Source organism: Diorhabda carinulata, chromosome 7 (genome assembly GCF_026250575.1).
Source record: "Diorhabda carinulata isolate Delta chromosome 7, icDioCari1.1, whole genome shotgun sequence".
Taxonomy (NCBI): domain Eukaryota; kingdom Metazoa; phylum Arthropoda; class Insecta; order Coleoptera; family Chrysomelidae; genus Diorhabda; species Diorhabda carinulata.
In genome coordinates this window covers 16779529-16901424 of record NC_079466.1, presented here as the reverse complement: position 1 = coordinate 16901424, position 121896 = coordinate 16779529, and the positions used below count along the sequence as shown (strand labels likewise).

Here is a 121896-nt window from a genome sequence, read left to right as displayed (position 1 = left end):
AAGCTGATTCCAGAATGTATTGATTTTATAAAAATAATAGAAGAATCACAAACATTGAATGTCTCCAAAGTCAAGGTTATGTTCATTAAAAATAAACATAGGAAACAACTTTGTTGTTATTTTACATTAAATAGCTATTTTACATGAAATCACAAATATTTACAACGTGGCCCCTAAATAAAGCTTATTTTCATATTGTATATAATCGCGCCAAATCATTTTTACATATAACTCAATATATTAAATGTAGTGATTATTGTGAAACATTTCAAATGATATTATAGTTACCTACTTTTGACTTATAACCCATAGGACAGCTGAAAATTAAGACATGTTGGTAAAATTTAAAAAGAGATAGGACTATGATATCAATTTATACACTTTCAATTAAATCACTGGAATAGAAACAACAAATTTAGATGCGAGATATCTTTTTAATACTTTAACACATGAAAGTTTCAGTCTAGAATGAATTTATCGATTGAATTTCCAAAACAGGGCAAAAATTACGAAATGATAAAGAAAGAAGGACGGAAACAATGTTGTCAGCTGATTTAAAAAAATGTATAGATATTGAAATGATCTACACATCAAAACTATTTCTTAATTTGTTCATAGTTTCATTAAATATACTACAGAATAATCTAAATATGTATCAATTTTGGAATTTTATTGTCATCAAAAGGTTTTCTTGATATAAAAATTCAATTATTTTTCCAAGTATCCAAACCAAATGATATTTTTAATCTGGTAAATTTTTAAACTATATTTTCAAGGAAATTGTATAGTTGAACAGTTTTGTCAATACATGTCTAATAATGTATATATAGATATACCAAATATCGTGAATTCAATTTAGTTCTTTCAGAAAACTATTCCATAAATCTCTAGATCAAGGATTCTTTTAAAAACTTGGCAATGTTTATTGATAGTTCGCTGCTGTGTCGACTAATGAATGTGGCGCCCTCTATATTGTCAATGTTGTTAGGCTTACCAAATGGAGTCTAATGGAGTCGATTTAATGAAAATTCTTTGAAAAGAAAATCAATTCGAAAGCATGAAAAATTCCTTTGATATGGTAAACAAATGAATTTTTATTTAAAAATTATAAATTAGGAAAGTGCAAAATATTGTGCGTGCAAGTGAACGCTTTAAAGTGAAATGTTTACAATCTAGACATGGGAGACACCTCTGCTGTTTGTCACTAGAAATTTCAACGATTTTCCTGGCAATATTGCATTTTTCCGTTGAGTTAACATGGAATTTACTTTCTTTGCATGTTATTGGATACAAATATAAACTTTTGGAATGCTGAAATCATCCCCTATAAGTATAGCCACAGGCAATGATGAAAATTTTATTCTTTTACTTTTAATTGCTGTGAATGCTCATCAACGTCTCCAATACTTATATGTATAAGTAGAAATCAGTATTATATGAAGTATAACCAATATGCTCGAGGAAGAAAAAAAATCTTACTGTATTTTTTTGTTGCAGACCTAATTATGACTATTCTTCATATTCAGGTATTGGATAGCTATGTAGTAAGTCCATTTTTTATTTAAAGTTTATCAAGCTCTATTCTCTAAAACAGAATGTTACTTTGTTTACAACATGAAACATGTAAACAATGGTAACTATTCATTCAAAACTATATTGTTGTTGGACATTTTCTCTTTTATTTTGGTTTAGATTCTGGGTAATATGCTAAATAACAATATTGAAACTTTATGTCAAAACCTAGAAAAAAATTTTTCTTTCTTACTGCATATCAAATGTACATCAACATAAGAGGCTTTACCTCAAACTCTACTGTTATTTCTTGATGTCAGTCTGAGAAAACGTCTTAAAAGTTTAATTCCTATGATTTTATGTTGACCATATCTTTATTAATACATTTATGTTATGAATAAAGACAGGTTAATTTAGACTTGTTCAGACTATAAACAAAGGAATATTTTCTTCCAAAATTAATCTTGAGGATGTAATCAGTTCCATGATTCAGTAATGTTGAATAACCAGAATAAAAATACAATAATAGAATTATCTATATATTTGACACAATTTTGATCCACCGAATTCTGCAAAAAACTTGGGTATTTCATTTAACAAAGATATGTTTATTTTCAAAGTATTATGTGATATAATTCTTTTAAGAGTAGATTGAGTCAAATCATTTGGAGTTTCTAAGATATTTGTATAACTAATTTTTCATTAATTCTAGAGAAAATGGATGAATTAGGAGCATAATTGCCCCTTTACTTCAAAGATTTTTGTAACATCTTTATAGTAAAAAACTAAATTTATCATAGTCATAAACATTTAGTAAAAGAGAGTAAGTGATGCAAAGCATGAATCCTGTGTGTTTAAAAAAGTAAATTGTAGTGGAAATTTAGTTAAACAAAATGTCAAAAAATATAGATGATAACCATAAACATCCATATATTTATAGTTTATTTATCAACCAAAAACTTTTGTCACTTTAGTAGCTTGTTTTACCAACTTTTTATTGTTTATTTATTCAAGTTACTCATCTTAATAACTAAAATGACCTTGATTCTTTTCCTTAATAAATTGCTCAATATTGTCCAATATTGAAGCAAATCACACTAAAAAAATAGTAAATAGGTAAATAGAAACACACTTTAGACCTAGGTGAACATTATTATTTAATACATCTGGAGTTGTGAGATTAAAGCTAGATCCCAATTTTGTAATTTGTGTATGATGTAATGAGCTCTTTGTTCCTATTCTTCCACAAAAATTACAATAACACATCTTTTTGTCCCATGTCCGTAATCGGATTTAGGTGATTTCTCATTTACACAATGACACTAGATAAGACATTTTTATATCTTTGTCTATTTATTTATTCATTCTTTGGATTTCTAGTGAACAAAGATATGGAAAAATCATGGGTTCTGTTTAAGCTATATGGATGGAATTTAGTAAACATGAAAATTACTGTTACTTTTGTATTACTAAGCCTTTTTAAAAAATCTGTCTACTCAATTTTTACATTTAAATAAAGTCTAACAAAAGATGATTATGGAAATGATACAGAAATTGAATTAATAATAACTTTTGCTTGGATTAACATTAATAATTTTTTCAACTTTCTAAGTGTACCTATCATAATGAATTGTTGGGCTAATAACAAAATGAACCTGTACACCAGCTGTATGACAGGTACCACCAACTCTCTCTACAGTGAGGAGAAATATGTCCACAAAATATAGTTTTCAAATTCTGCGGCTTGTAACCTTTTCTCTGGGTATTCATTGCCATGTTATTATTATTATGAACACAGAGAAGTATATTCAATTAAATTGGTGAATACAATAATTAATATTATTTGTGATTGAAGTCTTATTAAGAATTAGCTACGATTTGAATATTTTGATTCAAACTTAATACAGGTTAATAAATTAAATGATATTAAAAGAAAAAGCAACAATTTAACAAAAAAAAAAAAGAAAAAAATTCCAAAGAACAAACTATATTTTTAATATGTTTTAGGCTGCACAGAGGAAATAAGCCTGTGCACCAATTAAGTGCAATGTCACAGAGAGTTAAAAGGCCTAATCGTTCTGAAGATGGCTCAATTCCTAATAAAAGGCGGAAAGTAAGTTTAGTTTATTTAAGAATTCATATTTGTTTTTGCATCGAAACAAAATTCAATTTTCATCTTTTACTTTGTTGTTGATTTAAAAGAAAATAAAAACAAATTTTTGATCCCCATGTCTAGGATATTCTATAAACAAATACATTTTATTCTATTTCTTAGCGCACGGCGGCGGAAGAAGAAGAAACGACCTCCTTGGCAGCAGCATCGACAATCAATTCAGCTGCTACAAGTGGTAATGCTAGTGGGACTGGAGGGGCAACCAATGCTGCTTGGCAGCCACCTCGTACAAATGAGTTGAAGAGTATCTATAACCGTACTACAACCGAAGCACCAGCAGAATTATTCCGTAAAGATCTGATCAGGTAATTACATTTTACTCGCCTGCCTACCTACTAGAATTTATTATATTATCTTTATTAGATAGTTGTTATATTTTAGTACATGGAATGTATTCTAAAACATAACATAAAAGCAATAAATAACTAACTTCAAGCTAAACTTAACAATGAGGACTAACTCTCTCTCTAGAGACTGGTGTAGAGTGGAGTCCACCAAAACATACAATCCTACAATCTTTTTTTGTTATTTTTCTTTAGTTTATTTTTCTACAATTTCCAATGATTTATATTATAAATGGATTAATTCGAGCTTTGTAAGCAACACATTACTAACAAAAAGTCCACTGATATCAGTAGATACTATAGGTATAGATATTAAAATTAATTGTTTGCTTCAAAACAGAGTATAAATAATTTTCTACACATAAGAGTGCAATTGAAGAAAATATCGAGCATTAAGCAGTGTCATGCATTTCCATTTTATTTGGTAAAAAGGAGTTCCGAAATTTCCTTGAAATTAATGGTTGTAGTGGTTTGCAGGGACAACTATAATCCTTCAAGATGTTCATGTATTTGTTTAAAATATTCCAACCCTGATGATAATGGGTTACTTATCCATAATTGAATGCTAAAAATATGCCATAATGAATGAGTATTGCCAAATAATCACAACAGTAACTATTTATTTAGCTGGTAAATAAATATGTTAAACAAACATGACATATTTCAATACAAATTATTGGCAAAAATTAATTTTTTTTTCAGTGCTATGAAGCTTCCTGATTCCGAGCAATTAGCCTCCAGTGAATATTGGGTGATAGTAGATCAATGGAAACAGGAATGGGAAAGAGGTGTACAGGTACCTGTGAACCCCGATAGTCTGCCAGAACCATTGGTCACCATAAAACCCAGCTCATCTTGTTCTTCTTCGTTTAGACCACTTACAGATTTTAAATTGTAAGTATAACTATTATGCAGTTTTCTGCGATTCATACTTAAGTATAAAATAAAAATTGTGAAGATGAATGATAAATAATTTTTGTTGTTCACACAATGGATATGGAGGTGATTGCCCGATTATGTGTAGTTCCAAGGAGTCAGTACAATTGAATGATTGTTATTAAAGATTTTTGTTGCTTGTATTCGAAAGACCAATTTGTTAAAAGAACTGATTTAGTTTATAATTTGTTTATTGATGTATATTTCTAACGATCAAATTAGGATTGATTACATACTCTCCTCTTTACAACTACTCTGACTTAGTGAGATCCCCTCTTATATAGATGCCAATCCCCCCTTGTTATATATTACAAGAATTTTGTATAATTTTTTTTCTAATTAGTTTCCGATTAGTTAATTTTGTTGCTTCAGCTAATTTCTCAAAAATAATGTCAATGGTAACTTTATATTGAAGTAGCAAACATGTTGTTAATACAATAACCAAGTCTCTTTATGGAAAAATTTGCTACTAATTAATAATTCTCAACAAATTAGCAACATATTTTTTACTGTTAATTTTTAGACCTGTTTTGTATGACTCCAAATCTAACAATGTGTTAATAGCAGTTTTTGTATTTTTCTCTAATTCAGTGTAAGTTTCATAAGAAATTGCTAAATTTTCGTGAATTTGAAAATAGAAGTTCACGATTATTAAAGTGAGAGACTATTTCAACCCACTTTTTTGGATTGATACAATTCTGTTATTTTTTCATTTGGCAATTTTGTTTTCCATAACGTATAGTTTCATATAAACACACTTGTCGTATATATATCATTTTCAGATATTGAATATTGAAAATAAAAACCTTTTAAAAAATTCGGGATATTCTGGGACAAAAAACCTGAATCCGGGACAAATATTGCTTCCAGAAAAATCTGAAACACAAGGTGGAAATTTTTTACACTAAGCTTAAATTTTAATTTTTAGTTTAGATTTTAGACATTCTAAGCTTTTAAAACTTATTTTTTTGGTGGGGAGAAATAATTATAATTTTATAAAATTTTGCAATCATATTTTGAACTATGGCTATAATTTTTTTACATAATTTCATCCAAAAATAAGAACATTACACTGTGATGTCCGCTGAAGGTTGTGAGTTTCGTTTTCCAATTGTGCACATTGTAGCCATTCCGATTTTCATCTAAAACCAAAAAGGTTTTGATTTTACAATAATTTATTTCCTAAGAATATAAACATCAATTTATAGAAAAATAATGAAAATTTATATTTTTTCAGGCGTTGGTACAATTTACTTCGATTATCACGATTTTTTCTCTAATTATGCAAAGAAAAATACCTTTAGAATCTCATTAATCTGCGATTTCAGCACAATACGGCAATCCTTCTTCCTCATAGACTCTGTTTAGCGATTGCAGTAGTGCTTTTCTACTGGCTCACGCGCTGGTTATCCATTTGTTCGGCATAATTGAAGCTTTTTTAAATTCAACAAAGTATACATAGATTAATATTTTTTTTACATCATTACTTACTACAAACACATAACCCTTTCTAAGCTTTGCCAAAAAACACTCTTGATTTGATTGGGATAGATATCTTTCATATTTTAAATTTCTGTCTACATGTCTGCTTTTCATGTTTTTCTCTATGTTTTTGTTATCTCATTTCTAGTTTTTTCAATCTTTCCATCATCATACTTGACTAATATAACTTTACTCATATTATTTGTTTGACACCATTGTTAGAAAATACATTATTATATCTAGCCTATAAACACATGTCAAAAAATATACTTAGTTGTGGTAAATAAGTTAACATACAATATTATTGATTTTTAATAATACCATTATTTGAAATATCTCAGTTTATATAAAACCTTTAAATAGGCTTTATAAAAATTATTTTTTTTCCAGGCACAAAACTAAATATACTCGCATTACAAAAGATGAAAATTTTAACACGGATGAACATGTCCTATCTCAAGCGCCTGCCAAAGCGGAAGCTGCATGCTCTTATGACTTAGATGAATGTGATGTAGCTTGGCTCAAAATCTTGAACGCAGAACGAGCCGCGTCAGGCTTAGGACCTGTCTACGAAGAAGAATTGGAAAGGGTGATGGAGAGGCTAGAATTATGCTGTTGGGAAAAAATTCAATCGATACTCAGGAACGAAGAAGGTTTAGGTAAGTTGTTGGACTTTATTCACCATAATATTTTTACAGATACTATTTTTTTTAACAATCATTTTGTGGTTTAATAAGCTAGGAACTGAATTTAAATTTTAAATCTGTACTGGGTATCCCTAAAGATTGCCAACCACTAGGAGAAATTCCTTGGGTCAAATTATGCTTATTGGGATAGGGAACTTATGCCTACAAATGCATCCTTTCCAAGATACAGGGTATTAAAATTTTGAAAATAAAACGATTTTTTGTCGATAAATTTCAAATGATTGATTGTTATTGAATTTTTTTGACAATTATCAGGTTAATAAAGGACTTGTTCTAACATGAATAGATGATTTCTAGTTTTTTCCAGACGCGTGAGGACCCTTTTTCCACCCTTGAATTTTTTTAAATTTTTGAATCCTACCATCATTCCTTGATAAAAAAAGTAACATTTGACTACGCTAAAATTAATTGTTTTCGAGAAAATCATCATTTTGAGGCCACTCTTGTGACTGTTTATAGAAAAATACAAAACAGTTTCTTTTGAATCAACTTATATCGATAGGTTAATAGTATCCTACAAAATGATATTTGATCTTTTTCTTTAAAAAAATGTTATATTCTACTAATCTAAACCTGTTTTCCGGATATTTTTGATTAACTAATGCAATTCAGATGACTATTTTACAAAGAAATCATGCAGAATAAAAATATAACATCCAATTAACACATCTTAAACACAAATTAGCTGAAATACAATAAATTAAAACAACTGTTCAAATTGTCTACCTCCTTTGTTTACACAAGCCCTGTCTATTCACAGCATTGTTAAGTGCATGTTGCACAAAACATTAGGCGTATTAGAAATTTTTTCTATTGCTGCTTGTATACACCAACAAGATCTTCCTCATTTTCTACCAGACTTTGGTAGACGAGAGACTTCATATGCCCCTACAGAAAAAACTCATTCTATTATCAACCTGATAATTGTCAAAAAGTTTCTATAAAAATCTATCACACCATTTGAAATCTATCTTGGAAAGAATGCGTTTCCGAACATAACTGTAACACCTGGCAAAATCATTGAAATCAAGTTACTTCGGCTCTACGCGACGTGAATTAAACTAGATAGATATTTTATACTCAGCATATAAAGTGATTTAGTTTCTGGTAGAAGAATAGCTTATTTCCAAAATATAATATCTCGTCATTACACTTAAATTAAATGTATTTTATCTCATGATTCCCTTAACATAATTTAACTATTTCTTCTTCAGAAATATTTCATACACTTAGAATAACTTTTAAAAAACTTTATTTTTTACACAATGACTTGATAAATGGAACTTTTTTACAATTTTTTGTTAATGATAGTTACAACTTTTCGTAAATGAGTGAAAAAAAAACAACAATTAAAATTTGCACGAGAATTAATAATTTAATTATGCTGATGTCGTATCTTCTCATTATTCTTGTCGTGATATACACATTTCTATATTATGTATTGATACTCATGCTAATGGCCACAGTTGTCACATGTATGTTAAATAAAAGAAAATTAAGAAAATTGAAGACTTACTCAAATATGTACTTATACATTTCAGGAATTGAATACGATGAAAATGTTATATGTGACGTTTGTCGGTCACCGGATTCAGAAGAAGGAAACGAAATGGTATTTTGTGATAGTTGCAATATTTGCGTTCACCAAGCCTGTTATGGTATCACTCGAATTCCTGAAGGTCAATGGTTGTGCTGTACATGTAACATTGGTAAGAGGCCGGAATGTGTATTGTGTCCTAATAAAGGAGGGGCTATGAAATGTCTTAGAACTGGCCAAAAATGGGCTCACGTCTCTTGTGCTCTTTGGATACCTGAAGTCAGTATAGGTATGTATTTATTCACTTTTATCGTATACATTTAAATATAAACATTTAATTATGTCTAATAAACAAATTAGATATGATCAAAAATATGACGATTTTTGTAGTCAAAATTACTTACCCTGCTATTTCAATTGGTATGTCTTATACTATCATATGCTAAGACAAGTCTTAAGTTTGAACCTGTTCCATTTCGTGATCTGCTACTATGGCTACTTTAGTAAAACCAAATTTGCAATGTCTGTCATAAAACATGGATGCTAAAGAAAGCATTAAGTTATGTTTAATTAAAGGTAAAAAAGTGCAAAAGAAGCTTACAACGTGTTATAATTACGAACTCAGAACGTGTTGTCATACGAGTGCTATTTGAGTTGTTTACAGATGCTTGAAACATTCTTCTTGGACAAAAGATCGAATTAAATCTCTAACATCTTTGTACGATGATTTTCTATGATTTTCGATGTGGATTAAACCAACAACAATATGAAGCATCACCTCGAGCCACGGTGTTTTGCTGGTTTTCCGAATACAATCGTGGTCACACTTCATTAAAGGATGCATTTCGTGAAGGTTCTCGAAAATGGGCTAATGTGCCAGAAACTATGTGTAAACTATATTGCAAGATCGTTATGTGACATACCGTGAGATTGAGGCATACTTGGGCATTATTTTCACTTGCATACATACAATATTGCATGAACATTTGGCTGTCAAAAAGATTTGTCCGCGTTGGATACAGCATAATTTTACAATTGCGTTTGACAACATAGAACAGTCAATTCTGAATGGTACACCAGCATTTGCTTGCCAGAAATATTCGAAACAATCAGGGAAACCTAACCAAAATATCGAATTGATGGGTCATCCGCTGTACAGTCCTTGTTTGGCACCAACTGATTTCTTGTTATTCCCGCAGATCAAAAATAAATTGTGAGCTCAACGCTTTTCTAGACCTGAAGAAGCGGTTGATGTGTTTTGGAGGTACCTCAATCAAAATGAGAAAAATGCTTCAACAATTAGTCCAAACCCATGGAAAAGTGTATTAATCTTAATGGAGAATATTTTGAAAAACAATAAAGGCATATCCAATTATAAATATTTGTTTTTATTTGTTTATATCAAAACTTAAGTAGTAACCTTTATAATAGTAGTAGTTTCTTTGAAGAAGTAAGGTGAGTCGTTAAAAGTGGAAATTGGTCATTTAAAAACTAGCAACGATTGAGACACCCTTCAGATAAAAAATAGTTAGGAGCTCAAAATCTTTAAGGGTTTGTACAAAGTATTTTGACACAAACGCGTGATTTGTCCCAAGACTTTTCACTGATGAACAGAAAAGGGAATTGTACTTTAATTTGCATGGAACTCAAAGAACATCTTCATGCTGATCTGAATTTTATGTCAAAAGTTCGGAGTTCTCACTGGAGGAACTGACTTGCCCGAAAAAGGTCTTCAAAGTGGAACATTAAGGACAGGGACATTTTTTTCTTTAATTGTCAAGGCATAGTATGATCAGAGTTCATTCCTTATGGATAGAACATGTGAGAAACAATATGCAAAGAAAATGGCCTGAAAATTCGACCACCGGCTTTCCTTCATTATGACAACCCGCTGTGCCACAAGTTCACATCCACCTTTAGCTATATATTGCCTCTGATTCTTTCCCAAAATAAAAAATATACTAAAAGGGAAACGTTTTATCAACAATCCTGACATGGTGAGGGCCAAGACAGCAGAAGGTCGCTGTTCTGAAATTAACCTTCCAGAAGTTTTTCCACTCATGGAATCCAATGTTGAAAATAGTGTATTCCTAGCCAACAGCTATATACTATCAAATAAACAATTCTTAAACACTGACCTAAAATTTTTCCCACTGATTTTTTCTACCCTCGTTTCTATTGCAAGATATATTATAGTTTGATATAAGCAATAGAAATGAAAGACTAAATTATACAACAACTTACATTCCAGATGGCTAATTTGATACCTTCAAATTCATATTTGGTCTGTTGTGTATTATTCTGTGTAATTTTCCTTTTTTTTTTGTTGAGTTGATCTGTCCGTTTTTGTACTGGAGCGAATTTCACGTTTAAACTCTGTTATTTTTACGATTTGGGGTCATTGGTTCACTCCTCATAGTGTAAAAGTATGGTTCTACTTTCACTTCAGCACTACCCGGGAAGGAGATATCATAGTGCTTCCACTACTAAGTAAGGGAGACGCGTCTACTTCACCCATGAACAAGAAATCTAAATCAGAAATAATATTAGTAAATAATTGGATAACCAATTATATTACAGACCAATACCAGTTCGGGAATGGTCTGAAATTTTCCACAACCCAATAGTGACAAAAAAAGGTTGAAATAGAATTGATCATACCACTGAAGACAATAAAAGTTAACCACAGCAAACCCTAGATTAAACCAAGCTTGTTTCAAGAAATAGATCTAAAAAGGAAACTTTGGGACAAGTATGTAAAAAGTGGAAAACCTGAATTTTATGGGCTGGTGCTTGAAAGTTCCCGAAAACAGATTTTCAAATACGTAAACCGGAAAAGTGGTTAGTGATTGCGAACAAGTAGCTGAAGCATTTGTAACACAAATTTTAGCAGACATTTACTAAGGTCACAAATCTTAATACATTGCCTAGTTTGCCGGACAACACTAGTGCAATAAATATTTATTGCACTCATCTGTCATTATAGTACAGATGTTCGTGATCAAGACAAACTTAAACATTCAAATCATCAAAATATTTAGTCCTTTTCCTGTGAGATTGTAATACGCCTCAAACAATTGCGGATTTTATTTTATTATTAATAATATTTATTATGTACTGAATTAAGAAATTACTAGAAAATGCATTTTTAACTAAAATGCCATATGATTACAATTTATAAACACAAGCGCAACTCTGCTGTACTAAAAATGTCAGGAAAAATAAATGATAGTGATGAAGAAGAATTTGTTTGGGCCACTCTAGAAGTTAGTGAAATCAAAAAAACTATATGAAATTCGTTATAATCTTTTTAAAGAGTGGTGCTTCGATAAAAAAAATTGTAAATCTTACATAAAAAGTACTTCTTGCTTATTTTTTAAAGAGATCGAAATATATTCATTTCTCATCATTTTATATATTTTAAAAATTAAAAAAAACTAATGGCATTTATGAAGCGGAACTATGCAGAATTTCGGTCAAAAAAGTCCAAAGCAGTCAATAGGGGACACATTTATCAATTTCTAAGAAAAGTAAGTCAGTAATTATTGTTTAGCTGTTGTTGAGTATTGAAGACATAGAAGGTTAAAGAAGGATTAAATGTGATCTCTTTATACCGTAAATACACAAAATTACGTCCCAGTCATATTCCACATTTTTTATCAATTACCGAAATGTCCAAGTTATTGGTGTAAAAGACATTTATAAAATTTCGTATGAAATTACAAAATTTGTGAATTTGAAGAATCCTGAGCTACACACAGGTCACTGCTTCAGGAGTTCATCATCAACACTTCTTGCAGATACTAGACCAGATATATTAGAGCTCAAACGACACGGCGGATGGAAATCGTCGACAGTAGCGGAAGGACACGTAGGGCAATATCTTGCAAACAAACTCAATGTTGCAAAACAAATAATTCAAGCTGAAGAAAATGATAATGTACAGATACCAAGTACTAGTACATTTAGAGAAGTCACAAATCAAGGAGTAGAATTAAAAAATAATTCACTAAGAAATATTAATATTGAAAATCGCAAAAATTGTACATTTACTTTTAATATTAATGGGACAAATAATATTCAAGTTGAATTATTCCTAATTACTAGTTCCTTACTATTTTTATATTATATTATATATTACATTATATTATTTTATATATACGTTTTCTATACCTAAATAAAACAATTTTTTAATGAACTTAGAAAGAATATTGTATGCAACTCGTGCAAAAAGTTACTTTTTGCACTTGTAACATAAATAACTATTATGTTTGATACAAATTTTGAATGTATTTATTTTATCATTTATCTGTTTGTATTTAGTTTGATATAAATAAACATTATGGAGGAAATTTAAAAAAAAAACATGAATTTAACAATGAATACAATTTTATTGTTGAATAACTTTTAAACGGTAAATTTGATCGAAAAAAGCATTTAGTTCTTTATTGTAGAGCTTTAAATTTCCTACAAGAAATAGCTGTTGAGTATTTTTAGCTACATTTGTTTCAGTGGAAAAAAGTTAACTACCAAAAGTCATTATTGTGAATATTACGGGCTGGTTTCCGTCTGATATATTTTTTTAGGTCATAACCTAAAAACTTTAGGGGCGTTTGCGGAACAAAATCCAATTTGGGAAATAACGGACACAGTAGTATATTGATTATGAATGGCTTTCACAAGGGTATGATTTATACTGTTTCTTGGAGTGCTTCCTCCAATTTCGTAATGGGTACTTTATCATAAGCTTTCTGTAAACTGATTACATGCTCTACTACCCGGATCACTAATATTTTCTCAATTTAAAAAAAAAATCAGTATATTTGCAGACTCCTTATTGTCCCTTTTGGATGCCGTTAATTATCTCGTCACTCCTGATGGGAATCATTAGGATCTGTTATTCATATATTAAGTGATACAATGTGTCTCTTATTTTACCCTCCATTAATGTATCGTCTCGGATTACCTAATTTTTGTTTTATATTAATATGACTGTGAAGAATCATAAATCTACCTATTTAACTTTTAGTTACTATTGTATTCGTTGAGATTTATTGTACACTGACCGCTCCTAATGGGAACCAACGTCATATTTAAGCGATTTCAAATGTCCCATTAACGTATCAAATTACTTACTTTTATTTTAAATTAATGTGACTCTAACGACTACAAATATAATTAATTATAGCTCTTGTATACAATAAGTATAGATTAGTATTTAAGAGAGCATATACAGGGATAGTGTGTTCTTAATATTCTTGAGATCCAACGAGTACAGTACTCATTTTATTGAATATGAATAATAATGTTGGAAATTTTTGGATAGATATTTTCTGGTACTGTTCTAATTCAAGTACTTATTGTTTTTTCAGGATGCGTAGAAAAAATGGAACCAATAACGAAAGTTTCCAGCATTCCGCAAAGTCGATGGGCTCTTATATGCGTTCTTTGTCGAGAACGAGTTGGTGCTTGTATACAGTGTTCGGTAAAGACTTGTAAAACCGCTTATCATGTAACATGTGCATTTAAACACGGCCTCGAAATGAGAGCCATAATCGAAGACGAAAATGCCGATGACGGCGTAAAACTTAGATCCTATTGCGAAAAACACAGTAAATCTAGTAAAAAAGAAAAAAGTATATGTTCGGGATCGGAAGATGACGACTGTAAGAGAAAAAAACGAAAAGATATGACTTCCGAAGAAAAAAATCAGGCTCGAGCTATCCGTTTACAAGAAATAGAAGCGGAATTTTTCAAGCACGTTTCTATCAAAGATATATCTATAACATTCACCCTAGACAACGATGCATTAATATATATCTATAACTATTGGAAATTAAAGAGAAAAGCCGGTTTTAATAAACCATTACTACCTCCGAAATCCGAAGATGTAGATGTACTATCCCATAAAAGAGAACAGGCCGATGTAGAAAAAATGAAGATGTTTGTTCAGTTGAGGCAAGATCTCGAAAGGGTGAGAAATTTATGTTATATGGTTAGCAGACGAGAAAAACTTTCTAGAAGCTTTTTCCGTATGAGGGAGCAAACCTTCCATAAACAAGCAGCAGTTCTAGAATCGCCACCGACATTACCTCCTTCCGTGATCGAAGCCGTCATCGAGGCTAATCATGGTCCGTCAATTTACGACAGGCTCTATTCACACAATGAAGCTGAAGATCATACGGATGATTTTGAAACTATATTAGCAAGAATAGCGGGTAAATCTCCCGGTCATTCTGGCGATGAATCTAAAATTGAAGTTAACGGCTTGTTCAAAGATGTTAAAAATAATCCTTATAAAAAAGTGTACTTCAACGGATCTTCCAAACGCAGAAGCGTTAGTCTGTATAGTAGCAGTATGTCAGAACCGAGCAGTAGTGATGAAAAACCTAAAGATAATAAAGAAAATAGATTACATACTGATACTGACGATGAAAAACCTTCGGCATCTAATTCAACAAAAAAGATACCTAGGAAACATAATAACGTCAGTAAAGTTGTGGATCATAAGCGGCGAAAGAAACACAGTATGTTAAAAAGTATTGTGGATACTAGCAGTGAAGAGGATATAGAACCTTCGAAAAAAGACTGGGGACAATTTTCTAGATCGAGGTTAAGTCAAATGGATAAAGAATTAGGCGAATCAGCTAGCGATAGCGACGACCTTATGATACCTATTACATCATTACACAAAGATGACAATCACAAAACTGCCGCAAACTCTATGTCGTCTATTTATTCAGACACTGATAGTTCTGATGATTCAGGGAAAAACGATGATAAATCTTCGAACGCAACTACCGATTCTCAAAGCAGGTTGCGTACAAAAGCAGCAGTTAAAGAATTTATACAAAAACCACCGAAATGCAATAAAAATAGTAATAATGCAGACATTAAAAAGAAATCAAAAGTCGATGAGGCTAAAAAAGAAAAGGACACAAAGAAAAAAGACTATGTACCTTCTGATCTCATTGTTCCTCAAAGACAAGCAGCAAAAAAGGCCACGGAAAATCTAAAAATCACTACTACTTCAAGAACCAAAGACCATCCTGTTCCGGTAGAAGAACCTCTTATTAAATTGGAAGAAAAAGCGAAACCCAAACAGAAAGCGAAAGCCTGCAAAGAAAGTGATGTGAAAGATATGGAAGTTAGGGAGAAACAAATAAAAGATAAAGAAAAAGAATTGGTAAAAGAAGAAAAGCCCAAAGATAAAGAACTATCGAAAGAAATCAAAGAAAAGAAAAAAGACAAAGAAAAGGAAAATAAATTGGAAGTATTTGATATAGAAAAAGAAATAGAAAAAGAATTATTATATGTTCCACAAAGACAAGCTGCTAAGAAAGCTGCAGAACATATAAAGAGTGGACTTGGAAAGCCGATACCACAAACTAATGAAATACCTCAATCACAAGAAACTTTGGATAAAATTAAGAAAGAATTCGAAACAACAAAGAAAGTTGATGGTAGCAAAAAGTCAGATACTAAAAGTGATAACGAACCAATAAAACCAGCTAAAATATCAGAAAGTAAAAGAAAGTCTTCCACTAATTCGAGCAGTAATTCGTCTTCCTCTACAAATAGCTCATCGGATTCATCCAGTTCTTCAAGTTCAGATAGCGAAGAACCATCAGATGAAAAACCATCTCAACAGCCGCGATCGGAGAGTAATAAGCGGTCCAATGTCAAAGACTTGCCCTTTCTTGACAAGGGAGCCAGGTCTGCGGCAACCTCTGGTTCCTCAAGCTCAAGCGATTCCAGTCCCCCCTCTTCACCCACAAAGAAACCTTCGTCCCCTTCACCAATTCCCGTATCCCAAACAGACTCTCCATCGCGAGCCGCAAATGAACATGCTACCAAAATCAAAAGGAGTCCCGATAAGAAGCAGCCTTCGGCGACTTCTAAACGAGAAGAACAACAGCAATCACGATCGTCTAGAGGACGAGGAAGAGCTCCTAGAGGTCGTCCCAAGACATCAAACTCTAGTGAACGGCTCGGAGATGTTAATGTCAGGAATAGAGATATGTCTGATAGCCAACGTGTCAGTATGGAAAGAGAATCTAAAATTGCGAAAGGACGAAAGGGAAAATCAAATACAAGAGATAGTTTGGACGAAAAGGAAACCTCAGTCGATAAATTACTCTCTCCGGTCCGTAAAACGGATAAAAAAATGAAGGATGATAAAACATCTGAAACTTGTACATTAGAAAAAGAGATTCTCGAGAGAAAAGCGGACAAAGTAGGTGCAGTAACAAAAAGCAAATCATCCATGTTTGAACGACTATTTGGCACTCCTGAGAAAAAAGAAGTCAAATCGGAAAAAATAGATAACTTGGAGAAAGTTGAAAAGACGGAAAAAGTAAAGAAAGACTTATCGAAAATACTAGACAAGCCTTCTAAAGTTGAAAGACCTCTTATAGCACCTGAAAAACTTACAATTCCCGACAAAAATAATTTTGTGGACAAGTCCAAAACTATACTGGAAAAATCTAATAAAACTGTCGAATCTCCGAAGCAAATTGTGGAAGATAAATTCCAGCAAAAATGTACATCAGATAAAGTCAAAGAAGAAGATATTCCAAAACCTACGTTACCAGATATTTCCTCAGATAAACCTATAAAAATAGAATCCTTAATAAAATCTCCCAATAAGGAATTAAAAGAACAGATAGACAAAAAACTGGAACAAAAAGAAGACAAGAAAGTAGTTAATAAAAAATCAACAAATAAAACTAGAAGCATAGATGACATTTTCGCTAATAAACTATCAAATAGCGAAACCAAAGAAAACGAAATCGATATCAAAAAACCTCCGACTCCAAAACAAATAAAAACTACCGATGAAATAACGTTAGCGGACAAAATAGTAGACGATCATTTGCAGATACACAAAGCGAAAGATCTGTTTCGTCAATCGGAAGGCGTTCAGGAGGCTTTTACGGTAACACCAGATGTAGCTAAAACGTTACTTAACGATCTCGAGGCCGAAAAGAAAAATTTCGTGAAACCAATCGGCTTAACCAATCAAGTATTACAAAATCGTTCCATTTTTTCACCGCAACCGCACGTTAAAGACGCAACTGATTTCCTGGATTTAGTTAACTTTGATATGGATATTAGTAAAGATGATGATATAATTAAAAGTACTCTATCTTGGAACTTTAACGCCAATAACACTATAGTAAGGGAAGATACCAAAGAAGATAGTGCTAGAGAAACGTTAAATTTGGTGGAAAAACTTAGAATGGGATTGTCGAAAAAATCGGGAGGTAATGAATTGGACGAACCTACCACAAGCGAAACCGATCCACGGATACCTTTTCATCAAGAAATACCTTCTGAATCTACAAATGAGGAAGCTAAAGAACCTCCGATTAATAAATTATTACCAGCGTGTGATATCGCCTCTGCTAAAGAATTTTCGCATACCAACAAAGATACTCAACAAGATTATAATTATTTAAATAATATTCCTCCTAATGTATCTAAAGATATTGTTCAACCAAACGAAAGTCTAACAGCTCACAGTGCGCCGGTAGAAGGTGACGAACGATGGGTACCGCCCAGCGAAAATTATACCGACATACATTCGGTAGATCAACGATTTAACATAGATCCTGCTGTACCATCGATTAGTAATGATTCTGTGATACCATCGATAGTTCAAGATACCGTCGTTCCCCATTATATAGATCAATTCGGAAACAATAATACCGACCAACAACAACACAAAAAGCAATTTAATTCTTTACCCGCTCAACTAGAAGCTAGACTACATGACGAAGTACTGAAATCGACGCCGATAATTAGAAATAGGATATCTCAGACGCCGCTCAGTGAAACTCCTATGGATTCTATGAATAGTCCAATGCCTTATTCAAACATTCATCCACAAGCTAAATGGGCTGACTGCGAGGTCATGCCGAATAGACGGTAAGATTATTTTTATTTAATGCCATCCTTATTTGCCACAATTTGTGTATCTTATTATCATATTATTATTTGAAATGTTACTGTTGCACATTTATTATTACTAAGATAGATATGAGGCTAAGGAACCAAAAACCCCTACAACGATGCCTTTACAGATATGTTCTGTATGTGGTTACAGAATATCGATAGTTTGATTTTGTCTGTGGTTCTTATAAGTTGGAAAAACTTATTGTTTACTATGTACCTCTTGTTTGGACCCGGAATTTTGGCCTCCTATCGTGAGTTTATCGGTGCCAAATTCAATTCTTCTACAAATTTCTCCAACATGGTATTTTTAGTAATATGAATAAATTGATAGACAATTAAACAGCCGACTGTCTGCCTCTGAAAGGTTTTATGAAGGCGACTTATAGCAATGTTTTATCCAAAAATAAGTCGTTAAATTTTAGCTCAGATGTTATTGAATAAATATATAAAAGTTCAATAGGGCTTTGACGCGAATCATTTAAAGCTCTGATAAAATCATCTATTTAAACTGATTTTGAAACGACTAAAATTTCAAATTTCATTATTTTCAATAGAAAATTTCGAGAAACTAGCTGATATATCTTTCTGTTAAGTTTATTAGCAATTTTTAAGGTAAATCTAATTCCCCTGTATACTCCTATGTTCTGGTTTATCATCTTTACACTTAGTTATTCACTCGGACAACAAAGGCAACGACGAAACAGACTCACTCGCCAGATTGGAATCAGAGAACCTATCGATGGGTCCAGAACCTATCCTGGTGTGGCCAAAAGCGTTACCATCGCATCTCTGAACGGTTTACACGCAAGACGGGCTCGGAAGAGATGGATAGAGACACCTGGCATGAGACAAGTGAAGGCCCATATTGATGGGCCCCGTGCGTCCCACACCAAACAACTGCTCCAATTAAACGGACGATCCGGAGTGCCGTTGGTGCGTGGAGGAGGAGGACGAAACCGCAGACCACCTGAACTCATTCGAGCGCGGCTTAAACACCTGAGCAAACCTCACAACTTGCCTAATGACAGTACAGGGTTTAAGCTAAAGCGCCTGATGATTTCTCAAAGGACATCGGCCTCTGGTAACGTCAAGTGGGGCGCGACGGGCCTATCTGCAGGCGTATGTACTCAACGGCTGCCTGGCCGTCCACAACTATGAACTATGAACACCTAGTTGATATTGTGTTACTAGTCCATGACCAACTTTGACTTGATTATTTGAGTTGATCATTCTTATGGCTACTTGACCAATAAAGTTGCTGTATCTCTTTTCTATTGTTCATGTTGAAATCGAATTGTGCATCTTCTGCATATAAATATTTGGTTCTTGGCCCATGTACACCTATCCCCGTTTTTTTTTGCATTTTTTAAGCATCAGTATACCATCAATAAAGTGTGTCATATATTCCTATTCCAATTCTTTTTCTCACTCAGCAATACTGGAATGTTCTCGAAATTACTTATTTTTGGTAAATAATTTACTGCAAATTCTAGTAGGATTTTGTATCTATAAATGTTGGAGATTGTTTCCCACATTTCAAACCACTATTATGAAAATTTTCAAAAAATTGCGTTTCTCACTATGGTCTATTATTTAACAGAGTAACTTTAGGTAAATTGAGTTTTTCTTTGGGCTACTGACAACTTCTTTATGGTGTCATATTAATTTATACGATATTTTTGCCAAACGAAACAAAATAATTGGTGGTGGTGACCTAAATCATCGTATTGTCAACAATCCAGTGTCTAATTTTATTTTCTCTATTCATTCAAAATCATTCATTGTATTCTCAATATTTTATTAAATTATCTATCGTGATTGAATGTACGTCAAGATCATAGCATACCTTAATATATTTTGAGCTGCGGTATCAACTAATACTAAAAACTGAAATATCACATCATTTGAAAATATTATTGGAGAATTTTTTAGGATAAGTTCAATTTTACATTTTAATTTTGCTTTGAGTTTATATTTGCACATATTTTAAATTTGATTTTAACAATGAACCCTTAACAACTCGGGTTAATTATTTTATTTTGATTTTCATTATTAACGGCACTATGTCCATATTTAGATCTGTTTCAAGGTCGTCTTCAAGCTCTTCATCGTCGTCGTCAAGCTCTCGTCGAGATGAAGATGAATCACGTCTCCCAGATATGCGAATAGTCAATCATGCAACGTTGGATATGGCGACATCATTCCTAGCCAGTCAAGCTCCACCTCCTTATCCACCAAATCCTTTAGACAACTTTGGTGGTTATTCTGTTCCAGACGGATATCCTGTTAGCTTATTTCCACCACCTAATCTTAATACTCAATTACCTTTTCCACCTACTGGACCTGCTCCGATGTACCATCCACCTGCTTTTGGTGCTCCTTTTCCAGCTTCATCTCATTCCATGCCGCCTATGTCTACTACAAAACCCGTGGAAGAATCTTCAGTTACCTATTCATCGACATGTACAGCCGCGTTTACGTCTTCTCAACATAATATGGCATTTACTGCTGCAATGGTTAATATGCCTCCTTCTACTGTCGAACCTAAGCCGATCGAACAACAACTGGAAGAACATCTGTTGGGACAACCCAATTTGGAGACTGTGGTACCACCTTCTTTAACACCTACCACATCTGCTGAAGAGGTACAGTATTTTCATTAAATCTAATAAAATATACTCCAACCACCAACATACCCATAAAGTAACAATAACTGTTAATACTTAATTTTATTTTGAACAAATAAATTTTTTTTGAGATACTAAAAAAGAATTTTTTAAAATAAATCTGCTTGCTTGTTGAAAATTTTCCATAAAATTGTCATAAAAAGTCGTAGTTTGATTTTTAAATGATTATATTTTCAAAAAATATTCATTTCTTTAAAATAAACATACATAGATTTAGGACGATGTATGAAACTTTTTAATTTTTTTAATATGTCCCAGAAACTAAACTACATAGTCCGGTTAAATCCAATTTCTTCTTAGTAGTCTTTGTTTGAACTTCTTGAGCAAGCAGTAATAGGATTTTATATCTCGACAGTACTTAGTTATATTAGTCTTAACTTAATTTTAAGATCCAGCAGTTTTGGTTAACGATATTTTTGAATCTTTGCCTAGCATTTAATGAAATCTGAGATCTAGTAATATGTTAAATGAAATTAGCATTACTCTTACTACATATTACAATCGATTAAACTCATATCTAACTGAGAGATAATTTAGAAATTATTAAAATTGCTGATACATCCTATAAAATTTATACTTCCTGGGACAGTATTTAGGAGTAATGAAACTAATGTTAGCACTATTAAAGACACCTTCATAGTTGATAAAGGAATTCAGGCTATCCATGAGGATCCCATGAAAGCAACCTGTGAGTCCGCACCCCATAGTTACTAATTTCGAAATTTGATAAAATTGAACCAAAAATAAATCTATAAATAAAAAACAATGTTAGTTTTATGTATTTAGGTTTTAGAGTAAAATAAGAATCAACTAAGGAGTAAAAAATTCTGTGGTCGAGTTTTTTTTTAAATGATCTTCAATAGAGACTACTAATAAAAAACATCACATTAGTGTTATTGCTATATTGATTTTGTTTAAAAAAAGAGAAATATTTGAATATCATATTTATTTACATATTTTGTATAGATTGTTCCATCACCGGCTCTGAGCAACAGTACTCCAACAGCAAATAGCACGCTACCTTCTCCTAGCACATCCTTAAAATCCAATAGTTCGACTGGTAAGAAATCGCCTAGTAAACCAACAAGAACTTCTGCTAGAGTCAGTTCTCAAATGATGAACAAATCGCCTGCCAAAAGTCCAGGAAAAAGTCCGAGACAAGAGACTGCTCTTAAGCAAAGTGGTCCCGGAAGGGGTAAAGCTGATCATAAGCGCGCTCCAAATAAAAGTGGTATTAATAGGGGAGCAGGTGCCTTAAGAGGAAGAGGGCGAGGTAGAAGCAGAGGAAGGTAAGTTTACTTTTGTGGCGATCACGCCATGTGCTCTTTCTTCGACCCCTTACTGTCCGATGTCTGACCCAGTGAATTCAAAGTCACTTTTCTTTTATAACCTCCTTTTTGTATTATCAGCATGCAATTAACTTAATCCTCTTCGATATACATGGTAGCACGATTCAGGAAGAACCAACATATCTACATACTTCTACCTTCCACACTGATCATGATACCCCCTACTATTTCTTACTTACACAAACCCAGACGAGTCGTTTTTGAATTCAAAAGTTAAAGTTGTTTTTCCTCGGGACTGAAGCGAGCAGCTCTCCAATGCCTAGTCGCTTTTAGCAGAGCTACGCTGCTCCTAGAGATTAGGCACGCGTGTTTTATTTTTTGTTTATTAGTAAGTTATTAAACGTTGACTATTGCAATTTCGACCCTAAAACTAGTTACCATACTTGTACTGAAGACGCAATGATGTGAAAACGGGTCTACTAGTTTTGTAAATTTCTAACCAAAAACAATTATTATTAAATAATGTATTAATATATTTTTATATATTGGCTCTTATAGAGGGCGCTGGCTACATTTTTGACCATCTAGCTTTAAATATAACAGCGAATTTTACAGCAAAAACATAGTAATATGTACTATTTCGGTATGCTTCACTGAAAGTAATGCTAAATATGAATTATAAGGTAATAATTATTTCGATTAAAATTATGAAATTAAAAACGATTTTTTCCAAAGAAATAATCTTCTAATTGTTTGAATATTAGCTATTAGCTATATATTAAAATATATTTTTCTCTTTTTTAACATTGTTTTAATAATTTAACAGGGGCAACCACCACAGTGACTTCGACTTTGTGAGCGCTGGTACCATTCACAATAAACTAGTCGGCACGGTGTATGATTTAGACTTCGATGATGATATATCCAATGATAACATGGCGGATTTAAAGTCCATGAGAGAGCGAAGAAAGTCCTTAGATCTCCATGAAAGAAAATACGAACCCTTTTCTTCAACTAGGAATTCTCCTCGATCGCCCAAATTTTCTAGTCCATCACAAACATCACATAAAGGTAATTTTTTCAATGCATTGTTATTTGTAATTATAGAATGAAAATTTGTTCAATATAAAACACATGATGCTCAATAACAACAAATATTTAAGACAAAAATTTCTCTTTTTACATAGTAGTATGTACAATTATTCCAACGTTTCTCAATTTCTCTCTCGATGCCGTGCTTGTAGAAGAATCTGTCTATTGCCTCAAAATAGGCTTCAGTTTCAGCAATTGATTCTTCATTTGAGTTGAATTTCTTACATTTTTAAAGATAAGCGAATAGCCAGTAGTCACTGGGGGTCAGATCTGGACTATGCAATGGATGAGGAAGCAATTCGAAGTGTAATTCGTTCAATTTAACCATGATTGTCATCGACTTGTGAATCGATGCATTTTATTAATGAAACTGGTTTTTTCTTCGACATATGAGGCCGTTTTTCCTGAAGATAATTTCCTAGCAGATGGATAGGTAGAAGGGTAACTCATTGCTTGGTAACCGAGATTCCCAGATCTCAATCCTTTCGAATTTTTTTCATGGAAAAACTTGAAAAGCAAAGGTTTTATGATTATATAGCGAATTTTTGGGAAATAAAAGTTCAAATAATAATCAGCATAGCAGGATATTGTCAAATAGTCAACGAGTAACATTTTAGGCATTTGTTTTATTGAAATAATTAAATATAATTATTTTTCAACTTACATTTTATATATTATTATTATTTTTTATTGTTTTGAAGTTGGTAAGTAATGAATTGGATAAAAATATTCATCGAAGTAATAATTTTGTCATTCAACAAAATCAATGAATAATTCATTTCTAAATTGGGCCATCCTGTATACATTTGTACAAAATTGTAGTTGGAAATACTAATTGATGGATCCAGAAAAAAATATTACTAATTGAAACGTTGCATTTATTCCAAATTCAGACTCTCGCTTTGTGCATTAGTTTTATTAAAGCTTTTTTGGTAGTTCTTTTAAAGTATATTATGTCTACTTATATTATGAATATTTGTGTTAAGATCAAAAAATTTTACATTGTAAATCGTTTTCGGGCTAAAGTCATCTTAGATATTGTAGTGATTTACATTTAGCTATGAAATCTGGTTACAATGTAATAAAATATGAATCCTCAAAATTTCAGTACTACCTATATGTTCATTTCATAGTGTTTTGAAATTTTCTCCAGAGTATTTGCTTACCTGAATGAATTTTTGTGTGTATACGCAAAAATTATATCAATGCTGCTCAACACAAGAAAAATCTACGCTTTATGTCTGTCAGTGTTTTTATTATTATCTATTCCTCAAAAATATATATATATATATATATCAATAGAAAATACTTTCTACAATGAAATTGGCTACTATAGCTCTTTTAACGAAAGATTTATCAGGTAACTTTTTCCTGGAGTTAGTGATGACGTGGCATACTCAATTATTATTTATAATAAAAGATGTTAACAAATTTCAATAAAAACAGAATTTTTATTTTTATATATATCTAAAATGTGAAAGCTGGACTAAATTAAATAAACTACTTTTAATCTATTAAAAACTAAAAACGTAAATCTATCATTTTATATTAGAAGAATATTCTCTTAATACATACAAGTCATAACAACCATAGTTGATGTAAATACTCATCCAAAAATAATCTGTAGCTATTTCTAATACTTGTTTTTATTTCCCGTTTTTAGGTAGGAGTTATAACACTGACCTAAGGGAATTGCGACCGCCAACCCCAATTGAAGATAGTCGATCGAAGACTGACATATCTCTCGTTAATTCCAACAATGATTCAACGCGAGCTTTTCCAGATGTTACACCCCCTCTACCTGGACCAGTCGACATGCGAACTTACAGTGCCAACTTCGATCAACAAACTTATAATGAACAGAATCTACTAAGTGCCTTTGCAAGCGGCACAGCAGAGACACAGGTAAAGCTGATTTATTAATTTAAAACAGGTTTTTTTATGTAAAAAGCAAGCACAAGAGGGTAAACTCTTTTTCACTCGAGTAATTCGATGGTGCCTGACGTGTGGAGATGCCTGTGGCTGATTCCCCACACTTGCGCTTCTTCAAAGAAATGAGACCCGATAAATTGAAGTTCTGGGTGTCTACAGGCAAACTCTGTTCATGAGCCTTGTCTGCTTGTCGAGTAGGTCTTGCAAAAAGCTGCTATAGGCAGGATTATGTTGGACAGCTCGGAAGAGCATTTGCCGTGGTAGAATCGGTCAAACAGAATCAGGTTGCTAACCTTTTATCAATGCTCTTAGCTGTCCAACTCTTTGGTCAATTTTGGATCGCTTAAAATTCGAATTGCTCTCTTCTGTATTGTGTCGAGCATCTTTAGAGTATGCTTGGGAGTCGAGCTCCAAATGTGCGAGCAATATTCCAAAGATAGACTAATCTTGTAGAGGATTAGAAGCTGCTGTAGAGTATACAGCTTTTTGGTTTTAAAGAGGGCTCCAAGTTTTCGTGAAACTGCCTTAGCTAATTCGGTCACGTGACTATGCCAGTACATATTGCTCCCAACTTCAACACACAACAAGCTTATTTGAAGTGATGGTGATATTTTACGTCCACGAAGAACCAACTTCCGAGCTGCAGTGCCAGCCTTCTTTGTAAAAACAGCAGCCTGCGACTTTGCTGCATTAAACTCAGATTTGCTTCCTTACGGATTTTTGGTGTTAGTCGAGTTCATAGAGGCAGTTGATTAGATTAACACCAGTGTGTAATCGTAGGCGATGCTATAGATCAGATTTCAAATTTTGTCGAGTAGATGGTTAATGTACAGGAGAAAGAGAGTAGGTAACAAGATGCATCCTCGGCGAACACCAGCTTTAACCTAAAACCTTTCTGTCCATGTCCATCAATAGCAACCTGGATGGATCGATCTATGGGAAAGCTACTAAGCCTGTGAGGACGACAATCTGTACTATCTTAATCTATTTAGAAAGTTGGCATACCAAACTCTGTCAAAACCATCATCTTTCTTTTTTATTCTACATCTCCCTTTGAATCATACCAGAAGCTGGTTTGACTCCCGATACAACGCATACCTCCGATTGTTCTTTCTATTATTTTTTTCCTATGATAATTAGGTTCCCTGTTTTCATTTTTACCATAGTGCCTCTATTTGTTTTTAAAATAGTTGGGATTCTATTATCCAAGTTTTTATTTTCAAACAACTGTTCAAATATGATTATGTTCCAATACTTATCTGCCATGATTCCTCTCATATGTCAAATATATCACATTAATATTATTGAGGATATCTTTTTTTTTTTAATTTTCAACTAGTTACACTATGGTTAGTTAACTGATGCCAATCGAAACATACAGTTTTCAATATGTTATCTTAAAAAATAGGTTTTGCTCCAAACTTTATTAAGAAATAGATTAATTCAAGGATTATCCTTGAAAGTCCTCAAAAATAAAATTGTTTTCATAGCTACAGTATTTATAGTAAATACAGTAATATTTATTTCATTTTATACGTTTAATATTAAAATTTTATTTGTTGAAACAGGTGCAGGATATAGATGAAGACTTTGAAAAGGAACTTCACACTGCTCTAGCCAAGAAACCCATTGAACCTCCAATACCACCGTCAGAATCCTCAAACAATATTAAAGTTTCCCTTTCGGACTCACGTAATCAATTGAAAGTTAAAATAAAAGGACCCATTGCTAATTATACATCAACTGTCGCGCCACTTCCGCCTTTACCGCCTCCCGTTCACGATAGTTCAACACCTGTTTCTGTTAATTCAGCTGTCAATAATGCAATCATCAATAGTGGTGTTACCGGAATCGGAAGCATCTCTTCTGGTGGTGGAGGAGTCCCTTCAAGTTTAAGGAGAATGAGAAAGAAGGAACTGTTGAGGCAGTATTGGACACAGGATATGAATATGGATGATCCTACAAGCAATACAGGTAGATGTCTTTGTGTATAAGTATTGATAATTTTGTTCACCTAACCCCTACAATATTAAGTTGAATATACTTCTGTAGGTTTTACAGCACCAGCAGCGCCTCCTGTCAATAGAACTATTATAACAATTCCTAAGGCAGTCGCTTCTATGACCAGCATTCCCACAAAAGAAGATTACCGTGACTATAGGACGGATTCGGATGATTTGCTCGATTCCAAACACCTCCGTAAAGAATCAAAGTCGCGTCCTCTCTCTCGAGAACTTCGTCAATTGGATTTAATTGACAGCGAGGGACATCTTGAAAGAAGACGAAGTGTTGGCTCATCAGGTACCAACAATGCCAGTTTCGATTCGTCTTTAGCTAATAAACGAAGAGGCAGACCAATGAGGCCGTCTTCACAACAACCATTCCAACAGCAGGTTACGCCGAAGCTCAAAATTAAAATAGGCAATAATACCAATAGTATTGTGGGTGGATTAGACCATCCACCCGATCGAAGAGATAGGATAAGACCGCCTAAGAAGCGATTAGTTGCTACACCTAACAAACCATCTGTAAGTGTTTTTCACCTTTTATTTATTAATTATTAGCTTTTTTTGTTTCTTTAAACTTGATAAATAATGAATTTTTGAGTATACTAGTAGAAAGTGACATATTTGTAGTATACAAAATAATACAATGTGGTTTATTGAGACAGTGTGCACCCGGTGTCTTCTGTTACCTCTGATTTCTTTCCAGCTATGATTTGCCTTTGCTATCTTTCATTGTCATTCATCTTCCTTGTATAAATATTGTATTTACTCTTGCTTTATGTCATTCTTCTTTATCTACTCCAGCTTATTAGTGTATGTACACCATAATTAATATGGACGTTTTTAGCCCCCACATCTATTAATTTTTCCCACATTTTTTTTTCTAATTAGTACTTTCACTCTGAATATACTTTTTACACCACCACTATACCAACACACACAATTACACTGACGCGCGTTTCGATAATCAAGTTATCGTCTTCAAAGACTGGCAGTTTATCTTCAGTCTCTGACGACGATAACTTGGTTATCGAAACGTGTGTCAGACAGTGTAAATATGAAGTGGTGGTGTAAACAGCGTATTCAGAGTGAAAGTACTAATTATTCTGTTAGGAGATATTGATTTTCGAAATTAAATCCATGTTTAAATATTTCAATTTTTTATTTTGATCATATTTTTTTATGTATGAAATGTTATATTTGGTAACATATAAATCGCTTTTCAGGTGGAAGATTTGAAACGAGAGAGTATGAAGTTTAGAAAAATGATGATCAAAGATCTAAAAATCAAGCACAAAAAGGATAAGAGCGAGAAGAAAAAAAAGAAAAAGCTCAAGTCCGAAGTACAAATAATTGCCAACGCTAGTGAAAATCCTACAAAACTGATTATTCGGTTTGGTAAAAAGAGTGATAGTGAGAGTGATAAACGGACGAGTGGTGAATTGGACGATATAAAACCGGAATCTGGTAATAAAGATATTCCGGATAAACCTTCAATACAATCGGACGATAAATTACCGCCGGTTAAATTAATTCCTATAAAATTAAAACTGTCTAGATGTCAAGAAGGTTCCGGGTATGTGATGAAACCTCCCGTCCAGAACACCGAAAAAGAAGAGGAGAGGGCGGTACAACCGGGCCAACCTCCACCCGCCGATCCCGAACCAACGCCTCATAAAGAAACGGAACCTGCCGCCAAATCCTCCCCATCCCCATTAGACCCTGCCCTTCCGGTATTAGCCGTCAATAAAGACTGCGAAGTTAGATGATAATCGTGTAAATTTATTTATGTCGAAATTGTGTAATATATGTAATATTGGTTGGATATGATAGTGACCAGTGTGAAGGCAGAAATAGAGAGATTAAATAATTGCGAATTATTTGTACAGTCCGATGAGATGCTAGCTGCTATTCACATGTTTAAATCCACGTTGTTAAGCTGACTAGTGAATGTGTAGGCTAAGCGAAGGACACATACGTGGATAAATTAACGTCGACAGTTTATTATTGAGGGATCTCTATTTGTTTATTAATTACATTTAATTGATTTCGCTCATTTTTATGGTTGATCAACTACAAAATATTGATCGTTATTTAATTTTATTATATCTCTGATATACAAATTTTTTACAAATATACTAAATTGAACATTTAGCAAATTATAGTTGATTAACTATAAATAAATATTAAATTTATTCAAAAGGAAATATTTGGTACAAAAACCTTCAGATCATTATTAATGAATAATAAAAATAATTATGATTCTATGTTAGGGACTTGAGGTACATCTGACTTGATTAGGTATTCCATCTCTGATGATTACTGTTGGGAGAAACAAGTTGTCTTTGTAAAATTTAATTAGACTTGTTGAGAAGCCAAGTGGTTCAATTTTTCAATCAAGATCTCATTATCAATCCTGTCGAACGCTTCGGTAGTATCGTTGAATTTTGATATATTTTAATCATTTTTATTACATGTTATAAAAACTATGTAAGCGAGAAAAAGAGATCCAAAAATGGGAAAACTGTCGACACCGTTTCCAGTATGTGATATTCATTGTACAAAGTCAATTATGGCAACACCGTAATATTATTTTTGTACATATTGTAAGTTAATGTAATTGTGAATATACATAATAGTGACTAAACTAATTTATATAAAATTTCATTTAAAATGATTATTAACTCGTGTTGACAAGTTTTTTGATAGGTAGAACTCGTTATTAGAAAAAAAAAGAAATGATTCGTCATTATACAGATTGTTTTGAAAAAACAATAATCTGTCTCAAGAAACTTTTGAAATAATAACTTTTAAATATTGCATTTATCATTACCTGTTTAAAATAACGTTAGAAAAGTAAAAAAAAATATTACACCTTAATTAAATTTTGATATTCCAGCTGCAAGCGATTATTTGTAAATTTTATTTGGGATTATTTGAAATTCAGAAATGTAGATATCAACTTTTTTGCATCAAAGTAGAAAACATTTTTCGGTTTTTCTGTTTTGCAATTTTGTGGAGGATATTTTCGTAATTTTTTAGGTTCTGTTTGGCTTCAATTACATATGCAAGTTCACTGTTATGGTAGGTAGGCATTTTTCCATTTTATTTTCCCGTATATTTCATGTAAATGAAAAATGTTGGATAAATTAAAATAGTTTTTGACGTGGACAGTTTGTCATATTTTGATAAAATAATACAGCAATAGAGTTAATCAGATAGATCAGAAGGCTTCAGAATATGACGAAAGGATAAAGCAAAGAGATAGTCCTTCTCTACTAAAATAAATTGATACAAAACAAAATATCTACTAAGAATAGGAATAGAAAGGTAATAGAATTCGAAAAAAAACTGAACTTCAATTATCTATCAAAGAAAAAAATTAATCAACTCAACCGATTTTCAGAAATTAATTTCTTTTTTTGAACAAAATGTTGTTTTCTTCATTTTTATGTTACTAGGAAATAAATACAGTTACATCCGAGATCAATGAACAAGTAGTAGGTTCGGGAAAACGAGAACAAAAATAAAAGACACGCAAAAAATTAAAATTTCTTACTTTAGAAAATTACAAAAGTTTTTCGAGATGGATTTTTTTCGAGACAATTGATACGCGAAAAAATATTATTTATAAATATATATTGTACAGGGCAAATGGCTTGCGTGCAATTTTATTATGGATGATATTGTTGTTATGAGAGCCATTGGTTTTTTATTATTATGATTATTATATTGTAGAAATCGTCTTCTTTTTTAGTGAGAGTTTGTTTTATGCAGGATATTTTGAATGTGTGGATACATATGAAGATATAACGTCAATTTTGAAAGGTAACTTTAAATCATTTCGATTTTAGTTTAACTCTATTAAATATTGTTTTTCCACAAAAAAGATCTCATCAATTTTATATGAAAAACTTTTAAAACCAAATAATTCGGAGCTTTTATGTTAAACTTACTACTACTTGTAAAACAAGTACTGATAGTATATTTCACTAAAATTTTATTTAGTGAGCCAGTCAATTTTAAAAAACGAATTATCAAAGTTTTAAAAATATTTTTAACAAACAGATCAATATGAATTATAATAAATACAATAAACAATCTAGGTGGAAAAAATATAGTGTACTGACTTCAGTGAAATGTAAATTAGTGACAAAAACTACATTTTGAAAAAGTTTCAATTATATTAAAATTATTTTGAATTGTTTAATGCAGCGCTTCTCAAGCTGTTTTTACTTTCTGGACGTAACTTCCGGTCCAAAAAGATGTACTTTCAAAAAAAAAAATACATAATTTTTGTTGTCATTTTAAAGTTTCAAAAATTCACGTTATATTAATAACTTCTGTAGGTAGGTTTTACCATTACGCATAGGGTGCTGCGTTATTTTTTCACGTTTCTTTTTTACTTTCCACTTTTATTATCCTTCCTCTATTTTATCTTTAATGATTCTATGTTTAATTTATGTCTGGACACCTCCACTATCTATTTTCCATCAAATGTGTGTTAGATTTAATCGAGATCTATTTTTAGTCATTGGGGACACAATAGATCATTTGGGTTACAGAGTATATGACACCCTGAATTACAATTGTCCATTACTGTATATTTTTGTCGGTCTTTCAACATTTCTTATTTTCTTGTTTTTATTTTTAATGCCATCTTTTTTTTAACTTATAATAAATAAATAGCAAATCAAATGACCTCTGTTTAATATGTATTCCGAAGTTTCGAATACTTACTTATTCATCATCGGGGAATTAGTTAATCAAGAATTATGATGATGATAAATATGTAAGTGTTCAAAAGTTCGAAATTCATATTGTATGTATGTATGGATTTGGGATCTCATATACCCTGCGACCCAAAGGATCTATTGTGTCCCCTTTTCTTGCTGCGATACTGGAGAACCCAGTGTTTACACCTGATCCATTAATCCCACTCCATTTAAAAAGTCTAGAATGTGGGATGGCTTTAATTGCCAGAGATCTTCGTCTTCAATTTCTTTCGCTGTCAGGTGTAGTGTTCTGGAGTTCCCCATTTTGAGAGAATGTGGATATGGTTTCGTCCTCTGTGCAACAAAACCTGCAAGCCGCATTATCTGTCTTTAGGTGTTTGTTGACACTTAGGATGATACATTCAGCAGACCTACTCTGGTTATAGTTTCCCAGAAGAGGGAATACATATTAGGAGTACACTTTGGTGTATTCATAAACTAGTTCGGTTTAATATATTTTCCATATTTTTTTTTGTTTTCTATGCTTATGATTAATGTCTTTGTTTTCTTAACCTTGTTGATAGTTATTTTCCAAATATGTTAATACTATAAAAACATTCAGTTTTGTTTTTATTAATGTTCACTTACCAAATATTTTTCTATAGCATTGAAAAAGTAATGCACACTTATTTGTCTTAATTTTATGCTTAATTTTATTCTTTTTTTCAGTATTCATTGAATGGCATCTTTTATTCAGTTAAATACCTTCTCAAAATTTTTGTAGCCAGATTGTGTGTCTCTGCCATCCTTTACTTATTTTTTAGTCCTATCTAATTATCACGTCTTGTGTATTGTATATTGTATTCCTTCTAATATTACTGCCAACGCTTTCCCTGATTTTTCATGAATGCAATCCATTTGTAGCTGCTGCATACAAATGTTAATCTTCTATGTGATTCATTTCCACACATTTTTATCACGAAAAGTGATCATTCGGAGAGGTTTTCATTTCTAAGCACACTTTTTATCATACAAATCATCATGATCATCAGCCTCAGCACGATGATCCATTTCAAAATCTGAGCTGTCTATAATAACTAATTCCAGTAGTCTTTCTCGACAGCTGCCGACCTGTTTGCTATTTCAAGAATCCTGGTATCACTTTTGATGCAGTCCAAGCATCTAAATTTCAAACTTGCGTCATTTCTTTTCCTGGCTAATTCGGCATTGCAGATGATTGATATATCTTGAACGGTATTTAATGTATTTCATCAGGATGTGTTAACTTCTCTTTCCAAAGACAAATATGTGCGTCACTTTTTGGATAATCGTTATCACTGAACCTAGATAATTGAAGCTATTAACTCCTCAATTATATCCCAATAATATTGGATTCGTCCAAAGGACATAAGTCTTTTAACGCTGTTTGTAATTTTCCAACATTGTACAGATTGTGAGTACCGATGCTTTTTTTATGTATCGGATATGTTACTCCTGTCTTCCAATCTTCCTGTATTACTTCCTCTGTCCACGCCATTAGTATTATTTCATGCAGATTCTCTAATCTGCTTCCGTACAGTTCTTAATGCAGTCCATCTGGTCGTTTTATTGATTTTCAGTTACATCTAGTAGTTCTAAATCACCATTGCGGAAATCATATCTTATTAGCTCAATACCACTATTTTTTTTAAATGCTGTTTATAGTGCTGAGTCCATCTTTCCAGAATACCAGCTTGATATTTGACTAAAGACCCATCGCTTTTTCGATTTTGGCTTATTCTTCGTAGAGATGATTTCCCACTACCTTTCTTTGTGCTCCTTTAATCATTGTTTATTATACAAATGGCTATTTATAATAATGTTATTTCTATCTAATCTTTCATTTCCTTTTGGTAATATTCATAGAAATTTAAAAAAACTCGAAACATTCTGGATGTCATTCTTGATATATATATAAAAATTATTAGGTTAGATTAGGTTAAATTTATCATTTGTTTCAATCATTCACAATTTTTAAAAACCAATGTTTTGGAATTTTGACTGCATTTCTTTGATTTGACAGAATAAATAGTTATTTTAACCCGGGTACACTATATTTTTTCTATATTGAAAGACCATAATCATTGTTTTTAACTAATTTCATTTGAAAATACAACAAAGCTCTTCTATCCGTCTACATATTCGAAATATTTTATAATTTTTCTTTTGCAGATGCCAATGTGTTCTCTTTCTTCAATGCGCGTTACATTTTTTATTGACACTATTTTTTTTTTAATATATTTGATGGAATGGAATGACAATCTATCTTCTAGCTTCTTATAGACAATATTCCACATGGGTTGAAAGGCTATTCTTCTTCATATCTATAGAACCATAGAAGCATTTTTATGACTATCTTTACCTGTGAGATTAGATTTTTAGATTGGATTATTTCATTGTTAATCATATCATCATTTGAAAATATGACATAATTTGATGTGGATTGGGGCTCTGACATTTTTGGATATTGCTATCATGAAGATTATTTTCTATTTTTATTAATTTATTGCATTTGTTATTCCTCTAGAGCACCCTTATCTTAGCATTCGACATTTTTTAATACTTTCGTGATTATATATCAATCAAACTTTCCAAAAATAAAAATTCATAAACCTATTTTCCTTTCACCCTTTCCGATGTGTCGGATGAGTGTTCAGGCTTTTGTATCTTTTTTCTGACCATTTTCCTTATCAAAAACTCTGATATATTTCCTTTTTTTGTAATTGGATGTTTTATTTATTATCTCTTTTTTTATATTTTCGTTTTTGAAATTCATCTATCCGTCTAATTCATATGTCTTATTTCCATAATAATTTACCTGTTTTTTGTATATTTTTTCTATTATTTCGATTTTTGTTTTATTCGTTTTCTAATGTATTTGTTTCGTATTTTGCCTTACTCAGTTTTCTATACTATTTCCTCATTTTCATCTGTTCTTTCTTTCTAATTTGTACTGTTATTGTGTTATATATACATTTTCTCTACCTATCTATAATATTGTTACATTTCTGCATCCAATTTCCGTCTTCTTCTGTCTATATAATTCCAAGATATTCCTGTCTTTACTATTTGTAAAGTTTTGTATTTCTGTATTAATCATTTTTATTTCCAATTATAATAATAACTTTTTATTTGTGTTGTGTGTATAATTCTTAGGAGAACCTTGGCATTTAATCCTAAAAATTTCTGGCAGCTTGCAAAGTCTAAATCCTTTTCCATTCAATTCCATTTTTTCCAGGCTTCACCTTTTTGAGTTCGATCTTCCTCAGGAACTATAGTTTCAATGTTATTCGACTCTTCATTCACCTTATTTTATTTTAACCCAGATTTTATTATAAATAGAAATTAAAAAGAATATTTAGAACTATTAACATGTGTAAACTTTTAAATGTATTAATTATCTAAAGTAGTACCTGGGTAATTGAAAATGAATTAAAAATTTTATTTCAAAATAACTAATTTTAACTTTGCATTAGGTGACACTGCCATGCGCCAAATCTTTTTTTTTTTAAGTCATTAATCTGAATTTTATTTACGTTTTTCGAGGTAAAAGAGTTATTATTGTATCCACACTTTCACTAATTCCTGTATTTTTAAATATTTAACGATTGTCAGTACACAAATGTATAAAAACAACAATGTGGTCTTTCTTAATTGATTCTTCAAGTTTTATTCTAAAATCATGGACGGAAGTCGAATAATTATAAAACTATTTTATATAATTTTAATTTACAAATGTTTAAAATATATTTTTTGTTATTTATTTATTTATGTAGTGAACGGATTAAAAGTACTTTTTTCGTTAACATTTTATTTATTTCATATGACCATTTTTATTCGATTCACACTTTGTTTCTCATGTCAATTTACAGTGAGGTCCTCAGGTAACGAATGAATTAATTTATTACGTAATTATGGATGCAGTGGGAAGTCCTGAAATAGACCCAGTATATAATCTTTGAATAGACCAGTTTTGATATACTCTAACGATATTATAAAGGTTGTTCGTTGGTTAGTTCATTCTTCTTTCCTCTGAAACATCTCTTTTTTCATATGCAATTATTTAGATATCTAAATTCTTTAAGGATAATAGTCACACTCATGAACATTTTCTTGGGTTAAATTCAAATTAAAAAAAGATATAACTTTTGACAGTGTAATTAAAAATGACTAAACATACATACAAAATTGAACGTCAATATCAAAAGAAAAATAGATAATTACAGAAACGTTTCCGAGAAATCAATATTCAAACGGTAATGACATTGTTGTTGTCTTATGTTTGACCAAGTAGGTAGCTCCAACGCCTTCCCCCAAACTCGAAGACTCCAATAGATTTCCTATTAGTTTAGAATGCAGAAAGACTCTTCGTGAACATATTGATTTGAAATATGTTCCAGCTTGATCTGCTTACTCATGACTTTTTCCCGCATGAAGTGGAAGCACACCTCTATGTACTTAGTCCGTCGATGAAACTGTGGGTTCCAGGCTTATTATTAGGTTCAGCAACCTACTCAGTCACACTACTTCCTTCGCGCCTTCACTTGCAGCCACATATTCAGCTTCAGTTGTGCTCAATGCCACGATTGGTTGCTTGCAACTCATCCATGTAATGGTAGCTCCACCACAAGTAGTAACAAATCCAGATCTTCAGCGTCGCGTCGGAATCTTTGCCATAATCTGAATCAGCGAAGCACTTAACTCCAAGGCTACACCTCCGCAGTACACAGTACAACAGATCATAATGTAAAGTCCTCTTCAAGGATTTGAAGATCCTTTTACGGCTTCCCAGTCAGTTTCCTTTGGACGATTCAACATCGGACGGCGACTAATTTAAACAGAAGAAAATTATACCATGCACGTTGAGAGGCATGCTTAAAGAAACTTTACAAGACATAAGAGCCCGTAACTGAATTAAATATACCAGAAATATGAACAAGCCATGATTGAGAAGAGATAAAAATAAATAGCCCAGGTTAGAGTAATATCACCAATAAGATCCTCACGTGTTAAATTGATGTGTTAATTTGTTTGGTTGAATATAATTGAAAAGCAAACGTTCCGGTCAATGTCTGATCCCCAGGGACATCGTCAGCGGTCAATACATACGTGAACGACGACGTCTTGTTAACAATAGTAGTCGACAAACAGTGTTAGCGTGTGATATAAAATGGATAAAAATTCGACCCTTTTGGCGGCGCTTGTGGTACTTGAAGAGGAGGCTCAACACGATTGCATACAAAAAAACTTAGAGCAACGAGGTACCGATTAGTCATGAAGAGGGAGAAAGAAGGATGTTTCCAGATTTCGATAATGAAACAATTAAAAGACAACAATACTAAATTTATTAAATATTTTCGTGTCAATCAAGAACAATTCAAACATATCGTAGAACTGCGGGAATATATAATAAAACTGCCATCAAAAAACCATCCTAAGCTCATATCACCTGAAGAAAAAGCTGATCGTAACATTGGACTGATTCAATCAATAATTCGTCTTTTCTTTATTGAGTTTCAACATTTTGTGCTGACGCCAGATACGGCGTTCACGCTGCAAAGGTTCAAAATAACTAGAGACGCGGCGTAAAGTGTTTGAATGGCGCCTACGGTATCCACACGCCAACGTCAGCTTCTGAAAAAGACCACAACAGTACATTTCTATAATAAGAATCGAGACGCTGTACACGACCAACGGCGTTTATAGGAGCCTAAAAAATTGAAAATATATGATATTTCTTCCAAGTCACCTAGGATATATAATGGATAAATATATTAGAAACGAAAAAATGAAAATGGTTCGAAGAACAGATGGAAATCATAGATCCACAATAAAAAAGAAGTAAGGAAAACATGCGGTGTGGCAACCATGTTTAACCCAAACTACGACACAAAATAAATTATTTTCGTAATTTTTTTTAGTTAAAAATACTATTAATCTCTTGAAAACTTATTAAGTATTTGAGAATATAAATTACGATATTGTAAGCGTTATTATGAGAAAAAAAAATGCTAAATCAATCGAGTTTGTGTTAAACATGGCGGCCACTCTCATGTGGCCACATTGTCTTCAAATGACAAAGTCGTGGTGATGATATTAAGAACGCGATTTTGTCGATATACTGAAAGTTGAAAATGAGATATATTTAAGCGCTGAATGGCGTCTCTATGACTATATTGATTAATCAACAAATTTCTATAAAAAAACGATCATATCATTCATAAAACAATACGTAAACTGTTGTTAATTTAGCTAGAGATCAACTTCTAAGGGCCAGTTTCACAATCTAGGGTAAAAGTGGAGATTAAACTGAAGTTTAAACTATGATTTTATCTCTAGATTAAACCAAGGATAAACAATATTGCTCTATTTCACAGGTTACAGTGAAACATACATTTTTCTGGCAGATATCAAAAATATAACCAAACCTTTTACGAAATTTGATTCGAAGATAAATTGTTTCAGAAAGTAGTATGAACATCTAGTACTTTTGCTGAACCTTGTGAAAAAATACAAGGAAATGTTTTCAACAACAACAAGGACAACAAATTTAAAAAATAAATGGAACAATTTAAAGAAATTTTTTTGTTTTATCGGCGCGTCGGCAATGTTTATAATTTCCTCATCAACATCGTCGAGTTATCAAATATAAAGTGCGAATCTTCAAACACATTACCAAAACGGATCCTCCGTTTCATATTAAACTAAAGTTTAAACTACCTCCGGAACAACGGTAACGTGTAAACTGAAGTTTGCCAGTAAACGCCATCTATAAAACTTGAAAAAATCGGTATCTGTAATTTAAACTGACATTTGAGGTTTAAACTTCACTTAAGTTAAGTTATCTATTTTATACCAGGAATAAGGTTACCCAGCATTTAGAACGCTATTTATCAAAATTATTCCAGCTATAGCTTATTCTAGGTATATACTTGGATTGTGGAAGTCAACTACAAACATTCCTGAATATAATTATTCAAAAATTTTATATGGTTAAATAACATAGTACTAAGCGACCAGTAAATCCATACATTGACTGATGACAAGAGCAGCACTGTTAAGCAACCAAAAGACTCAGAGAAGAAGAATTAGTAAAAACATCGATGAATAGAAAATAAAAATATTATTCACATAAGCTGTGATATTTATTTATTCTTGATATTAAATTTCAATAAAACATTGAAATATGGATGATGTGAGTATAGTGAAGTAACCTTTTCATTATAAATTTATATTCTACGAATTTAGGTAAGATCGAAGATTGACCAAGCTTGCAGAGTTGCTGAAGAATTTACGAAATTGTATTATGAAACAGTTGATAAACGTCGACATGTAAGTATATAAGAAATTGAAAATTAATAAATTAATAATTAAGTTTTTTCTAGTTAATATCCAGATTATACATGGACACTGGATTATTATCCTGGAATGGCAATGGTGTCACTGGAAATGAAAATATTTTAAAATTTATGATTGATTTACCGCCTACAGATCATGAGATTAGCACTCTGGATGCTCAACCAATATTAGGTACAAAAACCAATTAATTATCATGTCATTTTCAGTTTCTGTAGGTTCCTAGTTGGTATTTTTACCAATGTCTAGAATGTCAATATCTTATTTTTACAGTTTTGATTTTAATGATGTACTAAAAAAATATAAAAAAATATGTGCATTGTAAAAGTACAGAGACATAACCATGATAACAACTCACCTGTAGGATGATATTGTGAAGAACCGGAAGTTTTGTTATCTGCTAGTGTATATATACATTTTGGGCATAGTATTTCAAAAAATATCTTATTGGATGATATTTATTAACATGATATATTAACAAAAGGAATATTTATGATATATTTTCTCAATTCAGGTCAATATCTTTCATTTCTCATATGGTAAATTTTAAAGCATGGTGCCATACAAAGTCCAATATGAAAATCAGCACACCAACACCTGTTCTCTTACCTTTTCCCATTTTTGGATAATACTACACAATGTTTTGAGAGCTTTTCTTTTGTAGTTGGGGGTATTGGATCTGTGGATGTTGTTGGTACTTTAAGTCTTCGTCCACAAACCTCTCTTTCTGTGGCATATTGATCTACCATTTGTTCTCCCAAATCTAAGAGAAAGTTGAGTTTAAGATTTTCATATGTTTTTTTTCCTTTTGCTAATTTCTTAATAAAATCATGAAACGTTCTTCTCATTACAATATCTTTATTATCTTTCCATTTCAATATCATTTGTTTTTTCTGTACGTTGCTATGTGATTTCCTTTTTGTAATATTTTAGATTTTTTCTCAGTTGGAATTCTATTTCTATTTACTCTCATTGTTTCAATGCACTTTCGTTGCTTGTGATTTCTGAATTTGAAAAATAAAGATTTTGAGATCATATTAAGAAGTTCACTACACAAAATAGTGCTCAGACAGAAAATAATTGAAAAATGAATTAAATAGAAATGGAATGTGTGAACTTTATAGGACACACTTACTTAAAAATAATGTACCTGAAGGAAATGTTGCTAAAAAATGGCTCTACTCAACAATTTAGTAACGCTCTTTCGTCGCTCGTGTGACAGTTTGACGCCAAAGCTCAGGTATCAGATTGCTATGAGCACCAGTTTTTTATCATGGTATGCTCTACTTGCACTGGGCAATGTCAGTGAAAAAAATTAAATACTTCAAGGGTCAGTATGGTGATGACAAATACGCTGAATCTGTATGGATCGGTAACGTGGGTATTTACTACTTGTGTTACTCACCAACCTTTTGAGTCGAATAAGAAAGCGGAACAACGGTTAAACATAATTTCCTATATTTAAAACTAGAAGAAAAATAAACTATATATGGAAATACAAGAATAACAAAGCTGGGAAAAGCAATGATACGAAAAGCATAAACTACTACTGTTACTAATTTAATAACTGCCAAGTGAGGCACAAACGGTTAATAAACTGTGCGACAAACAGATGCGTGTAACAAGCGGGGTTAAATGGTGTGCAAAAACTTAGCTCTTGTTCAGTGAAAGCTCTACAGTAAGGGCTGCAGTTCTCAAATCTCGAGTTAGCAAATTACCGCATGCGCGTTTATCAATTTCAGTAACAACTTTCCAAATTGTTTTCCTACTTGATTGGCTGAAGGTCATAACACGCCCCCCACTGAGATGTGAATACTCAGTTGCAGTTTCGTGACTCCTACTGGAGTATGAATACTCAGCGCCTCCAGTAGCAGTTTCCTTTCCCTACTGTATAATCGATTTCCTGAAGTCTCTAACACGACCACCTCTGAAATGTGAATACTTAGCGCCCTCATTGGCAGTTTCGCCACTCCTACTGAAGTGTGAATACTCAGCGCCTCCAGTAGCAGTTCAAAAATCGATTTTTGTTAACTTTCACCCCTGACTTTAAAACTTGCGACCATCCAATTATGTGTGAATTTTGAGAATAGTTTTAGGATACCAAAATACAAGTTTTTACGAAGTAATATACTGAGTATGACGATTTTCCGAGGTCAACCTCTTATAATGAGTGGACTAGTAAGTATGGAAGGGAGAGACTTGAATATCTACCTGAAACTACCAAAAAGATGCACAAGAATTATATTGACCAGTAGAATCGGATTTTAAAATCTAGTACATTTGTAACACTACAACGTTCACCACGTTTTTATTGTTTTCGAAGTGCACCTTATGGATGTGTGGTTGTTTTTATCTGATAAAAGTACTTTAAACATAGTTTATAAAACAACAGAACTAGTTCATATTCTGGCTTTGTTGAAGTTTGAAAGAACATCAACAGATGTCGCCCACTTCGTAATTTCCACGAATTTTCTTCCATAGACATTGATTCGTTTATTGTGAATAAAGAATTTTTTAATAAAGAAAAGTTTCTTGGAGAACATTTCTATATATTTATGATGGTTTTGGTTTTAGATTCTGCAGTAAACGGACAAATAACTTTGATGATTCAAGTTTCAGGAAATGTAAAATATCAAGAAAAACCAACGAAAACGTTTCAACAGAACTTTATTGTTACAGCACAAGGTGATAAGTGGAAAATTGTTAGTGACTGTTTTCGACTTCAAGAGCCTTTAAATACTAAAAATAGTTAAACTCAACGTTTTGTAATTAGTTTAAGATTCTTTTTAAATAAAACATTGATAAATAGAATGTATATATTTATTTGCATTTTATAATAAAACAAGTACAAAATTCTAGGCTATCATAATAAAAAGCAGGGAGTGTGAAATTTACGGAACACTCCTAAATAATACACAACAATTTTGATCACATCAATTTCACATATACAGTAAAATACCGATTATTGAGCAAGTGCTAAAGTGAGTAACTGTTCTTGACTTGAAATCACACCTGAACATCCATTACTGTCTTTTCTCTAACAGTTTCAATAACAAAATCAACAATAAGGTAATAGTAATATATTAATGACAACAAACCTTCCAAGAAATATTTACTTGGAACAGGTGGGGCTTGGTTATTTCCTTATTTTAAGAAATCATAACAAAGTATAAAAAATACCGATTTTTTTTAAAGGTAGATTCGAAGTCTCATGGATTTTAAAAAACATCTCGAAGGTACCGCCTTTCTCATCAATTCACTGACATAGCCGATATTTGTAAATTCTGTGCGCTTTTCCATCATTGTTAGCACAAATCTAATTTTTCATATAATAAAGAGTATTTGGTTCCAAGATTAAAAATAACGTAAAAAAGCACATAGGACTAAGTATGGATAATTAATTTGAATTTGAATGTTTGTGTGCAGATCGCCTAAGTCACTGTCCTTGTACTTTGTTTTTAGGCGTCTTGATTGCTATGGAGGGTTTCTTCTGCACACTACGGTATCCACTGCACATTAAGTAGCGATCACCTAACGTTTGAAGTAAATATAGATCTTCACATTGATCAGGCACTCTTGCCTTCATACACTACATTGCTGATGTGGAAATAGTCACTACAAAAACCTTAAATAAGATATTGCGACAAATATCAAGGCTTTAATTTTATTAATCACTTGGTGGCGTGAGTTTTAAATAAGGAAGTAACCACGTCCTATTTTATATAAGACCGCTTGACATGGAGTATGAGAAAGTTCACCGGAATGAAAGACCCAATATACGAGATCTGTTCTAGAATCTCTTCTACTTTCATATCGCAGCTATGTTGTTCTTCCAGTGGCAAGATCCCAGTCGTGTTTCTGCTTTCTGCAAGTTTTAGGAATTTTCCTTAGTGCGTCCTTTACATTATTGTGGACTATCTTTGTTTTCGGTTTTAACGTGGTGTTTGGTTTTCTAAATTCAGAATGCTGAACTGTCTCTTTGTTTCTGAATCAGCTCTAAACCCATGATCTATCACCAGTAATAATCTTTCTCTTAACATTCTCTAAATATTAGTTTTTGGTATTCCAAAATCAAGTTCTCCTACATTTAAGCGACGATCTCCTTTAATCACATAAGATAAAAATCACTGGCGTTATTGTGTTTGAAAGTCTACCAGAACAAGTATCATTATCGCCTTTAACTGCAAGTACCGTCATTTTATTCTTGTTTCACTCCTTTCTAAATGTCTTATTAATAACTTCTATTGTTTTCCATCTGATTTGTCTAAGATTGAAAGAAAAGTTTGGTGCTAGTTTTATTGAATTCAATAACCCAACAAATATTGAATTTTTGTACATGCCATTTATTTGGAAAATCTTTATTAGAGTTAGCCAAGATTATTTTATATTTTAGGAAATTTGTTCATTTTCCACTTAAAAAGTATTCCATTTGGCCAAAAATCGATACCTCAAAGATACTTCGTAGTTCTATAGCAGTTATAAAAGATAATAAAAAAATTCAATGGCTCATTAGGAGTAAAAAATTATAGCTGTTAAAAAAGTTGTCATGCCAAAAAGCTGCGCAGTCGTTATTTTAAAATAAATCGCTTCAAAAAATTGTGAGCAGTCACAGATATGTACAATAAAATCACGTTTCTGTTATACGGATTTATTTTGTAGTATTCCTGAAAAGAAATCGCGAGAAAGCCATTTTACTGCGTCTACAGTAGGCAGCACACACATCTTGACATCTTAAAACAATTTATTTTCATGCGTCTCATGTACAGATGCCTTTTTCATGGCTTTCGTCCTACAGTTGTTTCACACTTCTTATTTGCTGACAATTAATACAAGTGCGAATAATAATTTTAATTACTCTCAACTTCATCAACATTCAACTGAAATATATGGCGCAATCAATAACCAGCACATCTTTAAGAAATCTCACTCTCTCTTCATGTCAAGCGACGTTAAAAGTTCTTCAAAAATTCCTAATCTACATAGTCAACAAATATTTTTGTGCCCATATAAACACCAAAATGTATAAAAAGTAGATATATGTTTGTTTATGATAGGTAAAATTTTAAATATGTTTCTTATACCCATGTTACAATTGAATAATACAAATAGATTCAGAAGTTTTGCATCACATCGTATTTTAAAAATTAAATCATAGGAAGCAAATCAAATAAATTATTAATAAATTATAAAGACACGATTCTGCACAGTATTTCCATAGAAGACAAGAAGTGACACAAAATATGTCTCCTTACAGCATGCTACAAGTTAAAAATTGTTATATGAGATGATTCGACATGTCGTCGTCTATCCACTAGCCAATGGATCGGAGAGACTTGTAGTGATCAAATAAAAAGATTAAAGGATCGAACCTGGGACGATTTTTCATCACAAATATTTTGGAATTGTAATGGGTCAAAGAGTATATGAACCTGTCACTACCAAAGACACGTATTACTGTGAGGAATCATTGTTTCGGGTCAAGTTGTATACAAGGATACAGGATAAACATGGAAGATTCCCATACACATATAGAACAATGCAAATTGCTCGACATTCATGAAGAAATAAATATAAGCTGGATTCAGATCCAATTTTGCAAATCTCAGTCTATTGAAAAATAAGCCGCCAAAATGCAGATCTATAAAACTCTTATAATCCCAGTAGTCTCATATGGTAAACATTCTACAAAATCAAGACATTCTTAATTTCATCAAAGCTCCAAAAATCTAATGGTCTGGAATATTCAACATATGGAAAACTCCCGAATGCCCAACATAGTTATGAATGTTGAAGTGTCGAGGAAGCCAAAAATGTATAAATCTAGTATAAGCGATTAAAAACTATCATTTATAGACAAATATCTCAATGTCGCTAACAATCTTATACAAGGTTTTATCATTTAACAAACAGATGTCAAAATTATTTGTGATGACATATTGTACCAAAATGAAGTTGCCTAAGCATTCTACATACGTGTTTAAGGCTTTTATACATAATGCAAGCAATTCTCCATAGCCAAAGCTTACAATAGGCAACAAATATCAACCCACAATATTACTTCAATGGAATTGTGTCTCAAAAATTGATATAATGCTATTACAACTTGAAAACATTGGCATATGTATTTTACTAGATTTGTGATTAGTTGTTGAAGGAAAAAAGCAGCATTGACAAGCTCTTCTAATTGGATAACTACCTACTGATGTTAAATACAGTTAATTTCAAAAGATAAAACTAGTACCTATAATTAACCCCTTCTGTTTTGAGTTACTCATGCTACACAGCTTCAATAAGATATGGTCAATCTTTAGTGTCCTTAAAGGTTTATAGATGCCTAACAGCTGCGTGACAAGCAATTTTGTTCTGTGAAGGGTCTCGTTTTTTTCATATCCGTATTCAAACACTATTTTTCTCAAGTCATATAGAGATTTTGCTATTGGTTGGTCCCACCAAAAAAGCCCCTACGTTTATCCCGAATGTAATTAATTTCCAGGATTACAATGGTGATGCAAAACTTGTGAATTTCGTATTACTTCTACCCAAGAATAAACACGGTCACAATTAAATTTTTTACTAAATTATAGTTCATAAAAAATCTCATAATTTAAAATATAACTGCAACTAAAACATATCAAAAGCCTTGGAGTTACGTCTAATCGTTTCAAGTTGAACATAACCCCACAACTTTCTATATATAAAGAAATTAATCTCTCCCACTTTGTAAAAATTCTAACACTACCGAATACTTTACAAATTCGGTTCTTCGGGTGGCGAATTATTAACATTTTCAATATCTGGTAATCCTCCTACAGCACCTTCTTCATTTTCGGGCATTAAAGGCGCGTCGCCCTGATCTGTCGGTAGATTTGGCTGAATAGCAGCCATCATCGATGATACTATTGGATTTCCGCGAGAATCAAGTTCTAATGCAGGATCTGCTGTAGCTTCCGCTAAATTCGTCACACTTTTAGATTTCACGCATTGAAAATCCACATGACGACTTTTCGCTTCTTCTTTTTCCCACGACATATGAATAAATGGACGTTGTACGTAGTTGTAAATTACTTCGGCACGGCCTCCTGGACGCTTTTTCACCTTTTCTTTATATGTTGGATAACCTTTAAAATAGAATACAAACATTAGTATAAAATTAACAAGAATCGTTTCATAATTGATACGAGGGTGCTCCGATAAATACTCAAACTAAAAAAAAAACATTTATATATCGATATAGTCTCTTTTTAGTGCGCTTTTTAGAGAGGTTTCCATCCGAACACTTCTAACCACACTTGTTTATTGCTAGCAACTCTACCTGAAAAATGGTGAGTGATGCTTCTAAAGGTATAGAGAGCTTGCATTTTGAACCAGAAATTTCCAGTCCAGGTCTTCGCGCTAGCTTCGAACCGTCTATGTACCAGAAATACATTTTGAGCTTGCGAAAGATTTTTGTTGACCCATGATTGGCGGTAATTAATTACCACTTAGAATGGGGTATATTTGTCCAGCATGCTATGCATTTGGTCCATTGGCTTGTCACGGTTTTCTAGCTTTATTAGCTCTACAATCCTTAGGTGACCTATCAGACCTATCCTGGCTTTAGTTTTACTGTCAGGATTAGCTTATGGGTGTCGCTAAATGCCTCTTTCTTCACTATTAGGAAGGTAGGTTCATTAGCGCCTCTAAGGCTGTAGTAGGGCCGGTTGACATTGCCCCTATAATACCTAGACAGATTAGCCACAGTGGCTTCTGCAATTACCTTGTCGAGGTGATAGTTTCAATTAAGTGTTCATATACTGATAATTTTTTAACAGAAAGTGAGAATTTAAAATTTTAATATTCACGTACTATTTACATAGAACTTTTTTATTCAATTCTTAAAAACGTGTTTGTTAGAATTTATATTGACTTGTGGAGGATAACGAGAATGTAATATAAACATTTGTTGAGAATCGACACCCCAAATATCAATCAAAAGATTACACTAAAAAACAGATCTTTAAGATATTTGTTCTTTGTGCTAAACCAAACCAAAGATCCTAAAAGTACAAACAATTTTTCTAAATAATCTCGTAATAATTTACTTTTTATACTAGAAAGGTAAAACAAAATGATGGACAAATATACCTTCAATGCCCAACCGTATTTTTTTCAATCCTCGATCCTTCAAAACTTGTTTGGCCACATCCCTATTTTCTATATATTTAAAAAATCTATACATTGCAGTACTGTTGACCGTTTGACTATATTCTTCTCCCATTTGCGGTGGATATTCTTCATCCCAATCAACAGAATCGTCATCTAACAAGACGACGATGTGGCATTCCCTATCACCTCTTTGAGCCGAATTCACCATTAGAGGTAGAATCAATTCTTCTAGGAATACTTCAAATTGGCATCTAGCACCTTCGTTGGATAGTTCGTGTAAAAGACCACCTGCAAATAGAATTAGATTGAAATATATTGGGTATAGAGAAGAAACGTGATAATTACTAAGAAGCCAACAAAATATAGTGTAATTAAAGTGATTAGTGAGTGAAGTAAAGTGAAGAAGCATCACGAAAATAATTAATGAAAGTTTTAATCTTTGAAAACGATAGCTTAGACAGGGGTCTCCAAATTACAGCCTGCCCTCCCGGTCTTCGCCTGTCTCAGCCCCTGCAGATTGTTCCAATAATTGGTTTTGCTCCTATCTACCTTCTTTCCCAGTGCTTTTTCCATTTTTCTGTAGCTGATACCAGAGAATGATTCAGGTCCTATGAAGATTTTGTCTTTCCCCCGCTTTAGCGAGCTTATTAGCTTTTTCATTTCTATTCGCTCCGATATGTCCTGGAATAAATTGGAGGGTAATTTTATTTTTCTTGCCTAGCTCGTTTAATTTTTCTCGGCAATCCCAAACGAGTTTGGATTTTATTATATTGAAGCTTAGAGCTCTAATGGCTGCTTGATTATCGGACAGAATGATGATCTCCTGTTTACGATAGTCTTCTAGATTGAAATGAGCACATTTTTCAATTGCATAGATTTGAGCTTGAAAAATGCTTGGTGGGCTGCCCAGCCTATCAAAGTTTTTTATTTGAAAGGCGTTAGCCCAACCAATAGAAAAGCTAAACTGGATTGTACTCTAGGTGAGACTGCTCCTTTAAACGAGGCCGTAGAACATCGCAGTGGTCGACCAAATGAGGTGACGATAAGAAAATCTACAAATCGTCGACTGAAAGGCAATGCTTCTCAGAAATAAAGTCGAATTTTTGCATCTACCATGGATGAAACGTGGCCCATCACTTCAAACCCGAAACAAAAGAACAATCAAAACAATGGACTGAAAAGGGAGAACCGGCTCCAAAGAAGGTAAAGACCACTCCATCTGCATGGAAGGTCATGGCATCGGTTTTTTGAGATGCGTGTGGGATAATTTTCATTGATTGAAAAACTATCAGCGGCTAGTGTTATGGGACCTTATTGCAACGTTTGAGCGAAGGTATAAAGCAAAAACCGTAGCATTTGGATAAGAAGAAAGTATTGTTCCATCAAGACAATGCACCAACTCACAGATCCGTTATTGCAATGGACAAGAGTAATAAAATTAACTTTGAATTGCTACTTCATGCACCCTAATCGCCAGATTTAGCCCCTTCAGATTATTTTCTGTTTCCAGAAAGATCAAAGATTTCCCAACCAAGAGGTGATATCAGCAGTAGATTGCTATTTTGAGGAGCTTGACGATTCTTATTAATAAAAAGGGTATTAAACATCGCGGGAAAAGTGTATAGAGCTACTTTTGGGACCATCCTCGTAATATGAGCTTAGTACCAGACGGAACTTCGGAGTATGTAAGACTTGCCTTATTTTTTTTATTATATCCCTATGTCTTCGAAAGTGACAATCATTTTAATGATTACTACATTCTATTCATTGCATTGGTGAACCAAATGGAAGGCGAACGTTTTTTCCTGATGATCATTGGAGTACCTAAGACCATTCATTCCTCAGCTTTCGTGAAACACATGAGGCACACACTTTTTATTTTGATTTGTAAAAGGAAGTCCAAAATAATGAAGATATGCACTTTTTAACGAAACTACAACGTGTCATCTCTTTTTTGAAAATATAAACTGTCCACAAACAAAAACGATCAGAACTTTGTTTACATTTTCTACTCGTCATCTTAAATGAATCCGAAACAAGATAATTGTCCTTTGTAGCAAACGAATAAACAATGAACTGTCATCACCACGTTAGGTAGTTGAAAAAAAAAAACATTTGACTGTAGGAAGAAATTGTGACGTGTTAAAATATTTCTGCTAACACTTTTACACATTTTTGTTATTCAGTGCTATTTTTCACTTTTTCATGCTGTACCACGTCTCGACCAATCCACGATCTCTAGAAAATAGGTCCCCCGAAAGGAAACTTTTGGTTTAATTCATAAATTCAGTTCAATAAGCAGAGTCGGAAGTCCACCAATCCAAAAATAGATTCTACGACCTTGAAAACGCTAAAATAACGTGTTTTCATTATCCTTAACCAGATAGTTCGCCCATTTTCATGTTTGGTAGCGGTTTCGTGTGCTCCAACCTGCATTTTCGTCTCTATACGACTGTTTACTACATTTAAACTACCTTTTCGTCAGGTCATGCCTAATAGTACATTCATTGGGTATTTTTACTTGTAAAGTTTTCCGGTAGTTTCGAAAATTGGAAATTTTATAGATTTTGGCGCCTTAAAGTGTAGTTCAACACACGTTTAGGCAGAAATACTCATTTCAACACCACCAAGAGGTAGAGAAAGTGGCGCGTTTTTTATCGTAGTATCCCCAGTAGGCCTAATCCACATCTGACTCACTATTTCCAAATTTAGTTCAATCTCCGTCGCTTCATTGTTGTTGAAGAACTAGGTGTTATGCTTTCATCATCTCCAGTACTGATTGAAAAATATCAAAGACGGAAATTTCTTCTCCATCATCGACGATGGGATCATGAGTTGCATTGCCGTACTTAATAATATATTGTTAAATAAAAAAGATAATTGAGTCTAAATAAGTGCTCGTGTATTTAAATAAATGAAAATTTAATACTTACGTAAATTTTGGCATCGAACAGTATTCGCATCGAACGGCACAAGCAAATAATCACAAGCCTCACGTAGTTCTTGTACAGATACAGAAGGTGGACATTTGATAAGTCCTCCTTTATAATATTCCAAAATTGCCCTAAAAACTGAAGCAGGTATTCCATCGGCAACTTCATATTCGCCCCTCTCGTTAGTATGCGTGAATTCTAAAGAGGAACTGAACATTCTTCCTAACATGGTATTCGGATGTGCGGTAAATATCGCCGGATCCACTACGAATCGAGTATTATCTACAACAAGAGTTACCCTATCTTCTGCGTTAGTTATTCCGATGGTATTCTGTTGAGGTGAACATTGATTTTTCGAGTTGTTGGCTGGCTGTAGAACTGCTCTGGATCTGAAAAGAAGCAGATCAGAGTACTCTGGGTGATGTTTTCCGTATTTTTCTTGTCTAGTGCGAGAATGGGATTGCTTAGGCGTAGCTAAGGAATGGCATCGAGATTCCGAGAGGGACATGGAACGTTGAACAAGGCACGATTTCGGCTTCGACAGTGATCCATAACTACGCAAAGCAATATTCAAGAGTTAGTTATTTGTTGCCTCGATTAAATAGAGTAGCCAAACGAAAACGAAAGACATTGGAATGTCGATTTAATAATTTTTCCGTCGATATAAACTAAATAAACTTAGTTTCGAGAATTTTACCATGTGATCAAATTTTACTGAGCAAAACACGTATTATAATAAATTGAAAAAAATTGGTTCGCTTAGGGCTGATACAAGCATGCCAACGCTTGATTTAATGTTCCATATATTTGTTGTAAATTCCGGCGGCCATGACCTTCAGGTACTTTAGCCAATCACTTTTTATGGCTTCAATGAATTCAACGAGCGTTCCCGGTAGCAGATTTTTGAGTATCGAGAAGAGAAACAAGTCGCAGGAAGCCAAATCTGGTGAATACGGTGTCTAAGCGATTACTCCCTTCTCAGGTTTGGCCAAAAAATTTATCACGATCAAGGAATGTGACGGCGCATGGAGAAAAATTCAAGAATTGTCTGCCCACAAATCCAAATTGTTTCACGTAGACGAATCAATTAGCTAATAAATACACCAGATTTGAACGTTTAACTTTGATTTTCAAATGAATTTGACGTAATTGACGTTTTCGGATCATTTTTAAAGCGCAATTTGCTAGATTGTTGGGCATTTTCGACTTATTCATATCTCGTCTCGTATCAGTAATGATACGTTTGATCAAAAAAATTGCCACCTCTACTCGACCAACATCAACTAAATTATGTTAAATTGATTTATAAGAGATGTTGAGAGCCTCTACTATCAAACGGATGACGAAACGATTTTCCAGCACCATTACCTCAACTTTTTTGATGATAACAGAGATGGATGAGCGACCTTCACTGAATATTTTCTGCTACTCAAATACTTGATTTCGCGACCCCTAAAAAATATTTGCTTAATTCCATTGGAAACACAAAATTTCAAGAAAACTCGTTGCTCAACTTTTTTCCATAGTCAATATTGCTAGGGATAAGGAGGAAGAAATCATAGGAAATGAACAATTCATATTTCGATAAATTTTTGATTGCAACAGAGGAAACTGCGATATCTTGGAACAACAGGCTGCAGAGCAGGTTGATGCAAGGGAAGTTGTAGAGCCCCATTTACAGAGATAAAGTGTGCAATGTTGCAATTAAAAAAAAAGAGTAGAGAGAAGCGGAGATAATAAAAACGATATAGTGATAACTGCACTCTGCAAACTAAGAAAATATAGAATGAAGGGCGGTTACGAGATGATTGGATCAACGCAGTCATATTCCTTATGTATAAGAAAAGTGAAAAGACCTGCTGAGACAGCTACAGGATATTTCACTGAATGTAACCTAGAAAGTTTTGGTTAGGATAATGAGAAACACACGGAACTGATTAATGATCAAAAAGTCGGTGAACATCAATGAGGTTAGATTGGGAACTATATATAGTATTCATAGATTATAATAAAGCTTATGACACAATAGAGAGAACAAATTTGTATGAGGGTTTAGAAAATATAGGTGAGACAGATAGTTACAATTGAGATCAAAAGGTGGAAGTAAGGAAGGATATCAAGAATTTTAAAAGGAAAAATAAGGCTCGAGTAGGGAGACCCCTATTATTCACACTACCCAGATCTCGAAAAAAGTATACAGAAGACTGGAAAATTAATTGAAAATACTCGGGCTCAGGGTAAATTACGAAAAGACTAAATATATGGAAATACAACGACAAAGGAACAATCAAGAGGAAAACAGACATATTCAAGCAATTTTGAAAAAAGCTTGTTAAAGAGGAGGAAATTCCCGATAAAAAAGTTCTGAGACTTCCTGAACTCTAACTCCATTATTTATAATTTTAATTTGAGGTTGGTTGTTGGCTGTTACGGTATGTGTGCGCCGCAGCTAAAGAGAGTTCATCAAATTCATTTCTTAATACTTTGAAGAGTCGAGCTCGAAGAAAAAGAGTTTAATCACAATTTTTCAAAAAGTGATTTAATTGTTCACTAACAAATTTTTTTATAATCTCCGTGGGCATAAATAATAGGGCGAAAGATATAAATTTGAATTGGAATATTAATTAGAAAGAAGTCTTTGCCAATTAGATTGAGCGTTTTCTTATTGGGAATGTGGCAATGAAACACCAAAGTAGACTAACTTTAATATATATTCAGAGCTTTCGAATACTTATGTATTCATCATCTGAGAAATAATTAATTGAGATTTGCTATGGTTTTAAATTTTGTTAATTCTTCTTAAAACATTAAATTCATGGGTTTCAAAATTCAATATTCAAAATGACGTTTGATAGAAATATTTCTATAAGGATTTGAACATACTTAACCAACAGAGTTTCTTCTTTATGCCCGTAGTTTTAGTGGAGCTTCGCAGTAAAATTAATGACATCAAAAATAAATACTGATCTGGAACTGTTGAACTTACATTAAAAATATTTTCGAGTCTGCCCGATTGCACTTTAATTAACGTTTCATTTCAAAATGTCACTTTTCTCAATTGCACCCACGTTATCTAAGATCATAGAAGGATTGGTAAAAAAGAGGCTTTTATCATTTTTGTTTAAATATAAAATATTTACCACCCATTAATTTGGGTTTTTAAGTAACACATGCACAAATGATAATAATATGTACTCTAGCCTTAACAGCCATCACTCCACTGTAACAACTTTTTGTGATTTTTAAGGCTTTCGATTGTGTTAATCATAATATTTTAATTAACAAATTGCAGTATTACGTCATCATTGACTCGCGACGTCTATGGACGCGTCGTTGAATCTGTAAAATTTTTAGGTCTTGTTGTGGACAATTCCTTGAAATGGGAGTTACTTATAGTCGCCTTATCTAAATAATTAAGTTCCTCCTGCTTTGCGCTGAGATCAGTTTTTAAAGAACTGAACTTATCCACTTCCTTAACAGTTTATTATGCCTTTATTGAGTCGCATCTCCGATATGCCCTTCCCTTGTGGGGACGTGTGGTGCGACTCAATTTGAGCGACTCTTCAAACTACAAAAGAGAGCTGTTGGATATTTACTCGGACCGCTGGGACATCTTTGAAAGATTAAGAAAATCCTGACTCTTCCTTCCTTATTCATCTTTGAATCTGTTTGCCTGATTCGTAAGCACGCCAATTTTAGAAAGATCGTTGCACGGCTATCCACTTAGGAACGCGGAGCACGACCTTTTCCTACCTACTCCACGTTAAGAATTAGTTGGGGGCTCAATATTTACAATGCAACAAAAATGCACAATAACTTGCCAATTGAAATCAAATCGATATTATCTTTTTCCGCAATCCGCAATAATTTGAGGGCAGATTTATACGACTTATATACTAATTATTACCTATAATTTTGTTACTCATTGTGGTTTTCTTCTGTATATTGAAATTTTATTTTATTTGTATCTTTATCTAGTTATTTTTATGGTTGCTTTTTAGTTTTAAACAGCTTTTGTCTACAAATTGTAACAATTTATTGTAACTCTAAAGAGTTTTGTTCCATATACTGTGAAAGTTTTAATGAGTCATTGAAATCTTGATGCTATTTCGGTGCAATTCATGCTTCAAACTATTGAAAAAAAATCTATTTTGAAAAATTCAATCGGTTACTGGGTTTTCAAGATGTTGTAGATTTCGTTTTCGCTTGGCCATCGTATTAAAAATACAAAACAATAAATATACTGAATATGCAGTAACGCATGTATTCATTGTTAGATAAAAAGATTCTACTTAGTACAAAATAATTGATGAAGAATAAATATACATTAGAAGAAAACGAAGAAAATTTATAGCAAATATTCAAATTGTTCTCTATTGATCATTAAACAGTATTGAGTTAATATACATATAATCCCTATAGAGGTATGTATTTTTTCAAAGTTTAGTAATGCTAGGAACTTGAAATTCTGTAATTTTCGTGAACTCGCAAAGAACTCATTACCGATATTTTTTAAATATGTAATTCAATGTTAATTTTGAGGAATAATTGAAGATTGAATGTTTACGGGCAGTAATACACGTATAATTATATATTTTTTGTAAATCTATGGAGTGATTAATTCAGATAAAGAATTTAAGATTAAATATAAACAAACGAGAAGTCTTAGGTAATGTTTTCAAAAATTCGATTCGTCCCAGATAAACATAATTTTGTAGATTATGCATTTATATATATTTCATTTGTTTGTCTTTGTTCTTTTTCTATCTTTGATTAGTTAGTCTCATTTATTATTCATTCTTATTTTTTATCGTTGAATTATTAATGTTATAGTTAGTATAGAAAGCGGCCTAACTACAAAGGGTAAGAAAGGAGTGGACAAGGCAGAAAAACTCCTAGTCCAGGCGTTTGTAAGCACTTGCGGCCCACAGTGTTAGGAGTGCAGTAACCCCTTAACGTTTTCTCTTTAGCTAGTGCCGAAGGTTCAGTTTTTTTACTAAAGAAGATAATTCTCTTAGGAATGATTTGGTTTGATTCCCATACAGGGGTAAATAAAAAATTAAAGTGGTGACAAATTGTTACAGGGCGACAGCGGACTTTGAAACCTGTTTATTACGTCTTGTGTTAGCAGTTATTACAGTGTCTCTTTTCAGTACATTTTTGTTAAAATGCTTAAAAGGATTAAAAAAGTCGATAATATTTGCCTAATTTATTTTACTGTTAGTCTCTAATAGTCCAGAAACAATAATAAATAAGTACGTACATTAATAATATAAAGAATATACTTAGTACCCATAAAAAATTATGATGGGTCCAGTCCACACATATAGGGCAAACTTAGGAAAGTTGGAACAAAATTATTATAATTAATGAATATGTATTAAAACCATATTTTTTAAAAGAACGTATTTGTTGATTTAATTTCGTTCTAGAGAAATTTAATCAGTTAATGTAAATAAACCAAGTGTTTTACGTAATATTTTTGGAAAACATTATTGTCCGCGAAAATATTTAATCAAGTATTTGCCTTAACATGCGCTGTAATTTAAAGAAATTACGACAAACTGAATAGTAATCCATTTCAAATACAACAAAGATAAACTTTTAATCGTCGTGTACGTATTTAACGTATTTATCAGTGTAAGGCAATTAAATAGATTTCTTCGAAATTTTAAAATGCTATTTACTTTCCTATCTCGCCAAAAATTAAATAATAGAAATTGAGAATTTCAAATACATGTTAAAATATTTTATTTACGAGGGTTGTCTTATCTAACAACGAAACAAGACATTTTTTTTCCATAATCATTTTACGAGCCCCTCAAGATAAAACGAAACTCAACAGATCACAACAAAAGCTGAAGAGAATACTCAGCAACAACAAAAATATCTGAGCAATTTAACGGCAACGCAAACCACTTACTCTGGAAGGCAACAAACTAAATAAAGCAATCACAGCTACATCACCACCACTTAGGACAGAAGAAGGTAATTGGGCTACGACTAATAGCGAGAAAGCGGCACTGTTTGGCAAGCATTTGAAGCCAGCCTTTTAGCCGTTTCCAATGGATCCCAATGAAAACAAAGATACTGAAATGATTGGATTTACATAATCCTCTTTTCAGCTAGAACTTCCGATTGATAAATTTACCATAGGGGAAGTAACAAACGCTATCAGGACAAAGCTAAATCCACGTAAAGCCGCTGGATACGGACTAATAACAGCTAGAATACTGCAAGAATTGAGTCCCAAAGCCATAAAATACTTAACCTATATCTTTAACGCAAGATCTCTGTGTAACTAAATAATAAACGAAGATTTTGAAAACATTGTTCTGCAGTGTTTATAGACATTGACAAGATTTGGCATGATGGTCTTTCATTTAAATCATACCAAATCCTTCATTCTTACCTCCATGATCGCTATTTCTTTGTTAACTACAATGATGGACAAACCCCACTTTACAAAATAAAGTCCCGGAGTACCTGAAGGCAGCGGCCTGAGATCACTGCTTTACCTCATCTTCAAGGCAGATCCACCAACTAACAATGATGTATTATCAGCTATATTTGCAGATGACACAGCCATTCTAGCATCCCACAGAGATCCTGTAATTGCATCCAATACATTACAGCTCCATCTCAACAACACAGAAAAATAGCTGAAGAAATGGTACATTAAAACAAACGAATAAAAATCAGTTCAGGTAACCTTCACCAATCGCAAAGTCAAATGCCTAGAAGTCACTCTAAACAGTCAAGCCCTACCACAACGTGATGATGTAAACTATTTTGGCATGCAACTGGACAAGCAATTAACACATATTTACCAAATGCAAACAATTGTGTTTGAAACTAACGGATTTATACTGGCTGATAGTTAGGAAATCCCAATTATCTTTAAAAAATAAAGTACTTATCTACAAAGCAATCCTCAAGCCCATATGAACCTAGGTAAAGCGAATTATCATAGACGCTCCATGGTTTGTGCCAAACTTTGTCATAACTCCATGTGCTGACGATTAAAACTCTTCCAAATAATATTTGCCATATTTCTCTTCGAAATAGGTGTTTACTTATGTGATAACGTTCGCATCTGATAAAATTATTATATTATAAAATAATATGATTTTTCATTTCCATTTATTTTTAATTTTTATTTGACCCCAATAGTCTGGTTTAATTTTGAAAGTGTTATATTTTTCAATTTGAATTAAATTTTATAAAAATATTTTTCATAAAGTTATTACAGGCAAATATTCATTAACAGAATTTTTTCTAATTGTTTACTACAACACTCAGAAGTGATAATTTAAGTATTTCAGACACAATGATTTTTAATAAAACAATTATTTTAATGCATCTAAATGTTCTTGATTTTAAGTCTCTTCTGTTTTAAAATTAGTTTTTTTAATAATTTCAAAACAGAAGAGACCTAAAATCAAGAACATTTAGATGTATTAATATATCAAAAGATCTAAGAAATAAGAAATTAAAGAAAAATAATTATTTTTGACCTACAATTTTCAAAATGTTATGAAGTGTTTGTTCTGTTAGCCAACAACAATTAAGAAAGAGAGCCATTAATTGTACTGAAATTACCATGACTAAGATACGTGAGTCATATAAAGATAATAGTAGTTCAATAAATACTATTACAATACTTAGAGTAAATAGAAAACATAGAAAATTAGAACATGGTTTTAGAAGTGGTAGAAGTCATCCTAATAAATATTTTTTTCAATACCTCTAGTTTTTCATGCCATATAAAGATTTTCCAAGTTAAAGTACTGTCTCTAATTATTGCAATCAAGTGGTAGATATTATAAAATACAGACATGTTTTGCTTTAGAAGGTTCATGTTTTTTTTGTACATAATCATTCCAAGAATCTTGACATTATGTTACTAGTAACATTGTATATAAATGAAAAAAAAAATGTAAATTTAAAAAAATACCTTAATCTATTTTTGAAGACTCTTCTTCTCCTATCATCTGTGTAGTCTTCAGTATCACTGCTAGTGTCATTGTTAGGATAGAGATGACGGTCGTTCGTACCAGCCATTTCAACTTTTGGTAAAAAACAATTCACAAATATGTACAAATAATCACTACAATTTTCTCTGGAACCAACCCAGAACATAAATAGTGTTTCTACATTCGTGAAAATGTTAAACTGTGTTTAAACCCTTCTTTTCCTGACCTCTCTAATGACCTGTCAATAAACTTTGTGACATTGACAGTACGAATAATTTTGACAAACGACAAATCTGATAATTTGTCAATGTCTTTGTGCTTTATTTTGGTACTAATATAATTGTATAATACAATAACTGATGCTATTTATTCACACACACTATTGAAAGCAGTATATCGCTAGCAATAAAATTCTACATATCTATTCGGATCACAGAACAAAAATAATATTTTGTGTTCTTTGAATCTGGATTATTGATCTTTTATGGTAGCAGGGTAACAAACTTTGATTTAGTAAAAACTAAACTTTTCTAATTATTATTTTTATATTTGTGGCATTTTAAGAAAAATGAACGTAGAGTTTGTGAGCAAACTAGAAAAATTGGATTAATTATATTTCTTTACAACTCATGTGTTTGTTATTTTGTATAAAATTCTAGTAGTTAAGATAAACAAAATAATTTGCTTTTGTTTGAGGAGTTCAATTTTGGTTGATAAGTGGGGGAACCGAAGGTATAAAGAGGCAAATCCTGGCATAGAACACAATTTTAAAGCTAGTAGACCTACGGTTAAAAAGCGGAGCGATTGTGAATTTTTAAGATCATTGTGAAATTGAAAAATAAGCAGGTAAGACCAAATTTTATGTTTGTTAGTTACAAAGATAGATGTATTTAGCAAGATGTTTTAGGTACATTTGTTTTAAGAAACTTCGTGTTTTTTACTAAATGTTATAGTTTTTATTCACCTTTTTTTTGTTTTTTTTTTGTTTCTACAAAGAACGTATCTGTATTTTGTTAGGTATAAAAGTATCATTAGGAAATTTCTAGAATTATTGAATTAAGACAGATGTCATGTGACCTTAGGTGACGTGTTCGTTTTCGTTCTTTGTTTCAATTATAACTGACGCGCAATTTAATCAATAAGTGAATCGCAATTCGTTCAGAGTTTGTTACATCCAGACTTAACGTAAGTGTTATTTTTTGCAAACAAAAAAGATTTATAGAATCGAATTAGTTTCGATTAATAGTTCAACTAAAATATTAATTTCTGAAATGTTTGAAATATACAATTCGAGTTCATAAGATTTTTGCTATCACGTTAACATTAGTTATCTTAATTTTAAATACATGCGGTCAGTGATTACATTTACTATTTTAATTCTTTTATTACTGTATTATTAAAACTTATTTTTCAACAACGAAATTTCTAGAATTATTGAATCAGCTGTCATGATAACTCCTATAATGACGCACCATACTCGTTCTTTGTTTCATTCACATCAACACTGCAAATAAATCAATACAACTATTTCGCATATATATTTAGTTGTAATTGCTTCAACAACTTTTTAATCTTTTTCTTTTGTGTAGAAGATGTATTTGTATTTTCAATTATTTGTCAACGGAGAATTGCACAATAATTTCTATTCTTATGTTGTACACTGCTTTTTCATCATTAAATTCTAGAATTATTTTATATATATTTTTTATGATCTTTATAATTATCAACAGGCACGATCAATTAGTACAACATTGAAATTTTGTTTTTAATTTGATACAAACTTTTTGGTAAATATCATAAATACTTTTCTTTCACTTTCACAAATGGAAATAATTAATTCTGTCACAATATTAAATATTGTTCATTTTTTTATATTACTGGAATACATTTATTTTTATACCAATTCACTAGCGTTGTGAAGTTAATTTTCATTTTCAATCTCAATCCGACCAAGAATTTACTTTATGTATTTAATTATAACCTAAAAGTGAAATGAACTGAAGTTAATAATTCTAGAGATTGCAAACTTTAAAATGGTGGCTGATTCTTTAATAAAAAGGTGACTTTTGAATTAGAGGTCAGCTGATTTATTTTCCAAAAACAGATTTTATCAAATTCATTGTTTTAGATATATATTTAATCCCAAATTTCACATATACATATTTGTTGAATTTTACAATTACAAATATCCCATTAGCCTAAATATTCTGCTGATTCTTATTCTGCATACAGGATGTGTATAAATAAATGACCTTTCCCTTTATAAATAACAAAATAAAGATAATCTAAGTATCTCCGCCCTTATTTTGTTTAGTCCTGGTCCCATACACACACAGTTTTTCTATTGTAATTAAAATCTCCTTTTTCTGTACTTATTTTTGAGTTGATTATTAACAATAGATATAAAAATGAAACAAAAAGCTTATTGATGATCCTGGTGCATTTTAGGGTGTTATATGATTTGTACTAATCTTGAGTGATTTCATCTTCTCAACAAAAAGGGATGTGTTCAAAAAATGTTACAGATCAGATTATAAACTTTGACAAATTGTTTTTATCATATTCATTATCGAAATATTTGTGGAGTGAATCTATTTGTATTTTATGTATATTTTATTGTATTTAATACTTCATGAAGTATTTTTTGGTATTCATATCAGGCTTCATATTTAAGATTTATATGAAGAGCTAAAAATAGTTAGAGAATGTGTAAGTTTTCTGTGACATATATTTTGAAAAGATTACCCAGGGTAGAAAGTCAACTCTTACGAGAAAGATTCATAATTTGTAGAACAAATAACTATTTTCAAGAAATATATTTTTTAAGAAGGTATGGTGGAAAAATCGTTGGGATGAGCTTGTACTACTAACTAATGTACTGAATTCTATATTTGAAAGATGCAAATGAAGTGGATATAAGGAGGTTTGAAAGATAAAAATTAATGAAAAATAAAAATTCAAGCTATTGTTTATTATGAAATTGTAGATGTGGATTATTTTTACTAATGTTTCTGTAATTTTCATATCGGGCAGAACTTACATGTCACAATATTTTTGTGTTGAATATTTTTTCTATTGTTTTCATAGAGAACAAAGTTTTTATGTTATAATTTTAAACTGGCAAAAATATTAAGCTGCATATAGATAGTCTATTAATTATATGTACATTGTTAGGGTTCACACCAGCAATTAAAATTTAGTGGTCCAAAAGGACCACCTAAGTTATGATTTAGTGATCCAAAAAAATTAACATATGCATGCTACACACTTTTATACATATTTTTACGGCATATATAAATTCTTTTATGCAAAAACAGCACAGTAAATATAAAACATAGGTTTATTAAAAATATTTTGGGCGACAAATTTGTCGTCGATGTGTATGATTTTGGCGACATTTCTTGATGATTTGGCGACAATTGTCGCTATGTCGCCATGCTGGCGTGAACCCTATACATTGTGGAGTATTACCGAAATTACCTTTTTTTATGTCTCCTTAATTAATATTGTTGCTAGTATTCCCATAAAGTGCCGTTGTTTGTTAATTTTCATAACCCCAACTTTCAGTTGTTTAATGGGATCTTGCATTAATGTTACTTTTTTTTTGTTTCAGAATGCAGATCTTCGTTAAGACCTTAACTGGTAAAACCATTACCTTGGAAGTTGAACCCTCCGACACGATTGAAAATGTCAAGGCTAAAATCCAAGATAAGGAAGGTATTCCACCAGATCAGCAGCGTCTGATCTTTGCCGGAAAACAATTGGAAGATGGTAGAACCCTATCTGATTACAACATCCAGAAGGAATCTACTCTCCACTTGGTGTTGAGATTGAGAGGTGGTATGCAAATATTCGTTAAGACCTTGACTGGCAAGACCATCACCTTGGAAGTCGAACCCTCAGACACAATTGAAAACGTTAAGGCTAAGATCCAAGATAAAGAGGGAATTCCACCGGATCAGCAACGTTTGATCTTCGCCGGAAAACAATTGGAAGACGGTAGAACTTTGTCCGACTACAACATCCAGAAGGAATCTACTCTTCACTTGGTATTGAGATTAAGAGGTGGTATGCAAATTTTTGTCAAGACTTTGACTGGCAAGACCATCACTTTGGAAGTAGAACCCTCAGACACAATTGAAAATGTCAAGGCTAAAATCCAAGATAAAGAGGGAATTCCACCGGATCAGCAACGTTTGATCTTCGCCGGAAAACAATTGGAAGACGGTAGAACTTTGTCCGACTACAACATCCAGAAGGAATCTACTCTCCACTTGGTATTGAGATTAAGAGGTGGCATGCAAATTTTTGTCAAGACTTTGACTGGCAAGACCATCACTTTGGAAGTAGAACCCTCAGACACAATTGAAAATGTCAAGGCTAAAATCCAAGATAAAGAGGGAATTCCACCGGATCAGCAACGTTTGATCTTCGCCGGAAAACAATTGGAAGACGGTAGAACTTTGTCCGACTATAACATCCAGAAGGAATCTACTCTCCACTTGGTATTGAGATTAAGAGGTGGCATGCAAATTTTTGTCAAGACTTTGACTGGCAAGACCATCACTTTGGAAGTAGAACCCTCAGACACAATTGAAAATGTCAAGGCTAAAATCCAAGATAAAGAGGGAATACCACCGGATCAGCAACGTTTGATCTTCGCCGGAAAACAATTGGAAGACGGTAGAACTTTGTCCGACTACAACATCCAGAAGGAATCTACTCTCCACTTGGTATTGAGATTAAGAGGTGGCATGCAAATTTTTGTCAAGACTTTGACTGGCAAGACCATCACTTTGGAAGTAGAACCCTCAGACACAATTGAAAATGTCAAGGCTAAAATCCAAGATAAAGAGGGAATTCCACCGGATCAGCAACGTTTGATCTTCGCCGGAAAACAATTGGAAGACGGTAGAACTTTGTCCGACTACAACATCCAGAAGGAATCTACTCTCCACTTGGTATTGAGATTAAGAGGTGGCATGCAAATTTTTGTCAAGACTTTAACTGGCAAGACCATCACTTTGGAAGTAGAACCCTCAGACACAATTGAAAATGTCAAGGCTAAAATCCAAGATAAAGAGGGAATACCACCGGATCAGCAACGTTTGATCTTCGCCGGAAAACAATTGGAAGACGGTAGAACTTTGTCCGACTACAACATCCAGAAGGAATCTACTCTCCACTTGGTATTGAGATTAAGAGGTGGCATGCAAATTTTTGTCAAGACTTTGACTGGCAAGACCATAACTTTGGAAGTAGAACCCTCAGACACAATTGAAAATGTCAAGGCTAAAATCCAAGATAAAGAGGGAATTCCACCGGATCAGCAACGTTTGATCTTCGCCGGAAAACAATTGGAAGACGGTAGAACTTTGTCTGACTACAACATCCAGAAGGAATCTACTCTCCACTTGGTATTGAGATTAAGAGGTGGCATGCAAATTTTTGTCAAGACTTTAACTGGCAAGACCATCACTTTGGAAGTAGAACCCTCAGACACAATTGAAAATGTCAAGGCTAAAATCCAAGATAAAGAGGGAATTCCACCGGATCAGCAACGTTTGATCTTCGCCGGAAAACAATTGGAAGACGGTAGAACTTTGTCCGACTACAACATCCAGAAGGAATCTACTCTCCACTTGGTATTGAGATTAAGAGGTGGCATGCAAATTTTTGTCAAGACTTTGACTGGCAAGACCATAACTTTGGAAGTAGAACCCTCAGACACAATTGAAAATGTCAAGGCTAAAATCCAAGATAAAGAGGGAATTCCACCGGATCAGCAACGTTTGATCTTCGCCGGAAAACAATTGGAAGATGGCAGAACTCTTTCTGACTACAACATCCAAAAAGAATCTACTCTTCATTTGGTATTGCGTTTGAGAGGCGGAAATTGATTTATTTTTGTTTTTGATTTCTTTAAAAGGCTGATTTTTTATTTCAATACTGCTTGATAATACAAAATAAAATGATCTTGATCTTAACGTGAATTTTGTTTTCATTTATAAACCTGAATACACTTTAGAATTGATTATAAAGTAACATCTTTTCACCAGATATATTTTACAAATTATTAGTATGTAATTAAATAGAATTTGTTTATTTTATTCCAGTTGATTAACGGAAAAACTGAACAGTATCTAAGGACTGAATTTCTTATTGATATTGATAATTACAGATAATAATAAATCAGAAAAAGAGCCACTTTGTAAATATTTTAAAGCTATTGTTTTTTGGATTTTATATATTTGTTTTTTAAAAATTACTCCTAATTTTTTTATTATAAGGAACTAACAGATTAACTTGCCTTATAGTGATTTCTAATTAATTGGGATTATACCAAACGATTTAGAGAGTTCTTTCTACTTTATTTTTTTTTGGGTTTATATATTGGTTAGCTACAAAGTAATTTCGGGTTTTTAGTATAAAATAAAACACTTGAACAGAATTCTTTTTAATCAATTATAAATTTTCTACTTTGCTCAAGGACATTTTGCCATTATAATTTCAAATTCATGATTCCGCGCTTATAGAATTTCTGGTCTGTATCAACAAAAAGTTCTGACTTCAAAGAATTTTGCAAAATTCGAAATAAATGGTAATAAGATGTTGCCAGATCAAGGCTGTAGGGGGATGTGGCATCACTTCCTAGCTAAGCTCCAATAGTTTCCAAAGATGTGTGAGGCCTTGCATTATCATGGTGGCACACTTAACCTTTCCGATTTGACAAGCCTGGCCGTTTTTATTTCATTGCTTCATTGAGTTTCATTAATTTCATATAGGTTGTAAACACTAATATAACCACAAAAAATCATATTGTCTACTTCTTCAGTCTTCTTAAATTTGGCCTTTTGCCTTTCGGCACCCAACCAAATCATATTGTATATGATTTGGCTGGGTATCGTTCGAGACCATATATAACATAAAGAGAAGAATCATTTCAATACATGTATGTTTTGTTATTTTTTAGTACATGTGTGAAGTAAGCTAATTTCTTAGATACAAATGATTGTCTAATCTATCATCTTCATACGAGCGGTATCTTTGACTTTGGCGGTATTCCGATAATGTTATAACATATTGTATCATAAATTGTGCCAGAGAAATTATTTCGTCCCTTGCCGGCTCTATCATATACTAACGGTAATAAACACATTAAGCAAAAAAATTACCAGTGTTCCCTACGGTCCATGTAGCCTGCGGGGCAATTACCATTTTTGTCCTAATGCAAATTCGGCCCTGGCTAGTGGATAATGAAAAGTACGTCGATTTATTTCTTATCATATATAAAATCGTCCATACTGCGTTTCTTTGAAATTATGTATCTCATAGCATGGTATAGTATAAACATTTATTTATAAATCTAGCAATTTGATTCTGCTTTAGACAAGTACATTTTATTCTTGAATGTATTAATCGCTTGACATTTGGATGCTATAAGAAGATTAATTGATTAATTAATTTCAAAAAGTGTAGTGTGCAGATAAATACATTTCTAATTTTGCATATTCCAAATTGTTTCAATTTTCTTTTCGACAAGTTATAAAAAGTAATCCTACTGTTTCTACCGCCATCTACACATTTCAACGTTAAGAATCGAAAGAAAGAAATCTGTAAATCCGTAGATCTATTTAGTTATCATCATTGGTAGATGCCATTGGTTGTACTAAAATTCACATGATTGCAAAGATGAAACAAAAATAAAAAACCATATTACAAGATTATATGACTATGATAAAAAACATTCTATAAAATTTTAAATTTCACTTGCTGTCCTGATGCTCCAATAAAGTCTAAAGTCATTCTCGTCAAATTTATTATACTTAACTAAGACCTCGTACAAATAAAACATTGATATTGCAGATCATTGCTAAATTCCATTCCATAACTATGTATTTAAATTAGTACAGAGAGAGAGAAAGAGAGAGAGGACAGAGAGAAAGAGAGAGAGAGAAAGAGAGAGAGAGAGAGAGAGGTGGAGAATAAAAATTATCTGTTGTCGAGACATTGTCTTGGACTTAACGAAGATAGAGACTATTCAGTGATTCAAGATTTCAAATTTTCTCCATCCCCTTTGATGACAGAGATCGTCGAAGGGCTGAGGCAAAAAATTAGGACATACCAGAGAGAGAAAAGGAAAGAGAGAGATAGGGAGGGAGTGAGTGAGGGAGAGGGAGAGAGAAGGAGAGGACATCGATAACTTATTAAAGACTATTTGAATTATGACGAATATTTTCTAAGATATCCGACTTCCAGTAGAACCGTCTGTAACTTTGTTATTTTAAATAGAACATCCTATATATTAATACATTTTTGAAATTAACGAAAAATTTGAGTATACTTTTGTCTAAAAACTTTTTTCGAAAAATGCATATTTTTTGAGTTTTCTTTTGTAAAAAATTTGACCGTTGCACACCCTTATAAATTATTTTTTTACGAGGATACCCTTAAAGATATGAAAATAGTTTTTATTCCGTTGCTTTTAGCAAGATCATACGTATTTGAATCTATGTTGACAAATTTTTCATTTTATACAAGGTGTGTATAAAAAGTGTTCAAAGTTTAACTTCATACATAAATATCAAATATCTCTATTTTTTTAGAAAGAACCATCCGGTGTTCTCTATTTTAATGTATTCAGAGGTGAAAAATAAGGAAAATTCATGTATACTTTTCTATACCTAAATCTTACCGTTATCCAGATAATAAATGTTTTCTGTAAATTGTTAGACATGCAGGTGTGGTCCAAATTTTATTTTGACTACTAAAATTTTACGAAGATTTCAAAAATGTATTAATATATAGGTTGTTTTATTTAAAGTAACAAAGTTCAGTTCTAGCGGAAGTCGGCAACGCATCGCGCTGCTCGAGCCTCGATCTTGTTCGTTTTTTTGAGCGGCATCGCCTTTGTGGTGCGCTCATGTTTATATTTTTTTTCAGTATGGAGTCGAAGTGCCACCAATCTATACTATTAAAGAATGATCAACATAAAAATGACGATTTAATGAATAATCCGGATTATCACTTTCGGGTGAGCTTATTACCACATTTTTCTGAATTTGATTCCTTGGAAAAGCTTCAAGTTAGGGCACGTCTTCATACTGTTATTATAGATGCTCTCCAAACAAAAAAAAAACAGGGAAATATTGGTCCACAACAAAACCAGCAAGGGTATTCAGTGTCTGCACGATATGCTTTAGAAACAAATTCTCAACAAAACCTACAAGAATATACAGTGCCTCCAGAACATTATTCAGGAACACAAGCTTGTGGATTGCAAAACATCCATTACCAGTTATAAGCATTGTTCTTTTTTTTCGTTTTATTGTATTTGTACATGTATTTTTATGAGTTTACCACCAAAGTCAAGCTTGAATAAATAAACATACCTCTTATACAATACAAAATTCAAAAAAAGCATTGACGCGGGCTTGGCAAGAATTATTTGAAAAAATAAAGAGCAATTTATACGTTTTATTAATAATTATTTCTTCTTCAATGTTACTCTTGTTACCAATGTTACCATTTCGATTATTTGGCATTATTTTCTAATATTTGTTTGGTTGCTGAAGGTATTGGGGCCAAATCTGAAATATTTTTATTACCTAATATTCACAATTAAGAACAAAACTCAATTTTATCCTTTTGCCAAAGAAATACTACCTTTTCTGGTAGAATTGCACATTCGTGGCATTTTCTTACAGAAGAAAACTAAGCACTGTCAAGTCAATGTTTATTTTAGTAACAAATAAAGACAATCTGTATATTTGAACCACATTCCCTACGACGCGGTGTGGCAAAAAACGAGCTTATGCATGTTCTCCGGCGGTGACTATACTATAGGCCGAAGTCCACTAGCAACACGCCACACCACGCCACGTGTCAAATATGTGTGCATATACTTTTCCATGATGGCGTGACGTGGCGTGAGGTGGTGTTTGATGGGCTGAGTGTGTACATAGACAATTGAATTAAATGGTAAAACGTATGCATATATATTCGACATGTGGCGTGGGATGACGTGTTGCTAGTGTGTTTCGGCCTAGAGTGATAGGAAAAGAATAGCATTCAGATAAGCATAAAAAAGGATAATTTTTATTGAATTGTTAATATGTGCTAGAGAACATGGATTCCTTAGGTGTAAGAAAACGTGATCAGCTGCGATCGGCATTAGAGCTGTAATATTTATGACCAAACAACTTTCAGCATACTGCAGTTTTCGCATTTTTCACGCAATTAAATGTGCATTCAAGATTAAGAGTTTCCAGCTCATACAGGTCCATCTAACATTTGGTTTGATAAGTTATATATCTGTTACGCATTTGCAATTGAAAAGACTGATGTTCACTTTCAAAGGGATAATGTTGGTAATCTTACTTTCTGGATATACCTCGTAACATTCCAATTTCCGTAATAAATCTCTTACATACTTTACTGCATCCTTAGATTTTCCTTGTCTAGTATTTTATTTATCTACGTAGTTGATGTACTTTGTCCCAATACGGTTTAATCGGAAATCCCTGGCTGCCTGGATGCGATTCCTCAGTGATTTTCTTTTTCACTTGGGAAGTATTTTCTGAATATATACAAGTCTTTGGGGATGTGTATCTCGAATGGAACGTTTAGCTGAATTATTAGAAGCCGTAGAATTACCTGAAAATCTGCGATTCTTCGAGTTCAGAATTTATCTACCCGACTGAGTCTGGAATGTGATATGAAAAACAACCGCAAGTATTTTCACGTTTATTCTACAAAAGCGTTGCTGCGTAACTTTTATCATGAAACTTTGAATATTTCGTTCTTATTTTCCGCCATTTGAGCAGAAAATATTACTTTGAATTTTCGTGAACCGGGATGATTGCAGTTAGATTTTGTTAAATTTAGATGGGGTTGAATGATTTCTGCTGCAACTTGGATTCTAGCTATTAGATCTTGTTCAGATTCGATTATTGTTTTGTACACTAATGACTTCATATAACCCCATATAAAAAATCGATAGGATTTAAGTCAGGTGATATTTGAGGCCAACAATTGGGTCCACCCTGACCAATCCATTTTTCTCTAAAATGTACGTTTAAGTAATTTCTTGCCGCTGCAGCAAAATGAACAGATGTTCCATCGTGTTGAAAAGGAATTTTCTAAATACTGTAAGATCTCAGTATCCTCAATATATATATATATATATATATATATATATATATATATATATATATATATATATATAGGTCAGTTAACTATATATATATTCTAGTAACTACTGTCTATAGTTCAATTATCAATGAAACATTTCGTGATTACGGATTACCAATTGGTAATTCCTTATATATCTAGCTTTCTATACATTTTCTCATCGGTTACGATATTGATCGTAACCGATGTTGTAAATATGTTATGCAAATCAAATTCCATCGACGTTATTGGCGTTTCCCTAGCGCTAAATTCTAGCGAGAATAGTTTCTGTTCATATATTCCCGAGGCCATCTATAGTCATCATTTAAATGAGATACAATGATAAAGTCACAATTATAATGGGTGATTAAGATGTGAGTAGGTAGTGTTGTCATAATTTTTCATGGGCCAAACGGGACTGCTTTATTTGCACCAGGGAACGATCGGAAGTATGGTTTTATATAATGTGGTCCATATGCGTGGAATAAATTATTATGTACTATGTGAAAAAACCTGCAACAGGTCGATTTTTATTCTTGAATTGACAATTTACAGTATGAAAATATTATCCACTTCTAGCACCCCCCACAATTATAAGCGATCCATCGAAAATTTCAAATAAAAAAAATAAATTAAATAAATAAAATTTGGTGCAATTATAGCTGAGAAAATTGATTTTTAAGATGTAAGATTTTGATAATGTCTCTATCACAAAACTTTACGTTTAATGACGATAATAATGTCGCATAATATCAAGAATGCATTTTTCAATATACTTTGCAATTAAATTGAATGTTAAAAATGACCACCATTCACTTCTTGACAATAACCGAGTTGATTTTGGAACATAATCACTATTATTGATCATTAAAGAATAATAAAATATAATTGGGAATTTTTGATTACTATTTCATAATAGTCTGTCTAAAATTATTCAGAGGTTTCTGAGTTCCATGCCATCAAAAACTCAGTCATTTAATGTAACTTTCGAAATTTTTCAATCGAACCACGACCCAGTGCCGCCAAACGAAAAGCTGCCGTTCACTGTTTGGTAACATAAAAAATAATTGCCACAATATTTCAGGTTTAGTTCCTGGGATTGAGTTTTCTTTCTGTAATTCCCAGATATAATATTTTTTTGTTTTTGGATGATCCTCTTTGCGTAAATCCAACTTTGGATTTTGTATTTCCATTTATATTTGAATTCCTCGGAAAATATCTGCAAGAGTAATGGAAGCGGAAGAATTGAGTTTAGTAAAGGGTCTAATTTGAAGTTGTGACGGAACGAAAGATGTTTATCTAAATCGAATTCAACGAAAAAAGGGACTCCAAACATGTTTGTTTCTTTACAGCTGCAAGCTATGGAGATATTTATCATATTGTGATAGGCGAATATTTGTATTGTAAATCCACTCTATTTTCAAATGTGAAAAAGTCATATAATGTTGCAATAATTATAATTTATTTAGAAAATTCCTGATTTCACTTGAATATACTCCGTATATCCATGATCGGAGGTTTAATTTGTCTATAATATGAATAATATACAATGAATTTGACAGGAGTTTTATGATTTGAAAACGGAATCTGCAATATCTCGAAGGAAAGAACTACTTTATCGAGTCAATGTCTCGACGAACATTGAACTATATCTTCTCCGAATAACCTGACATCGATCGATATAGACATCTCTAATAGCTCGATATTGTAAGGTAACAAAGAAGTAATCCGTTAACCGATTTGGATATGGTTGCATCTCATCAGAGTAAACTAATACTCTAGCATTCGTGAGAACTAATTAAAACAGTATCATTGCTGCTATTTGGTTCACTATTTTATATGACCTTCCCTAAAAAGTTGAGGATTTCAGTTGCGACAAGATAGTATCCAAGCTATGATGATAGAACCAGAGATGAAGGAGCAAATTCTTCTTCAGTAAAAGGTTCGAAGAACTTAGCAATTTTGTGTGCAACAGCTTAACTTGCTTTTCTCGATATTATTTTGTTTGGTAAAATAAAAAGTATTAGTCTCAAAATAAATGACGAGTATGCGACTGGTGTTGAATCAAAGTAAAAACTACGCGTGCTGCGACCTGTCGTCTCCCGAATAATGAGACGAGTACACGTTCAATTCTATCAGTGTTCCCAACTTTAAAAAAATTTATTTCCCTAACGCCCCAATCAAAAACTCATAATATTCTCACAATTTCTATAGATTCACACTTTTATCTTTTATAAAATGAATATTTGAATATCTTTAAATGATTCATACATTAAAAATAGGAAATATCATAAACGAATAATATATTTTAAGGAATCAATGTATAATTTTATTCAACAACGTTATCTTTTTAAATTTTTCTATTCATTCTATTCATTAATTAGCGAAAGCATCAAGTAACAAATAATTTTCTTCAGATGAATCAAAACCTGCCAATATTCAGGAAATAGAAGATAGGATTACCACTGAGATAAGAAGAATTGATCAGTCAGAGATGTTGCAAAATGTACTGCAAATCTTTTAAAATCTCACAAGCTTGTTTTATTAAAGTAAGAGGCAACACTTTGAACATCTGCTGTAATCGCATTTACTATATGTTTTCTAAAATTCGCAATTTTTCTACTTCACAGATGTGGATCTACTTCTAACATGACACATTTAAACATTTAAAGATTTGTTTTCAGTTGATGCAGTTTTACTGAACTTGCTTCGTTAAAATTTTTTAGTAATTCACTGACACTAGATCTTGTTATGAGATTTCGGTTAGGATATAAATTATTAAAGATATTACATGTTTCTTGTTGACTTCTACCATATCCTAATATCATTAAAATATCAATTCTTTTTCATATAAAAGACATTTGTACACAAAAATTTATAAAAATCGTTACCGACATAATTGAGGCGTTCCATACATAAAATTCACACTGTATATTTTATTTTTTATATGTACACTACGCATATAAATACTGTTGATTTCGACATAATCGTATATGAGTGATTAAAAAAATTGCATGCAAGATTTTTCAACGGGCCGGATAAAGTAAGCAAAAGAACCGGATCCGCCCGCGGGCCGGCTTTTGTCCACCCCTGCTCTAGAAGAATCTTTCATTTTGTAAAGTATATGAGCGTTGAATATTAGTTATTTCTTAACTTATATAACATTTTATTAATAAAACCTTAAAAATTACTATTTTTATTAAGATAATATTACATATTCGTAAAATAATATAAATATATTGTTGAACCAAAAAAAGTTTAAAACAAAAATCATGTGCGCTGGAATGAGTCAAGTACAAATTATATTTGGACGAGAGGTTCTTAAATTGCGTGTCATTTTAATGTCAGTTATTATTAAATAAAATAACCAAGCCGAGTTCACTAAAAAATCATTTCACTTAATACTTGACTTTAATATTGTGCGGATTAGTCTCATTGTGAAGTTCAGTATTGTAATGTTTTCCTAATTTATTTCTACGATTTCTATTCGTGGGGTTTATTGATAAACACTGTCTCTCAAATACTTAATTTATTTAAATACTATACACTACACTGTCTCTCACGTATTTAATTTATTTAAATACTATACACTACATTGAACTAACTTGAATAATTTATTTAAATTCTTCGATTACTTGGCTAATTCGTTCTGTTCACTACAACTATTTATTATAAACTGAACTCAACTGCACTACAAAACTCCTTATATATGATTAAAAAATGTCCCAAAAGACTTATCCATACTTCTAGAACATACAGAAACAAAACAAATAAATAAATAGACGTTCCTAGAAATTATCCAAAAGAAACAATATAAATAAACCGCTTGCTATAGAAAAACTTAAGATCAAACGAATTCCGTAATGTATAAAAAATATGCGTCTTCGCCGAAATTTAAAATTCCATTGTAGCCAAGCAAGGACGGCTTAAGGACCCATTTTGCGAACTTTTTCGTAACAGTATTCCTCAGCTTTCGAACCTGACCAATTTGTTAGCCATACCAGTCATCTATTTCGATTGTGTATATACCATTCTGGTTATTTAAAAATTTTTAAGTGGTCTTAGTAATTCATAAATTATTCGATAGTTGTCGATAAATTACATTTTCGATGCATTTTAAATGTAGTGAAGCTTTTATTTTTCTATTTTTTCACTCAATTTCTTTTAGTTTTTCCATTTTAAATTATATATTTTTCTATTTCAATGACAGCGCCCGGTATATTTCCGTTTGAATTGGAATGTATTCTATGTCGGATGAAGTTCAATACAGAATAAAAAGATACAAATACTTCTTTTATATTCTTTCAAATCTTTTCTGCACTGTTAAAAGGGGAAAGGAAAATTTCAAGATTAGTGCTCGTTTAGGAATTCAATACCTGTTGGTATTGTTGACACTAGAGAGGATATGAAAGGCTACTATAGGGACGCGTGATGTAATTTCTTAAGAAGGTAACAACTTTGGGAAGGCGAGGAGGATTCAGTGTTCGTTTGACTTGAATTGATGAAGATTTATCTTCTTTGGGAATTTATTCATGGGCGTTGTTGATGAATGAACATTGAGAACGGGGGGATATTGGAAATTTGAAACTTGGATCAATCCCTTGTATTTTTTCTTCGGATTTTAAGGTTAACGATTTATATTAGAAACGAAAGGAAATAATTATGTTGACAGATTCTAACAACGTAGATTTTTCTCGGATTTGATAGTATCCCGATTAATTATTATTTTAGATACTGAATTGAAACATACAGCGCCATTATGTACTTTTCAAAAACTATTACAATATCCACATAATAAAAAACCTGTTCACACAGTTGTTTAATTTAAGAAAAATATCGATTCTAACATATCTGAAAAAGTAAACAACAAATATTCAGTATACGAGGGTTGTCTTAAGAATTTCTCTTAGCCCGAAGATGTCAAAATCAAAATTAATGCTATTTTGAACGCTTAGTTTTCGTTTGCCAATCATATAAGTGAATCATTGTGAAGATTTTTATGAAAATGGAAAAAATTAGTCTTGAGCTGTCATGAAATATTTATTATTGTAAATCAGCATGCATCTGCAAATGGAAAAAATCAATCACGACAGGGAAATGAGCAGCTAAATTCAAATGTGGCCGTATCAGCTTGACTGACGACGAGCGTTAAGGACGGCCAAAAATAGCAACAATCAAAGACATCATCAAAAAAGTTCACTTGCTGAGTTTGCTCATTTTACATCAAAAGCGCATTCAAATGAACAGGGTTTATTGAAGTGGTTTAAGAAAGTCGGATTTTTTGAGTCTACTACATCCTTAAACTGAAAAATCATAAAGACAGTGGTGAAGGGCGAACCTGCTTTGAAAAACACAAAGACAGTTTTCTGCTCTAAAAATAGAGGCGTCCGTTTTTTTGGGACATCCCCTGGATTGTTTTTATCGACTATTCTAAAAAAAGGTGAAACAATAACAGAAGAGCATAACGCATAAGGTGGATAAGGTGAAGAGAGAAATTGCAACAAAGCGATTGCATCTGTGCTTTTTCATCAGAACAACGCATCTCGTCACTCGGTGATCGCCATGTCCATATTTTGCACTCGAATTGGCTGACTACTCGACCTATTCAGCGAATCTGGCCTCCAGTGACTCAACGTGGCTCCTCTCAGCAACTCTGCAGTTGCGAAAACAATAACAAGAAAGTGTCCCTCTTGTCGAGAAAAAGTGAAATTGTGAAAAGGTTCACCATATAGATACGCATTTACAACGGATGCAGCCAATATCATTTTCTGCAGCAAGGTTTGTTTAGATGGTTGCAACATTGATGATAGTGATTGAAGCACGATATGTTTCTGAACTGGAATTCAATTTCTAGAATTGATAAATTTTCCTTGTCGTTTTTATATTTTACCTAATTGAACCCTTATAAATTTGAGTTTTTCACTAAGCGGTTTTAGGCAAAAACTGATTTATGTGTTCATGCGTTCATATATATATATATATATATATATATATAATGTGAATTTCATATAAATATATTTCATTTATAATGAATCAGTAATTTCCACTCAAAAGAAAATGTTCCATTTCTAAGTTAAGCTCCTTATAAATAGTATTAAAACTCATTTCAGTTTTCATTTCCGTCTCCATCCGAACTGTCAGTTCACCCCGTTTCTGTGTTTTTTTCACATAATCCGTTCAGTTATCAATTTTTGTTACTTTATTTCTTGGAAATTTGTCAGTTCGAATTTAATTTCATGAAATTTCATGTTTAGATTGTCATTATTATAGTCACGGATGTAGACTGTCAGTATTCTCTGTATTTTAACTTGCTTATATCAGCTTCACCTGTATGTGGGTCTGTTTGTTTGTAACTCTCCTTTGTGGCTTATTACTGTTAGTATATCCCACCACTTCAATTGCATTCGTTAGCTGAGCAGGATAAGTCTTTAACTTGATTCGCCGGTCTTGGCTTCAAATCCCGTTCCCGCTGTACCAAAAATTTTTTCCTGCAAATTTATTTTAAAAATTATCTATGTAAATTTCCTCTTTACATCTAGAAAAAAATTACAACTGTCTGCCCTCTGTTGGAGATTTACTATACAATCTGCATAAGTGAAAAGTGTAAAAAAATAAAAAACAAGCATTTAAAGCACATCAAGCTAAGTTAAAAATAATTTCTAAAATAAGCTTAAAACAAAAATGAATGAAAAATACTAATATTTTTGTGAAAAAAGCGTGGGGCGCTTTGTTCCAAATTTTTGATTTCAACGCATTTTTCACAATATTATTAGTATTTTTTCCCCATTATTGTTCAAATCTTATCTAAAAAAAAATAATTTACAGCTTTTTAGTTTGTTAACCTATATTTATTTTTTCCAACAGACACGTGCAGATGGCGTCTCTGATGTTTGAGTTATGGTAATTCGGCTCCTTCTCATCTCACAAGCAATGGTTTTATTCTTACATTTCCTAGAATATACCAATAAAATAGTGGTTTTTCGACATAATTTAATACTATACTCTTGAATGGAAACCTACATGTTAACTGATGAACAGTATTAGACACAGGATTCTACTAAACTGAAATGAAACGGAGAGGCTGTTAACAGTCTGTTTACACGTTTATATAAGTTTTTAGTCAGTCAAACTGTCTGATTTTTTTTCATAATCCGTTTCACTCAATGCTTTTGTACGTTTCTTTTCAGTCTTGTGAATCGCATTCAGGTAGTTATTAGTCTTGCACATACCATCTATAGCAGAGCATACACGGTCAATAATACTGACAGTATCGAAAAATATTGTCAGTAATACTGATCGTGTAATCCGAGGTATTGAAGTACTGAAGAGGGTACTGAAGATTGATGCTTCAATCCATTCATTCCTCAGTTCTGGTCGCCGAGTAGTGGGGATACTGACAGTAATAATGACCGTGTGGCCGGGTTTGCTTCATTCTTCAGTAATGAGGCGGGTTTAGGTTGTGAAAACACGTGCCATCTAATTGATGAAATCTTGGAGTTCGACGTTGGTTTGCTTTTTGTAGAGTTGCCGTTTATTTTCTCTGAAAACGTGAAGCCTGCTTATTTTCTTACGAATTTAAGTTAAATTACGTTATTTAAATTAAGTTAAATTAAGTTTAATTACGATAAATTTATCTTCCTCAGTTATTAAATTGTGCAAAAACTCGTGCATCCAAAGTAAGTACAAGATTATTTTTAAAATACTGTGAATTTAACCCTCTGGGTACCACGGTCCTCATGAAAGTCAAGTACCACAGGGGTCCTTTTTGGACCCCAAATATTTTTTTCCATTTTAAATCTTGGGTTATTGAATAGGAAGTTGAAACTTGGTACTTTCACATGTTTTTGAATGCTAATAATGAATTTTACCTTCAAGTTTACTCATCTTTTAACTTATGCCCAAAAATAAATAAAAGGTGCAACTTGTTTTTTCTTGTATTTTCTGAAGAAACAATATTTTAAAACGGAGTTTACAAAGGTCATACAGCAGAGAAAGTTAAATTCTCGTAAAAGTGTTGGGTCCCAAAAGGACCCCATGGTACTCGGAGGGTTAATAACGAAAATATTAATCATAACTTCATTTACATTTTGTTAAATAATTTGCAGATGGAGGATAATATGGACGAAGATCTTAAATTATTTATTCATACTTTTGAATCCATGCCCGAATTGTGGAGCTCCACAGATCCAAATTACATGAAAAAAAATAAAAGGATGGAAGCCTTAAATAAATTATTGCCTTTGTACAAAAAAATAAAACCTAACGCGGAAATTTCCGATGTCAGGAAAAAAATAAATACATTAAGATCAAATTTTCGAAAAGAACTTAAGAAAATTGAATCTTCGAAAAGGTGAGAATATATACCAACATTTTGATTTTCTTAGTAAAATTTTATTTAGGCATTAGGTATAGTTGTTTTTATAATAATTATATAAAAAAGAAAATATGAAATGAATTTATTATGTTATTAAAGGTCTGGATGTGGTACCGAAGACATTTACACTCCGTCGTCATGGGTATTTTATGCTCTTCAATTTCTTGATAAAATCGAGCAGCCATTCGAAACCCACTCGTCGATTGATGTGGAAAACGAGGAAGAGGAACAGGTATGATTTTGATTGTTTGGTTTTTACCATAAATTTCAGTATTAAATTTTTTGAAATAAAAAATTAACATTTGCAAAAGTATTATGACAAATTATTATGTAAGATTAAAATATGTACAATATTTATCCCTTGTGGATTTTGCGTCGCTTGCATTCCTACTATGTTCTTCACGAAGACTAGCCCCTACATCTATGCTTTCAATTTCGTTTTGTGCACTAAAGTTTAGAGATTCCTTTTTTAAGTAATTATGCAGATAGCAGCATGCTAGTGTAATTTTTGTTGCTTTGTCAGGACCAAGATTTATTGGCTTTTGAAACACACCAAATCTTGATGCGAGAATGCCAAAGGCATTTTCGACTACACATCGAGCTGTGGACAGTCGTTTATTGAAAGTATCTTGCTCCTTTGTACATTTTTTTTGAGGGTATGGTTTCATAAGGTTGCAGTGCAAAGCAAAGGCCTCATCTGCCACAAAAACGTAAGGAAAATAATCCTCTGAACCTGGTAACTTTGTGGGAGGTGGAATATGCAATTGCTTTTTTAGAAACAAATCCCAAAATTTTGTATAAAAGAGGACCCCACCGTCGGAGATCCTACCATTAGCTCCTACATCCACCATTATAAATTCCTTATTTGCATTGACCAATGCCATTAAAACAATGCTAAAGTGTCCTTTATAATTATAATACAGAGAGGAGGTATTAGCCGGTTTTTTTATGGCGATATGCTTTCCATCAAGAGCTCCGAGACAAGTAGGAAAGTGGCAGTTCTTGCTGAATTCTGCTGCAGTTAATAACCATTCCTCTTCTGTTAAGGGAAGCTGTAAAAAAAAAATATTTTTTAAATAATAATAAGATTGTTATTATTAGTAGTAATAAAAATTTGCTGTAATTAGTTACAAAGAATGTCAATCATTTTTAAAGCATGAAATATGAACATCGAGGAATTTTTTAACTCTTGTTTTATTTTTTAGGCTCAAGAAACTACAAACATAATTCCAGAGGACGATGTTATCACTCAGCCTTCGACTTCAATAAATTACAACAGAAAATCCAAAAAACAAAAAAAATGTAATAAACAATCAGATTTGCTGAATTTAGCGTGTGAGTACCTGACCAAGGAAAAAGAAGGAGATTACAATCTTAACTTAGCGAAAGTTTGGGCTACAAAATTGCAAAATTTGGATGCGTCCCAAAAAATACTTGCCGAAAAGGCCATAAACGACATTTTATTTGAGGCTACAATGGGGAATCTGCATCACAACTCCGTTAAAATCAACGAGCCGCAATCTTCCTGCCTCCATTCATCAAATCCTTCCCAAATACTGAACGGAACCCTTCCTAGTCCAGTCCATGTCCCTTCTACCACCACCACTTCCCCCCAAAAAATTATGATTTTAAACAATAATAACAATTATGATCCAATCGATGATAACGGCATTTCATCAAAAAATAACTTGAAGGACTACTATCATACATTTTCTGAATAAAATAAAATTTTGTAAAGTGTATAAATGCCTATACATACTAATAAAATATTTTACTAATTGAATTTTTTTGTTCAACTTACCTTGATATAATCTCGAAGCACATAGATGAGAGTTTCACATGTTTCAATTATCATTGAACTAATTGCTGCTGGGGAAATCAATGCTGAGAACTTGAGGTCAGCAAAATTTCTTCCTGTCGCCAGGTATCGCAAAGTAACAGCGAGTCGCTCTTTTGGACTGATACTTTGTCTCATATTAGTGTCTTGCTTTTTAATATGAGGTGAAACCATGTCCAATAAAGTTAAAAACGTTGTTTCACTCATTCGAAAATAATTTTTGAAATCTGCAGGATTTTTAACTACTATTTCATTCAATAGGTTTAAATGGGTGTACCTGTCTCTTTCCAACAGCCAATCCTTAACCCATATTCTTCTTTTTTTTCTTTTTTTTACAACAGCAGAAGCTATAACTATTGCCAAACAGGCTCTATCCATGTTAAGTTATCTACTAAAGGATGGAAAGCGGGAACTGACGAATAATATTGACAGTAATAATGACCGTGTGAATTAAACGAACATCAGTAATACTTTCAGTAATAATGATCGTGTAATCACAGAAAATACTGAAGAAGGGCACCTTCAGTACTTTTATCAATACCTACTGTCAGTTTTATTGACCGTGTATGCTCTGCTTATATTATATAATAAGTACGCAATATTTGGAACGAAGCTCCAGTTAATACGCGACGTACAGCTCTTTTTGAAATCCCTACTATGTCTGCTAGCTCACGCACTTTCAGTCGACGATCATTGAGTACCGCTCCTTAGATTTTCTTCAACATTTCTGGAGTCGTCACCACTGCGATGCTGGTCCTGGCAGGTCATACGGCATCGTTTAAACTCTGTCCAATATTTTACTGGTGATAACGAAGGGGCAGTCGTATCTAGCTTAGCTTCTATATTGGTTGGGCTAAAGTCTTTCAAATAAAAGTATTGTATTACACCAACGAATCGGAGGTTAATTAAGCGCACGTATAATCTATGGTCGTCCCTTGAAAAGTAATAAACATAAGAATGAATAAACATATTTGTAAGCAATATTGTACTTTTGAAAAAATAATTACCATAATTTTAATGACTTATTTTCATTTTATCCAACAAAGTAAGTAAGAGAGAAATGGAGAAGGGTATATGTGTAAGGTAAATACTTTTACAAGTCTAGATATGATATTTTTTCTTTTATTTTATTTTGGTAATACAGTTATGTTACCAAAAATACATGTTAAAACTATTATTTGTACTTATTTTAAAAAAAGAAAAAAAAAGAGTTTTAACTATACAAAACCTATAAGATATGATAATAAACAACTATTTTTAAGATTTAGTTTTTTCTCCTGGTGGAAGAAATCTGTCGACATCCAGATCTATGTGTTTCTGAATACTTTTTTCTGTTGGTAAATGTCGCTAGTGATCCTGGACCTCTTTGTCAAATAAATCTATGATTGCGATTTTATTTGTTTTTATGCTGATACATCTTTGAACTCTATATAAAACATTTGGCTTAGAATGTTCGATATCACTTTCATTTCAATTTTTTTTGAAGAAATCACTTCTTTAAATTCCTCTTTAACACTTCATACTATTTCAAAATCAACCACTGAATCTTTTGTGTACCTTAGTCAGGGAATACTTCTGAGTTTAAAGTCTTTGTTCCAGTTTTTGAGACAAGTTCGGAAAAAGAGAAAAATCAGTATTGATCCATAACTTTCACCTTAAATTTATTTTTTTTGGCTCACTGATCTTACTAGTTAATATCAATCTCTGAGCAGGTGAAGATCAATGGATTTCTTTTTTGTTATTTATATCAGGGTATTATCCACATCACATTTAAGTTGAGTGTGGCCAGGTACTAAAAACTTATGAACTATGATTTCCAATGTTTGGTGTAGATTGATAAAAAATAAAAAAATTGCACAAATGAAGGAATTTTTGTTTTGGCCCCACATGTGACCAAATAAAGCACAATTTTCTTGACTTTTGCTGGAATACTTTTTAAGAACGCAAAAATGCGAGATGCTATTAGCAAATACTCAGGTTGCCAATCTAGAAGGACAAGTAAAATCTGTTTTCAGCGTATTCGTCATCACCCTATTGACCCCTGGAGTATTTGTTTTTTCCACTGTCGCTGCCTGGAGCAAATGAAGCATATCACGATAATAAACTGGTGCCCTAGGCAGCCTGATACCTGAGCTTTGGCGTCTCTTACGAGTTTTTAATTAGGTGATATGGATGCAAGAAATAATATTAGTAGGCACATAAAGTAGCTAACACAATCAATGGACTCACGTTCATTCATGCAGTCGACGTAGTGGGCAATTGAATGAATCGAGAGTGTGGATGGCTAGCATTACGGCCGCCTCTACTCGACGAGACCCGTATTGAAAGCGGAGGAAGCGCCTCGTGATTGTTTGAAGAGGAGATTAGAGTTAAGGGATTTTGTGATGTATTATCGTCACCGAGTATGATGATATATGTGCGTAGTAAACACCAAGTGTATACGTATACGTATGTATACCAAGCTTTCGAATAACTAGGTATCAGTGACTCTAATTATGATTAGAAGGCTGGATTTTACATGAAACAAGGCACATTATTTGTTATGGTGTTTATTCACATTTGTGGTGATTTGTGACATCATATGACAGTTTGATAGATTTGGTTAAGCAGACCATCCTATTCTTGACCTAACTGATGCATACATTATGGATGCACCCTTACTGCACATTCAGTTACAGATAGCGCGACGTGCTGTACATCTCTGCTAAGTTAGTGGCAGGATTGCCAAACCTAATACAGCGTTGCTACGTTATGGCCACCCCTTTCATATAAATCGGTTTGAGAACGAATAGTATCTGCTAATAAAAGATACTTGCTTTCAAAACTGGCAGATTTTTTATTCGGAAATTGGTAGTTCAAATGTGATTTTTGAGAGAGGTCGCTGAAAAAATATTTCTTTCGATTCAAAATTACGGGAAAAATTGATTCTCTACATATTAGTCCAAAATTGATTTACTATTTCTTTAAAATGGTATTACGATGTATATAATTTTCTAATAAAGAAAAATATTGGACTCTTTCTCTGGTTTATGGTATCAAATATTTAATATTTTTCTGTCAATCGTTTATGAATAAAATAATATAAAAGACGTTTGTGAACAAGCTTGATTAAATGAATATCTGGAGTGAGCTTCATTTTTAATGAAAAGTTTTCATTTCAATTCAGACTGTTCCATCATGAGGGGTGAGTTTGATTTATAATATTCGTTCCAATAAACAATTCAGTACATAATACTCTCAAATCTAATTCAATTATAATGTGTATTTTATGAAGACATTTCTATATTGAAATGAGAATAAAAAATTCCATAAAGTATATGAAGGGGTCAGTTTTTAATAAAACAATACACGATAACTCGTTATTATATAAATTATCTAAAAAAGTTATGAACAATAATTTTAAGTATCTGCATGCTCCTTATCTGGAAAATATACGGTATCTATATGGTGGTCCATGGTGACAATGTAAAAAACAATTTTTCAAATGAGATATTTCGTATTTTATACCATATTCAGATTTCAAATACACTTTTATCAAATTACATGGGGCATTGAAAAATATCACAATTTTTATATCAAAATCGCTCCCGAATAAACATTCCGTATATAAAAATAGAGTAATTGAAAAAATAATTTATTTTTCGGTACAAGTGGTATAGCTTTGAAACGGATTCCAATATAAATTATTGACGATCATATGTATACGAAGGTGGCTATTTGATTTTTGAGGTATACAGATAAAAACAAATATTGATAATTGAATATGGCTTTATTGTTTTTCAAAATATTCTCAATTAAGATCAATACATTTTTGCATTCGTTTAAACCAATTGTTAACCTAACCTAAAATAACGTAACCTAACCTAAACAAACATGTTTCATTGGGTTCTAAACAAAAACTTTACGTCAGATGCCTCAGGAGTTCGAGGTTTTGACAGTTCAAAAACTTTGAAGAATGATTCTTCTTATGCGATTGGTTTCCCAAATGTTTTCAAACATTCAAATGCTAGTGTACTCTTCAGAATTGAGCGTTCTGCGCTACTTCAATCGAACGATGGCGACGTGCCCAGTTATTCTGCAAAAATAGGCGACCACTTGCCTCGAAGTGCTTCACGCGAGAGAATCTTCTGTTTTTGGCTCGTCTTAAAATACCCGTACAATCGATTGTTGCACCGTGCTTAAACTTCTTCAGCATTGCTTTCCACCAATCGAAACGAGCTTTTTATTGAGCGATTGTCAGATTATACGGTATCCAACGCGAACAAACCTTTTTGACACCCAAATGTTCATGCGATATTGAATATATGCTAGTGGAACTAATGCCCAAGTATCCCTCAATCTCACGGTATGTCACATGACGATCTTTCAATATCAGTTTACGCAAAAGCATCGTAAGATTGGACATATTCCCATCAGTATTACAATAACTCGAAACTTACTTGGCAACCCTCGTACAGTAACAATTAGAAAGTAAACTCGCTTTTGTACAGCGTACCTTACATACGAATTCATTACTTTTTGATATGTTTTCTAGTTTATTCAAGTTTTAGCAGCATTTTTTTGATAAAATCAAATATTATTATTTGATAAGCATCAAGATTACGCTTTGGAAATTAATTTTGAACTGACTGACTTCGAAGTGACCATCTACAACTTTCACGCAAGTTTATAATGTCTTCCTACGTCAATACTATCAAAAACTTCTTTATCTTCCAATTCATTTGTTTTTGTAGCAGTTTTTTTTTCAATTTCTATAGCCTCAAATAAAAAGATTGTTATTTAATAGGTTGTTAATAAAGTGATGCTGATGCACTGGAGCAAAATTCTTCAAAAACCACAATATTTGCCTATTTTATATGTGATGCTAAATATTTTCAGATACAGGAAAACTAGATGTCTCCTTCAATTTAAAATAATCACCAGTTTCATTAATACGCTTTTGTAACTGAAGCTTCCACAGCTTAAAAAAGCTTGAAGCCAGTCATATTTTGGAATGATCTAGATAACCAAGTTATATTCAGGGACAGAAGATAAATAGTTTACCTTTGAAATACGCTTTAGAGTGATTATTAGTGCTGGCAAAGTTCTAGCGTAAATAGTGTATTCAATATGAATACCACAAGAGGTACCAGAAATTCCAAACACCCAAATAGTAGTAGTCCGCGGACATTACCCCCGAATTGCACATGTATAGTGTAGCAAATGGAAGTAGTACACTTTTGATTTGATCAACAAAGGTGAGGAATTTTTTGTTTTCCAAAACGTATCCAGTGTGAGTGATCATTATTATCGGAAGTAGATTTCAAGGTTTAATCTTATATGCATACAACAAGAGAATGTTTGGCTTTTTAGATACTGCGAAAGGGTTGATCACCCATTTGTTTTCCACCAGCTTCTCATCTTGAGCTGCAGGAAAATAAAGCTCCAACAATGACATTAAGCGTCAATCATATCATGAAACAAATTGCTCTGCAATTTTTTTTCTTTAAAAAATCATTGAGAAGAATAAAACATTCGACTTCCATCTCTTCCACATTATCTGCCCAAAAATTGATTTTCCTCTTTACCGCTTGAACTTTATCGTTTTCAGTGACCGTTGTTTATTAATTCCGTTCAATGTGGGGAATATATGTGCCCTATAAGCAAGTAAATATCTACAGTTTTCGACATTAATAATCTTTGGTGATTTGGTATTATGGTCTAAAAGTGAAGCTAAGGCTAATGATTAAGGTTTCTCATATCTTCTCACATATTTTGAATAGTCTTGCTTCAACGGTCGTGATTTTATATAATTAACAATTCGAACAGATTCATATAAAACTTTCTTGAAGGAATAAGAAATTTTTCCATAATAAGAGCATGTCTATAAAAAACTAATAACAGAGTCCTTAATTCCTTGAGTTTCTTTAAAATTATTTTTATAAACAACCCTCTAGAACTACAAATTGAGATTGAATAGTATCTAATACAAAACAACAACTTGGATGTAAGTTTTTTGTGGTTGCCCTTTCATCAAAGAATTCAAGGAAATGAAGAAGCTGACTAACACACAAAAGACTCTACGGTATGCAGTGATCTATACAGGATGTCCCACGACGAGTTAAAACTATCTGTATATGGCAAAATACTTATAGTAGAATCATGAAAATTTCTACGATTGGATTTTCGGATACGATCTTTTTAACTAAAATATTTTCAAAGATGATGAACTTTCGGTTCTATCGGAAGTCGATTGCAACTTTGTTATTTTAAATAAAATACCTAGTATATTAATACATTTTTGAAATATAGGTAAAATTTTAGTATACTTTTGTTTGAGAAGTTTTTTCGAAAAATGCATACTTTTTGAGTAATTAATTTTTTTGTGCAAAATTTGAACGTTGCCAATCCTTATAAATTATTTTTTTACAAGGATATCCTTTAAGATATGAAAATTGTTTCTGTTAGGTTGTTTTAAGCAAGACCAGACGTATTTCAATCTATGTAGAAAAATTTTTCACTTTATACAGGGTGTGTATAAAAAATGTTCAAAGCTTAACTTCATAAATATGAAAGTTCTTTATTTTTTAAAATAGAACCACACGGTTTTTTCTATTTCAATGCATTCAGGGGTAAATTAAGGCAAATTCTTGTCTACTTTCCTATACCTAAACCTTACCGTTATCCAGATATTAAATGTTTTCTGTAAATATTTAGAGATGTAGGTGTGGTCTAAATTTTATTTATTCGTTATTAAATTGAGAACGAACCATTTTAACGATCAACAGTTGACTAATGACAGTTAAATAAGTGTCATTTATTACAAATCCTACTAAAAGTATACATAAAAAATTGTTAAAATGTACAATGTACTTGTTAAAATGTACAATAATGATTTAAAACCTCAAATATTTCGGAAACGACTAAAAGTTGGAATAGGATTAGTAAAAACGATTTGATTTGATTTTTTTCAGACCTGCGTATCATCGAAAATAACGAAAATTGCTATTTTGTTGTACCGAGTTATTATTTTATTTCAAATACGTAAATTCTACTGTATATATATATATTTAAATTAGAATCATAATTCGTGACTTAATGTTTTATAAATGGATATAATGCAATCTGTCCAGTTCTTATGACTTGATTTTTTTCCAGATGACCCAATTCGATTGATAATGAAGATACAAACATTAGGGCAGAATAGAAATAATTTGAGGATACTGAAATATTGTTTTTTATTTATGTTTTTCCTAATTGAAATTTTGCTAACGATACCTGGAATATATCTTATAATGAATAATATAAACTTTATTACATTTACCGAATACTTTACTCCATATAGCTTTTTACAACCTGTAAGTATATTTTTGTTATCATTTCTAATTGATACACTCCTGGTTACTGAAAAAGTATACACATTTTTCCTTAATTTAATAATAAATTTGAGTTCAGTTAAAGTGAAAGGGTACTTATAGTTTATTTCAGAAAAGTATAGAGTAATAAAACCTCTTAGGTTTGCAAAGGGACCGCAGAGTGACCCAACGAATATTTAAGATACTTTCATAGTTTGGCATTGATTTCATTGTAAAATTCTTCCTTTTTATTACGTGCAGGTAATACCACCCGGGTTAGGGTCAATATATGGGTTTAACCTATTGTTATCCATTCACAAACACTGAAATTAGTGTCCCAAAGGCTTGCCGGTAGGATACTCGTAAAAAGGAATGAATTTTATTTTAAGAGAATAAAAATTAGGCATTATGTACATAGTACTCGTATTAGGTACATTATACAGAAATTAAATTATAAAAAATAATAATATTCTTCGTCATTTGAGGAACTGTCATCTCCTTTTGACGTTATAATTAACGGTTCGACGGTCCAATCGATCAAGTAGATCCCACATTTTCTCCTCTTCTTTAATGAGATGCTGGTCTGCTTTTCACTGCCGTTAAACGCAAAACGTAACTGTATAATCTACTACCTAAGTAATCCCTACACAATATTTCGATATTGACACAGGCCAGAAAACATACTTTTCCTAATTCTCTTACCCAATTACTTGAAGTTTTAATATTATAAACAATACTATTTGAAGATCTACACCTATGGTCGAAACCGAAATTGAGCCAAACTCTACGGAATTTTCCATTTTATTACTCTATACTTTTCTGAAATAGACTATAATACCTCCTCCTCGGAAGATCGTTTGTCTATCACAAGACTGACAACTCATCTAGGTTGTATTGATTAATTTTTTAAGAGAATATCCCTTTAAATCGACTTCCAGTTGCATAGGTCACAAACTTTCCAGGATCCTGCCCTATTGCATGTAGTCGAATTAAAGCTTCGGATTTGAAAAACTGTGCAAGTCCTACGAAAGCATCGCTTTCAAATAAGTGCAAGCAATTCAGAGTTGTGTTTGTACTTAATTATGATGTGTATCGTGTTATGGACTTTTGAAAACGAATTGTCTTCACAATACAATACAATATAATACAATATTCGAGCAATGACGGACATATTTGCGTTTAGGCCCATTTTGCAACAATCCAGTCTAGTCCATTCGCGTCCAGTCAAGTCGAACGCTTTTGAATTGGAAATATTAACTTGTCGTTAAAACAAAGAGAATGTGTAAATCTGGTTTCATACTAAGTGGGATTTGACGGTACATTAATGACATTAAAATTAATTACAGGTAATTGCGGCTAATTTTTACAAGGCAACCTATCCTTAATCCATTCCACACATCCTCAAGATTCCTTTAAAATTAATTTCAACAGGAAAAATAGATACCTGCAGGATCAAGCGATGGGATCCTGTACTATTAGAGTCTGGATTACCCGACTAGCGGTAGCGGTTGCGTTTATTAATGCCCCTCCTATAATCATGTTTTTTTTCGAGATTTATCTAAGAATTTTATTTCCTATGGTCTTCAAGAGGTGTTTCGTTTTTGATATTTCTAGACTTGCAGATATATGTTTTTTCAGTCAATCTTACAGCATTTGAAAGAAAATGATGTCACAAATCAAAATAAAAACGGTTGTCAGCTCTCAGTAGTCCGCAGCATTAGGGTTGCCAGGTGTAAACAGGTATATTATTGTTAATTAACTGTATTCACTGGTTTTTTTAGAAATTTTTATACAAAATTGAAATTTTATATACATTGAACATGAAAATCCATGGTTGCCAGTTGCATAATGGCCGCCAACAGACATTGCCATGATTTTTGTGAAATCCAGGTAAGTGGAAGCGCAAGAGAGAAGATGCACGCATTGTTACGTGCTGTTAACAATAGTATAAAGTTGTGAAAATTAAGTTTTATTATTTTTCCATTTACTATTCATTAAACATAAATTTTTGGGCATAATTTCATCGCTTGGGTAAAGACCCATTTTTCATGAAAAAAGTTTTCTTTACAAGAATCTTTAGAGAAAATTGGAGTTTTTCTATTTGTTCTATTTGTCTATGTTCATGGATACTTAGATTTTTGTTTTTATTTCATTAAGCATTATATTTGCTCTTATTATTCATTTTAACAATATTATTTTTTATTGAAAAAGTGAAAATCCATCTCGTTTACAAGTTATTTGTCCGACATTAGGCTTATTCTAAATGCAAATCTTTAATTAAATAGTCTTTTAATCTATTTCTATACTTTCTTGTATATTTTGTTGCTGATTGTCTAAAGCTAATTCTTGTGATGCTAACAAGATGTCTTCGAAAATCATTGGTGTTGGAACGCCAACGAACCACTTTGCTTTTAAATTTGCTTCAATCACTGACAAACCGTAGTCTTCTGGATTGAAGGTGATACAACTTGGTTCAGTTGCATTTTGCCAAATACAATTTATGGAAATAGTTCTTAACATTTTCTGCTTCAATGATTTCCAACAAGGTGGAATTAAGTTTGAATCATCATTTTTTTTCAAACGCTGTAAGATTGACTGAAAAAAATATAGCTACAAGTCATTTCAGTATATTAATGACATTAAAATTAATTACAGGTAATGGTGGTTAATTTTTACAACGCAACCTATCCTTAATCCATTCCACACTTCCTCAAGATTCCTTTAAAATTAATTTCATCAAGAAACATAGATATTTGCAAGATCAAATGGTGGGATCTTAGACTATAACAGAAAGAGCAAGAAGGAAGGCATATCAAAAAAACAGCTTATCTAAAATTCTTGTTTTCTATACGTGTTGGGTATCTGCTTTTCTGCAATAACAAGTATAAAGTGTAACAGCTTTTCTCTAATATATATGAGCACAACATAATATAGTATGTTATTAAGCTTCATGTCTCAATTTTACAGCAAAAACTTTTTTTCTCTCTCTCAGTGTAATAGGTATGTTACTTATGAGGCTAATTTCCTTAATCAACAAGCTCGTGCATCTCCATATTATAGAAGAGCTGTAAGATAATATTTCAATGTCGATTTCCTAAGCAATGAACTGGAAGAAGATAATTTATTGAATGATCATCGTGTTTTGATATCCTATACAATTTTACGTTGAATTAGCAATTTTTTGAAAAGTTATTCGGTACTCTTCTGATAACGTCTTAGTTTACGAAGAGCAAAAGTACTTGGGGTATATCGATGAGGCTTTTTTATACCACTAGTTGCCGGCAATGTTTTTCGAGCGGTTTTCTTTGCCACCTCAATTTCAATTTACTATACCGCTTTTGTGGTTAAACAAACACAAAATGAACAGAAAGAGAGAGAGTAGTGAAGAGGAAGTGCACAATTTTTCTAGGCTATAAGAAAAGCGCAGTTAAACAAGGTTAGATGTGGGAATGAGTTTCACTTAATTATCGAGGAGGGTAAAGTAATTTTCCGAGTCGTCCCTAGTACCCAAGGGGGGAAAGGAATTTTCCTTATGGATTTAGAGAAAAGGGGCCTTCAAGTGGTGATCCAGGAGGTGAGAACACAGTCTTTGACAGTGGAATTGTTTGATGTAGTGCTGCGATTCACGTATCGGGATTGAGATCATTTAGATAACTCGGAATTGGGGTTGGGTAAATATTGACATAAACGTTCTTACTAGCACTGAAATGAATTTTTATTTCTCTTTGTATAGATTTGTATATAGCAAAATTCAAATCTAACCTATTTTGTTGATAGAATTAAGAATATTATAATAATGACATAATATCGTAAAGGTTTATTCTCCGTAAAACAAAAAGAGAAGTGTTTGATTTTTTTGATTATTATGACAAAAGTATATTATAAACTAATTTATCAACAATTATCTAATATTCGCAAATGTAACTATGATTTATGTGTTTAGGGATGCGCTAGTTTTATTATCATGGGAAAGTATTTGTTGAGTATCGAAAAAATCACATCGGGCATGTATAATATTTCAAAAGTCCTCGAAATGCAAACTCCCACTTTCGAGCTGAAGATTTCGAAGAAAGCACGAAAGTGTAATATAATATCGATATTGATACCAATATTAAGCGCATGTATTCATCTTCTATGTTTACCTTCACTCATTGATGATGGATTCGGAACTCTCATATTTTACACTGTTAAGAGATTTTTTGGAGATGGTCCCAATTGGTTTTATATATGTGTCACCATTTTATTTCTATCAGTAGGTAAGCAGTGATAATTTATCTTTTGAAATCAATATCGTTGTTTCTCTATTATGATTCTCTATTTAAATAGTACGAATGAAATAAATTCAATTATGGACTATGTGAAAAACAACTGAAACAAGTCGTTTTTTATTCTTAAATTGACAATTTACAGTATGGAAATATTATCTCCCTCCAGCACCCCACTAAATTATAAGCAGCATCTCGAAAATTTTAAGTAAGAAAGGGGGTCGTCTGGCACCTTGTTGGAAAGGGATTTTAGTCCTCTGTTTAGCAATATTGAGTTTTTTTTAAATTTGGTGCAATCATAACTGAGAAAATGTATTTTTCATTGAACTTTACAATTAAATTAAATATTAAAAATGACCACCATTCACTTCTTGACAATAACCGAGTTAATTTTGGAATTCTCGTACAGCATTTTGTATGACTTCAGGTGTTATTTTGTGAATTTCTTACGTTTTCCTATATTTTGAATCGGCAATATTGTATGGTCTATTTAAATATACTTTAGGAATAATCAAGTATTTTCGCATCTATTCTGCTTACCATCAGGAAAAATATCTTTGAAGATACTAAAATATTAGTCAAAAAACCAAATAAGCAATTGATATGAATTTAGTAGGCTGCTGTCATTTAGGTATTTAAAGTTACTAAAAGATGTCAGTATTGTGTCATATTGAATTTTCCTAGACTCAAATAAAAGACATTTCAATTATGATTGGTTGTGACAATAAAACAATATCTCAAAAGGAGATTTGTGAATTTTTTAATAATAAATACCCTAGTCAACACATCTCGAGGTCTACAGTTAGAAAAATTGAAAAAAAGTTTCGTGAAACTGGACATGTGGAAAATATTGAAAAACCAGGTAGAAACGTTCAATTTATTGATGAAAAAAGTTGCATGTACTTCTAGAAGATGAGGAAAATTCGCATAAGACAACTCGAGAACTTGCCGCCGACAATGATGTAAGTGAATCATCTATTTTAATAGTTTGGGATAATGAAAAATACCACCCTTACAAACTTTAGTTGGTTCAGCAGTTGAATGAAGATGATCCCGATAGAAGGCAAGAATTCTGTTAACTGGTGATGGACAGAATTAACGCAGATTTGCAGTTCATAAATGAAGCAGTTTTCTCTGATAAAGCCAAGTTCTATTTAAACGAAACGGTTAACAAACAGAACTGTATATATTGGAGCAGAGAAAATCCTTACTGGATATGTGAAGGTCAAGATCGATATCTCAAAAAAGTGAACGTATGGGCTGGTATCATTTACAATAAAATTATTGGCCCTTATTCTTTTAAAAGCACAATTAATGGTGAGGTTTATCTAGATTCTTTTATTATCTTCTCAGTGCCTACATTACAAAGACTTTTTCCTGATGTTAAGCATCCAAATGAGATGGTTCGATCTATTTACTAGCAACAAAACGGAACTCCACCGCATTTTCCACGTACAGTTAGAAATTATTTGAACGAGGTTTTCCCAATAGGTGGTTTGGAAGACGTGGAACGATCTAATGGCCGTTTAGATCCTCCGATTTGACTTCTCTCGATTACTTCTTATGTAGTTATTTGAAATCTTAAGTATATTTTAATAGACCAGACAATATTGATTTAGAAGTTCGGATAACGGAAGAAATTAACAAAATAACCACTGAGGTTATACAAAATGTTGTACTAGAATTCCAATATCACCTCGGTTATTGTTGAGAAATGAATGGTGGTGATTTTTAACATTTAATTTATTTGTGAAGTATATGGAAAAAATATTTTCTCAGTCATGATTACACCAAATTAAAAAAATCCTTATATTGCTGAACCCCCTTTCTTATTTGTAATTTTCGAGGAGGTGTTTATAATTTAGAAGGGTACTGTAAATTGTCAATTTAAGAATAAAAATCGACCTGTTTCAGATTTTTTCCGCATAGTACGAGTACATAATAACGGTAAAATTGAATTTTATAGATAAATAGATTAAACTTTAATAAGTTCCTATATGTACCGTAACCTAGAAGAGCTATTGATTTTTGTTATGGTAGCGTTGAGCTAAATATACAGTATGATGCAAATGAAAGGAAAAAATTCGTTATTTCTTAAATCGGCGACTTTTATTTTTAAACGGGCTATTCGTGAGGATACCTTTTTATTTTTGACGTCATCTATAAGCAAAATTGAGAAGATATTCAGAGAAACGGATCATGTCAAAGATCTCCCTTAAGGTAGTAGAAAACCAATATCAGAAAACAAATAACTAGATGTTCTGTTAGCCTTTCAAGATAATCCCCATACCAGTTCACGGCAAGTAGCATAAGATAATGACATGGACCATTCAACAGTTCTTAGGAAGCTAAAGAAGGAAAAGTGGCATCCTTACAAAGTAAGTTTAGTACAAGAGCTCATGGAAGATAATTTTGATAGACGAATTGAGTTTTGTGAACAGAGATTCGATGTTTTTAAAAAAGGTTCTTTTCTCGGATGAAGCTACATTTCTACTAAACAGTCAGGTCAATCGTCAAACATATCAGTACTGGGCTACAGAAAATCCACACTGGATGCAAGTGTACCGTTCTCAATATCCAGAGAAAGTTAATGTTTGGGCGGGAATAAAAAATAATAGGATTATTGAGCCATACTTTTTCGAAGAAATCTTAACAGGTCCTCGATATTTAGAATTTCTTCAAAACTTCTTGTTACCTGAATTGAACCGGCTGTTTCCAAACAGAAATGATTTATGGCTGCAGCATGATGGTGCGCCTCTACACTATGCTGTATTGGAGCGCAACTATTTGAGCAACGTCTTTCCAAATCGGTGAATAGGTCGAAGAGGAACAATAGAATGGCCGCCTAGGTTACTTGATTTGACTCCACTTGGTTTATTTTTTATGAGGATATTTGAAAAGTAAAGTTATACAGAAGGTTCGAGAAGAGTTCGCGGCATGTCTTTCTCATTGTATTCTAGCTGAAGGTAAACAATTGGAGCACTTAATTTAGGTTTTGTTGTATTTAATGAGTAATATATATTAATTTCTGTTGAACCGAGTATACGAATACAGTGACATACCTTTTCGGGGCGTACCAAAATATGATTTTTACAATGTGCTCATTCAACCGACAGTGTCCCGTTAGAAGCCATGTGCTATTCCCACTTAGACTATTGGACCTTTAGGGATCATAGCTTCTAAGTAGCAGTTTAGATATCTGGCATCGAAGATAAACTCCAACATAGGTTGTTTTAGTTCTTCTTCAAAAGTCACTCAGAAAATTAGAAAGGTTTTAATTGCATCCTTTCCTTTACCTATTTCATCTAGAGTTTCTAAGCATTTCATAAACAAATAAGATCAGACGGAATCATATACGAGTTGGTATATTTTATCAAAGTCTTATTGCCCGATAGAATTGCTACGAGGATAGTTTGAAAAGTTTCTGACTTCAACTAGAAGATGTCAACATTTATCAATATAGGGTAGGAAATATATTTCCGCATGTATTAAGAGTTTCTCAATAAAATTTTAGTAATTTTGAAGGCTTAGTTTCTCTTTACAATTGTAGTAGGGGATCGGTATGAAGATTTTTTGAAAATTGGAAAAATGTGTGAGGAATTTAATCTCTAACTAATCATTCACCGCCCTGATATATTAAACAGTTGAATTCAAACGTAGCTGTATCGACTAGGCTGACAACTAGCGATCAAGATGGACAAAAACTGTCATAATCAGGGATATCATCAAAAATATTTACCAAATGGTACTGCATCATTAGAGAATTAGAGTAAGAGAGAAAGAAGAGTCTATCTGTATATCAAACGAACGCAATTGCTATAAACTGACTGAAGAATCATGTATACCTGAGCTATGCGCATTGGCCGCCTAGTATGGTGGAATAGCGATTTTAAATAAAACAATTTCAATGCCTTATTGTCGCGGCTTAAGATATTAATTACTAATTTATACTAATTACTTCCACCAACTGTAGTTATCTATTTTATTTTAGATGGCTTAATTCTCATGATACCAATGCTATTTACAATTTATTTCACATTTCATGTACAGTTCCAATTGATGTGGCTCAATGAGTATGTGGAACAGAATTTACACATGAAAAACATAAGAGAACAAGAAATAGTCCATCTTCATCTGTTGAATGTAGTCAAATATCATTTGTGTTTTAAAGCGTAAGTATAGTGAAAATATACAGTGTTAATAAATATTGCCTGATTGATGGAATAGATACTACATATGAGTATTGTTTGTATTTCCAGCTCAATCAAATGATACATCCGTTGCATTATCGTGGAAAAAATATTTTATAAGTTTTATAAAAATGAATGTCACTAACGAATTAGGTAAAAAACTTCCTAATGATTTGCCATCTTTTTTGAATCTCCGAGGAAAGTAATACATTCACTTAGGAATAGGAATATTTCGACTTATGACCCGTGATGTGTATACAATTTTTCTTCATACCTCGTGCGTTAATTAAAAAATAATATAATTGCCAGGGTATTATTAATAATGTCTAGCTTTATCCGGCAAAGTGAGTAATTGTTATCATATTGCTACGTAAAAATTGGCCAATTTAATAGGGAGGGATGCACGAGTTGACCAATCAGAGAGACCAATCAGTTTCGAACTATAGTGAAACAGCTCTTGGTACGTGTTTTAGTATTGAAGGTTTCGAAATTGGGATTTTGAAAAAAAAAACTTTATTATTAATAATATTGATATATTTCCTACGAAAAATTTGAAAAAAAGAATTTTTCAATTGATTATAAACAATAAACAAGTTTAAAAATAAATCACGTGTCGATGAACGCGCCACGATTGGTCACTATAGTCGTGACGTAATAATGTTAAAGCTATTTTATCACAGTACAGTGTTTACAGCTATAACACGTGACTTAACAATAATATTAACTGCTAGAAAACAATTATTTAGTTAATTTAGATTAGCTATGTGTGTCAAAGGATTTATGAAGGCAAAATCTGACAATATTCCTGATGTTGATATATTTATGGTTATTAATTTTTTTAAAAATATCGTTGGATTCAATTCTGCTGAAGTTCGAGGTGCGAAAGTTTTCAGCTAGAAAAAAAATCATTAATGAGAAGAATGATATAAGAACACACATACACTTCCAAAATTCTACTCTACTCCAATAAATAACCTAGTACGTTATAAAATTATAAAAATGTCGAATTGAATCCCAATCATTGAATAAATTCACATTTCACAATTTATTACTAAAGTATATTAAATTATCAATAAAAATATTTTTAATGCTATCATTTTGGAGGTTACGATTTAGAGTCCAGTTCAAAAAATTTGTATACCTATATGAATAATAATTAATGAAAATGGTGTTATAAAGTATTTACATTGAAATGATCTTCACAACAGAAAAATTTTTATATTGTTGTGGGATTATTTTTTTGCACTGCTTGAAATCATTTGTTTCGGCGTTTTTAATCTTGCGAGACATTTAAAAACATTTTTTCTGGAGTGTAGTTTTTGTTGTATTCGTACATAATGGTACAAAACAAGAACGATAACTTTTGAGGTTTGACATTTTCAATATATATTTGAGTATTTAACAATCAGAGCCAAATTAAATAGATCAAAATACTGTACTTGTTATCCCCATATACTTACTGCATTGAGTAAAAGCTAACATTATGACGTCGGCGTGTCTTCGGTACTGGACTTTTGGTCAACATTCAAATATTTGGGTAACCGTTTTGCAGCCATTTTTCTCATGTCCAAATTGACGTGAACTATATGATGAACGCGTTCGTATGAATATTAAGTGCTTCAGATAATACGTTTTAGTCCAATTCGACAGTCTGATAAAATCATGAAACTGGCCTTCCCGATCGGTCATCATCTTCAATGGAAAATTTACCTCCTTTGAAGCTTGCAGTCCAATTTTTCACGGTCTCATCGAAGGACATTGATCTGCAAGGGTATTAAGCATATCTTCGTAAAACTACTTACCTCTTAACCCTTTTAAATACAGGTACTTGATGATGGCTCGATACTCCAATTTTTCGATTTTTACGATTTTACGAAAAATATACTCTCAGCCTCAAATTTTCATGCAAATCTATGGAGGTTCGCCTAAATCGGAGGTAATAGTTGACATTTACATTCATTAACTGTAGTAATCGTTATCAGTTTCATTGTATCTCAAATCCGATCTAAATGAACATATTAAAAGAAAAGAGGTTTTCCTCATTTTCCTTTTTAAATGCTGAGGGAGATGGCACATCCCTTAAACTTCTAAGTTTTAAGCCGAGCTCTTAAGTATTGTCGCCTTTGCCATGAATTCAGCTGTCAAGCGAGGAATGTGTATTTTTTGCACTACATTCTATATTTCTGAAACAATGCTGTCCGAAAATAGGACTTGAGCATATTTATTTTCTAATAAATATATAAAATTAAGCATATTTATTTGACCTGAGTAAATTTATTCTAAGAAAAACATGAAAAATGTTTCTTGATTGATAAAATTAGATGCCCCCTGCCGTCGCTCATTGTTTTGGCTGCCCGCGAGCGGTGCACGCGTTGCACACCTGCTAGGATCGGCCCTAGTCATTAGAAAATTTTTTGGTAAGACTCTTATACATTCACGATTTATCTGTCTGACAAAAAAACCGAATGTTGAATGAACAAATTTAAATATTGTGAAACCTGGTTGATTGGGATCTGAAGGGACCAAGACATATGTACCAATTATTGAGGGATTTCCAATAATCCAGTTTTCCAATTAGGCAGGTTTAAAATAATATTTGTCGCATTTACAGAGGCCTCCGCTTATAATGGTCGAAATGTGCCGTTATTACATTTTTAGAGGTGGAAATGTTGATAAAAATGCGTATTTTTGCTGTTATGAATTTAATGTAAGTATGAATGTAGAAACATAATATATTGCGTCGAAAAAAAAAAATAAAAATAAAAATAATACGTTAAAGTTTATGACTCAAAGTCATCGGCTATGTTTGTTTGTACTTGATTGCTAGTTGCTGAAACCTGTTTCTCGATAGAATAAATTTGATCAAAAATATTAGAATTATCAATATTTGACATTTTGAAATACTTGTGTAAAGTTTTTAAGGCTTCCATTGCCTCACGCTTTGAAATTTTCACCGGAGTCCCTCCACAGTCTTCTTCTTCTTCTTTTGTGTCCAAAGAAGAATACATAGCAGCTATGTCATCATCATCGAGCTCATCTGAAATGATTATCATCGGATAGAAACGAAATCCTGAAAAGTCATTCCTACATGTGGTGAATATTCTATTCTATTCTGGAAACGTTGCACATATTTCCAGGTCCTCGTGTATTTCTATATATTTATTCGTTATTCGTCACTTTGAATCCAGCTTTTTTGGAGCAATGACTAATTGTGGTTTAACAACAGAAAACATATTTTTTCTTACCAATCTCATGGCCTAGAGGATGTTGATTTCTGGGCTTTTATCCTCTTCCATGGATTTAAGAACATACTGATAAATTTCCTTCCTGTAGTAAACCTTAAAATTGTTGATAATACTCTGATCCATGGGCTGAAATTTACTTATTGTTATTGTTTTATTGTATACTTTGTATTCATCGTATATATTGTATATATTGTATACTTATTGTATTATTGGTATTGTTGGTAGGTACAATAATGTAACGTAGTCTAATTTGGGCATATTGTTGAGATCTGTGAAGTTGTCGACAAAAATTATGATTTTTCGTTTTTGGGCCCTCATATCCTTGAAGCATCTTGAGCTCTTAGATTTTCCAATTAAAAGAGGTGGCATTGAGGTTTACAGTGACCCGATCTTTACTCAATTCACCACCATGGCAAGGCTGACCTTTGAACGTAAATGTTTTATCCGATAGACACTTGTAGAATAAGCCCGCTTCATCGGCGTTGAATACATCATCGGGGGAATAATCGTGTAATAAATCTAGAAGGTCATTACATTCGTTATTGTCCACAGAGTTGGTCTCACTACAAACATTTTTGAATGCGATATCGTTTTTTTTCTTATATCCCTCCAACAACCCATTACTGCCAGAAATATTATCAATACGGAGCTTACTTGCAAATTCTTGAGCTTTCTCTTTAATCATTGGTCCGAAATTGGAATGTTATAATTTCGTACCTCCTTTATCCAAGTACAGAGACACTTTTCAGCTTCAGGATACTCTGCTGCTTGTATTCGTTTGAGTTGTCCTATTTCATCATTACACTGAGACCGGATTCTCTCGTTGTTATTAATAATTCTACACAGGGTTGACTTTGGTATGTTATTCTCCCTATACAGTTCATCGCGCGACTTTCCACAATCATAATCTGATAAATGTTGTAATTTTTCAGATACTAATATTTACGTTTTATATTTACGTTTGAATATTTTGTATACTTTCATTCCCTTGTTCATAGGTCAAAACAAGATAGTACTTACAAATAAAGCATGCGCGAAAGACGATGCGAAATGTATGTAAAGAAACATATCAAAATGTATTAAAATCTGATTAATTTGTCCCACTTATACAGGTAATTGAGCTACAGATTCTTACTTATAGAGGTAAGCATCAAAAAAGTCTTAGAATTCACATCTCATTTAATAAGGTTCAAAAAGTCCCATTAATAGAGGTAATACAATGAAAAAGAACCGGGATCTCTCAATAATGGAGGTTTCTCACTTATCCAGGTCCCACTCAACCAGGTTTCACTGTATTATGTTATAGATCATAATTCAGTATCTAGTACTCATTTTGAATACTTTATATAATTTAGACAAGAGCTCACATTTCTTTAAATCATCAAATATTGGGGTAATTTAATGAGTTTTGAATCATTTTCATTTTCTGGCTCGATTTCAATTAATCATTGGATAATTTACGATTTTCAGAGCATTTGATACAATTGACGAGATTAAGAAGTTCACTATAATCTTAGTGAGTTTGGCAGGAGCAATAGTTGCAATAATGTGTATTTACAATATAAAAAGCGTAAGTAATAGGTCAACTTGGCATCTTTTATTTCCTTTAATTAATAATTGATCAAAACAGATATAGTTCCAAATATACGGTCTCTAGTTGACCAAATATTATCCTTTTTTTCCCAACCATATGATGATCAGATCAACCATGCGAATTTTAAATTTAAATTTTTGATAATTTTCTGTAGTTGGTTGGTGCCCCTGAACAACAGCTTCATTTTGACAGCTGACTAGACTATGCATTACTCGGTCATGTGTGAAGGTGGTGTGAGGTTATTTCAATTTCAAGATATTATTTAAAATAAATTATGAGTTTTTAGACAAACTGAAATAAAATTATTATTGTCACTCTGTGAAGAGATAAATTATTTATGGCGGTAGAGACCACGTCTCGCAATTCTGGTGATGTAAATTGAAATTTTCTACCCGTAATTCCGCTTACAGGATGAATTTTTTCCTGACTCAAGCAAACTTTTGAATTCAAATAATATTTCCAAAGTCAACTGTCAAATATGAATCAGTGCTACCAACTGACCACCTACGTTACGGTGTAAATTCCTCAATGTATATTTAAACCAAAATTTCTCTATAAATAAATGATGTGAAAACAAGCCAAAGCAGAGGAAATAGTATAAAACACTTGTCACAGATGGCAATTCCAGCATTCGTTTAGGCATTAAAATCATAGCGAATTATCTTTTCAATGCTAGTAATAAACTTCACAATGTGAAAATGAAAAATTATTTATTAGGTTAATAGATTTTCTGACAAATTCTTATTTGAAGATAAAACAATTTTCGAAATTATTAAGAGTTAGTAATTTTTAAATGCTTTGTAAGCATATGATTTATCTCAGTTATGAACAAAAAGTAAATAACATCATTCGATGAAGTCTATAATCTATCTTTTAAAAAATTAACATCTTGAGACTGTCTTTACTTTACTCTTTAAAATTTTGTCATTTAAAAAATTTTGCCACGCGTGCCTAGGCGTAAATCCATCACTGGTCAATGGAATGCACTTTAATAGTTCTTCAGTGATTTCAAAGTAACTGTAAATATCAGCAACTTGAGTTGTATCCTGATGATCAGTGTTCTAGTCAAAAGCCAATAAAAATTTATAAAGTCTTCAATTTTCTCCTTCAGTTGAAGAAACAGATTTTGAGATAAAGCAGTTATTCTTGAAGCAACAGTGTTGCTTGATTGCGTAATATTTTGAACTTTCAAACTATAATCTTAGATAAACTCTAAGCTTACTATTAGTGGAAGGTTTCAATCTTTTCGCGATTTCTAATGCAATAATAAAATTTGATTTTAGGGCGTCTTTGATTCGTATCATAGTATCTCTTCAAGTTAAATTCCTTACATAAATCAACTGCTTAACTGCAGCTTGAATCTCCGATCACTCGACTCAACTAACTCACGTCGTGCCACCGCATTCCTTATACATCGATAAAGTTCTAGTCTAGACTAGAAGCGCGTGGAAGATTCTATTATTCTCAACAGAAAAAATTGGTTATCTTTATCTTGTCTAGGAACGTAATAGCCCAGAAAATAGGAACCTGTTGTTACGACCAAAATATCACGAATGTGTATTTCATACTTATATATATATTTTGAAGTTAAAAAAAATGGTGAGGCCAAGGTACAACATACTCTATGTACCTGGGCCAGTACTACGGTGTACCTAGGACACATTAAGAATTTGTATTCTCGACCAAAATCGTGTATTCGGTTAATTACAATATTTAACAGAGCTTTTCAGAAATTTTGAACAAAATTGAAATAATATTTATAGTTATTTGTGCTTTTTAAACAAAACCTTTACACAAAACAACTATAGTTTATTTCAGAAAAGTATAGAGTAATAAAACCTCATTTGGTATGCAAAGGGATCACATAGTGACTCACCGAATATTTCAGCCACTTTCATAGTTTGGCATTGATTTCATTGTAAAAATTTTGTTTTTTTATCAAGTACAGGTAGTACCACCCCGGTTGGGGTCAATATATGGGTTTAGCCTATTGAAAGAATTTTATTTTAACAGAATAAAAATTAGGCATTACGTACATAGTATTAGGTATTTTTTTATTGAACATTATACAGAAATTAAATTATAAAAAATCATAATATTCTTCGCCATCTGAGGAACTGTCATCTCCTCTTGACGTTAAAATTAACGGGTCGACGGTCCACCGAAATTGATCCGAACTGGACGGTATTCCCCATTTTATTACGCTATACCTTTCTGAAATAGACCATAACTTTCAACCGCTGTTTTGTTACATCACAAATTTTAAAATTAGTAGGTACAAAGATACGATAACTTTATAAATTATCATTTTTTTCTCAAGTTTTTGATCAGTCATTAGGACTAGTTTTTATAGGGACACTATCAATATAAAGATATATTATTCAGCATTAAGCATTTAGTAGAAATCCCAGTACTGTATCTTTGGAATATAATAAATTTCTCTGTTCTTTTTGCGGGGTTTTAATTTTATCGAAATGTTACTTATCGGGTACAGATTCAAATCATATTTTTCAGGCCATTTCTGGTTTGCGAGTGATTTTTCATCGATATCAGTAAAACACCCTTTCGGATATTGATTCCAAAATAATTCATTTTTATAAAATGAAGAATTAAGCATGCGTAGATATGAGGCTACAACGTACTAACCGACCACTTCTCATGCTTTATATTTGCTTTCGATTTGAATTTTTTTTATAATTGTAATTTATCAATTATTAATATAAGTTGTTATGATTTTTAGGACACCCATCAATCAAGATCTTTTAGAATATATTTGGTAATGGCTATTCTTATTTCCAATACGGTAATAATTTGCTTATGCGGTCAAGCGATCTCAGATGAGGTAAAAAATAATACTAGTCGTAGAAAAAATTTGTAGTGTTCCATTAGAATCATGTTTTTTCAATATATCCAACTGTTGTCTCTTCATAATTGATTTTTCATAGTTTTGTATCACATTCGCTGCTCGACGTTTGTGGTGGGAAAAGCCTCTCATTGGATGTGGATATCCGGTTGCGCAAGAACACACCTTGTAGTCTTTTCATCATGCGTTCACCATTAAAAATGTCAAAATTTATGATGGCAACGTCAGATTTGACATATTCACACCAGTGTTGCCATATATCCAAACTAGAGAGGAATCCTTGTACATCAAAAATATTTTATTTTTAATAAAGGATATTGAGCACAAATTTAATCTGAAATAATACAAAATTTTTGTGCTACACTATATATATTCACGTTAAAAATAGAGAAGACTGTAAAGCTTCAATAGTCTGATTTCGAAAGAGTAACATCACAGTATTAAACTGAATTGGGTCAAGCAATATGCGGCGATTGATTACTTGTATTTCAGACTGTTGACCCCAATATGAATTCACAAAAATTTGGTGAATAAATTGAAAGAAAATGACATAGTGCAGGTGTAGCACCCACAACCTCTGCTTCACATGAAAGGGCTTCATATTGAATTCTTTGAAATTGAATTTCTAGAAAAGGTGGTAAAGTTTTTGAGAGTTAAAGACCATTGTATAAGATGACTCACATTCTCCTATTATTTTTTAGTCGATGAAACTACGCGATAAATTATACGACAGTCCTTGGTATTATTGGAATATAAAGAACATGAGAATATTATTAATGATAATAACAAATATAAGAGACCCATGGGAGTATTCATTTTACAATTTAATATCCATCAACCATCAATTTTTTACTAAGGTGAGTTGTTAATATCAACATTTAGCTGTAGTAAAACCAAATATTAATCTAGGAGGTGTTATCAAAATACTCGACCAACGAATTTGTAGAGCACTATTCACTTAATTAACTTCTATTTCAACTATTGTGTCATACCTTGACGTGTTGAAATAACCAATAGCAAGTTTGAACCACTTTTGGTTTGTCAGTGTAACAGTTTTGTTTCAAGTTGAAAAATGTAACAGAAAAAAAACGTTAAAATCTGTTTATAGTTATATCATGTAATTGAATGAACCATATTACACTCGAGCTTTAGTGGCGCCTGCCGTGCGGAAATGCCTATGGATATTGATATTGATTGAAGTACTTAAAATACCTAAATGGGTTAAATTTGAATTTAACAAGGGTTCCAGGAAAAAAAAGCCTGAAAAATGAGCAAACGACTTGTTTATCATTTTGGTCAATAGAAGTCTTCTTGTCTGTCACCATTCGCCTTAACACATTCAACACGAAAAATATATATGTGCTAAAAGGAAAGAAGCCTTTTGTTCTAGAAGTTCTAGAATTTAAAACAGCATAGAAATGCAAATAAAAGCTTTTTCTAAAGAAGCCTTTGTGATGTGTGAATGCTATGTGAATATATCCTCGGTCATCTTGGTCACGACTATTCAGCAGTTGATAAAGTGCCATTATTGCCTTCTCAGTTTTTTCCTTCACATTCAATCTATGCTATGCTTAATCAAGTTTATAATGCATAGATTAATCGCAAATTAACAATAAGGTTTAGCCAATCAAAGCTTGTGGAACGTGTAAGTTCCTCCCTATCGATCGTTCAGAACGATCGATAATAATATGCGCCGGAAAACTTTCGAAATTTTGAGTACGTTTTAGAAACAAAGGTAAGTTCAAAAATGTAGCAGCAGCTAAATACTTTTATGGCTTTCTCGACTGTTCGATAGGGAGGAAATTAAACGTTCCACAAGATTTGATTGGCTAAACCTTATTGTTAATTTGCATGCGAACGTTTTGAAAGACCCTGTATTCTTGAAAAACAATTCTCCTACGATTTATTGAATACATTTCGAATAACTCATTTTAAATAAATCTTTTGGAATAATTACTACTTATGGTAAACTTTCTTAATCATATACCGAAAACCCGATAAAGTTGAGTTTATGGACTCAATATCGAATACACCTTCAACGGGTGCTTTGAATAATGAATTTTATGTTGAGAAGAGTAAATTACTGAGTAGTACTTGGAGGAAAATCACTATCATCATATCACCGCCTTAATGTACTGAATACACTGTTTACACCACCACTAAACCAACACTCATGATTACACTGTCTGACGCGCGTTTCGATAACAAAGTTATCGTCTTCAGAGACCTAACGTGAACTAAAATCTAATGACTTGACTAACATGTTTTATACTAAATTTTCACACCAATAAGCCTGACTTTCCGTCACCATTGCGGTGGAAAGTATATTGGGCAGACTAAGAGATCCGTTATTGTCCGGTTTAAAGAGCACATAGCTGATTTAAAATATGGACGCACAGGAAAATCACGTATTGTTGGATGAATTTGAAATCATTAAAATTGCTAGATGTAAGAGTAGCTTAAATAGGGCCAAAGGCCAATTCCCTGCAGCCCACTTTATATATTAGTAGTCAAAGAATGAATATGAATATTTCCGCCAAGGAGTTTTTTCCCACTGGAATTAATTTTCGTAGGTGAAGGTTTATTGGTGGGAAAATTTAGTATAAAACAGGTAAGTCAAGTCATAAGATTTTAGTTTACCTTCAGTCTCTGAAGAAGATAACTTGGTTATCGAAACGCGCGTCAGACAGTGTAATTGTGATTGGTGGTGTAGTGGTGGTGTGAGCAGTGTATTCAGTATGGATATCGCGAACGGAAATTCTAACTTAGTCCTCAGAATTCTGTTAAGACGCATGGATTTGCGTTAAATATTGGAAATAAGTTCTATTTGCCCTTCACTTCAATATCAAAATAAAAGTTAAAGTATTTAGAAAGTTGGAGAAACATTTGTAGTATTAAAATATAGATCGCATCATATTTTAGGATAATATTTATGTTTTTCAACGCTTAATCGATGAATTTCAACCTTCACAAACCAACTCCTCTCCTCTAAAATTGAAAAAGAAATAATTGTAGTACTTTATCTTACTTAATTTATATCAAAAGTATTCTTTTTATTGTATTCATCTAAAATGTTTCTTTATCGCAATTTTTTCACTATTAAAAATCATCTTTAATTACAAAAAAGTAGAAAAATAATATTGATGATCTTATTTATAGAATTAAAAATATAACCTAAATTAAATGATGTAGTGCTTAATTTGTGAATGATTGATTCGCATATTTTCATTTCAAGTGGTTGATTAAAAAACCATTTTGTAGGATAATGTATAATCTCTTAGGCTAAAAAGGTTTCAAAATAAATTGATTCCTTAATTTTTCAAAAGGGAAACGTTAAAAGAGCTGCAAATCGGCACCAGGCTCACGCTACTATGAACTTTGAAAGGTTATATCTGAAGCTAAAAAAGAAATAACTTTTTGTTGTGTTAAATTATCTTACATCTTTTTTATGTATTACAAAGTCTCATTTGAATGGTTTTTTAAAGATACATTTTTTTCGACAAATTGAAAGTTTTCCACTTAATCGATTTCCAATTTTTCAAAATCTTCGGTTCACTAAATAAGCTCCACCTTGAATAAATCATTATTCGCTTTGTATTAGGTTTATAAGCAAGAAAAAAAACATTTTTTTTTATTTTACTAAAAGCTACATTTAACCTCCTCACAATTTTTCCGATAAAATCCAATTTTGATTTTTCGAAAAAACTCATTTGTGCTTAGAATGCTTTTTTATATCGATTTATATCGTTAGTTTTATTAAAAAAATCACCACCCCCTAGTTGGGGTGATATTTAACTATATATTAGTTATAATTGAATTTTTTTAGGGAACCAAACTAGCGTACAGTGTAGCGGCTGTCCTTTCTAAGATGGAATAAACGCTCGTGCTGTGACATCAGAAGTATATAGGATAACAATCGTATAAACGAATCTTAAACACATATAGAAATCCAGAGATAGCTCTATAAAAAAAGAAGTTTGATTGACATAAAACTAAAATTGTCGTTATCAAACTATCTCAAAAAATACAATGAAACATTGCCAAACACTCTTCACGACGCTATTTGTGAGCAAACGCGGTACCCATTTTGAGCACAGCACTCATGTCCAAATTTTTGGTTAGTATACGATGTACCACACTTTTTGAAATGTCTACTATGTCTGCTAGCTCGCGCACTTTCAATTAACGATCATCCAGTACTGCTTCGTGGATTTTCTTCGGCATTTTTGGAGTTGTCACCTCATTTGGTCGACCATTGCGTTGCTGGTGTTCGCATGTGAAATGGCCACGTTTAAACTCTGCTACCCAATATTTGGTTGTTGATAACGGATGAGCAGTCTCACCCAGACTAAAATCTAGCTTAGTTTTTATTGATGGCTGCCAAACAAATACTAAACAACGTGGTTCCTTCAAAAGTATGCTGTATAGATTGTGTACTTTCTAATACAGTGGTATTTTTCAAGCAACTACCGCAACTATCTCTAAGTGAGGCCAGACAGCAGATTTTATATATAAAATAGCACTATTCCAGATGCGTGTTCATACCAAAACTGATTCAGTTTTTTTCTTATATCGCTCATCATGAGCAGATCTGAGTTCATTTGAATTATTTCCATTAAAATATATTAATAGTTCACCCCCAATATATCTTGGTAGTACATTCAAATAAAATATTTAACTATACATTCTTGTTATTGCTGATCATTTATTTTATTACTTACTTTCGTTATGTAGACCTAAATTTGTGTCAAACCAATAACTGATCTAATACTGCTGGAATCAATGACATGATATTATTGAAATAAAGTTAATCAATGGCAAAGAAATGGCGTATCATTACTTTTTCCAAATGATAATCTGTTTCATTAAAACAATTGTTTAATCCAATATGTACTTTCCTTAGGTTAACGATCAATGTTCTGATACTAATTGGTTATTTGTAAATAAAACAACCCTAGTTATGCTATTAACAAATTTAAAAAGAAATTTAAAATAACTCATTTTAGTTCTATGCACGAGTTGAAAAGGGTTCCACCATGAGAGGTGAGTATTGGTTTTTGATATTATATATTTTCTTACTTCGAACCATTGAATGTGCATAGTAGTTACAAATTCAGCGATTTTAAATTCTAAACTTTTGTCCTCCACAAATATACAAATCACTCAAATTTTTGGATTTATTTTTTGTAATTGTGGATAAATTGCAGATTAAACAGATAGAAATACGTGAGGATAAAAACTAAATATGATATTAGATCACCCTTTGGAACCAGAAATGAAAGTTCATGAAAGACTTTGTGAATCGTTTTCGTAAAATTTTTCTATGTTATTTACTTACTTTGCTTTCCGTTCAACCCCATTTTAATAATTAGATGTCTTTAATGTGGAGATCTTGTTATCTATTTATCAATAAAACGTTATGGTTTACATTCAACTTTACAGCCTCGAACCAAAATATTGATGTCCCTCACGAGTTCTAAATTTACTTCTGTGTCTTCTACGACTACTAATGTCATCAAAAATTTCTGAAATCTCTCGTTTTATACAATAGTGTAGAGAGGTATAGAGAGTGGTATACCGATGTTCTTTCTCTTTCTAAACGTAGTTCGGGTCTAGTTTAACAAGCTACTATACCTTGCTTTTTCTTTAATATTAATTCTATAGATATCCATAAGGTTAGAAAAGGTCAACTCGAGAAAACGATACACACCACGATGACAAGTGTGTATAGCCACCGAAGCTATCCTTTCACGAAAAGAGAAGATCTCCCGGTATTTCCTATGGAAGAAAAATGAAATATTCCCGTTAAACATGACGAAAAATCCAGTAATGACCTGTCGGAATGACAGGCCGTTAGGCACTACTTCGCAACACCTCAGCTACAAACATGTTCGTCGCTTTTCATGCAATTTCTGATGAGAGCATAGCTTCTAACTTATTTCCCGGCATGACCCGTCCTAGAAGTGCTGTTTTCCAGGTAAGACAAAGCATGCCGAAGCGCGGGCATGTGAAGAATACGCTCCGTACTTTCGTTGACACCTGCACAAGTTGGGCATTCTGGGGAATCTTTATGTTTCCACCTGTAAAGTTCTTCCCTGAAAAATCCATGTCCGGAGATCATTTCGGTCAGATAATAATTAACCTCGTCATGGAGCCCCTTAACCCAGATATCTAACCGCGAGTCCATCTTTCGTTAGCTCTCTCAGTGTGGTCGATCTTCTCTGCCGATGAAGAGATCTTCTTTCTTCCGCTAACACTTCAATGGGCAGCATTCCTGCAATGACACATACTACGACATCGGACACTGTGCGGGATGCGCTGGCTGGTAATCAGTCGACGAAACAATGTTATTTTTCGTCATGATTTCTGCTTATGCAATCCCCAGATGGCCATATATGATCAACGATTTTACCACTGACAACAAAAAAGCTCTCCCACTCTGTTTTGGTCGGCATAAGTCGAGATAAGAGTTCTTTACTCCAGAAACCTTTAGACGTACGAACTCTGCTTTCTCTAAAGTTCAGTCTGGCATCGATCATCACTCCCAAGTGACGTATAAACGCTTGGAATGTGATCCCGCGGCTCTATTGTTTCCACGTGTTTTCTGCTTGTAATTAGCACCGGCTCTGTTTTGTGCTCTGCTAGTAACAGACGAATTCAGTTCGTCCACTTACAAATCCTCTCAAAAACCGTATCAAAAGTAAAATTGATCTCATCCAAGCGCTTTGCAACTATCACCACGACCTTGGTGTACCCCTCCAGTGATTTTGTTCTTCTTGGGTTTGCTCTCTGTGCCATACATGAGGATTCTATTGGTGAAGTAGGAAGCTACAAACCTCTGCAGGTATCTTGGCTCGTTCATCATTCGAAGAGCCTCCATAATGCGGTCCCAGCTAGCTAGTATTAAAAGCGTTCTTCATGTTTAGAGTCGCCACCACTAGACAGTACTTTTTAGTTGACGATGAAGTCAATGGCGTCGAGGGTGGAGCGACCTCTCCGAAAGCCGTATTGGTTTTCTCCTAGTAGTGGTTCTACTACGATTTCTATCCTTTTGTGTACTATACGCCTAAATATTTTACCAGCTTTATCCAGCGTGCAGAGCAAACAATAGGATGATGGTTCATTCGATGACTTTGGACAACGTTTGGAAATCTATCTGGACCAGATAGATTTTGTGTTTTTGTATTTTCCACTCTGTCGGAAGCTTCTCTCAGTTGTTCTTCTGTAATTGGCGGAATCGTCTCCACCTCAAACTGATTTACGGGAAGACGGAATTTCGGTTTTGGTGGAAACAAAATTTTAATTATTTCCTACATGAGTTGAGGGCATGTGGGCAGTAGCATAGGTAGGATTTTCAACGGCTTCATGACCACCTTATACGGATTACTCCACAGGTCACTACCATATCATCAAACAGCTCGAGCCAGCATTGCTCTCCTCTGTCTTGATAGCTTCAGTGAGTTTTCATCGGACCTCTTTGTATTTTGTCTCCAGTTCTTCGAATTGTGTTTTTTCTCCGCGCCCGTTGCGTTAGTCTCCTCCATCTGGTGCACTCTTTGTGGATATTGGTGATGAAGTTGTTCCACCAGTACACCGGTGTCGACTTGTTTCCTCATTGCTTCGGGAGCATAGAAGCATCACAAGTCTTGGCGATTCTTCTAATTACGTCGTTGGCTTTTGCTGCTGCACTGCCGGTATCCATTTAGTGGGTTTATAGTGCTACTTTAAACGATTCAGTATCGAAGGTGCTTGTTTTCCAGCCAATTATGTTGGCTTTTCGGACTGCTACTCCCCATATTTCCGTTTGTAAATAACCCCCAGAGTATGGCACTACGATCACTGGCGGTATAGATATCCGACATCTGCCTGGAGTAGTTTCCTTTGACGAGGCTGTTGCTCACCGTTGAGTGCGTCTTTCCTCTGGTAAATGTAGCCCCCAATCGACTACCCTAGCTTTAAAATCTCCTGCGTTTGTCACACAAAATTTTTGGTTCGCGTCCTCAATTAGTCTATCAAAGAGATTGGTGTAGTCCACAAGGTGGAGCGTAGCAACTGTAGAAATGGATTACCCTTGTGTGTGTGTATTCGAAGCTTTCGCTTTCACTGACATTGAAACTTGCAATTGTGAAACAAAGGTCAAGCTACCACAAGCTTTTTACATGGTAATTGACAAGATTTTTCACAAATTACTACAGATGCGAATGACTGGGCATAGTAATGAGACTTGCAGTCAATGGAGCTAACAATTTTCCCTAAGAAACTAAAAAAATATTGATAAGTCTTCTCACCTAGGAAGATTATGTGACCTTCGTTTATCACAGCCAAAGTGTACCTCAAACTTATTTGCTGCCACGTGATGCCTCAACTTTTTTATACAAGCGCAATTCATTTAAGATAATTGCCAAGTAAATTTGTTTTTGCATCACAATACTCGCAGCGAACTGTTATATTAATTAAAAATGGAGTGTTCGTATCACCCCGAAATTCCATACAGTAATTTTCAATTGTTCTCAATAATAATAAATTGACTACTAAAAGTAGTCACAAACTTGTCGTCGGACGGATCGAATTTGTTTCGTAAGCTCCACAAATTACCAATTCCGAGGTCTCTCGCCAGTCGTAAGTTTGAGTGGCATACTGTCGCTGTGGAAGTCTCGTGCGTTGCGTTTATTATAAACATTTTGATTTTTGTGAAATGTACAGTATGGATATTGAAGAAATCATAATAGTTTCTTGCTAGCCGGCAGAAGAAGAGAAAGAGCATAAGCTGGCCAGAAAGCCCCCAATTTGGGTATATCAAATCAATCAGAAGAGACAGGAGTATGGAGAATAGCACACATTATTCTCTGGATTTCTGATACTGTTTACACTCCGTACGAATGATTCGGAATGAATGTCCCTTCTCGGACTTTCGTCGCAACTGCCGATCTCCGATACGTACGATGCGAATTTTTGCGCGCAGATCCATTTGAATCAATGTTTTTAATCACACTCACACTTGGATGGCGACGAGGAACTGCTGGTTGCGTTACAGAGTGGCAGAGCTTATTTACCGTTATGACGAGTGCTTCAATTTATTTGGTAACTCTTTAGAAATGGAAAAGTTTATGAACTCTCTCAGATGAGGAAAATATCTGTATACTCACTTTTTATAGCCCTTTTATTAACAATAATTAAATAATCATGGTAATATTGTTTCAGGAGACCCAGTTAGACTGATTTATAGAATAATAACAATTAATCAGGAGAAATATAATCTGAAGGCAATACAATATATAAGTCTAATCATCTGCATTCTGCTGGAATTATTTGTGTTACCTGGAATATTAAGTTTCTACAAAAACATCAAATTTAGCATTTTTATGGAATACTTTACAACGATATGCTTCTTTCAACCAGTATATATGACAGTTGAATTCTATATTCAATCATTTTATTACTTCATTTTAGTTTTCTGACAATGGAAATAGTGATAGGGTGAAGTTGGAAGAGATACCCTGGCGGTAGGGATTGCCAACAATTTTAACAATATGTACGATCGTGCAGACACTCTTAACCGAGTCAGTATACTTTGAGCACCGAGTGTTATGTGTTTGAAAATACCTTAGTTTTATTATGTTTATTTAAGGTAGCTGCAATTTGATCATTATAGATCTAAGTAGAAATTCGAACCCTCAAAAATTAACCATCTGTTGGTTTATATAAGTTGCATCATCGGTCATCTGTAGAGATGCCCCAGTCATAGTAGGTAGAAATGGCCATTATATTTTTATTATTTTTTCATAAGATATAATGCCGTCAATGAATAAGAATAATATGTCTTCAGAGTGGTAATTGGACCTAGGAAAATTCATTGGCAGTCATTCAGGCAGTTGATAAAGGCGAGTTGAGCACACTGAAAAGAATATGTTGGACCATATACTCAAATTGCTGTGGGTTTGTATCTCTGTGGGTCATTTGGATCTTCGACAAATTGCCTACAGATTCGCAAATGCTCTACACATTTCACACAAATTTAAAAATGAAGCTGCCGGGAAAAGCTTTTTACGGTTACAAATCCCGAATACTCCATCAGGGTTAAAACAAAAAGGAGTAAGTAAATAATTATTTCATTACCACCACGTGAGGAGCATCTTATCCTTGAAGTGGAGATGGCTAAATGAAAGATTTTTCGATTGTAACCCTCTGACAGGCGCAATATGATTCGTAAGCTGAATGGTTCTCTTAATCGAAAAAGAAAGAATATAAGTTTTAATGACGGAAGGTTACTTGAAGCATAAGTTTCATTTAATGAGACCAGGAATAAGCGACGACGCAAATTTTCATATTTTGCTGTCAATAAAAGACAACGTATTGCCTTGCAATAAAATATTAGTCAGTCTATTTGTAGTAAAGTTTTTTAAGAAATAAAAACTGTACGCATACAAAGTTCCACTTGTTCACGAACTATTGAGAAAGGATTTTGTGAAATATTCATGAGGCATTGTGATGAAAATTTGAATCCAAATACAGTAGTATCTTAAAACGTTTTGTTCAAGTGGTACAGTAAATGTACACAATTCTTCCCACTGGGCTTGGGAAAACCCCCACTGGATTCGATCAAAACACACCCAGCGCCCCGAAAAAATTATATTTGGGTAGGGAAATTTATTGGTCTATATTTCTTTTATGGGAATTTAACAGCTGAGCGATATTTGGAACAATTTTGTATGTGAGTGCTTCTAATTGCATCATTTCCATATCCAAATAATAGGGAAAACTTTATCTAAATATTTACAAATGATTGGACCACATGGTGAACTGCCAATTATTCTTGAGTCTTTCTGCTGTTAATATTATCAAATCGAGTACACGTCACAAGGAATTTTATTCTCTTATAATTAATGAAACCGTTTCACTCACTATCCGTCTAACCTCTCAATTCTTCTAATGATTGCCGATCACTTCTTAGTATCTCAACCGACAAATTCCTTTAATTCAGCTACCTCTGTAGGTTTTGCGTCTCTAACTCTTATAAAGCCTTTGTTGAAAAACTTGGTAGACCAAAATGGATTCTACTCAATTTATAGATTAAATGCGCCCGACGAAAAGTTTTTTTCATTTCAACAATTTTGTACCCATGTCTTTGTTTTTTTTTTTAATTAGCAAAATTGCCTTTGCTAGGACAGGCAAAAGAATTGTGGGTCATCTCTACCAGCTTTACCCTATATTTTGAAAGCAACGACCCGTGTATTTCTAAATAAGTCTATTAGAAGTATGCCGAGTGCACCGTTGTAACAAATAAATACAAATATGACGACAGTGTAATTCTAATTTTATTTGTAGTACATTCAATCAAAAAAATATAGAGTGGTCAGTAATGTCGAATAGTAATTTACAGTTACTGCTCTAGCCTTATCAAAAAAATCAATCATGATTACTTCACGTCAATCCCAAAAAATTGAGGCAATAACATTTCCTGCAGATTTTTGCACACAAAACTTCTTAGATCTTGGAGAACCAGAGTGTCGCCATTCCATCGATTGTTGCTTTGTTTCTGGATCGTAGAAATGTACCCAAGTCCCATCCATAGTAACAATACGGCTTACGAAGTCTACATCGTTTTCAAATCGAGCACAGATCGAACGCGATGCTTCTACCCTTGTACGCTTTTGGTCAACATTCAAACATTTGGGGATCCGTGTTGCAGCAATTTTTCTCATGTCCAAATTGACGTGAACTATATGATGAACGCGTTCGTATTGAATATTCAGAGCTTCCGATATCCGTTTTAGCCAAATTCGACAGTCTGATAAAATCATGTCATAAACTGCATCGATATTTTCGGGGACTGACACAAAAACCTCTTTTGAAGCTTGCAGTTCAATTTTACACGGTTGTATACGAAGGACATTTAATTTAAATACAGGTACTTAATGATGGCTCGATACTCCACTTTTTCGATTTTCACAATGTCGGTGGACATCTTTTATCTTTGAATTTATTGCGTAACTTTGATCTACTTTTTTGACGTCAAACTTTACACTGATACTTCTAATAAGTTATTGTTCGTTGCTAACGCAATATTTTGTTCATTAATGAAACTGGTCTAGTCTAACTAGATATCAATACATCCTCGTAATATAATAGTACAACAATTTTTCATCCAGTGGAATCTGTTCCCTCACTAGACCCACTTGATGTTGCTTTGTGTATAGAGTTTACTGGTTTCTTAGGACACCCTCGATTGCATTCAGACGGGTGAAATTTCCTATTATTTTATTCTTTCCAGGAAACTTCTCTACTCAATTGACTTGAAAATAATTTGTGCTCGTTAGTCTTTTTTTACATAATTTTGTTATTTTCGTGATAAATCATGTATCCATCTATCGATAGTATTAAAAACATTCGGGAGACCATCTGTTAGTCTATTGTCAAAGTCAATTTACATCAATGTAACTGATTTGCTTAAGATGAACTAATTAAAAAAGTATTAATTGAAATATTGCTCCCTGATCCTTTATAATATGCGGCTAAATATTTTATTATTCTTTCATTTCGTGATCAGTTGACTTGCTTGTGTAAATTTGACCTTTCAATGGATATAAATTATCTGCGTCGCATGTAAGCTCTTTGATAGCAGGTTGGCTGCGTTACCGGTCTCTGGGGACCAGGACTGGGTTCGGTGGTGCGGTATACGAAAATTGAAAATATTCAAGATTTGCGAAAAGCATATCTTCGTTAATTTTAGTTCATTTCAAATGCTAAATATAGCATTATACGTATCTGAGTATTGAAATCATTTTTAAAAGGAACGGTAATGCACAGACATTGTTAATCTGGTGCGGGATCGGTCCTAGGCAACCGGTACATATTTACATTTACATGTATGCGCAAGTAATCAGCATTTTGTATTAGTTGTATTGCAATTGCACGTGTGTTTACGCCAGCGATTTGTTGCGCTGAAAATGTCATTTCTTGTTGAAAAAATAATGTTTCTAACTCAAAAAGCCAATACAAGTATCACAAAAAGTGATTGTGAAGATTGTAACGAACCGTGTACTTCAGCTGAAAATATACAATATACAGAAAATAACCCAATTGTGGTGGTAAATCTTGCAGGTAGTGAAAATTAACTGGATGACTCTTGGAATCGGACGATTCTGTTATGGACAAAAAGTATGTAATTTCCTTAGATAAATCGGGTAGTGATGTAAGTACCAGTGATTTATCGATGATAATATTGAGATAGAAAATACTTATGAGAATGTATCGGAATCTGCAAATGATGATGAAAATGATTTTGACAGGAGTAGATTTTAGTGATCAGATGAGTTCTTATTATTCCGTATTAAGAAAATCTTTGAAATGGTACCGAACATTTTGATTTGAATTTTTGCTCGGAACAGCTATTGTAAACACTTGGGTTATTTATAACAAGGTTAATTCTTCTTTAAAATTGTTTATAAAGGAATTTAGACGAAGATTGGCACGGGAGTTACTTATTACTCTAGTAGTACACGAAGAAACCACTACTCCCAAAAAAAGTTCTACATACCTTTGTTAAAATGTCCAGGCCAGGAAAGAAAAGTAGAAGAGAATGCCAAGGATGCTATCATAAATTAAGAGAAACACATTCCAGCCAGAATGCAAGTAACTTGGTTACAAAGTTACTGCAATGAATGTCCTGGACAACCAGGAATGTGTTTGTTTTGCTATTATAGCATTCATAAAAAATAGTATTTCTGGAGCTGAATGGTTTTTTGCCAACAATATATTTAGTTTACAAATTTTTTTTATTTCAAAATAGCATTTATACTAATAAAGCATTATGAAATATTTCGTGTTGTTTGATGTTTTTATCTAAATCTGTAAGAAATAGTAAGCTAACTGACACATCAAAAACTCTTTAACAGGACAACTGATCACAAAACGAATAATAACAGTAAGTTCTCACATGTTTTTACTTCTAATAATTGATCTTAAACCTTTTATAATTCATATCATAGAACTATAGAAATTGAAAAGCTAATTATGTCTTTATCGGGCCCCGAAAACCGGTATCACACCATGTCCGCGTCAAACCGCCGGTCCCAGGGGACAGATAATGCACAGTTGTGGGGCAGTCAACCTGATAGGTATGCAGATATCAGAAAAATTCGCTCTTTATAACTGAATCAAATATTCATGTTTCGAAGCAACCGTTTGCACGAAAACTAATGTGATGATACATTCTCCTCTATTTATGATAATTTTGTCAAAATAACAAACATATTTCAATAAAATGCTCAAACGTCCACCCCAAATCAGCTATAGTTTTAAACTGACTATTATAAGTATACCATGTAGCTGCAACGGAATTCTGGTTATTTTTCCACTTCTCCAAGATTACTATGTTTGTAGAAAAGAATTTTTTAGTTAGTCAACTGGAACTTGAAGGGTAGTTCGTAATAAGATGAAATAGTTAAATAATCATATTATAGGAAAATTATGATATCTTTATATTTTCAGGCTTGTGCTGGTCTCTTGCTAATTTTAAATTTTGCAATTATATTAGAGAAAACCATGTCAAACTTGAGTGATATATCAAAATGTCTAGAAATGCAGAGTCCCGATTTCGAGGCAAAAATTTTGAAAGAAGCACGTAAGCATAATATTATCCCGATTATTGTGCTGATATTCAATATATCATCTCATATCATTTGTATACCTTTTTTAATTGATGATGGATTTGGAGATCTTCTCTATTATACTGCAAAACGCTTTTATGGCAATATTCCAGATTCTATTAACTTGTTTCTGCTATTCTTTTCTCTAATGGCAGGTGAGTATTTTCTATATCTTCATAATCAACACTAGCACACAATATAAACACACCGTTTACATTTTCACTACCACTTCACCAACACTCACAATACACTGTTTGACGCGCGTTTCGAAAAACAAAGTTATCGTCTGTGAAAGTAAACAGTTTACCAACTAGTGTAATTGTGAGTAAAGGTGTAGAGGTAATGTGAACAGTGGTTTGATAATGAATATGGTTCCATAAATTCCAATTTAGTTACAAGTATGAAAATTGTGAAAATTCTTATTTAACCTGAAACGAATGTTTATAAACGTGTCAACATCCAATGTCTGGTTTGAAATTGAAATAAAATATCTTATAGAAAGGACAAAATAAAATTTTGATCGTTTTTGTTGTATTTGTGGACGGTTTTTGTTTTGAAACCAATCGCAGATTCTTTAAAAACAAAGATTCTCATTATTGTTGATTTGTGACTTTGTGAAAGCTATAAAACATTTTTTCACTTGAATGGTCAGCCGAAGATAATGTGTACATTCCTTTGAATCAATTGTGTTGTGGAGAGAATTTAGGAATCACGCAAATTAATAATTCTGTTACTTAGCCAACTTTACATTCGATCAGACCTTCCATGTCCAATTTGTTACGGTAAGTCCTGTCACATATAATTGCTCCAGCTCTCTCAAATGACCTTATTAGAAATTCACAATGATCAAGATATGATGTAAAATTAAATCTCGCTAACAATAATGGAATTTGTTAGCACCAGATATGAAAGTTACCTTGCTCAGAAACATCAATAACGTTAACTCGGATGGGAGTACTGTTATTACACTTATATTCCGGAAAATACAGCCTGAAAGATCATAAGAGACGGAAAACCCGAAGGGAAAACATCAAGAGGAAGACCATAAAAAAGATGGCAAGATAGCTGGTCATCAGAATCACAATTAAGATTAAACATCACCTAGTAAACACAAGTCATTGGACTTAACGCAGGATTAAGAAAAAGAAGACAGTCTTAAAGCTTTTGTGAGTGTGTTAGTGTCAACAGTGCTCTTGATGCTTTTCATTTCCTCTATAAAACTCCAAGGAGTAGGCAGATTGAGGCCTCGGAACCAACCAAAAAAAGGGGTGATTCGTTGCGTAAAGTAGAAAGATTGAGACCACGGAATTGGATCACTTCTTACCAATGAACGGATAACTACCCAATTCCCATCCTTCTTTTGATAATGGCTCCAAAGTAGGAGCTGAAACGTCGAGAATTTTTTGCGGCTCAATCTATGAACCTAGTTCTTATATATATATATATATATATATATATATATATATATATATATATATATATATAAATTTATTTTTCCTCTTTGCTCGTAGGTTGTTTGGATAGAATAATCATAAATATCATATTTTTATGTATAACAAAACTTAAAGAATCCCAATTTTGTTGGACACTATGTAATGTTGTAGTTATAGTTTTAACTATAATTTTAAAGAAAATAACTTAGCGGTTGACGTGACATACAAAAACCATATTTTTAATGTACGCACTAGGTGTCTATACTTAATATAGCCCGTGATATTTTATTACTACCATCTAATGGAAATATCATTTTTTTAGGTAGTTTTGCTGTTACTTTACCACTTCTATTCATGAGCTATTTTACATTCCACATAAATTTTCAATTGATGTGGTTGTCGGCTTATATTAAGAAAAACCTGCATAGGAACTTTAATTTGTATACGCGGAACGTTGTTAGTCAAGAATTAATCCATGAACATCTGATAAATGTAGTGAAATATCGGTTGTGTTTTCAAAAGTAAGTATTTGGAGACGATGAAGGAGCAGATTGTTGATGATAACGCATCTTCGTTTGCGTCAAGAAAGTCTCATTTCTCATTTATAAGTGATCATACGAAGTTACATGGTTTGTGCTCTCCAGTTTCTTCTTGTATTCTACAAAATCTACATAAGCACTACTCTGACAATTGCGTCAAATTTAGATAAATGTCGAGCTTATAACGCCCTGTTAACGGCCTTATCACAATTTCTGCTGTTTGTCTGTCGTGGCAGATCTGTTGTGAACTTAATCATCCCAGTTGTTACTGTTTGCGTGTATTATAAGATTTGTGGTGAATTTCAAAAATTGCTCTGACTATTTCGTGTTTGATACGATTATTTAAAAGGTTCAGGTCTGAGTTATTTTATTAAAGCAGCCCATTTAACCATTTGCTTCATTATCTTGTCCACTTCCAGTATTGGAAGCAGCTTCCTATACTTCGCACGTCTATCTGGATTATATATGCAGGTATATTTCGTCAGATATTTATTTATTTATTATATTTATTTATTATATAGCCCCTGGGACACGCAGATAAGCTAGCGTTTTGGTGTTCCTCAATAATCTCATAGTCCTCATTCTCTCCGTCTTTGTCTTTTACCAAATTGACCGATCATTGATATAACTATGTCTACGTACAACCATTGGGTTATTTTACCACTAGGTTCCCACGTTCTTTTGAACCTGTCCAACAACATTGGGTCTTTGTGTATGGTTTGTATGCTCTATTTCTATTATCCTGTTTCCTAGACTAACCTCTATCCATCTTCGAATTACAATAGAGGTTTGTACATTGCGTTAATCGATAAACTATAGAATGGCGGATGTTGGGTTACCCAGAGCTCAGCTAGGTTTGGGTGAATATGGGGTGCCCGAGGTAAAGTTACATAGAGTTCAACCAGGCTTGGGCCATTATTGGTTTGCCAATGCCGGGTTTCCCAGCGTTGGCCCAAGCATTAATAATATGAATAAATGAAAAAAAATTGCATACTAATTTTTTAAAATAATCGAATTATTGAGTTGTATAACTAAACGCAGCACTCATAATCTATTCTGTTCTATGTAACGCTACATTGAAGTATTTTTGTCACTTGTCTAATCTCCAGCCTAGTGACAAAAACTATGACACAGTTTGCATGAAATCACTAAAATTCTCCTTTTTTTAGAGCATTTGAAATGATGAATATATTCCAAAATAACTCTATATTCCTGATGGGTTCTTCGGGCTTAGTTGTTGGAGTCATGTGTGTTTACAACTTAAGAAACGTAAGTGAGTCACGATATCACCCCGTATGGGTAAGAGGGATCCCTTCGTAGAATATCCCAATGTGTCGTGTCGTTAAAGGCGACTAAATTGAATCTTACTTTACTTTACTGACTTCACTGATCTGTTCAAGCAGTCTTTTTGTAGTGTAACAACTTTAGTCCCTTTATTGGGCATCCCTTCGCCACTTTTTCAAAAGTTCAAAAAGTGAGCTACAGATGCCTTCGGGTAGCGGAGATCGCAGCGTGACGCCGCGTAGGGCTACTGTGGTAATCAACATAATGGAAAAACATATCAATAACTCTCCTCCATCAGCT

General features: G+C 32.7%; 8 protein-coding genes across 13 annotated transcripts; 5 read left to right on the top strand and 3 right to left on the bottom strand.

The window, feature by feature from the left end:
* The first annotated feature begins 942 nt into the window (after nucleotides 1-942).
* Nucleotides 943-35012, top strand: LOC130896750 (PHD finger protein rhinoceros). Of its 3 annotated transcripts, none has more exons than XM_057805047.1 (15): nucleotides 943-1078; nucleotides 1498-1544; nucleotides 3520-3625; nucleotides 3788-3990; nucleotides 4732-4923; nucleotides 6838-7106; nucleotides 8696-8980; nucleotides 14064-18621; nucleotides 20738-21293; nucleotides 22302-22624; nucleotides 23451-23695; nucleotides 25380-25621; nucleotides 27217-27622; nucleotides 27701-28176; nucleotides 28881-35012. In XM_057805047.1, exons 3-15 carry the CDS (start codon nucleotides 3560-3562, stop codon nucleotides 29421-29423), a joined length of 8364 nt encoding a protein of 2787 aa, XP_057661030.1. In that variant the 5' UTR covers nucleotides 943-1078; nucleotides 1498-1544; nucleotides 3520-3559; the 3' UTR covers nucleotides 29424-35012. The 3 variants fall into 3 exon arrangements, with proteins under 3 accessions (XP_057661030.1, XP_057661028.1, XP_057661029.1); XM_057805045.1 differs by having other exon boundaries at nucleotides 20726-21293; XM_057805046.1 differs by having other exon boundaries at nucleotides 943-1441; nucleotides 20726-21293.
* Nucleotides 35013-39369: 4357 nt separating this feature from the next.
* LOC130896749 (NTF2-related export protein) lies at nucleotides 39370-42575 on the top strand. Its single transcript, XM_057805044.1, has 4 exons — nucleotides 39370-39603; nucleotides 39657-39740; nucleotides 39794-39938; nucleotides 42339-42575. The coding sequence occupies exons 1-4, from the start codon at nucleotides 39595-39597 to the stop codon at nucleotides 42515-42517; spliced, it is 417 nt and encodes a 138-aa protein (XP_057661027.1). The 5' UTR covers nucleotides 39370-39594; the 3' UTR covers nucleotides 42518-42575.
* Nucleotides 42571-59091, bottom strand: LOC130896748 (BTB/POZ domain-containing protein 10). Of its 2 annotated transcripts, none has more exons than XM_057805042.1 (4): nucleotides 58800-59091; nucleotides 50843-51231; nucleotides 47889-48197; nucleotides 42571-46882 (listed from the first exon to the last, which is right to left on the bottom strand). In XM_057805042.1, exons 1-4 carry the CDS (start codon nucleotides 58982-58984, stop codon nucleotides 46512-46514), a joined length of 1254 nt encoding a protein of 417 aa, XP_057661025.1. In that variant the 5' UTR covers nucleotides 58985-59091; the 3' UTR covers nucleotides 42571-46511. The 2 variants fall into 2 exon arrangements, with proteins under 2 accessions (XP_057661025.1, XP_057661024.1); XM_057805041.1 differs by having other exon boundaries at nucleotides 50843-51396; nucleotides 58800-59082.
* A 220-nt stretch (nucleotides 59092-59311) lies between these two features.
* On the top strand, nucleotides 59312-64801 carry LOC130896745 (polyubiquitin-C). 2 transcript variants are annotated; one of them, XM_057805038.1, is made up of 2 exons: nucleotides 59312-59664; nucleotides 62432-64801. In XM_057805038.1, exon 2 carries the CDS (start codon nucleotides 62433-62435, stop codon nucleotides 64716-64718), a length of 2286 nt encoding a protein of 761 aa, XP_057661021.1. In that variant the 5' UTR covers nucleotides 59312-59664; nucleotide 62432; the 3' UTR covers nucleotides 64719-64801. The 2 variants fall into 2 exon arrangements, with proteins under 2 accessions (XP_057661021.1, XP_057661022.1); XM_057805039.1 differs by lacking the exon at nucleotides 59312-59664 and adding an exon at nucleotides 59688-60003.
* Nucleotides 64802-65796: 995 nt separating this feature from the next.
* Nucleotides 65797-68209, top strand: LOC130896747 (uncharacterized). Of its 2 annotated transcripts, none has more exons than XM_057805040.1 (2): nucleotides 65797-66081; nucleotides 67762-68209. In XM_057805040.1, exons 1-2 carry the CDS (start codon nucleotides 66047-66049, stop codon nucleotides 68120-68122), a joined length of 396 nt encoding a protein of 131 aa, XP_057661023.1. In that variant the 5' UTR covers nucleotides 65797-66046; the 3' UTR covers nucleotides 68123-68209. The 2 variants fall into 2 exon arrangements, 1 of the variants encoding a protein (XP_057661023.1); XR_009059613.1 differs by having other exon boundaries at nucleotides 65864-65964.
* A 9016-nt stretch (nucleotides 68210-77225) lies between these two features.
* On the top strand, nucleotides 77226-80142 carry LOC130896744 (uncharacterized). Its single transcript, XM_057805037.1, has 4 exons — nucleotides 77226-77666; nucleotides 78096-78340; nucleotides 78464-78596; nucleotides 79570-80142. The coding sequence occupies exons 2-4, from the start codon at nucleotides 78096-78098 to the stop codon at nucleotides 80083-80085; spliced, it is 894 nt and encodes a 297-aa protein (XP_057661020.1). The 5' UTR covers nucleotides 77226-77666; the 3' UTR covers nucleotides 80086-80142.
* Nucleotides 78360-80770, bottom strand: LOC130896743 (putative nuclease HARBI1). The gene is made up of 2 exons (XM_057805036.1): nucleotides 80166-80770; nucleotides 78360-79416 (listed from the first exon to the last, which is right to left on the bottom strand). Exons 1-2 carry the CDS (start codon nucleotides 80577-80579, stop codon nucleotides 78691-78693), a joined length of 1140 nt encoding a protein of 379 aa, XP_057661019.1. The 5' UTR covers nucleotides 80580-80770; the 3' UTR covers nucleotides 78360-78690.
* Nucleotides 80771-99575: 18805 nt separating this feature from the next.
* Nucleotides 99576-99920, bottom strand: LOC130896870 (tigger transposable element-derived protein 6-like). Its single transcript, XM_057805233.1, has one exon. The coding sequence runs from the start codon at nucleotides 99918-99920 to the stop codon at nucleotides 99576-99578; it is 345 nt and encodes a 114-aa protein (XP_057661216.1).
* Nucleotides 99921-121896: the final 21976 nt, after the last annotated feature.

Coding starts and splice junctions, on each gene's coding strand:
- LOC130896743 (XM_057805036.1), bottom strand. CDS start 80,579: ATGGATAGAGCCTGTTTGGCAATAGTTATAGCTTCTGCTGTTGTAAAA. Junction 79,417..80,165: donor TGCTTCGAGATTATATCAAG/GTAAGTTGAACA, acceptor TTTTTTTTACAG/CTTCCCTTAACAGAAGAGGA.
- LOC130896870 (XM_057805233.1), bottom strand. CDS start 99,920: ATGATTAAAGAGAAAGCTCAAGAATTTGCAAGTAAGCTCCGTATTGAT.
- LOC130896750 (XM_057805045.1), top strand. CDS start 3,560: ATGTCACAGAGAGTTAAAAGGCCTAATCGTTCTGAAGATGGCTCAATT. Junction 4,924..6,837: donor CCACTTACAGATTTTAAATT/GTAAGTATAACT, acceptor TTTTTTTTCCAG/GCACAAAACTAAATATACTC. Junction 8,981..14,063: donor GATACCTGAAGTCAGTATAG/GTATGTATTTAT, acceptor TTGTTTTTTCAG/GATGCGTAGAAAAAATGGAA.
- LOC130896748 (XM_057805041.1), bottom strand. CDS start 58,984: ATGTTCTGGGTTGGTTCCAGAGAAAATTGTAGTGATTATTTGTACATA. Junction 51,397..58,799: donor GTCTTCAAAAATAGATTAAG/GTATTTTTTTAA, acceptor TGCTTTGCGTAG/TTATGGATCACTGTCGAAGC. Junction 46,883..47,888: donor AATACGGTTGGGCATTGAAG/GTATATTTGTCC, acceptor TCTATTTTAAAG/GTTATCCAACATATAAAGAA.
- LOC130896745 (XM_057805038.1), top strand. CDS start 62,433: ATGCAGATCTTCGTTAAGACCTTAACTGGTAAAACCATTACCTTGGAA.
- LOC130896744 (XM_057805037.1), top strand. CDS start 78,096: ATGGAGGATAATATGGACGAAGATCTTAAATTATTTATTCATACTTTT. Junction 78,341..78,463: donor AAAATTGAATCTTCGAAAAG/GTGAGAATATAT, acceptor ATGTTATTAAAG/GTCTGGATGTGGTACCGAAG. Junction 78,597..79,569: donor AAAACGAGGAAGAGGAACAG/GTATGATTTTGA, acceptor TTTATTTTTTAG/GCTCAAGAAACTACAAACAT.
- LOC130896747 (XM_057805040.1), top strand. CDS start 66,047: ATGCAAATTCGGCCCTGGCTAGTGGATAATGAAAA. Junction 66,082..67,761: donor TGGCTAGTGGATAATGAAAA/GTACGTCGATTT, acceptor ATTTTTTTTCAG/TATGGAGTCGAAGTGCCACC.
- LOC130896749 (XM_057805044.1), top strand. Junction 39,741..39,793: donor CAGTTGATAAACGTCGACAT/GTAAGTATATAA, acceptor AGTTTTTTCTAG/TTAATATCCAGATTATACAT. Junction 39,939..42,338: donor GGATGCTCAACCAATATTAG/GTACAAAAACCA, acceptor TTTTGGTTTTAG/ATTCTGCAGTAAACGGACAA.